This window comes from Sarcophilus harrisii, chromosome 2 (genome assembly GCF_902635505.1).
Source record: "Sarcophilus harrisii chromosome 2, mSarHar1.11, whole genome shotgun sequence".
Lineage (NCBI taxonomy): Eukaryota > Metazoa > Chordata > Mammalia > Dasyuromorphia > Dasyuridae > Sarcophilus > Sarcophilus harrisii.
The window spans coordinates 621,991,437-622,127,192 of record NC_045427.1 but is presented as its reverse complement, the minus strand read 5'-3'; the positions used below and the strand labels follow the sequence as shown (position 1 = coordinate 622,127,192).

Genomic DNA, 135,756 nt, shown 5'->3' with positions numbered 1-135,756 from the left:
ATTTCCTTTTCCTGACTCCTTGTGAACATTGTATCTTTAGGTGGGCCTTGAAGAAAACAACTCATTAATCCCCTTACAATTGATCTACATACTAAAAAAGTTACAATAGTTGTAAAGGTTTCCAAAATTCTTGGGAAAGGAGACCATTTTTTAAGTGTGGAAATGAATATGATAGGAAGTAGTTAGGAAATAGAGATGCTATAAAATGGAATTACCTTTTATTGATGAGTGAGTAACATAATAGAACATATGGGTCATATAATATCACATTTGCTTGTTGGTTACCTATAGTAAGGTACTGATTGGTGTAAATAATGAATATCATGAAGTAGTCACATATAATTGGATTCATACTAGTTGAGTTTGTAATTATATAAAATAATGGTCATTGGTTCCATCCCAAAGAAAATAAGAATTTGAATTTGTAGTGTGGATAAACTTGAGGGAGGGTCATAGATTAAAACCTAAAAAAGAAAATCAAGAACATCTAGACCAGTTAATCAAAGAATTAATTGTTTAGTCCTAATTAGAGGATTTATTATTAGATACTAATTAGAATCTAATCTTATAACTATATAATATAATCACAAAAAAAGATTCTCTGTTGACCCCTTACTTCTAGAATAATGATAAAAAGGCTGATTTTTTTTAAATGAAGGATTTTTATTATGTATCTTTGAGATTAAATGTGTACCACATAGAGGTAGAAAACTATAAAGAGAGTGTTTGGGCAGCATTTTATAGAAGTAGCAGTATATAGTAAATATGTAGACTTTGGAGCAAGGAACTCCTTTGAGTTCTTGTTTTGACACAAACTACCTGAGTGACACTAGACAACTGGGATAACTCTAGAAGCACCCTGCTTCCCAGGTTTATTGTATGGGTCAAATGAGAAAACATTTGTAAAGCATTTGGAACAGTTTCCAGAACATAGGTGCTTAATAAATCCCTTCCTTCATTCCTTGCTTCCTTCCTTCCTTCCTTCCTTCCTCAATTCCTTACTCTCTAAAACTAAGTTACAGAGAAGGGTTGATCTTCACTGATAAAAGAATATTTCTTTACAAGGAATTCTTTGCACCAATGAGATCCTGGATCTGTTCCCTGTTCCCATTATATACATTAAAAATAGTATTATTTTATTGTCATTTCTAAAAAAAGTTTTAGACTAAAGCGCTTAAAAGACAGAATTAGGTCATTTCTATAGTGATATATCCAGAGTCGAGTAAAGTGCCTGGTAAATAGTAAGAGGTCTTAAGAAAAAAAAAAAATTCTGAATAATTGTTTTATTTTCTTTTAAGTTTGTTTACTTGCCAATAGCTGTCAATAGGTACTTTTGTCAATGCCTTCAAAAATTATATTAAGAACTAATATTTATATGTATGAGTACATTTGGAGGCTTTCAACAACCTGTGAAATAGGTTTCATGGATATTATTCCCATTTTACAGGCAAAGAAATTGAAATTTAGGATAAAATGAGTTGCCCTTGGCCACATTGTTGCTTACATAGTTTACATAATTTTTAGTACACTAAAAACAAATAATTATCCCTGGGATACTTTAATTTGGGAAATAGATTTGGGTTATTCATCAAGAAAAACAATTTTTAAGAAAATGACTTTAATTGGAGATTGTTGACTCCATTTAGACACTTTGCTTTAGCAAGATTTCTGGCTAATTCAAAGAACTTCATTGTATGCCTCAATAAACTTTTAGAGGAATGGTATCTTTGTGTCCTCTTAAAATACAAAAGTTGTTCATATGATTTAATAATAAGATTTTAGGTTAGTTATCAAAAATTCTAATGTAGCCTGCTTTCTTATATGGAAAGTTTTCCATCTGGTTTGCATATTAATGGCCTTTGGGTGGATATGCATAGTTCCCAAACCTGTTCCAGAGATATATCATGTTATCATTTTTCCCCATATGCACATCAGTTTCAATGATCTATAGCAGGTAAGAACCTTCACTTTTCAATGTACTTTTTCTCCTCTAGGTTCATGCTTGGGAAGAGAACGATTTTTTTGTTATCCATCCAGAGGAAGAGGAATTTCCCTTGACTGTGGGGTTTCCTCGGAGGAAGGCAGCTGGGTTTGCAAAAGGATGTAGCCATGATGTAATGAAGCTGAAAATAATCACAGAAGCTACTCTTTGTGGGAAAACTGCTCAGTGGAAACATCTCTGCCCAGGCTGGGGAAGCTCCAGGCTCTTACACCTGAGGCATGAGTGTCAAAGTCAGAACATCTATTTGGGAGAGAAAATCCAAAGACTTATTTTTATAATTGATTGTCCTAAAATTGATATCTTGTAATCAAGTAAATCTCTCTCTCTCTCAAACATTCATAAACATAAAGACAAATGCATATTCCAATTCAGTTGAAAAATACTGAAGGGCTTTAAGCAGAGGTATCACATAGTTAGGTAGTCTGCCACAGTAGATAAAGTGCTAGATTTGGAATCTCAAATTTGCTATTTTAAGTCCAGTTCTATTTCATACATCTATAACTGTGTGTACTTGGGCATTGATATTAACCTTTTTAGGTCTCAGTTTTTTTTGCTGTAACATTATGGCACTGAGCTAGGTGATCCCTGAATTCTTTTCAGGCCTAAAGTATTATAGTAGTAGATTTGTATACTGAGCATAGATTAATAAAAGATAGAATATTAGAGTAGCATACTACTCTAATTTCTATTTGTATATTGAGCATAGATGAATAAAAGATAGAATGTAAGATAGATGAAGGTTAAGAAAAACTAAAAACAATGCCAAATTATCCCATTCTAAATGGCTGCTTGGATGAACTTTAGAGCCATTAACAGAAATGGTAAAGCTAGAAGAAGGAATAGACTTAAGGAGGAAAAAAGTAATATTCCTTCTCTTAGGCTATACATTCCTCTTGAAAATTATCTTTTTTCAATTATCAAACATTTATTTTTTTCTTCTGTTACCTTCTGGTACACTGTTTTGTTTTGTTTTATTTTGTTTTTTTTTTAAAGAGAAAAAAAGCACCCTTTTCAAAAAAATATACAAAGTCAAATAAAATAAATCCTCATACTGGTAGTGACCAAAGAGGTGTGTCATTCTTTATTTTAACCTTCTATGCCTTTATCCAGAGGTGGGCAGAATTCTTCTGGAATCATGTGTGATCATTGGATTGATCAGTGTTCTTAAATCTTTTAAAGTTGTTTGTTTTATAGTGTTAGTGTTATTGCATAATTGTTCTTCTAATTCTGCTTATTCCCCTCTGTGTCAATCCATACAAGTTTTCTTAAGTTTCTCTGAACCTGTCCCTGTTATCATTTCTTATAGCACATTAGTATTTCATTATATTCATATGCCATAATTTGTTCAGCCATTTACCAATTGAAGGGTATACTTTAGTTTTGAATTTTTGCCACCAATAAATATTTATGCATAAATATTTTGCTGCCTGTAAATATGAGACCATTTGCTCTTTCTTTGGTTTTCTGGGTTATATAGACTATAATTATTAAAAGCAGGACCATCTATGCAGGTCTTAAAACAGGGCAGGCATTTAGCATGTAAAATCCATTTTAGATTCAGCTGATATCTCAGATCATTTTCAAAGCCTGATGAAGTGATAATTCTCTTCATAGTGAGATGGATGGTAGCAAGATATTATCATGCCCCATTTTGTATCTGGAAAAAAATGAAACTGTTTAAAGTCAAAAGGAAGTAGCTATATCACCGCAAGCTGGATATACAATCAGAATTGATAACAGCATTTAGATATCGCTTGGAGGTTTGTAAACGGCTTTATAGGCATGATTTCAGTGGCTCCTCACAACAATCCTATGGGGTAGTTATTATTATTATTATTCCATTTTTTATAGATAATAAAACTGAGGCAAATTTAGGTTAAATGAATTGCCCAGAGTTATACAAGTGGCATGTAAGGCAGGGTCTGAACTTAATTCTTCCTTACTCCAGGTCCAGGTCTCTGAACCACCTAGATACCTATTATAATAATAGTAACTAATATTTATATAGTACATTATGGTTTGCAGAGAACTCTGATGTGTTATTTCATCAATCTTCCCAATCTTATGAGGTAAGAGCTATTATTATTCCCATTTTTTTAGATGAGGAAACTGAGATAGGTAAAAATTAAGTGACTTGCCCAAGGCCACATAATTATTTGGATTTAGAATCAGGTCTTCTTGACCCTAAATTCAGTGCTTTATCAACTGGACTATCTAGCTAATTAAGTAATTAATTAATTAACTTATATTAGGTTAAATCCTGAGTTCTTTTGATCATTAATTCTCTGGTTTAACTGCTCAAATGCATTTGATCTGTTTATGTATTTAAAAAGCCTTCTTGACCAAGTGAAGATAGCATGATAGTCCTACTAAGTCCAGTTAGTTCAAGAGATTTCAAAAGTCAAAGAAGAGATGGTCGAATCAAATGTAGTCAGATTCTGGAATTATCTTTTGAATGACAATAAAGTGTTAGGGAATGTTTCATAATAACCGTTAGACTCAACAGGGCTCATAGGCTAAGCAAAAGGATCAGAACTAGTTTCTGTTAATGTAGTATTTTCCATTCTAGGAAACTTGAAGAAAATTGAAAAGATGAAAATCCTGGATGCTTACACAGCTTGAAAACTACAATATCACTTATAGGAGTAGCAAAGTATAGAAAAACAGAAGTCTTGAATTCATATCCTCCTCAAATAATTCTCATGTTGACGAGGGGGAAATGACGAGGGGGGGGATCCCCCCAAAAAAAAACTCTCTGAAAACTCCTTCAAGGAGAAAGTTTCCTTTAATCCTGGCCTCTGTAAAAGACCCCACCCCAGGGAAACAGGATAAACAGCTTCATTCTGTTATCCTCAGAGATGGACACCACGCCCATTGATAACACTCACTACTGATTAAGCTTCCCATTGAGGGGAAGATCAGCCCAGAGACACTCATTTAATTTCAGGATTTTCTCTTCTGATTCCAGCCCAGAGTGCACCCAGCCCCCATCAAGAATTGTCTCCAGCTTCTACCATAAAATGAGTCATTGGGGCTCAGTCCTTGCAGAGGACCTTTTTCATGCCATGTATAGCAGCAACCCTCTGCCTGCTGAAATGATATTCTCTTTCAGTGTTACTCTCTCTTTATTTTTCTCACTTATTTCCCTAACAAGACTTTACACCTCTCTGTCTGGATTTCTCTGCTAAAAACTTTACTTCTCTGCCAAGACCTTGCCACCAAGGAATTCAGTTTTTCTGTTCATGCATAGCAAAGGCTGCCTTCCCAATGCCAATAATAAACTTCTTTTACCAGTCTAGCTTTTTGGGTTTGTAAATTCCTTTATGAAGGACCTCTTCACCACCAGAAAGGGTTCCCACAAATCCCTACCCTGCAATCTTAGGGCAATCTAGGGGGAGGGGGAAACTTCTTCATTTGGTTCCCCAAACCCTAAACCTGCTATTAACCTCATTATTTAACTTCCTGATCACCAGGAACTTTGATCTCATCACTGTGATCCTGGAGAAGACTTTTAAACTCTGCCTGCTTTAGTTTTCTCATCTATTATTGAGCACTTACCTACCTCACAGGGTTGCTGAGAGGATCACCAGAGTAAATATTTGTGAAGTGTTTTGAAAATTTTAAAGCATTATGTCAGCATTATCATATTATGATTAACTTGCACTTTAGGCCATTGAGATTGTATTTATACTAACAAAATTTAGAAAAACTGAAACAAATAAAGGTCTGTGAAAGATCAAGAAGAACTAGGGGCCTATTTTATCCAAAACTGCATGTCTATACCAAACAGTCAGTCAATTAGCATCTATTTTAAGTGCCTACTGTGTGTTAGGTATTGTGCTAAAAAGGTGGACGTTCAAAGAAAATGACAAAACTTGCTTTCAAGGAAACTACTGGATTCTATGAATCCCCTCAGAAGCATGTTTCAAGGAAGTAGATTAAGTCTTTCAGGAGATCACTTTCAGAAGCCTGGGGCAGGAGAGAGAAAGCTTAGGTAAAGGAAAGGTGTAGATTAGTCCAACACCCAGCTTTAATTTAGATTTATTCATTTATTGAGAGATGGGATAGTTAGCTGCCGCCTTAGGAAGTGGTCTAAGGAATGCTGGGACAGTTGAGTGGAGAATAGGATGGACCTGGAGCCAGGAACACCTGAGTTCAAACTAGGCCTCTGATACTAGCTGTGTGATCCCTGGGTAAGTCACTTAACCCTCTTTGCCTCCAGTTCCTCATCTGTAAAATGAACTAGAGAAGAAAATGTTAAACCCCTCCAGTATCTTTGCTAAGAAAACCCCAAATGGGGTCATGAAGAAGTGTACAAATCTGAAAAGTATCTGAACAATAAGAACTAAATAAAGAACGCTGAAGTAGAAGACAAAAAAGGTTTGGTTTGAATCTCACCTTGGGCCGCTGACTATAGCAGCTGTGACTGTGGGCAAATGACTTAAATCTCAGAGCCCCACCACTCTTCCTTAGCTGTAAAGTGCAGATACTAACAACAGTGGCACTTATTTCATAGTGTGTTAGAGAGACTCAAATGAAATAGTATTCACTGAAGCTGGAGAAGAAAATGACAAACTGATGTAATAAAGCTATTCTAGGGGAAACAGCAATAATTTTAAGGTCTCCTTACTTTAGGGGGCTTCTGTCCTAACAATTTGTCAGTGATTCTAAATTTTCTAGCTTTGGGATCTGTGATCCTGAGACCTTCTCATCTAAGAATGCTATTGTTCTGTCAATGATTATAAAAGTCCTCTAGCTTAAATCCTATAACTGAGACACCCAAAGCTACTAGGAGAAAGCTTGTCTGGGTTGTCATGAGCATTATGCACAGCAAATTTTCCTTAACTGGGGATGCCCAGACTTGGAAATTCTTACAGTTTTTGGCAATGTTCCTAGGGAACCTTTGTCACCTTTTCATTTTTGGAATGTCAGAAGAGATGAAGTACTGTAGGTACCTTCTGCTCCTTTGGGAAAGCCCTCCACTCCACTCCCCTGAGTCCTGAGTGCTTTTCAGTTGTAGGGATTGCTAACAAGATCAATATAGCCCAAGTCTCTCTGTTTGTAAACTCTTCTCATCTCAGAACAGATTAAGAAAAGAGAATGCTAAGAAACTGTAGGGAAACTCAGATTCTGCCTCACCTGTAGAAAGAGGAGAAGCAGCGCTGGAGACCCCACACAACCTTGACCAAATACCTCCCCAATACAGTTCTGGAGGAGTTGGGTTAGGACCAATGGTCAGCATTCCCTGAGCCCTGGCACCTGAAACTACCATCAAAGGGAGATCCTGGCACATCACCCCAACCTTCAGCAGGTTCTGTCCAGCAACTGCCTGGGAAGAATCTGGACACCCCTAGCACACCCAGCATGGCAGTGTGAGGTGAGAAAGCCAGTCAGTCTCTGCATTTGGTAAGACAACTATTCTCTGTTTCAACTGTGGATATGTATTAGCTATGTAATCTATGACAAATTATTTTATCTCTGCCCAGTTTTCTGATTTGTAAAGAGAAATAATAATCGTTGTGAAGATCACATGATTGCAAAAGTGCTTAGCATAAAATATGCTATATGCATATTAACTGCTTTATTGGATATAATTGCTTCATATTTGATAACTTTATGGGTATTTTTAAAAAGTGATCAACAAATAAATAGTTTCTATGTGTGTGTAAAGTAATTTGGAAATTTGTTTGAGATTTGACAGTAAAATCAATTTTAAAGGAACTCTCATTAGAGCCCTAAAGAGATATGTAAACTGTAATCTATTTGCACTGATAGCTTTAACAGAAGAGTTTGGGAACTTTGGGAAAACAGAAACGCAATTTGCTACTACTTTGAAAACTTTGGCTTCAAACAGCCTGCTTTTGAGTTATCTAGAGTCAGACTTTTGAGGACTCTGTCAGTGAGAACTGGCACCTTAACTCTTTTCCTGGTTCACAAAAGAAAAATGATTCTCTGGGCATGTCAAACAAAACTAAGGATGTGCTTTCCTGTCATGTATGTGCTCTTAGGCTAAAACTTAAAGGACCTGTTCTGATAGTATTATAAATATGACCCTGAAAGCTAAACTAATCTCTTGCCCGGCCTTAGCCCTATCTAAAGCCTTTTACTCTGTACACTGATGGAAGGCAGGGCCAGGTCCTAGAGGTCTCGCCTTGACTAGGGTCACTGGAACCCTATCCCAGACCCCTTGCTTACTTCTCAAAGAAACTTGGTGTTTTAGGGGTGACCCTCCTGCCTTACAGCTAGCTACCACAGCCTTTCTCATAATTGAGGAAGCCTCTAAGCTCATCCTAGGCCAACCATTGGAGTTCTAACTCCCCATCGGGTTCAGAGCATTTTGGAAATCAAAGGTCATCAGTGGCTTGCTAGTGGGAGGCTCTCCTGATAGAGGCTCTCTGATAATACTCAGGTAATTTTATTCACAATTGTGAGGAACCTTTAGATTCTGTCTACTCTAGTCGACCCAACTTGAGGGACATTTCTTTTGAGAACCCAGATGATGATGGTTTATAGATGGATTGAGTTTTCTTGAAAATGGGTAAAGAAAAGCAGGTTATTCTGTGGTGACCCTCAATAGCACCTTGAAGGATAAGCCACCATCTCCTGGGACTTCTGCCCTGAAAGCTGAACTCATTGCCCTTACTAGGGCTTTGGAACTGGGGAAAGCAATGAGAATGAACATCTATACAGACTCCAAATTATGCTTTTCATATTTTGCCTGCTCATGGGGCTATAAGAAAATAAAGGGAATTTTTGACAGCAAAGAATTCTCCTATTGAATATGCAAGGGAAATTCTACAACTATTGCAAGCTGTCTACGAACCTAGAGAGGTTTCTGTTATGTTTTATAAAGAACACCAGAAGGGGATTTACTTCAAGTCAAGGAGAACAAACTTGCAGATTCAGCAGTCCATGCTGCTGCCCATTTGACCCTGGCCAAAGAGCCTTTAATTGCTCAGATCCCTGACTCTTACACCCCCTCATGAAGCTCTCAGGAACAGGTCCTTTGCTAAAGAAAGGAGATATAACCTTTTCCCCTCTGGGTGGTTTCAAGCACCCTCAGACCAACTTCTAATCCCAGAGATAAATCAGTGGGGAACTTCTTTTTGGCCTATACCAAGCTACCCACTTGGGAAAAATGCTCTCCAATCCCTTGTGAAATCTATCTTCAGTGATCACAAGCTAGGAGAAACAATTAAAAAGATCTGTCAGTTTTCTGCCCAGTTTGTGCCCAAGTAAATTCTGAAAGGGCTGTTAACCCCACCTCCCTATCCTGAAGCCCATCTGGAGGAAGGATACATATTTGGGGAGAACTAACAGATAGATTTTACACATATACCCCCTCGCAGGGGGCTTCAAACTGCTTTTGCTTTTTGTTGCATCTTTATTAATTGGGTAAAAGCCTTCCCTTGTAAGACTGAAAAGACTAAGAGGTTACTTATCATCTCCACTCTGCTTGGTGGTCTCAGTCTTCTAGAAATGTGGAGAAAATGGATTACACCCTCAAGCTAGATCTTTTTAAACTGTGCCAGGAGACTTGAGAGAATTGGGTGAAAAATCTCCCATTAGGGAGGACCATAAAAGGTCATTCTGACTACTCCAACTTCAGTTAAACTTGAAGGTTTCCCCTAGCTGGACTCATGTTTCTGGAATTAAAAGTGTTCCTCCTATTACGTCTTCTCCTTCAAACGTTCCTGAATATTTCTGTGAACCCATAAAGGACTTGGAACTACTCTTCCACAGGTCCCCTGGAAATACTGGAAACATACTGGACAGAGAAGGGTGAAATTGCCTGTGCCCTTTTCCCCCCCTCATTCTAGCTTGCTTTCTTTCTTTCTTTTTTTTTTTTTTTTTCCCCATGTGTACTTTTAACAACACTCAAAGGATGAGAGCTTTGCTCCTAGTATTTTCTCTCCAGCTCTCCTGGTGTTACTCTGTGGGTTCCCATAGTTAGTTTTTAGTTAGGCTAGGGAACCCTGTGGGCAGTGGGGGCATTTAGGATGTTGGGTGGCCATCGGTCTCCTCAAGGCAGACATCATGTGCAACCTGATGCATTATTTGCAAAAGTCCCATTCCCAAATGTCACCATCTCCACCCTGGAGCCATCCCATTTATACTAGCTACCTCCCCCTAGGGGAATCACTTTAACCTGACTACTTCCTGTTTTCTTGCTGGAAAGGATCTCTTACCTACTTAGTAATTGTAGGATATCCATTCCAAAATTATTCTGGCAAATTCACTCATAATGCTTCTCTACCACCTTCCTTGAAGCTTCTTCATAACCTCCTGAGAATTAACATTCTTATTGGTAGATTTGTTTCCTCCAGACTCCACTCTATGAACTTCCAGCTATTTGCTCACCCTCAATACCACTGGCTAACTGATTCTGACACTCAGCACCCCTCTGAATACTACTGCTGCCATCTCCAAGTCAGGTGCCACCCCCTCAGTCTGGACCCAATTAGGCAGGGATAGTTCTATACCCCTTAAAGGTATACCCAGCATGAAGCAGCTCCAGAAAATGAGATCTCCATTTTTTTGTCCCAAATGAATTTGGGGTACCAATTGCTTGAGAGGGGAAATGATGTAATATAGCTTCTAGGGGAGATAGCAATAATGTTAGGTCCCTGATCTTAAGGGGCTTCTGTTCTAACAATCTGTCAGTGATTTTAAATCATCTGGCTTTGGAATCTGTGATCCTGAGGACTTCTAATCTAAGAATGTTATTGTTCCCATCAATGAACAATTGTTCCGTCAAAAGTCCTCTGGCCAGGAATATAATAATATTTCTTCCCTTAGACTTTAGGGAAGATATATTAGTGATTCTGAGACTATTGTTCTAACAATCTGCCAGTGATTGCAAGTCTTCTGCCCTTAGAAAAGTCCTACAAACATTACTGTCTGTTGGTTAGTGGTAAGCAAATTCTTGCTGCCAAATACTTGGTTCCCCCTCTAGGCCATAAAATTTGCATATCAATGACATGAAGTGGATAAATGTTTCTCCTTGCTTCTATTTCTTTGCTAAAATCTGTGGACTCTAGACTGCTTCAATTGGCATTACAGTTACAATAAACTTTGCCTCTTGACTTGGATATGGGTTCAAATTTACAAATTCTTTTGAGACACTGGTCTGAGACCCCCAAGCTTTTGGGATCCCTTCCCTACCTCAGCAAAACCATTCCAGTGTCTTTGTCAAGAAAACTCCAAATGGGGTCAGGCAGAGTTGGACACAATTAAAAAATGATTCAATAATAAAATAAAGTTGAAGTGGTTTGCTGACCTTAAAATATAACATAAATAGTAATTAGTGAACAGGAAACAGGAATCATCAAAGGGGTTCTTGGTTTATGAGACTGGAGAAACTCCCATGGAATTGACCTTGCTCTCTGACTTCCTTGGGAAATATTTCAATCCAGCAAATTAAGAGTTATATTTTATATTTTATGTTTATTTGTCTATTTGTTGTTGTTTTTTTTAAAGTTCTGAGTCCCTACATTTCCTGAAGTGGGAGAAGTCTATTGGTTGTGACCTGCTACTTTGCACTAGGTACAGAACTTGGGAAAGCAATCATCCTAGGACCTAATACATGGCTAATTAGAAATATCCTTAACCCCATGAGTTTGATTTGCATGTAATCAGTGGGAATTAAAGACAATATAAAGAATTGGAGAGAAAAAAATTCTTAACCGGTGTGGATGGATTAGTGTGCTTACAGTGGATCTTAAGCAATGCTTTCTAGCTACTGGTGCTCTGGAATTCAAAAGCCAGTGCCTCTGGATCTCTTCCAGTGGAATATGAATGCAAGCACTGTTTCTGCTGACCTACTCTGGGAAGGATGTCAATTATGAGTTGGTTTTGATGAGATTGGATTCAGGGAACCAAAATGATGAGATTAGGGTTACTGATGGTCAGGGAGTTAAATGATGAGGTTAGTGGCAGGTTTGGGGTTCAGGGAACCAAATGAAAAAGTTTGGCTCCCCTAAATCCTTTGGGATTTGGCTCAAGGTAGGGAGTTGTGGGAACCTGTGAAGTCTGGGTTAGCTCTCTGGAGGCCTCAAAATCAGCCGGAGTCAGGATAAGCAAAAGTCCTTGGTCTTTAGGGGGAGAAGTGAAGGGGATGGACAAAACTGCCACAAACTCTTCACCAACCTCCCTTCTCATCGACCTCTGCCAAAGTGATGCTGACTGGTTTTACTTCACCCCCAATACCTCCTAAGATTATATGTATACACCAACAGAACGAGCCAGCACAGAATAGTCAGAAGGGCCATTTCCCAAGCATATGCTAGAGTATTGTCCAATAGATAATTAGCCTTAAGTGCTCAGTTATTTGATTCCAGTGTACCCAATCAGAGTTTCAGCCCTTTACATCTCCTGCTTTCTTTTGTTTTAGAACACAGGTGGTCACACCATCCCTGACTTCTCAGGGAGGTGAGAACCTTAAAAGGGAGGTGATCACACCCTCTCTGACTTCTCAGGAAAGGAGGTGAAAACACCAAAAAGGAGGTGATCATGACCCCCCGACTTCTCAGGAAGGGAGGTCACAAACACCAAAGGGAAGTGGGGAGTTAAGCCAGATATTGTTAGCCTGTTTCTGGGCTGAAAGGTCTTACTAGAAACAAGTATCCACAAACCCATCAGCATGGGAGATATTACACAAGCACATAGCAATAATGCACAGGCTTTTAGTGATGACTCTCCCCACAGCCAGTGCAGGCTCGATGTGGCGTAACAAACATGAATTGTACATGCAAGTAGTGATATAACAAACAATATAAATCAACATGGTATTATAAAAGATTTCCAGAAGTCTAGAAGGAGGGTATGTAAATAACAGTCACACATATTCCTCCTTCAGCAGCCAAGAGATAGTCCAAAACCATCTATTGTCCATTGCTTCACATGTCAGGGAATCCAATGATCCCTACAAGTTTTTGAAGTCCTGCAACAGTCTTTTTATGTGTTAGGGAATCCAATGATTCCTGCAGATTTTGAAATCCTGCAACAGTCTTATCATTTCTCAGAAAATTCAATGATTCCTGAGGATTTTCAAATCCTACAACAGTCTTATCATATCTCAGAGAATCCAATGATTCTTGAGGGTTTTGAAGTCCAACATTTTTGATGTCCATGATTCAAATGCCATAACTGCCATGCTCTCTCAGTGGTGTACACAATCAGCATTGGAACCATCCAATGTTTCTTGGGTCTTCTCCTTCATTTCAAGGGTCTGCTCCATCTCTCTTAGATGGACAAGGCAAAAATGGCCCATTGGCACCCATCTGATTCCTTTTCCATCTGTAGAGTTACAAGCAAACCTTCTCCCTCAAGCAGTTAACCAATCTGGTCCCTTCCATTTACCACTTTCTGGTGAATCACCTGGCGATTATTTCAAAATAGTGGAGCTGCTCGCACTGGACACCTTTTGGTGGGTTATAAAACCTGTCTGCCAGTGCCAGTACATCTTTGTCAAAAATCAAGAAATTAATAGTATAAAGAGCTAAATTTAGAAGTTCTCTAGAATTACCTGTGGCTCCCCCTTTCTTTTGTTTTTGGAGGAGCATCTTAATGTCTCTGTTCCTCCTCTCTACTATTGCCTGACCTTGAGGATTAAAAGGTATGTCAGTGATGCGTAAAATCTTAAACTGTGCACAAAAGTGTGCTAAATGTTTAGAAGTATATGCAGGACCATTGTCTGTTTTTATTGCTTGTGGCACACCATAATTGCAAATGCTTGGATAAGAAATTCAGTGACCACTTGGGCTGTTTCTTTTGCTGCTTGGCATTACAAAAGTGAATCCTGAAAAGGTCTCTACCACAATGTGGATAAAAGACAGATGACCAAAAGATTTATAATGGGTCACATCCATTTGCCAGATTTCATTGGGTCTCAAACCATGAGGGTTCTTCCCTAGAGGCAGTGTAGGAACGTGGAAAGGAAGGCAAGCTGTACAGGCTTTTACTATGCTCCTTGCTTCCTCTCTTGTTATTCCAAATTGTAAAAGTAAAGCTCAAGCAGTCTGATGATATTTAGAATGAGATTCTTGGGTTTCCTCAAATAAAGGAGTATTGGCCAACGTGATTGGAAGGCCTTTGAATTACCATCAAAAATAGGACCTGGAAGGCTATTATGACAGTGGACATGCAAGATATAAATCTTACCTGGATGCTTTCTCATTTGCTCTTGAAATTCCTTAAAGAACTGATATAAATATATATATTGGAAGCTACAAATTTTATTTGGGTTGTGGCAATTCTTTGTACCACACCTACTGAATAGGCTGAATCAGATAATATATTTATATCTCCTGGATAATACGTAAGAGCTAGAATGATTGCATACAATTCATTCTGCTGAGTGGACTGAAAAGGAGTTCTGACTCACTTTATAGTTAAGTCATGAGAGTATACAGTACAAATATTATGTTTGGATGCATTTGTAAAGATAGTTGTTCCTTTAAGAGGAACTTTAGAAACCTTTTCTTCAAGAATCCATAGCCAACTATGTCATAGTTATCTTTATGGTTATCTTTAATGGAGACCCGTGTGCAAAATTGGCCAATTGTATTATGTTGTATATATAGAATGTTTCTTTGGAAATTGAATCAGGGCCATTATTATTATTATATTCACATAATTGATCACCTACTAGTTTCCAATTATCTGCTTCTATTTCTTCTTCCTTGAAGAACCAAGGGGAAGTATATTCTAATGTATCCACTACTCCATCAATCTGCTCCTAAGCCACAATTAAACCCTGTCTCTTTATCAGTCTGAGTATGCTTCCTGAAGATTTCCTTTGGGGTGGGGTTAGGGATTGGGGGAGAACTTTTCCTAATATCTGCCTCATTCCAGCTAGAAAATGAGAGTTACTAGTTTAGCTCTTAACAAAGTAAGTTTCTTTGTATTAAAATACCCTATTTCCTGGTCACTGGGGACTTCTTCAGTGAAATTAGGGTCCTTGGTTCACATGTTGGGCATCAAAATGTAAAGTCCAGGTTAGCTTTCTAGAGGCCTCAGAATCAGCCGGAGTCAGGATAGCAAAAGTCCTTGATCTTTAGGGAGAGAAATGAAGGGGATGGATAAAACTGCAACAAGCTCTCCACCAACCTCCTTTCTTGTTGTCCTTCTACAAAGTGACTCTGGCTTGTCTTACTCCACCCCCTAATCCCTCCTATGATTATGTGTATACACCAAAAGATCGAGCCAGCACAGAATAGTGAGAAGGGCCATTTTTCCAAGCATATGCTAATAGAGTATTGTCCAATAGATAATTAGCCTTAAGTGCTTGGTTGTCTGATTCCAGTGTACCTATTCAGAGTTTCAGCCCTTTACAGGAACCCCCTTCTGGTAGTGCAGAGGTCCTTCATAAAGGAATTTATGAACCTGAAAAGCTAGACTGATAAAAGTAAGTTTATTATTGGCATTGAGAAGTCAGCCTTTGCTATGCATGAATAAAAAGGCTGAATTCCTTAGTGGCAAGATGCTGACAGGGTGGTAAAGTAGTGGAAGAGTCCTGGCAGGAAAGTAAAGTTTCTAGTAAAGAAATTCTGACAGAGAGGTATAAAGTCTCATTAGGGAAATAGGTGAGGATAAAGAGAGGGTAACACTGAAAGAGAATACTATTCCAGCAGGCAGAGATTTCCTTACCCTGGCATTTTCTTGGCATGTCAGTTCCTCTTTGAGGAGTGAGTTTAAAATTGGCTCTTTTTATAATAGAAACCTTGGCTATAAGTCAAGGCCTGCTCGTGGGGTTAGTGTGTGGAGTTTTGAGCTGGAATTGAATAGAATTGAATGAGTCTCTTTAATTCAATGGGAATCAGTCGTGAGTGTTGAGGGTGGTTCCTGTCTCTCAGGATCTTTTACAGAGACTAGGATTCAAGGAGAACCTGTCCTTCAAGGAGTTTTACAATTTCAGGGCTCCCCTAGTCAGTTTCTCAGCTGTGATGAGGAACTGGCTGTGTTGAGTTATCCATAGATAACTTCACTGCCTGGTGATCAAGCTTATCTCATAACTGGGCAGAATCTAAGACTTGATCTTTAAATATGGAATAGTTTTGATTTGTTGGAAATTAACAGGTATCGTCAGGGATTCTACAGCTGCTGCTGCTGTTGTTGATGATGATGATAGTTTTGTGCTATTGTGGAAAACATACACTAGAATATAGGACAGTGTCTGGCACATAATAATTGCTTAGAAAGGATTATTGACTCATTGACTGGACTGGGTTCAAATCACAAACCTGCCACTTAAATTAAGAGTTCATTATTACTGACTTATATTCTTTTGTTTCTGGCTTAGATTTCTGTGATTAAAATATAAACCTGGATTCCACCAAACAATGAAAGAAAAGGCCAGCCTGGGTTAGTGGGATTATGGGGGGTGGGAGAGGCCGTCTGTCTTTAGGCTATTTAATTTGGTGTTTTAATACTTTATGCTTTGCACTTCCTTCATTGACAAACACCTTGTCAGATGGGACATACCCTTTCTTGGAGATGCCTTTTTGCTTTTCCTTACTAATTGTTTTCTGATTGTTTTCATGCATTATACTGTCCCACAGAATTTGGGGGCTCATTCTGGGATATTTCCTGTTCATGAGGGGTGTCTACTGTACGGAATCCTTGGCCAGGTGCCCTCCAGAGTTTTCTGATAGTCCTTGGACTTGACTCAGTAATTCCTGCTCCAATAAAGTAAACCCCAGAAAAGAAACACTTGGAAAAAGTAGAAACAGAAGTGAGCTAGCAAAGGTAGAGGATTAATTTATCCCACATAAACCAGCTGAGAAAAGTTTGAAATCAGTCATATAACCCAGATAAAGTCAAAAACTGGTGAGGGGAGGAGAGACTCTGCCAAAAATTGGTAAGGTATCTGGGTGACTGCGATTGAGGTTGGGGTAATTTAGGCAGTTGAGGCTCCCATTTCTCTTTGATATAGGAGAAAATCCTAGGTGGTTTGAGCCCATAAGGATTCTCTTATTTCCCTTAGGTAAGATCAGGGGAGTCCTCCATTATAGAGGACAAGATACTGTGAATCATGGGAAAGGAACAATCTAAAGTAGCTGGCTCTAAGAAGCTGTATAGCATACCTGAAGATAGCTCTGTGGATAATAGACTTGAGAACTGGGAGAAAGTTTCAAACGGGGAATAACAAAAAGAAAATGATGAAATACTGTAGTTTGGTTTGGGCAGACACCCCACTCAGAAGAGATGTTTCTGGCCAAAGTACAGATCTTCCAAGGTCTGGGTGTGCCAAAATTTGACTAGGTCTGTAAATTCAAAGGAATCTATTAATTCTGAGGAGAGTGAATATGCAGCCTTGTGGGGGAACCTGTTTTGAAGGTGAAGAGGGAGGGGAATTGTTCCCTTTAATATTATCACTCTGAGATTGTGTATCCTTTGATCAGGATCTCCCAGGCTCCAAGGTGGTCAGACAGAGCCCAAACCTTTCAGGATAAAATAATCAACTCCCCTAGAAATTCTTAATTCTCATTCAACTGAGGAATCCTGATCTGAGCTGTCCCAACCCTCCATCTGGTCTGATCTGCTTGAGCTATCCCTGCCCCACTAAAGATACCCAATGTAACAGTTTCTCTCCACCAAGGTCTTTGCAGATGGACCTAGGTAGCTCACTCAGCTACCAGGGCCTTCCATCCACTGAGAAAGCATTCTCCGTGCAAAACTCCATTTTCCAATAGATCTGCCATGATAGAAATTAGTCTCTTGGTAAACTGATTTCTATCCAACAATAAACTTTCATTTTGCAACTAATAATTTGGTAATGAGTGAATTTTTTCACTCTAAAGCTGCAGCCTAATTAAAGGATATTCTTAACAACTCTTATTGCCACTAACCTCTAGATCACCAGGAATTGAGACCACTCAAATAACATCAAAGGAAGAGGGAGAGGAGCCAGAGAAATTCTATCCTTGGAACCCCTCTCAGTACTACCTCCTTCCCTATGCCCTCCAGCCAGCCACCAACAGGAGTTGGTAAGATCAGGTGAGCTTCAGATCTCTTCTCTTTGATTCCACCCCAGGGAGGAGCTGAAGAAGGGGAGCTCAATTGATTTAAAACCATTAACTATTTCCTCTCCTCCTGGCCCCTCTTCAGAGGAAACTTAAGCAAATATTAAAGGATCAACAAAACTTTCCATTCTCCACATAAATTAGCTTCTTAACTTTTTTTCAATTGTGGATTAGAAGGGCATAAGAAGAAGGTCTGCCCACGGGGGAAGAGGGAACAGAAGATCTGCCCCCTCATGTAAAAGAAGTGTTGTCAGGGGCTTATTGAAAGAACCCATTCAGAGCCTTTGATAAATTAAAGGGTGGGATGAAAGAGGAATTGATTTTCTGGATAGATACCAGGGCTAGCTACTAGATTCTCTGTAACTCAATTGCCCTGGGGATCCAGATTGCCCAAAGAAACTCTGCTCATTTCAGGTGTAAAAGGAGAGAATTGTATTGTACCTCTTACTGAGGTTAATCTGTTTAGGAAGAGATTTAATTACCAAATTGTCAATCTAATTGATATCATAGGGGACTCAGATTATACCAATTAGAAGAATGTAGTTATTGAGAAAGGAGGAAGAAAATAAGTTTGGGCTCTGTTCCATAATAGAGACCAAGTAAATATAATCCCCACAAAAATTGGATTGAAGGACCCAAATATGTGGTTAAGGTCAGATAATACCCCATTTCTTTGGAGGGAAAAAGAGGACTATAATCAATAATTCAAGGATTAGTAAAGATGTATTACTAGAACTCTGCATATCTCCCTTTAACACCCTACTCCTACCAGTTAAGAAGGGAGACATCTTATAGGTTAGTGCAGGATTTGAGGGAAATTGATAAAATAGTCCTCTTTTCTCATCTAGTTGTACTATATCCATATAAAATAACAAGAAATATTTTAGAAATCAATAAGTAGTTTAGTGTTGCAGACTTAAAAGAAGTCCTCTGGACTTGTCCACTGGATCCTGAATACAGTGATATCTTTGCCTTTTAATGGGAAGGCCCCAATACTGGAAGAAAAGAATAGTATAAGTTATGTCTTCTACCACAGGGATATACTGAATCCCCTAATATTTGGGTAAGTACTAAAAACTGTTTTTGGAAAATTTAGAGCTTCCCCAGGTACCCAGATTTTGCTATATGTTGCAAAAAAGGAGATCCCTGAAGCCTCCATTGATTTGCTAAATTACCTAGGGAGGAAAGGGCTCAGAGTCTCAAAAAGATACTTGGAGCACCTAATTAATGAGGGAAGTAAACATTATGCTTTCAATCAAGGCCTAAAATTTTTGGAAAAGAAGAAAGGGAATATTGATACTGATTCTGACTATACCTAGGGATTGTTGCATGTGTTTGGAAAATTTGGGAAGAAAGGTGTATGGTTAATAATAAGGGTAAGGAATTAGCCCACACTGGTCTTGAAAAATCTCACTGCCTGAGACCATTGCCATTGTGCATGTGAATGGATATCAGCCTGGTCAGTCCTCTGAGGCTAGAGGCAACAGTCTGGTAGATGAGGAGGCAAGGCGGCAAGGAATGAGGAACCTGAATGGACTGACTCCCTGCTGGTCTTGATTTCCAGCCCCACCCCCTCACCCCCAATTTCCCTCAAATCTAGCCATTACACCTTTGTAAGAAGAAGAGAGTTGGCACCTTCCTGATGATGGGGAAGTGCTGAATAAGGCAATTATGAGACAGATTTTACTATAAGGCAGTCATTGGGATGTCCAAAACCTGTATGATCCAGTTTTAACCCAGTATCTCCTGGCCTGTATACTCTTAGATGCCACCTACTGGATGGTTACCTTATTTCTTGAAGAAGAAATAAGTCTGCCCTGTTCCAGAAACCAGCAGGAGAATTTCTCTGCTGCTTTCCAGTCCTTTTCCTCTGTCTAGGGCTCTCTCTCTCTCTCTCTCTGAAGATAGACTAAAAGTGAATGTGTCCTTTCTCAAAGCTACAAGAATATCTCTCCCCTAAGCTCCTGTCAACTCTGCCCTTACCAAGCAAAGCTGCTTCAAGTTATTACTCTTTCTATTAATGAGAAGAATCCTTTATAAATATACAATAGTTGAACTCTGCATTACATTATAAAAATCCAAAGCTATTATAAATGTTGGCTTGTCTTTGTCAAAAAGTAAAGTAACCCACCAAGGAAGCATATAATGAAACCTTAATGTGCCAAATCAGAACGTTCTCTCTAGAGAACCATTCATCTCTCCTATGTGGGACAGTATCATCTATAGAAACAGAGACTAAGAGTGTAAAAAAAAAAAAAAAAAAAAAGGAAAAAGGGATTTATTATGATCTCGGGATAAAGGGCATATTCCATCTAACAAGGTGTTGTCAGTGAAGGAAGTACAAAGTATAGACTACTAAAAAAAATCAGATTAAATAGCTTAAACACAGAAGGCCCCACCCCTCCAGGGGGAGTCCAAGTTTACATTCTAATTGCAGGAATCTAACCCAGAAACAAAAGAATATAAGTCAATAATAATAAGCTCTTAATTTAAGTTTCCTTAGAGAACTGATATACAAGCAGATATAGAATTTAAAGCCACCATTTCTTTTAAAAGAATACTTAAATACTAATTTAGAAGTGGTGGAAAACAGGAGGGGACAACACCTGCAACTTCTAGCTATAGCTCTATTATTATTATAAAGTCTCAAATTACAATTATACTTTAAGGTTATAGTCCCATGTGGGTGTCTTCACTCAGTTAATTCCACATAGTCCTGTTGCTTTTATTTTTTGAAGAGTCTTGATATATTTCCTCAACCAGCTTGTTCTCAGTCTCCAATCCCTTTAGACATGGCTTGTTCCTTTTCTCACTGGGGTCCATCCTTGTCTAACTGGACCTCCTCTATCCCTAACTACTATCTGGGGCCACCTATCACCCCAATGACTTGTATTCCCAGTAATTAGAGTAAAAATGTCTATCACTAAAGTCAGCAAGAACAGAAATGCTAAAAGAAAAAGACTGATCATGTATCCATCAAGTGGAAAGTTATTGGGATGATTTGAATTCACAGTCTACTCTGCGGGAATGGTAATTGATTCCTTAGACGGAATATGGCAAGTCCAGCCCTTCTCTTTGTTCTTCACAAACTGTGTCTGACATCAGCAAGACTTGGAAAGATTCATTTCAGGAGGGAGGGAATTTTTCCTCTTTCCCATCCATGCCACAGACTGAAATTTGTGAACAGGAAATCCTAGTGGTAGACTCTGAGTAATAAGCCTTTTATTCTGCAACACAGTCAAATGTTTTACCAGAGAACACACATAATTACTGAGAAATTTGTCTCTACTGTCAAACATGGGGTCCCAGTGTCCTTCTCCTCTTCCCAGATAAGGATGTCCAAAGAGGAGTTCATAAATGGATAATCTAATATCCCTCCAGGATTTGATTCTAATTCTGAGAAAGGTCAGAGGAAGCATTCTAAGGCTAATTTAGTGAGTTTCTTGATCTCCTGGCTCATTCTGTTTTATCTGAGAAAGGAGAGTGCCAAGGAGTATGAAATTCCCAGGTAATACCCAGGGTCTTTGCCAGGAACTAAGAAATCTTAAAGGTAAAATGAGTCTCCTGGTCCAAGTTTATCCTCTCTGCTATCTTATATATAGGAATAATTTGTTTCAATAAGATCTAAAAGTCTGAGCAGTAGTTTTGTTGAAGTTGGAAAGGAACCCCAAAAGGTTGGGGGTTGCAGAATGGTCTTTCGAGGTGTCTCAAATGAATTTGCACACTTGAACCCATATCCAAGTCAAGGGGCAAAGTTTATTGTAATTGTAACAGCAGTTGAAGCAGGCTAAAGTTCACAGATTTTGGCAAGGAACCAGAAGCAAGGAGACACATTTATGCAGTTCATGTTATTGATATGCTAATTTTATGGTCTAGAGGTGGAACCAAGGAGTGGTCTTAAGAATTTGGTTATCATTGACCTCCACACAATAATGTCTCTAGTACTATACTAAGGCCAGAAGACTTGAAATCACTAACAGACAGATTGTTAGAACAATAGTCTCAGAATCACTAATTATATCTTCCCTAAAGTCTAAGGGAAGAAATATTATTATATTCCTGGCCAGAGGACTTTTATAATCATCGATGGAACAATAACATTCTTAGATTAGAAGTCCTCAGGATCACAGATTCCAAAGCCAGATGATTTAGAATCACTGACAGATTGTTAGAACAGAAGCCTCTTAAGATCAGGGATCTAACATTGCTATCTCTTCTGGAAGCTATATTACATCATTTCCCCTCTCAAGCAGTTTGCTGCCCAAATTCATTTGGGACTAAGGGACAGACATCTTATCTTCTGGAGCTGCTTCATGCTGATAAGGGATATAGAACTGTCCCTGCCTCATTGGGTCCAGACTGAGGGGGAGGCACCTGACTTGGAGATGGCAGCAGCAGTATTCAGAGGGGTGTTGAGTGTCAGAATCAGTTAGCCAATGTTCAGGGTGAACAAATAGTTGGAAGTTCATAGAGTCTGGAGGAACCAGATCTACCAACAGAAATGTTAGTTCTCAGGAGGTTATGAAGAAGCTTCAAGGAAGGTGGTGGAGAAGCATTATGAGTGAATTTGCCAGAATAATTTTGGAATGGATATCCTGCAATTATTAAGTGGGTAAGAGATCCCTTCCAGCAAGAAAACAGGAGGTAGTCAGGTTAAAGTGATTCCCCTAGGGGGAGGTAGGTAGTACAAATAGGATGGCTCCAGGTGGAGATGGTGACATTTGGAAATGGGGCCTTTGCAAATAATGCATCAGGTTGCATATGTTGGCTACTTTGAGGAGGCTGATGGCCACCCAACAATCCTGAATGCCCCCACTGCCCACAGGTTCCCTAGCCTAACTAAAGACTAAATGTGGGGACCCACAGAGTGACACCAGGAGAGCTGGAGAGAAAATATTAGGAGCAAAGCTCTCATCCTCAGAGTGTTATTAAAGGTACTCCTGGAAAAAGGGGGAAATAACAAGAAAGAAAGAAAGCCAGAGTGACGGAGAAAAGGACACAGGTAATCTCATCCTTCTCTGTCTAGTATGTTTCCAGTGTTTCCAGGAAGAGTCGTTTCTTGCAATCTTAAAATGACTAATTGTCAAGTTTCTTAATCATTGCTCTCGAAATTTTGAGAATCTGTTGAGATATTATTTTAATTTTAATTAGCTACCTTTTCTGTGTAGACCTCAGCTAGGCCAGAGCTGAAGTCCCGAGGAAAAAGCTAGAGTTTTAAGAAATTTTCCCAGCATTCTAACTATAGCATAAAGGTTTTTTTTTTTTCCCTTGCTAGTTGCATTTTAAATCTTTCCAGGTAACAAAATCTAGCTCACAGAACAAATATGACACAGATGTTCTGCAGAGATTCAGACACAGACAAAAATGACATGAAAGAAAACTGTCTCATCTTTGCCAAAAGCCGTAAAATTTTGCCCAAAGTCATCCTATGGCTCTTCATCTCCTTTGGCATCCCAGAGAAGTAAAAAGATGACAAAAGTTTCCTAGGAACTTTGCTGAAAGTTACAAGAATTTCCAAGCCTGGGTCCCCAGTCAAGGAAAACTTGCTGATCATAGAGCTCATGATGACCCAGACAAGCTTTCTTCCGGTGGCTATAGTATTAAGGGAGTAAAAAAATTGGGGGGCTTATTGTGACAAGGAGGGAATCAAGCCAGGGGTGGCCAGACACTCCCCGTATAGGCCATCAAATGTTGAGGTTGGGAAGGAACCCCAAAAGGTTGGGGGTCACAGATCACAGTTTCTCAAAAGAATTTGCAGGCTTGAATCCATATCCTACATGGATACTCTAAGAGATTCTTTCCAGCAAGAAAATGGGAGGTAGCCAAGAGGTGAAGTTTATTGTAATTGTAATGCCAATTGAAATAGGCTTTAAAGTCCACAGATTTTTAGCCAGGAACCTGAAGCAAGGAGACACATTTATGCAGTTCATGCTATTGATATGCTAATTTTATGGCCTAGAGGCAGAACCAAGAAGTGTTCTCAAGAATTTGGTTATCACTGACCAACAGACAGTAATGTTTGTAGGACTATTTTAAGACCAGAATTCTTGAAATATTGACAATCAGATTGTTAGAACAATAGTCTTAGGATCACTATTATATCTTCCCTAAAGCCTAAGGGAAGAAATATATTATATTGCTGGCCAGAGGATTTTTATAATCATTGACAGAACTATTGTTCTGACAGAACATTTTTAGATCAGAGAGCTCAGGATCACAGATTCCAAAGCCAGCAAATTTAGAATCACTGAGATTGTTAGAACAGAAGTCCCCTCAGGTCAGGGGATCTTAAAATTATTGCTGTTTCCCCTAGAAGCTATATTACACTGTTTGGGTCACTGAGAAGGTCTCTACCCATGAGGTCAAGATGTTTATTATGACAAGTAGGTATGTGAGGTGATCCACCAAAGGCAGCTCAGTAAAGTCCACCTGAAAAGGTCTGATTCCTGGGGGTCTTCCTCCTATTGGTACCTGGAATAGGGCAGACTTATTTGTCCTTCAATAAATAAGGCAACCATCCAGTAGGGAATATGCAACAATCTACAAGGCCAGGAGATACAAACCCCCAGCTAAGACTGCATTATATAGGTTTAGAATATCCCAATGACTGCCTTATAGTAAAATCTGCCTCATACTTGCCTTATTCAGCACTTGGCAGCCATCAGGAAGGTACCATTTACTATTACAGTTCTCCTGGGCTTCCAACTCTTGGGCTTGTCAATTCTCTTCTGACAACAGTAGAGTGGCTAGACTTGGGGGAAAGGATAGTGTTGAAGAATAAGACACCCTAACAGCATTTGGGGATCCCCAGGTCGGTGTCACAAATTTTGCAAAAGAATTTGCAGTCCCAGTTTTGAAGTTGAGGTTTGGCAAAAAGAGTTTATTGACACTGAGCAGTTCTCAGTGGGCTAGGATCCTGATTAGGAAGATAGGTTGCATTAAGAGGCAAAGTTCAATTTTATTTAGTTTTCTCTGGCCCTGGGAATAAAGAGCCATCTGTAGATGAATTAAGGATGGAGGGAGGTAACTTGAAGAGTAATCTCCAGGTGAATTAGAAGTGGGGGTTATCTTTGTGATGAGGGAACCCCGAGGCTGTTCTGACTTTGGGGGGAACTCTTGAGAAATTCTCCTTGCCTCTGTGAAAGACCCACCCCAGGGAATCAAAATAAAGTGGTTTCATTCTGTTATCTTGGTGGGACTAGTTGAACCTCATCATTTGGATACTGACTGGGAATGGAGGGAATCCAAACCTCATCATTAGGAGTTTCCCAAGGCCAGGTGAATTAAATATGGGTGGTACTCCAAAGCCAGAAGATTCAGGGTTTTCTGAGTCAGGTCCCCCACAAAGATCAGGGGACCAAAGAGTCTTATTAGACGAAGGGGATCAAGACCAATAGAGAGTCAGTCCATTCAGGTTCCTCATTCCCTGCTCTCCATGCTTCCTCATCTACCAGACTGTTTCCTCTAGCCTCAAAGGACTGACCAGGCTGATGTCTAGTCACATGCACAATGGCAATGGTCTCAGGCAGTGAGGTTTTTCAAGATTTCTAGTAACAATATAGTGCGGGCTAATTCCTTACCCTTATAGTTGACCATAGCCCTTTCTTCTCAAATTTTTCCAAACATTTGCACCATCCCCAAAGAGTGCTTAGAATCAATATCAATATTCCCTTCTTTTTTTCCCAATAACTTCAGGGCTTGATTGAAGGCATCAAGTTTACTTCCCTTACTAATTAGATACCTCAAGTATCTTTTGAGACTGAGTCCTTCCCTCTCTAGGTAATTTAACAATTCAGTGGAGACTTCAGGCACCTCCTCTTTTGCAACATTTAGCAAGATCTACATACTTGAGGAAGCTCTAAATTTCCTCAAAATAAGTTCTAGTACTTGCCCAAACAGCTTAGGGGTTTCTGTATATACATCCCTGTGGTAGAAGGTACAACTTAATACTGTTTCCCCTCTCCTCTCCCCTTCCTCCCCAGTATCCAGGTTATCCCATTCAAAGGCAAAGATATCCAGGCTTTCAGAATCTAGGGGACAAGTCCAGAGAGCATCTTTTAAGTCTACAACACTAAACTACTTATTGGTTTCTAAAATCTTTCTTATTATTTTATATGGATATGGCACTACTGGATGAGAAAGGAGGACTATTTTATCAATTTCCCTCAAATCCTGCACCAACCTATATGATTTGTTTCCCTTCTTAACTGGTAGTATTGGGGTGTTAAAGGGAGATATGCAGAGTTGTAACAATCCATCTTTACTAATTCTTGGATTATTGGTTGTAGTTCTCTTTTTCCCGCCAATGGAATGGGGTATTTTCTGACTCTAATCACCATATTTGGGTCCTTCAATCTAATTCTTATGGGGATTATATTTGCTTGGTCTTTATTATGGGGCCAAACCCAAACCTCAGGACTGATTCTATTTTTTTCCTCCTTTCTCAATAACAACATTCTTCTAATTGGTATAATCTGATTTCCTTATGATATCAAGTGGATTGACAATTTGGTAATTAAATCTCTTCCTAACAGATTAGCTTTAGTAAAACCAATTCTCTCTTTACACCTGAAATGGAGAGTTTGGACAATGTGGATCCCCAGGGCAATTGAGTTACAGAGGATCTAGTAGCTAACCCTGGTATCTATCCAGAAAACCAATGCCTCTTTTATCCCACCCTTTAATTTATCAAAGACTCTGGGTGGGTTCTTTCAATGAGCCCCTGACAACACTTCTCCTTTTCTATGGGGGAGTAGACCTTTTGTTCCCTCTTACCCCGTGGGCAGTCCTTCTTCATATGCCCTTCTAATTCACAATTGAAACAAGTAAACAAGCTAATCTATGTGGAGAGTGGAAAGTTTTGTTGATCTTCTAATATTTGTTTGAGTTCCCTCTGAAGAAGGCCAGGAGGAGAGGAAATAGTTAATGATTTTAAATCAATTGAGCTCCCCTTCTTCAGCTCCTCCCTGGGGTGGAATCAAAAAGGGGAGTTCTGAAGCTCACCTGATCTTACCAACGCCTGTTGGTGGCTGGCTGGGGGGCATAGGGAGGAGGCAGTACTGAGAGGGGAGTCCCAAGGATAGAATTTATCTGGCTCCTCTCCCTCCTCCTTCAAAACAGATTGCTCCACAAGGCATATTTACTCTCCTCAGAATTAATAGGCTCCTTTGAATTTATATACTGATTCAATTTTTGACACTCCCAAACCTTGGAAGATCTGTACTTTGGCCAGAAGACATCTCCTCTGAGTGGAGTGCCTGCCCAAATCAAACAACAGTATTTCATCATTTTCTTTTTGTCATTCCCTGTTTGATATTTACTCCCAGTTCTCAAGTCTATTATCCACAGGGCTATCTTCAGGTATACTATACAGCTTCTTAGAGTCAGCTACTTTAGATTGCTCCTTTCCCATGATTCACAGTATGTTATCCTCTCTAATGGAGGACTCACCTGACCTTACCAAAGGGAAATAGGAGACTCCTTATGGGCTCGAACCACCTAGGATTTTCTCCAATATCAAAAGGAAATGGGAGATTCAGCTGCCTAAATTCTCCCAATCTTAATCCCAGTCATTCAGATACTTTGCCAGTTCTTGGCAGAGACTCTGCCAATTTTAGATTTTACTTGGGTCACAGGATTGATTTCAAATTTTTCTCAGCTGGCTTATCTCTTTGGGTGAATTAATCCTCTACTTTGCTAGCCCACTTCTCTTTTTGTTTTCTTTAAGAGTCTCTCTTCTGGGGTTTATCTGATTGGAGCAGGAGTTCTTGAGCCAAGTCCAAGGACCTCTAGAGAATTCACTGGATGGCATCTTCCCAAGAATTCTGTATAGGAGATACCCCTCAAGGACAGGAAATATCCCATAACGAATCCCCAAACTATGTGGGACAATCCACAAAAAAAATCAGACTCTCAGAATAAGAAAAAGCAAAAAGAAATTTATTATGTTCTACCAAGAAAGGGCAACTCCCATTTGACAAAATGTTTGTCAGTAAAGGAAGCTCAAAGCATAAACGATAAAACACCAAATTAAATGGCCAAAATGCAGAAGCCCCTGAACCAATCCCTCCTCCCACTCCCACTGGCCTTTTCTCCCATTGCAGGAGGATTTAGAATGAGGATTAGACTCTTGGTCTTCACTCAGTTAATTCCTCACAATATTTTGATACATGAGAAAGTCACTGGCATTGTGTTCATGATTTGAAATTGCCTGTTGCTGTGCTATGGTGCTATTTAAGCACAGCATTTTAATCCAATGTAGCAGTGTGGCTATAATGCTGTACGTTTATTATTTGCATTAATATTTACATATTAATATTGGTACACATGAATAAATCTAAAAATATGAAAAGGAATGAATGAATCATTTATTAAGTACTTACTATTGGCAAAGCACTGTTCCCTACAAATAGAAAAGCAAAACTATCTTTGCTCTTAAATAATTTAAGTCTCAAGAGGAGAAAACATATATGGAAGCCTTCAGCTGCAAGATAGACAATAAGCAGCATTTATATAGAACTTTAAGCTTTGCAAAGTGTTTTACAAATACTGAATTTTATCTTCATAACTACCCTATGAGGGACATGCTATTATATCCATTTTACAGATGAGGAAATTGAAACTGATAGAGGATAAGTGGCTTGTCTTGGGTCATACAACTAGTAAGGACCTGAGGTCAGATTTGAACACTTCTTCCTGCTTCCAGGTTCAGTGCTCTAAGTCAGATAACAAAGTTCTATCATCCTTAGAGAGCAGCTGTGAAGGAGATGGTAATGCTCTTTTAAAAAGTCATTTCCACTGATAAATCATATCAGTTCCCACTTGATGGGGCCAGAAACTTTGTTGGCAAGAATTTTCCATTCTTTGTCATTGGTAGCTGGGGTTATATCACCTTGGAAAGGCAATTGTCAGGCTCCATCTCCACAGGGTTAGATTCCTGTGATCCTAGATGAATATTGATAAGGATCTGAGGCAGCTAAATGGTCTTGTCTTGTATTAAAACATGAAAGGTTCTGTAAAGGTCTTCTAATATTGGGAGCAGAGGATATTTGAAGAATATTGGACAGAAATGAAAGAGTTGGGAGAGTGTACAATTAAAGTCACTAATATTAAGGCCAAAGAAATAATTTGACAGTATGACAGCTAATCATACCTGAGAGTTTTGACCAATGAGTTATGCCTGAGGAAATGGTGGTTGGGAATTATTTCTGGGAATTTTGTACTAGGCTAGTCTCTGAGAAAGTATTGCTTAAAGAGGTAGGAGGAATTACAAAGAAACTGAATTACAAATCCAGAAATGACACTTGGTTTATGAGTAACTGGCATTTTCTCTGGATATGACTCTAATGTCTTAAGAAAACAACACTGAAACTGAGATTGGGTAGGCAGGAGTGGAACTGAGAGCTTTGAAGGCCTCTGAATCAGACTAAGTAATGAGATTGACAGAGAGTGGAGAGTAACAACCAGAGCAGCAAGTATTCTACTCCTTTTCTCTTAATGGAGCCTAAAGTAGGATGATTTTTTTTTTTTTTTTTTTATGGCTATCAAATCACACCATTGTCTTATATGACCTTGAAACCCACCCAGACTCACAGCTCTTATTAAAGCCAAATTGCTATTTATACAGGTCTTTCCCTTTTTGTATTTGTGAAGTTTGCCTTTGGAATCCAAGTGCAAGTTGTCATTATGATAGAATGAGCCATATGTTTAGAATCAGATAATTTGAATTGACCACAATTATCCCAATATTAACTTGTTTAAGTCACTTACCCTTTCTAAACATCATTTTCCTCATCTATAAAATAAAGGAGTTGGTCTATTTGATGTCCCCAAAGGCTTAAGATCAATGACCCTCTGGACTTACATTTATCCCTATTGCTTTTGAAATGTTTAGATTTGGCCCAATGTCCTAGCCCCTAGTAGTCTTTTTGGACTCTGATTTTGTCTTCCAGAATGTTGGCTATCCCTCCTAATTTATCCAAAAGTTATATAATGAGCTGTTCTGGATGAAGCACACTGATTTTCTGATCATTGTTTCCTCTTCTAGATGTTCACATATCATCTCTTTAATAATATCATTCTTGAATATTTTCCAGGAACCAATCAAACTTGATAACCTATATAGATTATAGACTCCATTTTCTTTTTTGTTCCCATTTGAAACTTAAGAATCTGTTTTTTTTTTTTTTTTCTTTTTCTAGTCCTGTAATGCTCTTCCATTTTCCATAATCTTTTAAAGATCAGTAACAGTGGTTCATTAGTCACATCCTTCCATCCTTTCCACCAGTCTAGGGAATGGAGGGAAAATGATATAAATGCTTCTTCTTTCATACCATTTCCTTTGATGTTTAACTCATGTGGGCATGGTAATTTGAATTTATTAAATTTATTTAAGACTTTTATTTAGCTCCTTTATTATAACTTTTCTTATCTTTCATATTTTGTCTTTTCTGTAGAATGGTGGTCTAAATCCAGCTTCTTAAACTGATTTGTAACTCATACAGGGTTTCATAATTGAATGTGGGGGGTTATGAAATTATGATTTATTAGTAGTAAATGTTTTGATTTGTATATCAATGTCTTGGGTGAAGAGGGGTCGTGAGTAGAAAAAAATTAGAAAAAATCTAGAGGACCTTCCAGATCTAAATCTAAGATTCTATGAAATTATATATTCTGTTCTATTCTGATTGATGATTCAAATCCTACCCTGTGTCCTTAAACTTAATTAGGTGACAGCTCCTACTGAAAATGTGACTATCCAGTTTGAGAATTGCTGAGGAGACAGTTCTTGAATGTTTTCTTATTCTTGGTAATGATAGGAAATGACATTTTCTATAAGTAAAGTAACGTGGAAAAAATAGGAGATCTTACCAACCCTGAACCAGTAGGGAGCAAATCCTTAGGGGACTGCTGGTTAGCATTGGGGAGGAGTATAGGTTTCAGATTAAGTTTTCAATCCCCCTTGTCTGTAAATGGAATCTCTGCTACAAGATCTGTGAGATCTACATGGTCAAGTGAATTGAGATTTAAACTTTATGTCAGAAAAGACCTGAGTTCAAAATCTATCATCAGAAACCTACTAGCTATGAACAAGTCAATTAATTTTTATATACCTGTTTCTTCTACCATAAAACAAAGATAATATTAATATCTACTTCCCAGGATTGTTGGGAGAATCAGATGAGATAATATTTACAAAGTGGTTGGCACAACGCCTGGCTCATAGCAAGCACAAACAAACATTCCTTTTCCTCTCCCTTCCTAGCTCTTCTGCCTCCCAAGGCAGGAGTTCAGTGCCAAAAGACAGATTCATCATCCTGTAAGAAAACAAAAAGATGTAGGTAAAATTTTTTTTCTCAGAGGAAGATTGGACTGTAAGCAGAATGGAGTAATCTTGAAGGACAGGATAGCATTAACTTTGTTCTTTGTCATTTTGACGATTTAACATAGAAGAACTGTGACCATTAGCTAGAGAAACTCTTATGATGACATGAACATCCATCAAAACACAGTCATAAAACAACCTTAATCTTCTTACTCTCACCATCATGGAAGGAGGACTTGGGCTGGTTATACAGATAACTACTTCTTGTATGAAATAGCAATAAACAGCTGTACAGATGGGCTCAATACCACAAGAATACTTTTTTGGAGCAATGGGAAAAATGGTCTGATGTAATTCCTAGCAACTGAAAAGCCACACCTTGAAAAATGCTGCCAAATTGAAAAGGAAGAAACTTGTTTAATCCTGAAAATATAAAAGATTAAGGAACATACGTTCCAAAATACATAAAGGACATATCCCCATGACAAAAGTTTCAAATATTTTTTTTTGCTTGACTCCCCTCATTCTTTAGGTTGCCTCTTCTGTCTGATGAAACTTTTCTCTCATATTTGATTTTCTCTTTTCTAATTCTCTTATTTTTATAGAGAGATGGAGGGAAAAAGAGAAAATGGAGAGCAAAAGAGAGAGGATTAGGAAGATTTGTAGTAGAAAAAAGACTTAGAGTGGGGGCAAATGAGCCTTCTTCCATATTGTGAAGGGTCATCAGAAGTAAGTCAATATAAACTTGTTCATTAATATTCCAGAGGACAATCTTGTGGGTAGTCCTGAAAAAAATCATTCTCATTTTTTGAATCCAGGTGCAAGTCTTCAGTGTGGAAAATGATTGGTGGATTTGGAATCAGACAATATGGATTTGAATGTAGTTTTCAAAAAAAGCATGATGTTTTTATTCCTATCTATTGATTCTAAACCTATAGTATTTATTGGAAAGGAGATATAGCTATGGCTTGGGATAGACCTTTGAGGTCATAGGATGATTGATAATAGCCTTTCACAGATGAAGAAACTGAAGCCCAGGGGGTTGTGACTTGTCCACAGTCATACAGATAATATGCTTCAGAAGCAGCATTCTTTGACTCCAAATCCAGCATACTTTGCATTATACCCTGCTATCTTCTATCTCTGAACTTAGATTTTTACATTTTTGTTGTTGTGTTATATAGTTTGCAATGGTATCATTCACATTTCCCAATATTACCCTTTCCCAATCCGAACTATATGTCCATTTTCTATCATTGTTCCTTGTGAAGATTGTGTATTTTTAAATTAGCAGGAGTCAGGAATTCAGGTTAGGGGAAAACCGTCAGTCTTTATTCTCAGTGAAGAAAGATCGGAGGTGGAAGAGAATCGGCGATAGCAATGTGTGCAGCTGAGTCAAGGCTAGCTTCGACCAGCAGCCACACAAACCAGCAGTCAGTCTTGAACCAGGCCCCATCTCTCCCAGCTTCTCTTCCTGTCTCCTCTCTGCCTCCACCCACCAAAATCGTCATTTCCTATACAACATATCAGGACTTGCCGAGTGGCAGGGATCATTCTTTATCCAATCATGTATATTAATAGGTATAGCCCAATTACTATTTAGCCTCACGTCTTGGGAGCTTAGTGCATCAACTCAAACCTCAGCCCATTACATCTCCCCTTTTTTATTTTAGAACACAGGTGGTCATGCCATCCCTGACTCCTCAGGAGGTCAGAGCCCCCAAGGGAGGTGATCACAGCCTTCCTAACTTCTAGAGAAGGAGGTGAAAGCACCGAAAGGAGGTGATCACAGCCTCCCTGACTTCTCAGAAAAAGGCGTGAAAGCACTAAAAGGAGATGATCACACCCTCCCTGACATCTCAGGAAGGGAGATAAAAGCACCAAAGGAAAATGGGGGTTGCTAGCGGGTTTCTGGGCTGAAGGGTCTTATTATGCACAAACCCATCAGCATGGGAGGTATTATACAAGCACATAGCAATAACGCAGAGGCTATTAGGCATGACCCTCCCTTCAGTCAGTGCAGGCTCACTGTGGTGTAACAAATATTAATTTTACACGCAAGTAGCGGAATAGCAAACAATATAAATCAACATGGTGTTGGAAAAGATCATCAGAAGTCCTAGAAGGAGGGTATGTAAACAACAGTCACACATATACCTTCTTCAGCAGCCAAGAGATAGTCCAAAACCAATCTATTGTCCATTGTTTCACATGCCAGGGAATCCAATGATCCCCCTGAGTTTTTGAAGTCCTGCAAAAGTCTTTTTATGTGTTAGGGAATCCAATGATTCCAGCAGATTTGAAGTGTTGTAACAGTCTTATCATTTCTCAGAGAATCTAATGATTCCTGAGAGTTTCAGAATCCCTATGGCTCAGAGAATCCAATGATTCCTGAGGGTTTTGAAGTCCTATGTCTCAGAGAATCCAATGATTCCTGAGGGTTTTCAAGTCCTATGGCTCAGAGAATCCAATGATTCCTGAGGGTTTTGAATCCAACAATCTTTGATGTCCATGAGTCAAACCCATAACTGCCACGCTCTTTCAATGGTGAGCACAATCAGCACAGCACCACCCGATATTTCTTGGATCTTCTCCTTTGTTTCAAGGGTCTGCTCTGTCTCTCTGCGATGGACAAGGCGAATACAGCTCGTTGGCACCATCTGATTCCTTCTCCACCTGTAGAGATACAAAGCAAACCCTCTCCCCAAGCAGTTAGCCTATCTGGTCCTTTCCATTCACCACTTTCTGGGTCTCTCCACATCACCTGGCGATTATCAAAGATAGTGGAGCTGCTCGCACTGGACACTGACCTTCCGGTGGGTTAAAAACCTGTCACGGCCAGTGCATCTTTGTCAAAAAATCAAGAAGTTAATAGTATAAAACTAGATTTAGAAGTTCTCTAGGGTTACCTGTGGCTCCCCCTTTCTTTTGTTTTTGGAGGAGTGTCTTAATATCTCTGTTTCTCCTCTCCACTATTGCCTGTCCTTGAGGATTAAAAGGTATGCCCGTGGTGTGTAAAATCTTATACTGTGCACAAAAGTGTGCAAAATGTTTTTAAGTATAAGCAGGACCATTGTCTGTTTTATTCCTTGTGGCACACCATAATGGCAAATGCTTGTATGAGGAATTCAGTGACCACTTGGGCTGCCTCTTTTGCTGCTGGTATTGCAAAAGTGAATCCCGAAAAGGTGTCTACCACAACATGGATGAAAGACAGACAACCAAAACATTTATAATGGGTCACATCCATTTGCCAGATTTCATTGGGTCTCAAACCACGAGGGTTCTTCCTTGGAGGCAGTGTAGGAGCGTGGAAAGGAGGCAAACCATAGGCTTTTACTATCTCTAGCTTCCTCTTGTTATTCCAAATTGTAAACGTAAAGCTCAAAGGCAGCCTGATGATATTTAGAATGAGATGCCTGAAGCTTCTTGGAAAAAAGGGGTATTGACCAACATAGTTAGAAGGCTATCTGTCTTTGGTTGCCATCAAATATAGGACCTGGAAGTCCACTATGAGAATGGACATTAATATATAGATCTTACCTGGATGTTTCTCACTTGCTCTTGAAGTTTCTTAAAGAGCTGATATATAATAGAGCTAAAATTTTATTTGGGCTGTGCAATTCTTTGTACCACACCTACTGAATAGGCCAAATCAGATATTATATTTATGTCTCCTGGATAATAAGTAAGGGCTAGAATGATCACGTACAATTCATTCTGCTGAGTGGACTGAAAAGGAGTTCTGACTACTCTCTTTATAGTTAGATCATGAGAGTACACAGCACAAATATTATGTTTGGATGCATCTGTGAAGATAGTTGGTCCTTGAAGAGGAACTTTAGAAACTTTTCTTCAAGAGTCCATTGCCAATTATGTAATAGTCTAGTTATCTTTAATGGAGACCCATGTGTAAAATTTGGAGCCATGGCTAATAAAATTTGCCACTCTGGGATGGTCTCACAACACACATTAATTTGTGTATTGGTATAAAGGTGTATATCTTGTCAGGTCTTATCCCAGATAATTGTACTGCTCGCTTAGTGGCTTTTAATAAAATTCTAGCCACAAGTACTGGGTAGGGAGTAAGGCTTTGTTCTGGTTGTGCCGGGAGGTTCACCCATTCTATCACACTGTGTCCTTGATGAAGGACTGCTGTGGGTGCCTCATGTGTGCAAAACTGATATCTCAAGGGTTTTTGGTGACTCTTTCAACCATTGGATAAAAGCCAGTTCAACTTTCTCAAAGTCTCTTGAGCTTCTTTGTAAGCTGGCATGGTGAATTTAAAGCACTGTCTCCCCTTAAAATGTCATATAACAGTTGTAACTGATAGGTAGTTAAACCTAACACTGGTCGCATCCATTGGATATCTCCTATCAATTTCTGAAAATCATTCAATGTGTTTAGCTTTTCTGTTCTTAAGGAGAGTTTTGAATTGAAGCACCTTAGGGTATACTTCATATCCTAAATATTGAAAAGGAGAATGTCTTTGAATTTTTCTGGTGCTATGTATAATTTGTAATTCCTTAGTGTTTCTATGGTCTTTGTAGACATGCCTCTAACATTTGTTCCTCAGGTGCAATCCCAAAATGTCATCCATGTAATGTAATAGCATAACTTTTGGGAATGTTTTTCTTACTAGACAAGAGCAGCAGCAACATACATTTGACACATAGTAAAGGGCTGTTTTCATTCCCTGTGGCAAAACTGTCCATTCATATCTTTATAAGGCTCAGCTAAGTTAACACTGGCACTGAAAAGGCAAATCTTTCATATCCTCCTTATCCAGAGGCATAGAATAGAAACAATCCTTAATATCTATGACCCAAAGAGGCCATTCTCTAGGCAACTGAGTAGGAGATGGAAGTCCAGGCTGAAGAGTTCCCATAGTTTCCATCTGTTCATTCACTTTTCTTAAATCCGTTAACATCCTCCATTTTCAGATTTCTTTTTCACAACAAACACTGGGAATTCCAAGGACTTAGAGAAGGTTTTAAGTGTCCTTGGTCAAGCTGTTCCTGTACTATATCTAATAAGGCCTGAATTTTATCTTTACTTAAGGGCCACTGCTCTATCCACACTGGTGTATCAGTTTTCCATTGGATAGGAACAGGTGAAAGTGTTGGCAGGCCTTCAACAGCAGCCCTGATTAAAAAACTGAAGTACTCATTTTTAACCCTAATTGCTGTAAACCCTTCCCCACAGATTGTGGGGGATTTTTTCAACTATAAAAGGAGTAAAAAACCCTGTTTTGCCTTCAAAAGTCCATCTCATAGGGCAGCATAACTTGATGCTATTGATCCTCCACAAGACATTAGGTGTCGCTTTAATCTTTTGGCCAGTGATGGGCAGTTGGATTTAATGACCGCTCTGCACCAGTGTTCATCAACCTTCCAATGGAAGGCCATTTATATAGATTTGGAGTATAGGTTATTGTTACAGCTGCTGTCCAGTAAATTGGGATTTGTGATCTGAATCAAATCTGGGTGACTATCACCAGGTTGCTTTTAGTTCTGTATGAGTAAGCCGATGTTACTTTTCTCCTGGGGATAAGTCAAATTGTCTGCCTGCATTGGTGACTGATATTATCTACAATTCCCCAGTTTCCACATCAGTATGGGGATGGACACTTTTTTAAATATTCTCAGGAGGAAAATGGTCAAGCCTACTGTGCCTGGAGGCAAGGATCCAAGGATGGAAGGAACAGATTTCACCTCCAGGGGTATCTCAGTTGTCTCAGCTGCATCAACCTTTTCCCTAATTTAATCCTTTCTTCCATCAGGTTGCTTCCTGGCTGATTGATTGTGTAACCCTTTCGTCATATTTGGCTTCCTGGTGATTGATCATATTGGGTTGGAATCAGGCACTCTTGGGTGCACCATTCGCCATCATCCCCGTGTTTTTCTGGGGCCCTGGGGCTGGGCCCTCCTCCCAGTTTCCCCTGAACCTGTCACCCTTCTGAGGCCCAATGGAAGCCTCTGTTGCATTTTTGGACATGGGGTACTGGGCTTGCTCCCACCCTGTTTTCTCACCTGACTCTAAAAATTGAGCTTGATGCCTTACTTTTACCACACGAAAGCATTGACGTTTCCCAGAAGTCCCTTGCCGGAAGGGACCCGTTACCCATGTTGGGATCTTGGGAAGTTCACATAGTTCTATAAAAGGCTTTTGGCCCCTGGGCACAGCGCTTATGAACTCCTCTAAAGGAGCATCCTTACCAGTCCTAGAATAATCCTTCTGCACACCTCATTAGCATTTTCCTTACAAGTTGCCTTATTAAAACATCTGTTGATGGATTTTCCCCATTAGTTCTTGTGATAGCAGTCTGCAAATGTCCCAAAAGTCAGCAAAGGGCTCATCTGGCCTTGCATTATTTTTTTGAAGGCCCCCTTTGTCATTTTTATTGTAAATTAAGACGTTTGATAGCTTACAGCAATTTGCTATTGCTCTACTGAATAATTAACCTGTGCTGACGTTGCATATGGACCCATACCTTGTATAGGTCATAGGTGATCCGCATGAACATTTTGACTATTTTGTTGGGCTTGTATCCACAGAACTCCTATATTCAAAAGCCAATGTAATTTTGTCCAGGTTCTGGAACCCTTGTATAGATTTCCAGTAATCAAAGTCAAGTTTCAAAAGCCAAATTCTGTAATAGCATCTTAACATAAGCTGATGAGCCCCTAAAATTTGACCTTTTAAGATCTTTTTGATTTTAGAAAAGGGGTTTTCGACGTTGACCGGAGGATTAGACTGGGAAATTAAGGAAATGTGGCAAGCTCCGGATGTCTACACCCTTTTCTTTGGGCCTTCATTAAGCCCCCTTGCAGTCTACTCATAATTGGTCCTGTCACTGCCCCCCCACTGCCCCTCCTCCCTCCATCCCGGAGGGTGGAGTTGGTGGAGGAGAGTCAATCACTTGCTCCTGGGGTGGGACTGAAGCTGCCTCCTGAGGGAAGGTCACTACACCCTTGCTCACTTAAGTGTAATGGGCTGAGGTTTGAGCTGATGCACTGAGGTCCCAAGTATATGAGGCTAGATAATAATTGGGCTATACTCTATTAATATACATGATTGGATAAAGAATGGTCCCTCCCCTCTCCATGAAGTCCTGATGTGTTGTTAGGAAAAAGGATTTTGGTGGGTGGAGGCAGAGAGAGAGGGAGGAAGACAAGCTGGGAAGATTGGGCTGGGTTCCAGACTCGCTGGTTGTGTGGCTGCTGGTGAGCTAGCTTCTTGACCAGTGCACACATTGATCCTGATTATCTTCCACCCGATCCCTTCACTGGAAAAAGACTGATGATTTTCCCAACCTGAATTCCTGACTTGTTGATTTAAAATCACGATTTTCACTTAAGTCTCCATGCCCTGTGGGGATATGGTCATTAATCCTTCATTGTCTTCCTCCCAATATCATGGCCCTTTGGAAGGGTTTTTCTTTCTTCTAGGGATAGGGTTTTTTAGTGCTAAATGAATTATATTGAAAATAAAATGCCTCATGGAAAATTGGTGAGGACCACACTCTGAAAATGCATGGAATCTTTGTCCAACCCGGGACCAGTTATCTCGGAGATCTACCCTCCTCTAGAACCAAGGGGAGATGCAGTTTAATATACCCACAAATCTCCATCTGTTCCCAAGTTATAATAACCCATGTATTTCATCATTAATCAGTTTTCCCACTCTTGGGTGGGGTTGGGGGTGGGGATGGAGAGTCTTTAGCTAGCATTTGTCCCATTTTAGCCAAAAAAAGATTACTGGTTTAGTTTTTAAGAGAGGTGGCTTGATATAGTAGAGTGATGGCCTCAAAGACTAGAAGACCTGGCTTCTGATATAGATTCTGGGCAAATCACTGGATCACTTGGTGTCCCAGGCAGATCACTATAATTTAGAGAGGAAATGGGAAGGAAGGGGAGAAAAGAGAGAGAGAGAGAGAGAGAGAGAGTCCCTCCCTTCCCTTCTCTCTCTCTCTCTCTCTCTCTCTCTCCCTTTCACACACACACACACACACACACACACACACACACACATACACACACAGAGAGAAAGAAGATAGAGACAAAGAGACAGAAAGAGAGAGACAATGATACATACACAGAGACAGACAGAGATAAAGACAGACAGAGGGACAAAGACAGATGGACACACATACACACAAATACATACCCAGAATCTTGCAACAAAAATTCCCCAAATATCTCATTGAAAAATTAAAAAAAAAACCAGAAAAGAAAGAATATGTTTTTCTTTAAATTCATTATCTGATATTCAATGAGCCAACTCTGACAGCTCAGAGGTTGACACTGGGGGAAAGCATTGGGTTTTGAGTCAGAAGTCCCATTTGTATTCTTGGTCTGAGCTTCCTAGCTGGATAAGCCACAGAGGGCGGGCATTTATTATGGTGTTTAATAAATCCTTACTATGTTCTAGGCATCATGCTAAGCACAAAGAATACAAATATATTCCTGAAGGAGATTACATACCTATTCAGTGAGGTGATGCCGTATAAAGAGTATTGGATTTAGAGTTAGGAAGATCTCAGTGGCTTACTGGCTGTATGACTCTGAATGAGTCACTTTACTATTGCCTACCTCAGTTTCCTCATCTGTAAAATGGGGATAATCATAGCATCCACCCCCCAGGTTTGTTTTGAGGATCCAATGACATAATCTTTATAGTGACTTGAGTCCATCTCCCAAATGGACCTTACTTTCAGAAAATAAGATGGTTGGAATAAGTAATATTTCCAAGGTCCCTTTTCCTATCAAATCCTATGATTGTTATTATTATTTTTGGACAGGATATATAATTTCATCAGTTTAATAAATTCTTGATGAGAAAATGGGTGCTAGATTACTACCACTGAAAGGCTGAAGGAGGTGCCTAGGTCCTTGAGAAGAGAGCTGGGTTTCCCAGGGTCACAGAACTGGTATGCACCTCATCTGAACCTAGATGACCCTGACTCTGAGACCGTTTTTCTACGGACCATGCAGCCTCTCAGAACTGGGTCCTTTAATTCACTCACAGAATGCTAAAAATGCAACTTAGTTAAAGGTGTGTAGTTAGTTACATGTTTTAACAAGCAGATCTGGAAAAAAAAATGTGTATACACACACACTTTTAAGTTTAATGAGAAAAATTAACATTTTCTTCATCATTTTCTTAAGGCTAGAGACAATCAACAAGATTTGTGGCATTTGTTGCATCAAGTCCAGATCTGTTGCTTTCATTGATTTCCAAGATGTAAATGTTTCTACTAAACATTTAACAATTGGCTCCCAAATAGCTTCAGAACACTCCCAGCTCAGGATTCATGCCCTCCAATCTTCCCTTCTGACAAATGATGAAAATGTGACCTCTAGAGGTAAAATGATTTGCTGAAGGCAATAGAGTTGGGATTTGGTAGACTTAGATTAAAGCTTCCATCTCTTTGTTCTCAATATGCTGGGATTTCTACCACAAAACAGTTTTAACCCTTCTCATTTTGAAAAGCCTTGGCATAAAGATCAGTCTAACAAAACAATTAATTTAAACAGTGCTTTTATTATTTGATTTTTAAAAATTCTTTAAATTTATGTTTCCCATCCTTCTGAACAATCAACTGGGAACATGTCAGAGGCCAGCTGTGAGGGGTCATATGAGCCCTCTATCACTTAGGAAATTCCTGTTTACTTCTTCTGAACTGGGCCCTTCTCCCTTCAAATACCTTAGCATGAGGAAGATAATCATCCAGGCTTTCTGGTTCCCTGTTGATTTAAAGACTTTTCCAACAGCTGGAGGTTCAGGGTGAAGAGTTAATGGCCAGAGAGTTGTATTAGTTTGGAGGAAGGAAATTGCAATTAAGATTATATTCACAGAAGCTCAGAGGTCTTCATCTGGCTGGGTGTGGTTGTGTATGTGGGGGAGTGGTAAGGCCACAGATTTTCTTTTTACATTTGAATACACACAGAGAATTTATTTGAGAAATGTGAACATTGGGAAATAATGCCTGTTAAAGAATGAAATACATTATACACAGTTTAGAGGATTGTGATTTTGTGGAAAAGGTGACTTGGAATCACGAGATTTTAGTTTGAATTCCTACTTAACCTCCTTGTCTCAGTTTACTTCCCCTTAAAATGGAAGTGGTAATAATCTGTATAGTATCTTACTCTTAGAAAGTGCTTCTGATTGTCTTAATGTGGGAATTGGCTCTCAAGTGAGAGGACTTGGATTTGCATCTTGTCATTGATGTTTATTGTCTGTATTTGTTTGAGCCAGTTACTGACCTATCTTTAGGTTCTGTTAGTTTACCTGCAAAATGACCAGGTAGGACCAGAAGATCTTTGAAATTTCTCCCCATCCACGTGGTAATACTCTATTAAATAGAAAGTTAACAGGAGGGTCTGTGGTGATTGCTATACTTGAACAGAATGGACCACAGGAGAATCAGTCTTTGTAAAACCTGGTTTACAGATTGAAAGCATGAAACTGATAGCTGCCATTTATGTAGTCCTTTACATTTTATTAAGTAGGGAATCTTTCCCTAAACTCCTTGGAGAGAAAGCAATGGTCTTGGAATTCTGGAAATGTGCATTATTATTCTGGGCTAGGAAACAAGTCACAAGAATTCACTAAGTCTTGAATCTTTCAGCTAATGAGTGGGTAAAAAAAATGCCAATCTGCAGGACCATAAATTGACATTTTGTACACCCACAGCAGAATATATTAGCAAATCAACAAATGGAGGCAGGGGAAGAAGATGTAATAATAATAACCACCAGTCTTTATATAGCACTTTACGTTATTCTCACATCATATTCTTGCTACAACCTTGTAAAGTAAGTGCTGTAATTTTTCTCATTTTATAGATGAGAAAACTGAACTTGAGAGAGGTAGTGACATGCCTAGGGTCACATAACTATTAAGTCTCTTAGACTTGAGGCAGGATTATAAATTCAGGTCTTCTCTCTAAGACCCACATTTTATCTAGAAAGCCATCTAGACTAGAGCCACATGGGAAAGGAATTAGAACCAGTTTGTAGGTTCCTGTTTTAAATTTTCATCAACTAATGCAAAACTCAGCTTGTTGAAAGACCACAGATTCAGCCAGTACCCTCTCAATTCCAGCACCCCCAAATCCCCTTTGCCTCATCCTTATTACACTGTTGTCTATCTACCTTTTATGGATACCAATGAGCAATTCCACATCCACAAAGTGCCTTTGGCTTGTCAGCAAATACTTCCCTTTTCTGTGATGACTGTTCTGACCTTTTCTCTTGTGTTTCCAGGTTCGAGAAGATTCTGTCCCATGCAATTACTCATAGGCTTAAATCTGATAAACAGTCCCATTAAATCACCACTTCCCCTTTGATTTGGCAGCTAGGATCCATGTTTGGGAGTTCAGTTAAAAATGGATAAGATCACAGGTGTACAAGCAGGTGTTTTAAGGCTTTGTCTTAGTAGGTACTCAATAAATCTTGGCTATCACTTCATTGACATGGTTCAGGAAGTCAAACTATCTTGGAACTTGCCAATCTCCCATATGTTTTGTTACTGAAATTTTTTCCATTATAGATGCCAGCTCAGAGATGTACCCACAATCATTGTTTTTCAAGTGTTTATGAAAGCCTAGCAGGACAAATTGAAAATAACCTCCCTCCCCCACTGTAAGCCTTTCAAAGCCTCTGAATTCAGTTTCTCTTCAAGAAAGTCTGAACAACAACATGAGGCTAAACTAGTCCCTGGCTAAATTTAGTGGCAAAAACAAACACAGAAACACTGTTATGCAATTGGGTTCAATTGCTGGATGTCAGTAGCATCTAAATTTTGAGGGCTAGGGATAATAATCGATGTGTAGTTTCTTCAATATGAAGACCTCCTGGTTAAAGACTCTCTACTAATTCTATGCAATTTATAGCTTTCAAGAGTTGCCTAGGTTACTGAGAAATAAAATGACTTGCCCAGACTCACACAGGCAATTTACCTTTCAGAGGAATAATGAATTTGACTATTCCCAGTGGAGGTCCACCCTTCACCTACAATTCTTCTAGGCTCTTTTAAGTGCTTGAAATATGCATGCTTCTTGTGATCTATGATCACATCTCCAGAAAGACATTTTGTGATCCACTTTACTTTTGCTTTGACAGGACCTCCTTTGGAAATTTTCCCTGATAGGGACCTTCTGTGACAAGTGGCCCACTTCAAAGTTCATTCTACACACTCCTGAACTCCCATTTATGCTACCAGCAGCATTATAGTCAATTTTTTTCCTCTGTCAATATAGAACCTCATTATTAGGGAAAATGGAATTCCCACAGTCATTTGCACTATTTTCCTCTGAGATTAAACAAAGCTAGATGCATTTAGATTTGATTCCTGTGAATTTTATGAGAACTATAGAATTTAGAGCTGCAAGGGATAGTTAATCTCTGCCCTTCCTTTTAGTCGAAGAAACTGAAATTAAGAGGGGAGAGGACTTTCTTAAAATCATGAAGCTGAATAAAAACAAAGTTGCTATTAGATGTCTGGGCTTCAAACCAATGCTCTTTCCAGTTCTGAAGGATGGGAAGCTGGCCTTGGTCCAGGATACCTAAAACTAAAGAGGGCTCATGACCCTTCTGTACACCCCAAAGGAAACCTTAAGGAAAGTAGATTGGAGCAGGCAGCCTGGCAATCTCTGTCCCTCTGACACTCCTGCCCAATCTTTCTTTCCCTGAGCTCTCTCCCCAACTCCTCTGCTGTGTCTTGTCCCACGGACTTTCCATTACTCCCCTTCTCTCTTTTCACCTACTTTGCTCTTCCTCTTTCTCTTTACTTCTCCATTCTAGCTTAAAGAGACTAGGCTGGCCTGTTTTACTAAGGCTCTGTAGAAAGTGCAAATTAATAGAGCAAAAGAGAATTGTGGAAGAGTTTTTTTTGTTTCTCAAAAGCAAGTAAACTGCTTTTCACCACCTTAGATATACAATTGAAATGTTAATTACAAATTATTATTAAAGCAAAACTTCTCAGGCAATAATTTTTTATTTATGTATTTATTTTTGGAAGCAAGAGATGGATATGGGCCTGGTATCACAACTAATAGCTACCTGAGGCTATATTTGAACTCAAATGCTTCAGACTCCAGGGCCAGTGCTCTATCCTCTGGGCTACCTACCTGTAATGCATTGTTAATCAACGGGGTTAATTCTCTGGACTGATGAACTCATGAAAGACTCAATCTTTTATTTCCTTATGAATATTTATTAATGTCAGCTTTGTCCTCTAATCCAGGACTTGCTAGTAAGGCAAAGGATTCTTACAGGAGGAAGAGACTCATCACAGAATCATTGAAAGCTAGAATCAGAAATGACCTCCGAGGTGAAGCTCAATCCTTAAGCTTCCCAGAGGCCCCTCTGCAAAGAGCTTCTGTATAGTCTCTCTCTGTGTTGAACTTTGCTTGTTCAGTATGCTTAGGATTCATGTTCTGTGTCATGACATCCCAAACAATGAATTCCCAATGCTTTTTGTTCCTCTTAGATTTACTGAGTTCCCATATCTCTTTGGAAACTAGAAAAATATTCTCAGAATAACTGTGGAGGAAGTTTCCTGAGAAATGTTATGGAATTCTCATTCTCTCACTCAGACTCCCTTCCCCTACCACCCCCCCCCCCCCATTTAAAACTAATTATTGAGGTTTGTTCTTTTCTTGGGCCATCAAAGCCAATCGAATTTATCATCTGCTGGCCAACTTACAAAAGGAAATTTTTATGATATTTTCTTTATATTATCTTGTGGCATCAAAGAATACAGGAGATACCTAATAAATACTGATTCTAAATTCAACAAGATCATATGTCTTCTGTGCTGTTTTAAAGGCACATAGACTCCCTGATTTTATGAGATTTTATGAATCTCATATTTCTATGAATGAGAATTTTATGAAATTTTACTCTGACAGCTGAGACAAATGATCTTAGATGACCAATACGGGGGCTTCCCTTGACAGAGGGATTGAATATCATCTTGATCAGTGACACAAGGTAACAGACAGGGCTGTGTACAGTGCACAGGTTAAAAAAAGGTGGCATACAGCAAGGTAGTTCATTGTCAAATCAGTCTCTGGGCCCCATCCAGCAGTCCCTCTGTAGAGACAATGTCATTCTGTGCAATCCCCTTTTTTTGTGACATAGGTATAAAGGGCTTCTCTTGAAAAAATAAAAGCAAAACCAAAAACCTAGAATATAAAATTCTTGGAGACAGAAGAAATATTGTTCTACACATCAAGCGTTACTATGTCATTTTGTAGCATCTTCACTGAAGATTCTATGAGTTCCTGGGGGACTCTCGAAACTCAAATCCATGTTAGGTTTCATGAATTCCTTGGAGAGTCTTTGAAACTCAAAGGCTCTTAAAGGGGTGACAGCTTGAGGCTAGAAAGATTCTTTGGGAACCCCTAAGGGGTGGGTCCCCTTTCAGGCCCTTTGTGATGATTACTAGAAGATCTTTCAATGCTTTTCAAAACAAGCCTGTGGATACAAGGGAAGACATAAGGAGAGGAGCCTCTGGAGGGGGAATGATGGGTACAGTGTCAGAAGTGGTTTCCTCCGGGTCACTGTCCCTGTCATCCAGGTTCTCCGTGATAGAGGGGATGATTTTGACCACTTTCTCTTCGAAATGCACCTGCTTCTTTCCAGGCAACAAATCAGATGGCTCCAGAACCAGCTCCATCAATGTGTCTGGGGGCCTGGCAGGAGGAGACTTCTTGTTCCCCTTCAAAATACTTTTCATGTGACCAAAGAGGGAGGTTGGCCCTTCCCTGAAGGAGGTGTGAAAGGTATAAGTCTGCTCAGTATTCCCATAGCCTGTAGTGTTCACAGCACTAGCAGAGGGATCTGTATAGCTCTCTGGGGTGCAGCTAGTTTTGTTTTTCTTACGTTTACTCAGGAGAAAATATGCCAGGCCAGTGATGATTAGCATAGACCCTGAAAAAAGACAGTGAGTTTCAGCCACTCTGGAAATGGCACAGGGGAAAACCAAAACCCTTCTAAGAACAAACCCTCTAGTTCCCACCCCCACTTAGTGGCCATCCCCAAGGGCCCTCATTTGAAACTATTTCCCCTTAGAATGGGTACCTAGTAGTTTGGATTTCATCAAAAGAGAAACTTACCTGTCTTCATGCTGAGTTGAAAATAATACCCAGTGTGTATAAGGGATTTAATAGCTCACAATAGAGAGCATTGTCCCATTATCATCATCATTGATCATAGAAACTCACAATATAGACGAGAGCTCTTAACTTGGGATCCATGAACTTCAAAACAAATATTCTGTATTTGTAATACAGTAAATTCAATACAGTACATTCAATACAGTAAAAAATAACTGTATTGAATATAATTGGTTTCCTTTGTAATCCCATGTATTTTATTTGATGAACATAATTACATTATTCTAAGAAGGAGACCCATAAACTTCAACTGAATTGAAAGGGTTCCATGATACAAAAACAGGTTAAAAACTCTTAGTTTATTAAATGATTCCTCACTATAGAAGGATGGTGAGCTCTGGGGTGCAGCTAGCTTTGTTTTTCTTATGTTTATTCTTATTGGATAGAGAATTGACTTCCACTTGAGCTAAATCCTATTTCTAACAATATCCATATGACTTCAGGGAAATAATAATAATATGGAATAGTAATTCCATAGTAATAATAACATCCATTTCTAGAGAACTTTAAGGTTTATGAAATGATTTCCTCAACATCCTTTGGAGGTACTAATATCCCTTCAGGTATTAACTTTCTTTTTTTTTATTATAGCTTTTTATTTATAAGTTATATGCATGGGTAATTTTACAGCATTGACAAATGCCAAACCTTTTGTTCCAATTTTTCCTCTCCCTCCCCCATCCCCTCCTCCCATGGCAGGTTGACCTACACATGTTAAATATGTTAAAGTATAAATTAAATCAGGTATTAATTTTCAAAACCCCAAAGATCTAAGTTTAAATGCCATCTCTGACACATGCTAGTTGTGTGATCCTGGGAAAAGCACTGGACCTCTCATTATTTTAGGCTAATATTAATGACTATAAATTGCTGGAAAGGTGCTGACCTGTATCAGTCTAGCACGAGGTTTATTCACTAGAACTCTAGGCCCACAGAATAGTGTAAGAGATCATAGAGACTGTCTGTCTATTCCAGCTTTCTCATTCTGCTGCAGAGAAAATTGAGCTCTGGAGAGGTAAAATGGTTTCCTGAATGTTGCAGAATTGGTAAGCAACAGAACTGGGATTCAAATTCATTCACTAATTCAGTTATACCCAAACAGTTAGTAATGACAGAACTATAACTAGGGTCTAGCAGTTGGGGTTTGATCTCAGTGTGTTGACTTTTATAGGGAGTTGACACCATTCATATGTTAACAGGTAGAAGCAAAAAGTTTAGCACCTGGTCAATGTGAATAATTAGTAAAATAGGAAACTATGACTATGACCTTTTTCATTCAGTGGATACATTCTAGTTCAGCCCTCCCAACTCCTACTTAAACTCTTTCCAACAGAAACTTTCCAGTGTCCTGAAGTCTGATGGTCTCTATATGGTTTTGTGTTCTTGAGACTCTTTCTCTCAGACCCCCAACTGAATTTATATTAACAAGCTAATTTTACTGCTTCTTTGCATGTTAGAATTATGTCTCTGAGTAGTTACACATTAGATTGTTCCCCTCCTGGCTTAGAAGTAAAAGGATAAGTAAAAAGGGCCACTTATGTTTGGGATCATCCTGCTGCAAGGATTAGCCTTGTGTACTAGCTGACTTTCATACTCAGATGTGATAAAGGAAGAACTTGGTAATTAGTTTGTAAGCTCGTTAAGGGTAGAGACTGTCTTTTGTCTCTTTTTTGTAATCCCAGAGTTTATCATAGTGCCTGATACATAGTGGGTGCTTAATAAATGTTTATTGATTGATTGAAAAGATCACTGTATTTAGAACATGGCACTTGGATTAAATCTCATTTCTAACACTTAATATCCATATGACCTCAGGGAAATAATTTAACCTCCCTGGGACTCCCTTTCTTCATCTATAAATCTAAATTATTCCAGTTCTAAATCTACACACTATTGTTTTAAGAAACCTCTGTCTACATTTTAAATCAAACTGAAGGTCCTGACATAAGAGAACTTTCTGAGTTGACTACATGAAGACAAATCTCAAGGGTTATTAGTATCTAAAAGAATTGTTGACTAAAGTACTTTATAAGCTTCAAAGGGCTCTGGAAATAGAAATTTTTATTATTGTGGTGGTAGTGGTTGTTATGACTTTTTCAAACTTAATTTTTTTCCTGACTTCCTAAAAACATATATTCTAATGATTAACTTAATTTTGATAATTACCAAAACAGTTAAACCCTTTGAAAGATTAGGATCAATATTGAGTTAAAACTTCTACCCATCAAGATATTATTTTTATTTTTAAGCTCCCAGAGGACTCTGGGCTTCTTCATTAAGGAAGATGAGTCATTGCTAGGAATCCTCCATTTAGTTGGGATGATCCATACTGGCTCTCTCTATCCCCAGGGACCTCAGCCAATTAATCATGTAAAGACCCTGAACTGGAGAGCCCATGATGTTCAGGCCTTTGTCTTTTGAGAGCACTTTATTTGGTACTGTGTGTGTGATATCCCCATTGATCCCTGCCAATGGTCATACCTGGGATGGTCACATGCCAGACCAGCACTGGGTGCAGAAAACAGGCGACAGAAAGCAACACGTAGCCTAGGAATTTCTGGAAGCAGCCCAGTTTACAGGCCTTTTCCCACAAGACATAGGCCAAAGATTCTGGTTGACACCTGAGAAAAGACAAGTAGAAATAGGAGTGGTCAGGAAATGATGAAGCAAATAGCAAATGTGGAAGGAGAAGACAAAATATTGAGGGAAGAGAGTGGAGAAAGGGATAGGGGAGGTTAAAAAATAACCGAAAGTGGAAGAAACAGAAGTGAGGAAAATAGAAGAACAGAGAGACAGAAAAGAGAAGAGGGAAGAGGGGAAGGGAGGAAGGAAGAGGAGAGAGAAAAGAAGACAGAGGAAGGAAGGAGAAGAGGGGAGAGGAGAGGAGGAATGGAAAGAGAGAAGGGAAGGAGAGAGGAAGAGGAGAAGGGAAATAGAGAGATTAATCTGAGGTAGAGAGGTAGACACCACAATGGTGCCTTTAGGGGGAAAAAAAAATTTTTCTCTTTGCTGACACCTGGTGTTTGTGTGATTACTTAAACCATTCGATTGAATATTGCCCTCTGAATCAAATAATTTGCATCTTATTTAAGACCAGGGTTGGGTGACCTCTAGTGGCTAGGGAAAAAAAATAGACTACAATGTGAGGATCCAGGGAAACTGGAAATATCTACATTTCTGGCTGGCTAACCCTTTTCCCTTGTCCCTTTTCCCCTTGCACATATATCTGGAGACCCAAGAAACCATCATTATTATTGATATTATTGATCAATAATAATGTTTATCCCTCTAGGGAAGATGGTTGAAGCTGTCCCAGATATTGATCAATATTGAGAGAAGCACTGTGATTTAATTACTCCATAAACGAAACTCAGATTAATTTTCCTGATGGATTCTGGTTCTTTCTCTGTGACTCAATTTCCTATCTGTCAAATGATGCATTATAGTCCTAGACCTAACTGTTGCACAAATAAATGTGGTGAACAAAGGCTTATGGGAGTTGAAGCCTATGAAGAGAAATGAGGCATATAAAAAAAAAAACTCATAGTTTTTTGATACTATGAGATCTTTGGTTTATTTCCTTTCCTCCCCTTCCTTCTTATTTCACTACTTAGATGAACCTTATCACTCAGAGCATGGCAGCACGGAGTTGGGAAGGACCTTGAAAGTCATCTATTTGAAGTCAGTGTCAGAAGCAGTATTAAATCCAGGTCCTCTGACCATTTACACTTTTACACTGCATCCTACTTATCTGTAGCCATTCCAAAGTGCCTTATAATTAAGTCCCTATCTTGGGAGGCTTCTTTGCAATGAACAAAATACAATATTCACCAAAGAAACCACTAATCTTGGGCCTCTCAAAGTCCTTAGAGGTCATTTGTCCAACCTAATTTCCCATGCAGGAATCCCTCTAAGTAGCCCTGACAAGCATTCAAATAAGATCTAGGGCTGGAAAGGGATCTTAGAGGTCTTATTGTCCAGTATTCATTTTATAGATGTGAAAACTGGGGCATACGGAGGCTGAGGAATCTGTGTGCACTCCCACTGGTGGTAAATATCAGAGGCTAGATGCGACCCATTCCTCTTACTCCAACTGGAATACTTTCTAAACTCCCCTTCTGCATCCTCTGATCTTTGATATCTATCCAGTGAGTGAATTTATGCAGAGGTCTCCAAGATTTTTTAAAATTTGAATAGTCTATGATTGTAAATCACTTAATAGTGTACAACCTTTAAAATAATTTAGAATCACAGACTTGGCCAATCCCTTAACCGCTCTCTGCCTCAGTTTCCTTAGCTATAAAAACAGGATAATATATCATCTACCTCCCAGGGTCACTGTGAGGATCAAATTAAAAAATATTTGTAAAGCACAGAGTAGAGACCTAATAAATGCTTGTTCCCATCCCTTCCTTACTAACATTCCCTGAGCCTCTCTGGGTTCGTTTGTAAGATGAGGAGAGTTATATGTCTAAAAACAACTTCTGAAGAAGATTTGTGAGGAAAATGCTTTGTAAATAATAACACACTATAAAAAGTGAGATCTGTTATCATTTTGAAAACTCTTAGAGAGATATAACTCACTATGTCTCTCACTAGGTCCAGATGAGACCTGCTGTGGTCTAATATAATTTTTGGTCTAACATGAGTTTTGGTCCTTTGCTGGTATGATCCCTCTTGACCAGCCACTCTGGGCATCATTGTCTGTATGGATTGTGGGAGTTAATAGGGCGAAGACTCATAAGTGGGTTAACATCAGTAATTCCCCATTCATTAATTGAGAAGAAGCTATTTTTTTTTCCCTCCTAAAGGATTCAAAGAAAGCAGACAAAGGGAGGCCAGGAACTGATATACTCAATCAGAAAAGCTAAAGGATAAAGGGGCTAGGCTCTCAAACACACAGACTGCCTGACAAGAATACATCTGGGGACACTTAGGTAATACAGTGGATAGAGCACCAGCGCTGAAGTCAGGAGGACCTGAGTTCAAATATGGCCTCAGACACTTAACACTTCCTGGCTGTGTGACCCTGGGCAAGTCACAACCCCAATTGCCTCAGTAAGAAAATAAAATTAAATAAATTACACATTGAAAAAGAATGCCTCTGGAGACTTAGGCCACAATTCCAACTCTATCATTTAATACCATTTAATTTTGGACAACCCAGTATAATCCAACAAGCATTTATTAAGTACCTGCTTCACATTCAATGTATGATGCTAAAACTTCTGAAGGTAACTTAAACCTTTCCAGGTACTGCATACTTGGTTACCAACAGAAAGTTATAACTTAAACTAAGGCAACATCTGAGTTGGTAACTCAGCAGGAAGTAGTATGGAATAATGGAGTAAACTCTGGACAGTGCAGTCATAAGACTTAGACTGCCATTCCAGTTTTCTTTCTGCATGTCCTTAAATAAACTACTTTACATCTCTGGACCTCTGCTCCTTCATTTTTAAATTTTAATTTATCGTTATTTTTTCAATGAGCAAAACTTTTTCTATTTTGTCTCTTCTCATTGAGAGAAAGAGTAAAAAGAAAGAAAAAAAAATTGCCCAGTTTAAAAAAAATCAAATTTCCATATTGCAGTTTACTTAATAGCAATCATGGTCTTCCCAGAAGAGTCTCATATTTCTCAGTTTGCACCCTGTGACTATCACTTTTCTGTCAAAAGATAGGTAGCATGTTTTATGTGCCTTCATTTCTTAAATAAAGGGATTGGATTAGGTATCCTCATATATCCCTCTCAGCTAGCTATCACTGACCTTAAATCTAGGACCCTAAAAATCTCAGGCACTCTATCCAAATTTTCCCAAGCTATCGATGTCTCTGACTTGCCAGATGTACTTCTTTCAGTCTACTATTCTCTAGAGAAAACAGAGTAATCAGTGTCTCTAGCAAAGCCCAGCCTGATGGCTCTGATTCCTTTGGGGAAAAGAAATATGGGGAAGCATGATTGCTATTAAGTAAACCGCAATTTATCCATTTCAGTGGCCTGTTTGACTGTATAACTGTCTAAATGGTTGAAGGGGTCATTGGGCCCTGAGATGGGGGGCAAAATCTGTGGCCTGTTTTCCTCCATTGTTTTCAGGACTGAAATATTTTTCAACCTTAGATGAGATATCTTGGTAAAGAGTCGAGTAGCTGGTACCTTCAACATCTGTGAAGAAGGAAGAATTTGGGGTTTAAGTACCTGTAATATTACCTCCTCCTCCATGGGCCTCAGTTTTCTTATCTGTAAAATAGGTCTAACGTTGATTTATGAACTATAATCTATGATAACCTCATAGGGGAAAGCACTGAGCAGAGGCTTTCTGCCTCCTTCTCTCTCCCCTCTACTTTATTGAATTCCCCAGTGTCCTTTAGGGCTCATCCCAAAGGTCACTTTCTACATGAGCTTTGAGCTCCCAATTACTAGGGCCAATACTTTCCAGAAGTTATTTTGTATTTATTCTATATATATTTATATGATTATATGATTTTCCCATAATAGAATATAAGCTTCTCGAGGTCAGGGCCAAAATAGCTAGCACAAAACCTGGCCTAGAATGGATGGTTAACAAATGTTTGCTGATTGATAATAATATTAGTCATCAACTTGCTTATCAAATTACAATAGACTTTCATATGTATGATGTCATCGAATCTTCCCAATAACCTGTGAAGTAGGTTGTACAAGCATCATTAGCTACAATTTACAAAAGAGGAAACTCAGGTTCAAAGATATTTAAATGACTTGAATAGTAGCTTGTGATACTGTGTGTCTAAGATGAGACTGAAAACCAGATCTTCTGATCCTAGGGGCTAATATTCTTTTAAAAAAGAAAAAGGCCTTAAATTTTTTAAATGGGGAGCTTATTTATTGTAGCACCTTAATTTCCAAATCTCTCTTTTCCCCCTCTTCTATCCAATGTGAAATGTCTTGTAACAGTAAAAAGAAAAAAAAAAGCAGATCAGTCAAACTGAAGCAAATTTCTGATTCTAATAGTAGATGCATGAATGTGAAACCATGGGTCACATGCAAAAGGAGAGACATTTATCTTCTCATATCTGTTGCAGGGTCATTTTAACCTCCAGGATTGGCCCCTCTGCACCATATTGCGCCTCCAGGAGTGGGAGACTTTCTAGGTTCACTTAGTACCAGAAATGTATCTGAGATGGTTTTGCTTTGCTCTTCCCCTTTGTCACTTCCTTTATACCCAGCCCTCAGCCTCTGGGAAAGCATGGAAAGTACTCACCTGAAGCAGAGTGAAAGCAGCTTAGCTACAAAGTAGGACCCTTCACATATGGAGACTGCAGTCCCGGAAAACCTAAAGAATGGACACTGGTTAGAGGCAGCATACCCAATGGTCCTCCCTTTCCCCCTCCCTGACTTTTACAGGTTGTTCTTTTAATCATTGATTTCTGATGTCCCAATAAATCAATTGTCTATACATATTTCAGGCACTCCTCTGGGCGTGGGTTTTTATTCCTTCAATTTTTCAACAGGAGCTTGTTGAGCAGCCTTTGAGTAAGCTCTGTAGGTAATGTGGAGATAAATTAGACATGGCCCTTACTCTTGCTTATCTAATTTAACACAATGTATTATTAGCCAGGAGACAGCTAATGGCTCAGTGGATTGGCACCAGGCCTGAAGTTAGGAAGATCTGAATTCAAATCCAACCTCAGATACTTACTAGCTATATGACTCTGGACAAGTCACTTAGCCTATGTTTGCCTTAATCCACTGGAAAAGGAAATGGCAAACCACTCCAGTATCTTTGTCAGGAAAACTCAGTGGATAGAGCGGCATACTATGGTCCATAAGGTCATGAAGAATGGGCACTGAACAACAAATTATTAGTAAATGTAGACTGCCCTTTCTCCCCAAATCTGGCTAGTAAAAACCTGGATTCTACCTACAGTAACTATGAATGTGTGTGTGTATGTGTGTGTGTGTGTGTGTGTGTGTGTGTATAATATCTACACACATGAATATTTATACATAAAAAAGTTTTCTATCTCTTTTTTTTTTGGTCTTTTTTCCCCTGGTTTTATGGGTGTCCAATGAATTCATCACTCAGTGTCAAGCTTACTGGTGACAAATCTCTCTTTTTCAGGCAGCGAGGTAGTTCAATGGAAAGAGTACTGCACTTAAAGGCAGGAAAACTATAGGCCTGGAGTTGGACAGGTCTGAGATCAAATTTGACCCCACCTATATTAGTTTTATGATTCCTGGGCAAGTTTTATGAACCCTGGGACCTCAGTCTCCATTTCTTCAACTGCTAAATGGGGATCGCAATAGCACTTTCTTCCCAAAGTTGTTTTGACACTATTTTTAAAGGGCTTAACATGGTACCTGGCATGTAGGAGGTAGTTAATAAATACTTGCTCCCTTCCCTACCCTCACTTTGATTGAAAGCAGATAGTTTGTTCACAGAATGATATAGTTAGAACTGAAAAGGATTTTCAAAGTCTAATCCTCTTTTTTTTTTAAAAAGTTTTATAATGAATAATTTTATAATTTATAATTGAAGAATTTGAGGTCATACAGGAGGTAAAGAACAGGTACAGGAAGCCTCTGAATCTAAAAGCATCACTGTCGCCAGTGTAGTAACTGACACTTCTGATAGCCTTTCAATCCTGGTAGAAGCTTATGGTCCTTTAGCACAATATTCAAGAATTTTCATCACACCATAATGAAGCATCCTAGAAGGACCTAGTATCCTGGTAGGTAAGAGAACAACTCTGGATGTCTTTGGGAAAAACAAACAAAAACTAAATTATAATCATCACTATCCATAGCAATAATAGCAACAGCAACTCGTATTTCTGGAGGACTTTTCCATTTACAAAGTGCTTTCTCTAACCTTGTGAGCTGGTTGGTGCAATAATTGGTATTTTATTTTTGCAGATGAGGATACTGAGACTCATAATGGAAGAATCAGTAACCCAAGACCACTGGGTTCCTGGGATAATTTGACAGTTTGATATTAGATAGTAAATAGTTGTTCAGAAGAGTTGGTTAAAGTAGAACTAACTATAAAGTACCCTATTGAAGTCCTTTATAAGGTTATAATCCTTTGAAAAGGTTATAATCCTTTATAAGGTGACTTGGGACTTGACTGGGGTGGGAGAGAGGATACATAAATTAAAAAAAAAATAAGTGCCCACTGTGTGCCAAGCACAATGCTCAATTTTACAGCTATTTGACTTTCTGGGTCTCCTTCATTGGTCTCCTCCACATAAAGTTAAATACAAAGAATAATGATTTATTATTGTTTAAAATAGAGATAGACAGAGATTGATATCTTATTAGTGTACTTACAGAAGATAGAAAGCCAGGCTTTTGAATTGTCCTCGGAGTAAAGTTTCAACGCCCACACCGATTAGCACTGGAAACAGAAGAAGCATGGTGGGGAAGAGGCAGGAGAATGGCTTCATGCTTAATATAGACTTAAATACAATATCTCATTGATCTCAGGAGAAGACCTGAATGTTTATTTATTATGAATAATTCTAGATGTTTATCCATATGCATCAAAACTCTATAGCTGAATCTATCTTTTTTTTTTTTTTTGCTGAGGCAATTGGGGTTAAGTGAATTGCCCAGGGTCACATAGCTAGGAAGTATTAAGTATCTGAGGTTAGATTTGAACTCAGGTCCTTCTGACTTCAGGGCCAACACTGAATCTATTTTAAAGCCCTTGTTGCTGGTGCTCTTCTCCTGCCATCTTTACTCTGATAGCATTGCTTCATCCATATGGAAACTAGGCCGTCCCTCCATTTCTTTCTCACTCCTTTCTATGGTCTCAATGGAGAGTCTTCCTCCTATAGAGCACTGCTTGGCTCAGAGTGAATGTAAATAGCAATTTTCTGTGTTGGCCAGAAACTAGAGCATCTTCCCTTCCAGATTGATTCTGGTCATTGTCTGCCTCTTTTCTTACCTAGCTTAATCATTGCCTCAGTCAAAATGAGACCTGTTGAAGATCTTAGCTTAAAAAGGTCAAGGTCTTTCATTGCCTCCAGAGCCATCTCCAGTCATCCTGATCTATGTCTTACCACTGAACCAGATGGCTCTGGAGGAGAAAGTGAGGCAGGTGACCTTGCACCCCTCCCCTCAAGTCAATCCAATTCACTTGCATGTCATGGCATCCCCTTCCTGAAGTCAAGTTCTTCTTCAAGAACCAAGGACAAACTAGGAGTCTAGTCTTCTTCCATTAGAATGTAATCTCCTTGAGACTTACACAAACTGATGATGAGTGAAACGAGCAGGGCCAGGAGACTATTATATACTTCAACAACAATACTATATGATGACCAATTCTGATGGACCTGGCCATCTTCAGCAATGAGATGAACCAAATCAGTTCCAATAGACCAGTAATGAATTGAACCAGCTACACCCAGCGAAAGAACTCTGGGAGATGACTATGAACCACTACATTGAATTTCCAATCCCTCTATTTTTGCCCACCTGCATTTTTGATTTCCTTCACAGGCTAATTATACAATATTTCAGAGTCCGATTCTTTTTGTACAGCAAAATAACAGTTTGGTCATGTATACTTATTGTGTATCTAATTTATATTTTAATATATTTAATATCTTCTGATCATCCTGCCATCTGGGGGAGGGGATGGGGGGGAAGGAGGGGGAAAATTAAAACAAGAGGTTTGGCAATTGTCAATGCTGTAAAGTTACCCATACATATAACCTGTAAATAAAAGTTTATTTTAAAAAAATTCTTGTATTTTAAGAATATAATCTCCTTGTGGGTAGGGATTGTACACATCCCTAGTCTTAGCACAGTGTTCCACTCAAGTAAGTGCTTTGTAAATGCTCCTCCTACCCCATTTCCTGGGTTGAATTTTTTCAAAGGAAAATCAAGGATTCAAATGACTTGCTTAGAGACTGACAAAAGCCCTTTGGAAGAGGGCCCATTCTCAAGGCAAAATAAAGGCAAGTTTGGTAAGAGTAGTGTGTCCTAGACTCCTCTGCTGAGAATATAAAAACTGAGAGTACTCTAATGCAACCCTCCATGGCTAACTTAGGCTATAAACACGGTTACATGTTGAACTCACAGATACTCTTTTTATTTCATTTCATTTTTTGAGATCAGACTATATAATAACATGTTCTCACCTACTAACAGTTTCCTGATATAAATGCCTGGGATTATATTAATTTTCAAGTAAAGGTTCAAAGTGAATTGAGTGTGTGTGTGTGTGTGTGTGTGTGTGTGTGTAGGTGAGAAATTCATGGGATGCAAATCTCTGGAAGTTCCCTCTAGTTCCCTGTGGTCTCCAGATGTGCTTAATTGTTCTCAGCAAGATGATGGCTTTTTTCTATCGTCCCTACTATGTAGACAATATAATCCTCCTTCTCAGTGGATTTCTTATGGAGAGTTTCAGGTATTTGGAAATAAACTCATTCCTTTCAAAACACAAAGGAAGAAGGTAATTTTCTTCCTCAATAATGATGCTTGCAAAGGCACAGTTTGAAAATTTTTGATGAGAATGTTCCAATTTTATACTGATGTGACATAGATGTGAGTCTAGTTAATACAGGATATGAAAGACAAGCCAAGATACTGGATAGAATTAAGCTAGAATTAATGAAATTAATTAATTAGAATTCACGAATTTATTGAATTAATGAAATTAGGATTCATTAGAATTCTATGAAATTCTAGAATTTCATAGAATTAAGGAAAAACTTTTAAAAAGTTAAAGCATATTTAATGGAATCTATTTCTGTAGATTTGCAAAAGCTACACCTGCAGAAACTTGGCAACTCATCCTGCCGGTTGTTTTCTCTGCCACAGCCCCACCCTGGGTCCCTTGGGCATGGCTACCTGAAAGCAAGCTCCCTGGTCCTCTCCTCCCCCCACCAGGCCTCTGTGCTTCAGAGCCCCAATCTGTGGGTTTGTATTTAGTCCCTTCTCACTTTCCCTTTCACTTTTCCTGTTGGGAATCTTGAAGCTTCTCCAAGGTTCCCATTCCCTGCCCTACTCCTTCAAGACTTTGCCCTTGGCCCAGGAATATAACTTGGAAAGGATGTGGTTGTAGTCTTTTTGAACAGGGATCCTGATTCAGTCAGAGGACCTTGTTTTAAATCTTCATCCTGCTACTTATTTACTGTGTCACCTTGTCTCTGAGCTTCCATTTCCAATTTATAAAATGACAGTCGGGCTCAGTTGTTTCTAAGGTCTTTTGCAACTTGAAATCACAGATCTTAGAGCACTTTCTCTCTAACCTCTTAGTGGATCAGGTGTCTGAACTTGCTGGGGAGCGAATTTCTCCTCACGTGACACCTGCTTTTAGCCTTAAGGTCCAAAGAGGCAGGCAATTCCCTGGCAGATGTGGGACTTTGAACAAAATGGCTGGTCTGAATCATTTGTCTGCCAGGTTATGAGGGCCGGCTGGGGAGATCTGCAGGCTCTGTGAGTCCCTTTTCTCTGTAGGAAGCTGGTTGTCAGTCAGCGAACATTCATTAAGCCATTATTGTGTGCCAGAAAAGTAGGGGGGAGGGTAAAAAGAAAGAGGAAAACATGGCTCTTGTCCTCTGGGAATTCACAGTCTACTTACTGGGAGAGACAACACTATTCAGGATGTATACAGAGGAAATGGAAGGCAATCTCAGAGGAAGTAAGGGAGGGAGGAGGAAGAAGCCTCTGTGGGGAAGATAGAATTTGAACAGTCTTGAAAGAAGCCAGGAAATAGAGGTGAGGAGGGAAGGACATTCCAAGCATCACTAAAAAGGCACAAAGTTAAGAGATGGAGTGTTACATGCAAGAGACATCCAGAAAGTCAGTGTGGCTGGATGGCAGAGAGTATAGAAGAAACGAAAATGTAAGAAGACTGGAAAGATAGGGAGGGCCCAGGTTGTGATGACTGCATATTTTAAAATCAGCCAGAGTCAGGAATTCAGGTTAAGGGAAAATCTTCAATCTTTATTCTCAGTAGAGGTGAAGAAGGATCTTAGGTGAAGGGGGATCGGAGGTGAAGGGGCGATCACGATTGCAATGTTTGCAGCTGCAACAGGAACCTAGCCAGCAGTCTCTCCCCACCTCTCTTTCTGCCCTCTGCCTCCACCCACCAAAATTGTCATTTCCTATACAACACATCAGGACTTGCACAAAGAGTGGGTGGGGGCCATCTTTCTCCAAGCATATATATCAATAGAGTATGGTCCAATTACTATTTAGCCTCACATGCTTGGGATCTCAGTGCATCAACTCGAGCTTCAGCCCCATTACACAGGTTGTGAAAGACATTAAACAGATCAAAGAGAGACATCATTTTATATTTGATTTTGGAAGTAATAGGGAGCCACTGCAGTATACTGAGTGAGGAAGGAGGGTGTTGGCAGTGACATGACAACATTGTATTTTAGGAAAATCACTTTGGTTGTAAGATAAGAGAGCAAATACTGGCATTATGCATCCTATAACCCATTTAATTAATAGTTGGTTTTGTAGTTTTGCCTTGGTGATTATAGAATATGACATTAAGAATGGAGTGCATGCAAGACTGGTTGACATAATGGGCAGAATTCTAGAATTGGGCTGTTGGATCATTGACCCTCAAACAGGGAACTTGGCAGATTGATGGCAGAGGATTCGGTATGGCAATGTAGAAGCTATTATCTTAGTGCATTGTAGCTACCTACTGGGGGCACCCATGGAGAACAACTTGAAAGAGTAGAGGAGATAGTTATTTAGAAGCAGTGTTATTAAATTAGGGAAGAAATTACTTCCCGGAGCTTTAGTTTCTTTACTGTAAAATGAAGGGCTTTTTCAAATTCTGGATGTTTTTCTTGAAAGCACTTTTTGCAGACCCTCTGTAAAAGTCATTGTGTCCTGACAGCTGAAAGAGATCTTTGGGATTAAGATTTCAAGACTAAACATCCAATTGGAATCTAAAAAAGCATGTTTTCTTTTGATAAGCAATTTTCCCCCTTGGTATAGGTTTGAAGTAAGAAGTGAACCCAAAAGGGAAGACATAGTACTTCCTTCCTTTTCTGGCCCCATCTTTAGAAGGTGGAATACATGTCTAACATCAGCCACAACTTTTCTTTCTTTCTTTTTTTTTTGTTGGACACTTTCTTTTCAATAATCACTCTCCTACAGAGAGCTTGCCCTGCACATGGAAAGGGATGAGTAAGGTCACATGTCCTAATAGCCCAACTTTGTCCCAGAAAGCAAAATAATCCTTTGACTTTTTTTTTAGCCTGAAGAAAAACCCAGATTCAAAATAGTTGTATCTTTTGGGAAGTTTATATGAAATCTATAAATCAAAATCCTAAGATTCTTTCTCTTTTTTCCCAGCCTCCAGCATGGCATTCTGTGGGATCAGGACTTTCCTAGACCTGACCTGTTTGATTCCCAATATTCAAACCTCCTTACTCCACTTCCCTACCCCGACACCTCCCAGACCCATTCACAAAAAAGATAGAGCACACATTGTTGTGCCACAGTTCTCTTTTATTATTTTGACTCAGTTTCCCTAAATTGACCTGCCTTGGTTTCCCTAATTGTTCTGCCTCAGTTTATAATTGTTCTGCTCAATCCTACAAAACTACCTCTCCCTCTTACTCATCAGAATATTTGATAAGGATAAAATATCTTATATTTTAGAACATTAGAATGCTTCTCCCCATCCCAAGCTATCAGAATATCATATACCCTCTTACCAAGATGCCTCTCCCCATCTCCAGGGTGCCTCCCCCCATTATATCATCCCCATCTCTGGTGGCTCACCTCACCCTGTCAGAGTCCCGTTCCTGCTCTCAGCACCTGACTCCGCCCGTACCTTGGTCTACTCCCTGTGTCTGAGCCACTTGTATATATGTCATTGAGAACTCAGATTGTTTGCTGCATTCTTGGAGACGAGAGTCTCATTCAACCCTGGGACCAAACCATGGATCCATTTGGTCCCAGTAAATCTCTCCCTTTCAAATAAAATATTAAATACTCTCTGATCTCTATCTTGTCTTAGTTTCAGCATTACAAAATCAACAGCAATTAGATAAATCAATTTATCTAGCCAAGTTAATGTCAACCCATCCTTCAAATCCTTTGCTCTTTCAAACTCTTTGTTTTTTCCACTCCATCATTCCAATTCTTGTGTTACCTTCAAAAGTCATTTTTCTTTTATGGATCTAAATAATCTCATCTATTAAATGAGGGGAATACCATTTGTTTTCAAGGAGAAATATCTATGATACGTTGGGCTCACTTTGCCAATACACATTATTAGCAAAGTTGAAAAAAAAATCTCAAAATCATAGTAGTCTCCTGTTTGAGAATTCTAGGGTGGAGTATCCTTAATGAAGGGGAGTAGGATGTTTGGAATAGCTATTGTGAGACATATTAGGAAACCAAGAAAATCTCAAGTAGCTGGGGGCCCGGTTATTGGGCAGCATGAATTTGGAATTGGTTTGGGTCTTTTTTTTTTTTTTATCGGCAATGTACTTACTGTGATTTCAATAGTGCCCAAAGTCTAGACAGTGGGGGTGACTTTGATAAAGACATAAGGGAGTTTAAGATGAGGGTGAGAGTGAGAGAATCATCAAAATAGCTATCCATGGAGTCTCAGCTGGACAGGGAATCAAGTGGCATTATTTTTTGTTGGCATTTGTTTTCAGTGTCTCTATGTCTGGTTTTCCTCCAAAGGTCAAGGTGATCCCTTGCTCCAAAGAATACTACCTACCCTCCCCTACCTCACTGTCTTTTTTTCCATCCTCTGTCCAGGATAGGATCATTGTGTACTATTATGCTACTTTTTTGTAAGGATCTAAAGATCTTTTATGTAGTTGGTAAACAGAATCACCAGGAAGACAAAGGACTGCCTTTTTCTATTGCTGAAATCCAGCCTTTTGAATGGTAGTTCACTGCTTCTTAGATAGAACTTTAGGAACACTACACCTTAGTTTTCAGGGCAAATGATTGGAGAATTTCCATATTTCTGAGAAAGGTGAATAGGAGCTGAGATTCACTGATGGAGGGATATAGATTTCCCTTTTTTGTTTATTAATGAATGGATTCAATTCCTTCCTTGTTCTCCAGGCAAAGAAGAGCTTCCTTTATCCCCTTCTGACTTTTTCCTTCTAAGCACAGATGAAAAGAAAAAAATGGACCAGTGCCCCTCAAGGGTCATACTGCCTTTGGAAATCTTCTATTCATTCTTTTAAGTGGAATTCAGGGAGTAGACTAGAAAAAGGGACTACTGAAAATATGAGGAATACTTTATCGCTGGCCATCTCAGGCCAGTGTCCTCAGGGTCATGCTAATCAAGGTTTCTATAGTCAGGGGAGCTACCAAATGTAAGTGATGTCAGAGTTTTATCTGGAATAGTCCCTGTAAATCTGAATAAACCGAGAACATAAAAGGTAGGAGCAAACCATTTGGAACCCATAACACAGATTAATTTGAAAACTATTTCCCTACAGCCTTTGCCTTAAAGAATGCATATCTGGTCTATTCTCTGTTACTCAATTAATTAATCAATGAATCAACAAACATTTATTAGGTGTGTACTATTGTGCATTGAGGATACAAGGCAGAAGTGAAACAATCCTTGTCTTCAATAAATTTATATTCTATAGGAAGAGATGCTACACATATATTTACATACATGCATGTGTGTTATGTCCTGAATTCTAGAGCCCTCAAGTTGGGATGACAAAACATATCATCGCTTTCTAGAGCCTCCATGCTGGATGATTAAAATATACCGTTTTAGTGGAGAAGTGATGAGGCAGGACTCCTGAGGATGGTGGAAAAATGGAGTCCATTTATTCTAAGGACTTTCCTCTTTTAATACCCTCATACCCTTATGTAACCAAAAACAACGCTGGGCATGTGCTAAGTATATGTTGCATATGTGGGACCACATAAAAAACTTGCTATTATATATAGTTTGCCACCTGGTATCACTCTTCCACTTGCTATCCCTCTGCTTCAATCACAACCCAGGTAGTCACTGCCCCTGACTTCTCAGGAAGGCCAAAAACCCTTAGGAGAGGTGGAGAGCTGAACCAGACATTGTCAGCAGATTCCCTCTGGGCTGAAGGGTCTTATACCTTACCCAGAGTTCTGTGATCCTCTGCCCACATACATGGAGAATTAGGAGAGCCTTTATGTCAAATTTGCCATTTGAACTGAATCTTGAAGGTAACTTGGTATTCTGAAAGACTGAAGTGAGAATAAAAGTACATTCCAAGCATGTGGAAAAACTCAATGGGAAATGCAATGTCATATATAAAGAAAATTAAGTAACCTTGATAAGAACATAGAGTCTGTTTAGGGAAATTATGTCCAATAAGGCAGAAAAATAGGTTGGAGACAAAGTGGGAAGAACTTTAACTGCCAAAAAGAGAAATTAGTACTTCTCAGAGTAGTAGAGAACCACTGGAGTTAGCTTCTAGCTGTTTCAGAGTTGAGAACTTGGCAAAATGTGGCTAATAGAGCACGTAAAAATACAGATAGATAGAAGTCCACATACTCTGGAAAATTTGGGAATTGCAAATACAAATACCTTTCTAGTGGTATTCTATGATTACACGTCATGGAAAACCACAGCCACTGAAGAATTAAAATTGAAGGTCTCCCGAGGATCAATGAAATGGTGTATGATTGGTATATCAGTAAATGCTACAATATGTCATCAAAAATGGATTTTAGAGGAAGAATGCTTAAAGTATGTCATCAGAGAGATGTGAGTTTTGAAAAAAGGAATATTTTTCTCCTTGTTTGTTTAATTTGTTTAGGCCATGTACATATTTAGAGTTTATCTTTGAATAAAGTATGAGGTATGATTCTAAATCTATTTTCTTGAGTATTGCCATCCCATCTTCTTATAAGTTTTTGTCAAATAGTGAGTCCCTTATTCTAGTAACTAGAGTTGTTAGTTATTAGATATTAGATAATTTGCTTCTGTATATTCTATACCTAACCTATTCCACTCATCAATTTCCTAATCAATACATTTTTTGTTATAATTACTGCTTAGCAGTATAGTTTTATTTACACATATATACATAGTACATATGTGTATATATACATGTATGTGTATGTGTGTATGTATGAATGTATCTGTCTTGGTTAGGTTTCCTTTATTGCCATTTCTTTTCATGATTTCTCTTGAGATTTCAACCTTTTTATCTTTCATATGAATTTTGCTAATTTTTTCTAGTTTTGTTGAGCAATCTTTTGGCAATTTGATTAGTATAACTTTTTTGGGGGTGGGGTATGAGGCAATTGGAGTTAAGTGACCTACACAAGGGTCACACAGCTAGGAACTGTTAAGTGTCTGAGACCAGATTTGAACTCAGGTTCTCCTGACTTCAGGCCTGATAGTCTAACCATTACACAACTTAGTTGCCCCTAGTATAACACTGAATAAGTAAATTAATTCAGATGGTATTGTTACTTATATTAAATTGGCCTATGCTACCCACGAGCAATTAATATTTCTTTTTTTAGGTCTGCTTTTATTTTTGTAAATAGTTGTTTATAGTGGTGTTTCTATGTTATTGTCTGTGTCTTGGAAAATAGATTCTCAAAGGGATATGTGTGTGTGTGTGTGTGTGTACAGACACACACATTCTATAATTAAATATAATTTATTTCTCTTTTTTATCGCTTCTTGCTGGATTTTATTAGTATTAGGTTAAGATGCTGCTGCCTTGTTTGGAGATTTATTTTATATCCTCCAAGTTGACTAAGGTTATTAATTATTTTATTTATTTAGTTAACTCTAGTATTTTTAAGTACATCATCATATCATCCAAAAATTAATAATTTTGTTTCTTCCCTATATATGTTTACTTCCTCAATGTCTTTTTCTTGTCTAATTACTATAAGCAACATTTCAAGTACTATGTCAAGGTAATAGAAATAGAAAATTATAAATGTAACATGGGCTGTGGAAATGGACACAAAGTATTTGGAAGGATAGGGATTGGATAACTGATTTCACTAGCATGGAGAACTGTCAGCTATTTACATTTCTTCTTCCAATGGGCACTCTCTCACAATTTTTAGTCATAGAGAGTTTTCTGAAGCACTAAGAAGGTAAGAAACTTGGCTAACCACACATTCATAAGGTGACAAAGGCAGGAGTTGATCTTGGCAAGGTCTTCCTGGCTTCAAGGTCAGCTCTCTACCCAATGATACCATGTCACTCTATATTGGAAGATAGAGAAAAGAGCCTCATCACGTGATGAGAAAAGCTGGTGACTAAGTTTGATCTTTATATATTGATGGTTGGAGGGAATACTCACATGATTTTTACATGCAAAGAGGCATATCTCACTGGCCCTGAGTGTACTGAAAGGGAGCCCATTTTTACTAAGTATTATTAACTGGGGGAAAAAAAAACAAACAACAATTCCAAGTAGTTCCATTGTTCTCATGTTACAAATGAAAATATGTAAGCAAACAAGACCAAACCACCACAATTTGACTCTTAAATATGTAAGTACCTTTCACTGGAAAAAACAAAATTATGTTGGGTGACATACAGATTACACAAATCAGTAGAAAGTGAAGGGATCTTAGGACATTTCTAGTAATGAAATTGTAAAAACTCAAGAGACCTCAGGGGCCATCTAGTACAATTTTATTATTTTACAAATGGGAAAAACTGAGTCACAGAGAAGTGTTTTCACACAACACAAATACAATAAATATATATGAGGTCTATATGTAAACTAGATATAGAAGTTATATACTATACTATAAGTATATACACACACACACATATATAAGTATATCTTTGTATGTGTGTACATGTGTGCTGCTCAAAGTCACAAATTCCATAAGTTAGAGAGCTGAGATTTGAATCCAGGTTTTTTGATTTCAGCTCTGCTGCTGCCACAATCATAGTTTAATCGGTCAATCAAACAGCAAGCATTTATTAAATATTAATTTTGTGTCATGTATCATACTAGGCAGTGGGAATACAAGTAAAAGAGTGAGATGATCCCTGCTCTCAAGGAGCTTACACTCTACTAGTGTGGTGTATTTTTATAGATAAGTAATTGCAGGATAGGATAGAGATAAGAATTGATTTATAGTTTCATTAGTCTCTCTGTGTCTCATCTGTCTGTCTGTCTTTCTGTCTCTTTCTCTCCCCTATCTATTTCTACATACATCTATACCCATTTCTTGTTCCTACTGATAATTCCAGGAAATTTAGGATGTTACTGACTCTTCCACAATTACACTACATTTAGAAAATGGCCTGAGAAATATACTCTTTGGGGAATCCATAGATCATTTGGATATAAAAGTTATATCTCCATTGTCCCTGTAATTTCAAGGGCTGGTTCTACTTAGTTGTTTTGAGGATGTACTTCCTAAATCTGACCACAAGGTGGCAATGGGTACTCAGTTAATACAACCACTCTCAAACAGCTTTCAGGACCCTTTTACATTTAAACTTGAGAAGGGATCCTAAACAAGTTTTTCTATATGAGTTGAATCTATAAATAGTTACCATATTCGGAATTAAAACTGATAGAATTTTAGAAACAATAATTTTAAAATATCAACGATAAAGCTAAACAAGCTAAATGAAATAACAAAATTAATAATAATAAAATATCATTTTTCAAACAAACAACAAAAAATGAGCAGTGACTTTGTTTTACATATTTTTGCAAATCTCTTTAATGTCTGGATTAACAGAACACAATTGAATTCGTATGCCGACTTCTGCATTTGAGCTGTTGCAGAATGTTATTTTGGTTGAAGGATATAAAGAAAATGAAAACTTATATTGATACAGATTTGAAAAATAGAGGAGTATTTTAATAGACAAATAACATCTTTAAGTTATTATGAAAAAAATTTTGGTCACACACATTACCTGAAAGGGTTTCAAAGAACCTTTTGGATCCTTGGACCCTGCTTTGACAACGGCTGTTCTCAAAAGTGATATATTTGTAAAACATTTAACACAGTGCTTGATTTTTAATAGTTGCTAAATAGATTCTAACTTTCCTTCCTTCCTTCCTTCCTTCCTTCCTTCCTTCCTTCCTTCCTTCCTTCCTTCCTTCCTTCCTTCCTTCCTTCCTTCCTTCCTTCCTTCCTTCCTTCGTGCTTCTGCTTCTTCTTCTTGTTCTTGTTATTTTCCTCCTCTTCCTCTTCCTCCCCCTCCTCCTCCTCCTTTTCTTCTCCTCCTCCTCTTTCTACATCTCTATGCCAATAAATAATGTTTCTCTGGGAACGGATTTGTAAACTGAAGTTTATAGTACCATAGGTTTTAGGACTGGGAAGGACCTTGTTTTACAAAGGAGGGACTGATGAGCAGAGAAATGATGTAGGTCTTTTAAAATTTCACAGGTAACAAGAAGGAGACCTGGATTTAAACTCAGGCCAGTTTATTAATTCAACAAGCATTTATTAATTGCTTATGGAAAGTGCTGATAGTACAAGAAAAAAGAAACATATTTTATACCAATTCTAGTGTTTTGTCCAGTTATTGTCCATTTGTATCAAACTCTTTATGACCCTATTTGAGGTTTTATTGACTACTGGAGTGCCTTGCCATTTCTTTCTTCAGCTCATTTTACAGAGGAGGAAATTGAAATAAACAGGAGTAAGTGATTTGCTTAAGGTCACACAACTAGTAAGTGTCTGAGGCCACATTTGAACTCAGAAGAGTCCTCCTGACTTTAAGAACCTGGTACTCTACATACATTTTAATTTCTTAATCTCTAACATAATCTGTAAAATGGGAATAATCACAGCTCCTGCCTCACAAGGGGATTTAATGAGAAAATATGCAGAATGTACTTTGCAAACATTAACACCCTACCTACTATTCTTAATTTAAAAGTATTATTCTGGGTGATTTCAAAAGATATTTTTTCATATTTAAATCCCTTGAATCTAGAATCAATTTTATTTACTTACTCCTGGAAAAAAGGCCCAACTGGGCCTCTACCATAAACCAATTGTTTATGGTAGAAGATGGACATGTTTGTAAATCAAAGTCCTAATCTGTTTTTGTTTTTTTTGCAAGGCATTTGGGATTAAGTGACTTTTCCAGGGTCACACAGTTAGGAAATATGAAGTGTCGAGGCCAGACTTGAAGTCAGATCCTCATAGTCAGTGCTCTATCCACTGTGCTACCTAGCTGCCCCTTCTTGGATGAATTTTAGTGACCATATAGAATTTTTTCCAAAAAGGATTTAAAAATAAAGAGATCAAAATGGGAATTCTTTCTAGGTTCTAAGACTAACTGACATGTTGTAAGTACTTACAGCATCAAGCTGCTTTTCATGTTTTGTCCATAATCCAAGGGGTCTAATTCTATGCTGCTTCTATTAAGTAAGAGGGGTCTGGTTTATCTGTGTGTTTTGAGAAAGTCTGGAAGTATTTGACTAAGATGGTAACAGGAAGAAAGGACATATGCTATAAAGCAGAAAAAATACAGGACTAGAACCACGGAATCCTGGATTCTAACCCTGGTTTTTCTACGAATGATATGTTTGACATCTATCAAATCCCTTCATTTTTCTGAACTTAGTTTCTGCCTTTATAAAATGGGAGGTGAAAGGATTGACCATAGCGCTCTTTGAGGCCCTTTCTAGATCTGATCTTCCATAATTTTCTGGACCTCATTCTCTGTCCTTTTCTTCTCACTCACTAGTAATCTCCTGATCCTGCAGATGCCCCTTCCCTTAGGCTGATGGTTACGGGACCACCATTTCATGAGGTGTCCAAGCAAAGGAGTGCTGGTACATGTTTAACAACTGGGTATCCAGAGAAAGAAACAACACCAACAGCAACAAACAGCACTACCACACATGTATGCGCAAAACACTTTTAAGTTTAATTTGAATGATTAATATTTCTCTATCACTTTCTTAAATCTATACAATCAACAAAACAGTTAATCAGGTGCTAATTTGTAGCATTTATATATTTCCAAATTGTTAATATGCAGTACACTTTTTTTTTTTTTTGTTGGTGTGGCAATTGGGGTTAAGTGACTTGCCCAGGTTCACACAGCTAGGAAGTGTTAAGTGTCTGAAACCAGATTTGAATTCATGTCCTCCTGACTTCAGGGCTGGTGCTCTATCTACTGTACCACCTATCTGTCCCCGCAGTACACTTTTAATTTTAATTTTAATTATTAATATTTTCTCTATCACTTTCTTAAATCTAGACAATCAACAAAACAGTTAATCAGGTGCTAATTTGTAGCATTTATATATTTCCAAATTGTTAATATGCAGTACACTTTTTTTTTTTTTTTTGTTGGTGTGGCAATTGGGGTTAAGTGACTTGCCCAGGTTCACACAGCTAGGAAGTGTTAAGTGTCTGAAACCAGATTTGAATTCATGTCCTCCTGACTTCAGGGCTGGTGCTCTATCTACTGTACCACCTAGCTGTCCCCGCAGTACACTTTTAATTTTAATTTTAATTATTAATATTTTCTCTATCACTTTCTTAAATCTAGACAATCAACAAAACAGTTAATCAAATTTTAATTGGTAGCATTTACTTATTTTAGAGTTGTTAATATTCACACTGAAAGTTTAACCATCAGTTCTTTTGAGACAGTTTGAGTTGATTCCAGCATAACCTGGTGCTCAGGCCATCTTCATCTATCTCCCAAATCTGCTCCTCATTCTCTGGACTTTTCCATCTGTAGCCTTCTTTCTCGTTCCCAAAATCTCCACTCCTTCTAACTCTCTTTCTTATGAATTCTTTCCCTATTAGAATATAAGCTCCTTGAAGGCAGGGGAATATGTTTCTTTCTTGTACGTGTATCCCCAACACCTATTCAGGGACACATTCTCTGTCTCCATCTCTGCCTCTGTTTCTCTGTCTCTGTTTCTGCCTTTGTGTATGTGTGTGTTTCTGTTTCTGTTTCTCTCTGTCTCTTTGTCTCTATCTCTCTGTTTTTCTCTCTTTGTCTCTCTCCCTCCATCTGTCTTAGAGCTGGGATTTAAAGCTGGTTCTATAAAAATAGTCAAACACAATACACACATATACATATACAAACAAATATACATACACATTTATAAATATATAAACATACACCCGTATATGTATATACATACATTTCTAATCATATAAATATGGACCTAAATATAGCACACTTCCCATTACTTCTTTTTGCTCCAGAAATCAACAGGAGTCCAAAGTTTAGACAGATTCAATGTTGTTGTGCTCCAATAGTACTGGAGGCTCAAGTGTCACATTATATCATGTTGCTAATGGGTTATGAAACCAAATGTAATTCCTCTAAATGATCTCCATTTCTGGGCATGGCCTTCTCAGTTCTTATTTCAAGCAAAGAGGGAAAATTTCCATTGGGAGAAAATAAATGTAAATATATTACATAACAAACATGTTTGCTTGAGTTTTTTAAGTGACACTGCAGAAATAAATGACCCCAGGCTCTGGTAGGGATTTCCCCAAAGAAGTAAATCCAGACAACTCTCCCACATGGCCTAACAAAATCCCATTCCTCCCATGAGATTATGAACCAAAGGGTTGTTTCCAAGTCTTATGATTCTCATCATGTACTATGGGAGGGAGGGAAGTCAGATTCATACAAGTTGAAGCTAATTCACACCAGAACTCTACTCTGTTCTTTCCAGCTGTGGGGTAGTAGGCTTGGGTTTCCAACACTAAGTAAACAACATCTGGAGAGAAATGTAAATTCTATTTTATGCATGAGAGGCAATATGGTACAGTTGATGAAGAGCTTATGTGTCAGGTAGACCTCGGTGCAAGTTCCACCTCTGATACATACTGGATGTGTGACGCTGGATAAGTCACCTACTTTCTTAGTGTTCAGGGAACTCCATAAGAGTAAAATTTAGAACAAGTTTGGAAGAGGAAATTTCTCATCAAGGGTTTCTCCCAATAAAATCAAAGGTCTAATAAAAAAATAAATAAAATTAAATACATGTATATCATTAGCAAATCAATAGGTAATTGTTCAGTTGCAATACTAAGTATTGGGTATTGGTGGAGTAGGGATAGAGAAGGAAACACTCAATTCTGAGACACAAACTCTTTAAGAAGCTACAAGGAGCTTGGTTCAAATATAACAATCTTTGAATTTGTCTCCCATCTCTCTTCACTTTCCATGTTGTATGAAATCTCTTTGAAAAGGAAAAAAAATGCATAGATATGAGTGGAAGGGTACTTTTTTTTAGACAATCAGCGTTAAGTGTATTGCTCAGGGTCACACAGTAAGTGTCTGCATTGAATTTGGACCTGAGTTGCAAAGCTCTATCCACTGTCAATATAGCCATGGGATTTCTCCCTGTGTGTATAACATGTGCACTATAGCTTTGTGAGGGATGGCCTCAGTGAATGTGGGACCCAGGAAATCTCAATGTCTTAAATTTCCTATAAAGTGGAAACTTAGTGACCAACTAGAGTAAGCCTTATTCAAATTAGGAATTACCTTTTCAACTTCTCCAGCAAATGGTCACCTGGAGTCTTCCTGAAGACCTTCTCTTCCTGAAGACCTTCAAGGTGGTCTCTAATTATTTGAATGAAGGATAATTCATAACCTTATGAGGAAACTCATTGTACATTTTGGATTACAGTTAGAACTTCTGCCCTCTTGGGTCAACTGGCACAAATAAAATCCCTCTTTCACATGATGGCTCTCTTACCCTTCTTGAAAGTTACCAGCCTCATCCTCCCCAAACCCAAGACTTTTCTCTATAGGTGAAACATTCCTATTTCCATCCATGTATCATCTTACAGAACAGTTACTCATCCTTCCCATTTTCAGTTGCCCTTCTCTGGAGGTGCTCCAATTTGTCAGTAACCCATAGGGCCGCTTCACTATACCTTGAGGACAGTGACCAGGAGGAAAGGTTCCCTTCTACTCAACAATGTCTGAATGGGGAACTTCAGTCAGGATTAGGGCTGGAAGCAGGCTAAAGCATTTAAGGCAGGCTGTCTGCCATAGAAGAAGGAAGACAGCAATGATAATAAAAACAATTGACTTTTAGGTTTGTAAAACACTTCACACATATAGTTTGACTCTCACAACAATCTAGTGGGTTTTCATAGATATTGTTATCTCTTTTTTCAGAAGAGAACCTGGATTATGTGACTTATCCATGACTACATAACTAGGATATTTAATTAGAATTTGACTTCAAGTCTTCCCTAACTACAAATTTAGGACTCTTTCCACATTACGCCACATTGTTCAAAATACAGAACAAGATTCTTGCTGTTCACTAACTCTTAGGTTAAGTGCTCACCAAGGTCGCCATGGTTAAAACCTGAATTTCCTATAACTGCTGATCAGTAAATATTTAATGAATGAATGCGGTGAACTAAGAATCAGCTGATTAGGATTATGTGGGTCACTTCATTTCAGCTACCCTTCCATTCACTGAAAAGAGGCCCATTAAAACTATAACTCTCTGAGTTTCTCACCTTCTCATCTACCCCATGCTGAACATACTCAAAGTTGATAAAGTCTGTCTGAGAAACTGACTACATTTCAGAATTAAAACTGTCCACAAGTAGTCAAAAGGGGCTTTTTACAGAATAGGTCTTATATTCTTTGTGCTGCAGAGACTGGAGGAAGCCAAGTTCCTCAAGAAGAGAGGGCCCCACTAAATGGGCAAACAGTTTGGAAAGTATTGAAGTCAGGCCCAACTGCCCCTTTGTTAAGGGAAAACTGTAACCAGAGCAATAATGCCATTGTAATTAGAAGGCAAAAGTGCAGGGGAGAGGGGATTAGGAAGGGAGAATGGGGCTCTTGTGTCAGTGAGGGACAATATCACCATGGGACCAAGACTGCATACTCTGGCATCAGGGGAGTTGGTGGATTAGGGGTGTTAGTGTGTTCCTTCAGACTCTCTGGGGAGGCTTAGCTTTACTTCTGGAGTTTTGTCACCTCCAGCACGGGACGCCTGGGCTTTAGTTAGGGGAAACAACAGAAGCCATAGTCAACCTGATGCCTTTGTGCTGAGCTGTATCAGAATCACCATTTCTGTTGGAAAGAACTTCAGAACTCATCCAAGCCAACCTCTCTAACTTACAAATGAGCAAACTAAGGCCCTTTGAAGTGAAGTCATTTATCTAAGGTCATAAAAGTAGCAAAGGGACAAAATCAGGATTTTACCCAGCTCGTAATCTTGATCACTGTGCACCCTATAGACGTGCCATGTTTTCCCATAGGACTCAATCATTTAGTTTGGTCAAGTCAATTCAATTCAACAAATGTTTAGTAATGCCTCTATGTGCCAATCAGTGTGCTAAGTGGTGGGGATAAAAAAAGTCAAAAACACAGTCTCTACTTTCTAGGAGCTCACCTCGAAGTACATATTTAGAATATATAGTTAAAATAATAGGCTATCAAGTTCCTTGGATCCTATAGTTAAACAGTCAGAAAGTTTCACTTTCCAAAAACATATATATATATAACGAAGAGCATTCATTCCATGACTAAAAGAAGTAGAATTCCCAGTGCACTTTACTTCTGGAGTTTTGTCACCTCCAGCATGGGAAATCTGGGTTTCATTCAGGGGAAGCAACAAAAACCATAATCAACCTGATGCCTTAGCAGAATCACCAGTTCAGTTAGAAAGGATTTCAAAGCTCATCCAACCAATCTTTTCATCTTACAAAGGAGTAAACTGAAGCTTATTGAGGTGAATAGTAGGTTCTTAATAAATGTTTGTTGATTGATGACTTATAGACATTATTGGTGAGATTTTCTTCTAGTAGAATTCCCAATACTGCTAAAATCACAGCCCTAGACCAAAAATAAAATAAAATAAAACCAAAACAGCAATATTTCTCTATCTCCACAAAAATAACAAAATAAACTCAGGTAGCATTATCTTTTTCCAGTTTTTCTTCACAGTATTATATAGCAAATTTATGAAAAATGAAATTTACATTGTAATTTTGTTATATATTTAAAAGGGATAGAAAGTTGTATATAACAGATTTGCAGTTTTATGTGCAATCATCTTTTAAAAATTATACTATGCTATGGAAATACTTGTGCTATTTATTAAATTAAAAACAAAATAAAATTTAAAAAAGTAAATAATTTACAAGGATAAGTCATGCACTCAACAGCACAATGTTGTTTGCCCCCAGTGTAATCTCAGAGCCTTGAGGAGCTTACTTATTTTTTTTGTCTTTGTATTCTTAGAATCTAGACACCTTTTTTTCTTTATAATTACCTTCTGAAGGATCTGTTTCTCTCATCTGACCTATCATTCCATTTTCTCATCAGTTTTTCCTTATATTTTTTTTTGTTTGTTTGTTTGCTGAGGCAATTAGGGTTAAGTGACATGCTCAGGGTCACATAGTCAGGAAGTGTTAAGTGTCTGAGGCCAGATTTGAACTCAGGTCCTCCTGACTTTGGGGCTAGTGCTCTATCCACTATACCAACTAGCTGCCCTCTTTCATATATTCTTTATTTTTATTTTAATGAATTACTTGTTTTCTGGTAAAAGGCCAAAGCCTAGTAGACCTACAACTTTGGCCTTGGTAAATCATCCTCTGGCCCTTCTTGGTCTATACCCACTTGTGACATCTCTGATATTGCCTAGTTAACATGAATCCAAGAGGCCATTCACGTAGGCACCTTTGATATCACTTCTGAGTCATAGGCAGGCAAGCAAGGCACAAGGATAGGCTAAGATGTCATGACCCAATGAGTTTGATACTTGCCAAGGTCCAGAGGTAGATGGAGCAGATAGGATAAGAACCACCCCAAACACTGGAAGTCAACAGAGATCATCAGTCATCAACAGAGTCTATACACAGGCAGTAATCATCAAGAACTTTCACAAGAGCCTATGCAATAGGAGTCAGAATCTTGGTAAAAGAATCAAGTAACAGGGATTGGGTGTCTTTTGCAAGAATGGTATTTGATACTCATAGAGTCAATTAAGAAACATTTATTAAGTGAACATTCTCCTTTGGACTATGTTGAGTGCTAAAGATGCAAAAAAAGGAAAAAGCAAAACAAAACAAAACACCATCTCTTGCCTCAAAGAGCTTATATGTAATAGAAAAGCAGAGATTCCTTATATACCTGCTATCCAGGATAAGACTTTGTCTGAAAGTATGGGACTTAATCATAGAATCACAACATTGTAGAGATAGAGGGGTTCTCAGCTGCCTTCTAGTTCAAACCATACCTGAAAAGTAATACCCACCATGCATCTCATGGTTGTCCAGTGTCTTCTCCCAGACCTCCAGTAAGAGTACCCAGTTGGCTTTTAAATGATAAGAGGATCTTAGGTGAGTGAAGAGAGAGGTAGGGCTGGGATGATTATATTTACCACTAATCATTGGATTTTGGGGCTTGGTTTATTGATAATTTTATTACCTTTCAAAGTAATTTATAATATCCTCACAGTATCACCTTCTTACCTGGAGTGGTAGTAGGATGAACTCTCTCCCTTTCCTTCTACTAATCTTCATCGGTATCATAACTGAAGTTTTGCTTTATGTAAAGACACAGATTATTCAGTTTCCTTCCTGAGATTCCTTTGTCATTTCTGATGGAAGTTCAAGAGGTCCCAATAACTTTTCAAATGTTATTTCTTTTTGTATATTGTTATACTCTTCATTAAAGTTTAGAGATTCCTCATTCTAATTCAACTTGCAAGAGACTTCAAGGAGTTTATGAAGGTTTTGACTCAAAATTTAATCTGGCTTTTGACTCTAAACTGCCAAGGAGGGATCTTTTCTCAAAGGAACATTTATCTATGGTCAGGATCCATGTCCTGAAATCCTATCTATATTGTTCTCTCTTACATCTTACTTGCCTCATGACAATGTAAGCTGAATCATTGTTATTTTCTTCTTGTTAGACTGTGTATATCTTTTTCAGCTAAGTTTGTCAACAACAAGGCTTGAGACATCCCATCTCTCAGGATGAGACTCACTAGATCTTCTTCATCAAGACCAATAATGCAAAATGTATGCTATAGTGTGATGTAGTGCAAATAGCATGAAGCTTACTCATAGTATTACTTGGGTTCAAATTCTGCTTCAGATACTGTCTATATGATCCTGGACAAGTCAATTAATTTCTCAGTTACCTTATATAAAATGCTTTGCAAATTTTAAAGTTATTTAAATGGGAATATGATTATTATCATCCATTAAGTGGTTAATTAATATCTCAGAAATCCATTGACTTTTGATAGATATATAAATAAAGAAGAATAAAAACAAACAAGCAACTGGAGCAAAAGTAAGAAAATAGTAAGTATAAAAGGCTAAATGTCTGGGAAGAAATGTACTAAGACTAAAGCTAATAAAAACCTTGAGGATAGCAGATCAGCTGTTATGGAATTTTATGCATTGAAATTCATTTACCAGAATATATATAGTTGCAAAGAAAGTTTAATTAATTTTATTAATGTTTAAAATCAATTTGAAGTAAATCATCAAAGGGAAAATATTTTTCCATTGTACCCCTAGTCTGATGGGGAGATGCATCAAATGGTGAAGCAGCACTTCTAGTCCTTACACCATGAGGAGAGCTATGCAAAAGTACTGCTCATTATAAACTTTTGCTATTCAAAATTCAGTCTAGCTTCTCTCTTCTATGTAAATGACCATTTACACTTATATTTTCTCCCTGTTTTTGTTGCACATACAGCAATTTCTTGTCAATAATAGGAGGGGTTGGAGGCTGTCCAGGCTAGCTTACAGCACACCATGCAAACATTTGCAACAACATATAAACAAGAGACAGAGCAGGGCAAGCAGTCTAGCTGAGCAAAAAACAGGAAGATGAAATTGAGACAATATTTTTCTCACAAATAATTCTGTGTGGGAGATAACATAATTATCTTAAGCCAGAATCACAGAGCAGACTCGACCTCACAGACCATAGAGTTCAACCTATACCAGGACTCCCTTAAATCAACACAGAGAAGAAGAGAAGACAACAAAGATTCATAAAACTCCTACTCTGTGCTAGGCCCTGTGCTAAGTGCTTGTTTATAAATATTGGTTCATTTGATTCTCACAACAATTCTATAAGGTAGGTGATATTACCTTCATTTTACAATTCTGGAAACTGAGGCAAAAGGGTTATTTGACTTGCCTAAGGTCATAGTGTTAATAATTGTCCAAGACAATTTCTGATACCAGAAATGCTCTAATAGCTGTACAGACAGCTGTTCACAGACAAGTGTTCATCCAACTCCCTCTTAAGGGGAATGCATGGGACACTACTACCACAGGCAGTCCTTTGAATTTTTTGTTAACTATTATTGTTAAGAACCTCCTCCATATGAAGCCTAAATCTTTCTAAATCTTTAATTCTCTTAGAAGATGATGATACATTGAGATTGCAATTGGAATAATGGCATGGAAATTCTATTTCACAGATGTGGAAGTTGAAGGTCAAAAAAGGTAAGTGACTTTTTCAAGATTACATATCTAATCAGGTTCAAAACTAGGACAAATCATATAGTAATAGTTCTTTCAGAGGAGGGAAGCTGTATTCTTGGAGCCTGCAATGCTTTCCATCTCTCTTCCATAGATTTCCCAAGTTTACTGATTCACTCCCTTTAGAAAGAGGAAGTAAAACCCAAATATGCTCAGGAAGAGGAGCTTCTTACGATTAGGGCGGGTGATTCATGCTAGGAATGATCAAAGCAAGCTGTACCATGCTGTCATGTAAAATAGTTGTATTTCACAAGGACAATGACAGGACAATTTGTCCTACTGGAACATCTGGCTGTTGCTATGATTCTCCTAAGGAAGCTATCACTACCTGTTTATCTGACTAGGACTTACACTAGTAAGTTCACACCTGTGAATGTTCATTGCCAGCTCCTTTGGCCCATCTGCTCTGTTAAGAAACTCAGTTTCACTTCCTCTTGACTCAGAATTGCTCTGTTGCCTTCCCTTCTGGCTCATACTAAGATGTCACTCTAATCCACTGGAAAAAAATCATAAAATAATGTGAAGTGAAATACGAATAGGGGATTTGTTTAGCTCATATCTGCCACTATAAAAGCAGAAGTTCAGGGATTTTTCACCCTCTTTTGTGTTGTGGATTCCTTTGGCTGACTGGTAAAGTCAATGGTCCCCTTCTCAGAATAATATTTTTAAATTCATAAAATTAATAAGGTTACACAAGAAACCAAATGTTAATGAAAATAAAGATGCAATCTGTCCTTTCTTTTCTCTTCCATGGATTCTTTATTTAAGACCTTCTGTGTTAGAGTTTAGTTTGGTAACTGTCCACATAACTTCTTCACCAGCGGAGTTCAGAGCAGTCATGAGGTACTAGAGGGGTTGCTAGATGTTCCACTTGTGGATTGCAATGGGCGTTTTGTTCAACTGATTTAGTTAAAGGGGCTCTCCTTGTATATCCTTTTAAAATATCTGCCTTCTTATATGGCTAAACAAATCTTTTGTTAACTATTGAATAACTTATGAGTGTCTCATTTTGTTCTAATATCTTTCCATTGTACCACAAGACAAATGGTGACCGACATTTATTATATGTAGGGCATTATGGTTCACAAGACATGTTTAAAATACATAACTGTTATAATAACAGTTGACATTTCTATAATGCCTTAATGTTTTGAAAGCATTTTATAAGCATCATCTCATTTAACCCTTACAACAATTTAGATGTTATTACAGGCATAGTCATCCCTATTTTATATTTGAGGAAACTGAGGCTCAGAGGGATTGAGAGGTTTGCTAATTGTCACCCACCTACTAAATGTCAGAGGTAGAATTTGTTTTTTCAAACTATCTGGGCATGATTTTATTTTTTACATTACATATTTCCATTTATCAAAGGTACAATTTATATCTCACTGTCATCCTCTGTTTCTTTTTTTTATTTAATAGCCTTTTATTTACAGGTTATATGTATGGGTAACTTTACATCATTAACAATTGCCAAACCTCTTGTTCCAATTTTTCACCTCTTACCCTCCACCCCCTCCCCCAGATGGCAGGATGACCAGTAGATGTTAAATACATGAAAATATAAATTAGATACACAATAAGTATACATGACCAAACTGTTATTTTTCTGTACAAAAAGAATCAGACTCTGAAATATTGTACAATGAGCTTGTGAAGGAAATCAAAAATGCAGGTGGGCATAAATATAGGGATTGGGAATTCAATGTAATGGTTTTTAGTCATCTCCCAGAGTTCTTTCTCTGGGCATAGCTGGTTCAGTTCATTACTGCTCCATTGGAAATGATTTGGTTGATCTCATTGATGAGGATGGCCAGGTCCATCAGAACTGGTCATCATATAGTATTGTTATTGAAATATATAATGATCCAGAGGTAGAATTTGAATGTAAGTTTTCTTTTCATTCCAAGTTCAATACATTTTCTAGTAAAACATGTTGCTGTGAATTATGAGATTCTCATAATCTGACTTGAGTCACAGAGAGATTATTTTCTCTGTGAGTTTAAGTTTGTGTAGGAATTTGTTACATTTTAAGGCTAATTAGTACTCTTGACTAGAGTGCAATCATAATATATCCACGGTTATAAGGTCCATTCCCCCAAATAAAGTCTGAATCCAGCTGATCTCCAAAGACATAGTCCATCTTCCTTGTAGAAGATGAGTTCTTTGAAAAGCTTTTTGATAAATATTTTTCTTTTCATTTTCCCCACCCCATCTTTGCATGTAGTGGGTTATTGTCTTTTGAAATCAAAGAACACCAAAATGATATCAATATGTTGGGGTGAATGTGCAGTATATCCGATTGTTGCTGATCAGACCAGTATGAGCTTGGAAGGCTCTTCCATAGGTTGGCCACAAATAGTCTATATGAACATTTGGAATGAAAATTTCCCCAAATTTGCACACCTCACATTTCTTTTGAGCTGCTATAATTCTGCTTTGTTCATAGAGCACAACTCCTTCTTTCATGTGGGTACATCATGGTGAGCAGTCCTGTGTCGATGTCTCCTGTGTCTCACAAAGTTCTTCACAGAGACCTTTTAAGTGCCCTTGTATTGCTTCTTCTGATTTCCCTGAAACCTAGACAGTATATCAGTGCCATGCCAGTAAGTAAGTAAATTAAATCTTTTCCATTTGAATTGTCTTAGGAAGATTCTGAAGATCACCTGGCAAGATAAGGTACCAACTACTGAGGCCCATTCTCAAGCTGAACTATCTACTACAGAGAACACAGCTCTGAAGGACTGGCCACATTGTTCAACTGTCAAATGTATGTTTGCTTAAAAACTATTTTACAGAGAACTCACTCAATGTAAGTTCTCACCCAGATTGCATGTGAACTTAATAAATGCGTGTCAGATTGGACTGTTTGCACTAGGTTGGTCACAGGAAGCACACGATGAGCAGATGGTTGCTTCAGTGAAAACTCATTCACATTACTGAGAAAAGGACCTCATCATAGATCAGTGATATCAGCTTTGTATGTATTGGGACAGTATATTATTATATATTTTTTTGGTAACTTTATCAGTGACGGGCCTGTGATAATGATATGAAGTAATTTAAAGAAGAAGTTTTCTCATAGACTCTGTCTGGGAAATAATTGTACTCAGTACCTTGAGAACACCTCAGAATAGTATTTTTAGGAGAAAAAGACCATTTAAGTGAAACTCTGTGGAGAAACCACTTCATAAATGTAAAAAAAAGTACTAAATTATTTTTAAAAAGTATTTTTGGTTACCTATGATTTCATGAAATTTCAATAGTTTAAAACAAAAATCATTTTCTAGTTACTCTTGTGACTTGAAAGAGGCAGATATTACTGTGAGTTAAAATAAATAAAATATGTACCAATTCACTTGTATGTGAAATCTCCCCAGAAGATTTGTATGCTACAAATACAATACAGTTTTCCTGAAAGTGGGGATTTACATAATGAGAGACAATCACTGCTCATGGCTTTGTTGTAGCAGGTATAAGCCGAATCCAGCTCTAACCTGCATGCAAGAATCTTAAATTTTTAGGGTGAAAATTTACACCACAAATCTGGGCTTCATTTATTGTTTTGTTGATTGTCTAAACTTAAGAAAGTATTAGTAATGTAGATTAAACTTAAAAGTATATTATTGGGGCAGCTATGTGGTACAGTGAATAGAGCTCCAGCCCTGAAGTCAGTAGGACCTGAGTTCAAATCTGATCTCGGATACTTAACACTTCCTAGCTGTGTGATCCTGAGCAAGTCACTTAACCCCAAATACCTCAGCAAAAAATAAAAGTATATATTATTTTTTCCCAGTTAAATACATATTATATATGTTTTATATATATATATATAAAATATATAATATATAAATATACTCTTGTATCGTTCAATAAACATTGCTTGAATTCAGCAGGGGTGCAGAAGAAGGTTCTGGGAATGGAGTCACTACCAAAGTGGAAGTTTGGTTACTGTAGGCTAATAATAACAATAACAACAATAATAATTGTACTTAGCATTTGTATAGAATATTAAGGTTTGGAAAGTCCTTTTTTACATTCTCTCATTTGAACCTTACAACATTCCTGGCTGTGTCAACAAAATAAAAATGACAGAGCAAAAGTGATTCAGAATTTTAATGTCATACAAAAGATGCAAAACAATAAAAATATTCATTTTGAAGAACAAAAGCTTTAAAATTTCAAGGAAAAAAAGAAATGGGAGAGCAAAAGAGTGAAGCATCAAAAAGAGAAGAAAAATTTCAAAGGTAATTAAGGGATAGACACTTTCAGGCTGGAAAAGAGTGATCATGAGGTTTAATACTGAATTTCCCCCCTCATTTACATCATGTTTTTTTGATCTGTTTTATAGGGTACTTTCATCTCTGGCAATGAAAGAGAGGATTCAGGTAAAGTTGAGGATATTGTGGTCCCTGTTGCTGTATATATCCATCACTCTCCTGAAGGATTAGGACAGATTGGGAACATGAATCAGCACCCAAGATTTCCCAGACCAGAAATGTAGAACACAGAAAAACAGGAGACCCATATAGAGTAAGGCACCAAAAAACATCAGATCCCATTATGTTATCCTGAACTGTCTTGATGAATTTCCAGTTGGTACAAAGTCTCTGCCTCCCTCCCCCATCAAGCAATATCTTTCATCTACCTCATTCTCACAGTATTTGTCTTTTCCTTTTCTCTCTTTTTTTTTCTTCTCCAAGAACAAATTTTTGACTAGCAGTATGGTTGGCCAAACTTCAAAAACTAGCAGGAGAGAGAGCCTTGCTTTTTGCTAACTTTTATGTGTTTGCTGACAGCACCTACAGAATGGCAGAGGGGTGGGCACCTTGTTCAATGTTATAGGCATCAGCTGTTGCTTTCCTATTCCAATTAGCTCAGCTTCTGTGACTTTCACACTGTGGTATCAATTTCTGGTAAGTAGGCATTGAGACCAGGGAATTTGGCAAGAAAACTGTGATTTTTTCCATCATCACCTCATGTTTCAGTGACCACAAGAGGCTCCTAAATCATCCCCTTGCCTCCTCTCCAACCTCTCTAATCCATCTTGGAAAACATTGTTGTCACTTTAATCTTCATAAAATGCGAGTGCATCATAATGCCCCTTCTCAAGACCTTGAAATGTTTCCCAATTGTCTCCAGAATCAAGTCTAAATATCTCTCATCTATCAATCAACACCCTCAGTAATTTAGTTTACCCTTTGCTTATATTCACAGAATGTTATTTATGATGTGTAATTTAGTATTTATGATTACTTATTTATGATTTATTGCTCATTTTTGGTTACTCTCTAATATGGTCTTTCTTTTCTAGTTAGGCATTTCTTATTATCCTTGTATATAACAGGCTTTCTCATATCTGTATCTTTATGGATGTCAGTTATAAGTTCTTCAATCAGAACTTTTTAAGCTTTTTTATCTCACAGATCACCTCGACGGTCTGGGAAAACCTGTGTTTCTCTTCACAGAAAGATATTTTAAAACATTTTATGAAATTTTGTAATTTTGTAGAATTTTATAATTTAATAATATTTACTGTTTGAGCTGAATTTCTGGAAGATCTTGGGAATAGCCTTGAACTTAGTGGAGGAGTGCAGGAGGCAGAAGAGCCACCATGGAGATGGTCAAAAATAGAATGTCTCATTTCCAGTCCTTCTCAGCCCTTAAATACCTTGGCATGATTATATCATTATAGCACACTATGTATGTGTGAAATAGAGTACCATTACATCCCCATGCTAAGTACTAAGTATATGGATACTGAAGAACCATCATCTCATCAATTCTACTGAGTTAATACCTTGTTGTAAGTATCCTTGTTTCAAGTATACTTCTCCAAAGTTCCGGCCCTCTATAATTTACAAAATAAAATATAATAATTTAATGGAATTTCTAAAAATTTAAAAGAAAATATAAAATGAAGATTTTAGAGTATAAAGGAGATATATCTATATCTAAATCTATCTATTATTCATCCATCCATCTATATCTATTTCTTTGTCTCTTTGTCTCGTCTCTCTCCTAAATAAAATAAAATTAATGAAGAATTCCTGCCTTAAATGGATTCTAAGTTACTTAATAATATTATCTGCCCCCAAAATTCTTCTGCTTAGTGTCTAGTATGGGACTGGGCACACATTTTTTGCTTAAACATACTTGTTAGTTGGTTGATTAATTGTAGGCAGGAAGCTAGCTGCCTCTAAATAGATATAAGATAAAAGGTTGCAGGAAAGCTGGCTGAAAGGACTTTTGGCAATTGGCCTAAATATATCTTGACTTGATTTGTTCATCCCCACTAGCTATCATCCTAGCTTTCTCTTCCTGACTTCAGCTAAACTCCTTGGGAACATTGTTTGTAATGGGTGCCTCCACTTTTCCTCTCACTCTCTTCTTAACTCTTTGCATTCAAGTGAAATTAAAGAAAATTCAAAATTACCGATGATTTTTCACTTGCAAATCTGATGGTCTTTTCTCAATCCTCATTTTAAAACATCTGTCTGCAGCCTTTCACACTGTCAGTCATTCACATTCACTTCTTGTTATTTTCTTCTTTCCAGATTTCTTGTGCTGCTTCTTTCTCCTAATCTGTCCACTCCTTGGTTTGTTATATTTTTATCGAAATCATTCATGCCCATTAATCATGGGAAATCTCTAAGGTTTGATCCTAGTCTTTCTTTTTTCTATTCTATTTTGCTTGGTGATCTCATCAGCTCCTGTGATTTCAATTATTACCTTTATAAATAACTCTCAGATCTACTTGTCCTGTCCTAATTTTTCTCATGACCTTTGGTTTATCATCTCCAATGATCCATTAGGTATAGCAAATTGGCTGATCTGTGGAGATTTTAAGCTTAGCATAGCCAAAATGGAAACCATTAACTGGTCCTGAAATCACCCCCTCTTCATAATTTCTGTCTTATTGTGGAGGGTACCCTCAACTCCTGTCACTAAGACTGGCAAGATAGGTACAGATTTTAAACTTTAACAATTGCTTTCCCTTCTTTTCTAATACTATTGTGTCCACCTTTGTGACATCTCTCCTTTATTCCCCCTTCTCTCCTTGAACACTGTCACCACGCTGGTACAGGTCCTAATCATTTCTTGCCTGGATTATTAAAATATTTTGCTGGAAAGTCTGCCTGCCTCAAGCCTCTCCCCTCTCCAATATATCCTACTCTTAGCTTTCAAGGTGATCTTCCTAAAACATACACACATATGTATAACTGACTATACAACCCATCTCCAGCTCCATTCAAAGACCATCATAACTTGTCTCTTCACCCTCCTTTCCAGTCTTTGAAACCTTTCTTCCCTCTATGTTGTCTGTGATCCAATGATACTGATCTCCTCGCCGTTCTTTGTACATGGGACTCCAAAAATATTTTCCGTTGCTGTGCCCCACTCCTGGAATGCCCTCCTTCAGCATAATGGCCTCCTGGCTTCCCTGGCCTTCCTTCAAGTTTCAGCTAAAGGCTCACCTTCTGCAAGAAGACTTTCCAGTCCTCTTTGATATGAATGCCTTCCTTCTGAGACCATTCCCAATTTATTGGATTTATAGCTTGTTTGCACACAGTTGTTTGTATGTTGTCTCCCACATTAGATTGTGAGCTTCTTGAATGCAAGGACTAATTTGTTTTTATGTTTGTTTTGTTCTTATCTTTCTTTGTATCCCTATCATTTAGCACCTTGCCAGGTATAGAATAGACAAATGCTTTTTGATTCATTAACTGAGGAAGCTTGTCAGGGATATTGAAATCCTGGACAAATCTTAGAAAGGCTCCCTATAAATGATTGCATATTATATAAGGATCAGTTTATGGAATTGGAAATAGTGAGGTATTGAGGGGTGGGTTGAAAGGGAGATACATATATTTATATATTTAATGAGGATGAGGAATTAGGGTTATTTTGCTTGCCTCTAGAGAGCAATCGGGAGAAATGGATGGAAATAGCAAATTTGGACTTGATGTTAAGATTAAATTTGTACAAAAGCACAGTGGGCAGCTTCAAGTGGATGTGATTTTTGCCTCATTGGAGATCTTAAATCAAAGACTGGGAGGATTTTGATAGTTGTTATGGTTTGTAAAGGCATTCCCTTTCAAGAGTATGTTAGACCAGATGGCCACCGAGGACCCAGCTAATTCAGAACTCTTGTGATTTGGAAATATTTGTTGAATATTTAATGTTGAACTCTAAGAAAGAAAGGTTCAGTGTGAATTACAAATATGTGCCAACTTGATCCTGAGGAAAATACAACAACAGATCAAGAAACAGCTGAAAGCAGAATGATAATGAGAAAGTTGCTAGACAGTGCCTATATGTCTATATTTCTTCACATATAGAATTAGCAATGCAAGTTGATAATTAGCATTATTACTCATATGAGTGAGGTGGTTCAGTGGGTAAAGGGCTTGATATAGAGTCAGGAAGAGCTTGAGTTGAGTTCAAATCTAGTCTCAGATATTTACTAGTTGTGTGACCTTCTGTAAATCACTTAATCCTGTTTGCCTCAGTTTCCTTATCTGTAAAATGCTTGGGAGAAGGGAATGACAAATCACTCCATATTTGCCAAAAAAAAAATCCCAAAACAAAACTCAAATAGAATCACCAAGAGCTAGAAATAATTGAAATGATTGAACAACCCATTATAATAAAAAAGTTCTATTTTTATGAGTCAAAACATGGGGAAGTATAAATTTGCCAATGGTACTCATCATTGTAATGGAGGAAATTAAATGCAGAATCCAAAGAGATTCCATATGGATGCTGAGGTCCTCCAAATGAGACCATTTCTAGATTATATTCTGCTGGTTGCACTAAACTTGGATACCATTTTAGAACATCCAAATGAGATATATAGTCTTTCAAAAGAGATAAATTTATTTAGTGGAAGGGAAAGTGGCAAGTATAATGGGGGGTGGATAACTGGTGAGGGCTCAGACACTATAGCTTGTTTAAATTGGCTTTTCCTGGGTGCGGGGGAGAAAGGTAATGCAAAGCATGGACAAATAATCCCTTGCCTGTTTCAATCCAAAATGTGAAACTTTGAAGCCTGTATCTAGTCATGTGCAACTGAGGTGATGGTACTGAATGATTATGAGGAGTCTATTTATTAAGTATCTACTAAATGCCAGAAACTGGGCTAAGCACTTTATATATATTATCTCATTTGATTTTTAAAATTACCTAGTGAGATAGGTGCTGTTATTACTATTTTATAGTTTAAGAGACTGAAATAAATAGAGGTCAAGTAATTTATTTAGAGTCACATAGTATATGTCTGAAGCTGGATTTGAATTTAGATCTTGTAACTCTAGGCTCAGTACCCTATTATTTACTTTTCTTTTTATTTATTTATTTATTTTTTGCCAAGGCAATTGGGATTAAGTGACTTGCCCAGGATCACACAACTAGGAAGTGTTAAGTGACTGAGGCTAGTTTTGATCTCAGGTCCTCCTGACTTCAGGGCTGGTGCTCTATCCACTGCACCACCTAGCTGCCCCAATTATTTACTTGTTAAAGCTTGACTTTGAATCCCAAGATAGAAAATATATCACATTTGGAAATACAATCCTAGATTTCATTTTCCTAATTAAAATAGGCCATAGAGATATCACATAAGAAAGAGATAAAAGCCAAATAATTTTTAGATTAAGGCCTAAATATGCACTATACATAGATGTGTGTGTTTGTGTGTGTGTAATGTATATTTAATTTATACTTGGAATGGTCAGACAAGTTGAGAAAGTTGAGAAAGCAAAATGCCATTAATGATATGACTTACAGATCTAAAGATATAATTTGCTAACATTTATAAACAGTAGCATTTGAAGGTCCATGGGGCACTTTTTTTGGATGAGGGTCAGAAAGGTTAAATAATTTTCCCATTGTCATACAATTAGTCAACCTTAGAAGCAAAATGGAAATGTGGATCTGCTAAGGACCATATTGTTTACTTTCCTCTACAATCTTTCAGTTTTGCCTCGGAAGGGTAATAAATCCACCTCCACTTGTATCAGTGTGTTTAATGATCTTTTTATTGGAAAGAGGTGGTTGGGGGGATAAAATTTAAGAGGAAAGGATATTACTGTGGCGTCTCAAAATGGATGCTTCAAAAACATTAGGGTCTCTTGGACTTTGAAGTGGGGTAGAGCCACATACCCTATTAGCTGTACTTTTTAAAATATAATGAGAACATCTGGGTTTAAAATGCTCCTTGGGCCATTTTACATATTAATAAACAATGTCCCCATTTTCAATTCTTGTAAAAACCACGTGATATAGGAAAGTCCTGGTTATGGGAAGTAACTTGGCCAATTTTTTCTCAAAACATATGAGCAGGCCTGTGTCCCAAAGAGATATGCACTGAGCTTCCAACTGGATCCAAAATATTTGCTATGTGAGAATAAGTGACTTAGTGGAAGAAACAGTGTTTACACAAAATCACTGTTTCAAAATCTGTACCTTATTTGTTTGTTGGCAAAAGCACAGGAAAACAGAGCCTCTTTGAATCAGCTGTTTCAATATAAACTTCATTAATTTTTTGGTTCCTTATCAATGAATGTGTGCATAAACAACCATGAGCATGTTGTTACTCCAAACACTGTATGTATTTTGAGTGATTTTCAAGTGAGATGGAGGAAGAATGAAAAGCAGATAAACTGGGCCAGTGAAAGAATTGCCCCTTCTTTTACAATGGGATACAAACAGTGGGTACTCAATATATACTTAGGAAGATGAGTGCAAATTTGGTTCCACACACTATCTAGTAAAAAATAAAGACTTCATAAGAGCACAACCTAAGTTTGTTGGGAAGATTAGATAAGCGATTTGTAAAGCAATTTGCATATTTTCTAGCAAGTTGTAGGTGCTTAATAAAAGCCTTTTTCTCCCTTTCCTCCCATTGACCTCAGTCCCTTGATCTATAAAATGGTGATAATAATATCATTTACCTCCCAGGGTTGTTGTAAGGATAAAATGAGATATATTTATATATCATATATTGTAATATATATATATATATATGATATTTATAAAGTGCTCTATAAAACTTTAAAACTTTTATTGTTGTTATTATCAACTACTATTCAGAAGGTACCCTGATTCAATTGAAATAGGGTTGCATCCCCAAGTTAGGGCAGATGTAGAACTGCATTCTGCCTCTGAGACTTTGGTTGTTATGCCATCAGCAAATTATTTGACTTCTTTACCTTAGCTTCCTGTTCTGCAAAATGAAAAAATTATTATTATTATTATTATTATTGTTATTTGGAGGCAAGGAGGATTAAGTGAATTGCCAGGGTCACATAGCCCTGACTCCAGGCTAGTGCACTACTTAGTTGCCTCAAAATGAAAATACCAATAGGATCATAAGTTCAGAGATTTCAAGATAGAAGGGACTTTAGAGTCATTTTACAAGTGAGAAATCTGAAATTGAGAAGGGCAAAGTGACTTGCCTAGGTTTGCATGGATAGTAAGGGGCAGAGCTGGGGATTTCTTTCCAAATCTGGTGAGCTTGAAAGTCTCTTCTGGCTATAAATCCTATAATTGTGTGACCTCTGACTATCAAAGTTTGAATAATTGAAAACACACAGAGATGGTAAACCTAATTTCTAGTTCATATTAGTCGGGGTGGCTCTAGAAACAATTGTGAAGAAGATCAAATTGATCTCAGTTACTATTCTATAGAGGAGATCTGTGACCCGTGCTCTTTCCATTTGCCACCTATAATGATGGGCTTTATCCATTTTGTTCACAGCAAGGTAAAAATGACTAAAATGCCTCTTCTATCTTATTTTATTAATGTGATTTAATTCAATAGAGGTAAAGATAGATCCATAAAGATTCAGAATTGGGAAGAATATTAGAAGTCATCTAAATTCAACCCAATCATTGAGTAAGTGATGAAACAAATTTAGAAACGGACCTCACTGATGACTGAGAGAATTTGAACTAATATCTGCCTCCAAATCCATTAGTAACTGAATTAATTTAACATAAAACAATACTGATTGGTTATTTACTGTTTATAGAGCTCTGAACTAAACTAGAGAATATAAATATTCTATAAGATGTAGTCTCTGTCATCATGGAACTGACAGTTCAGTAAACTGATTTTAAGAGGTGTAGGAGATTTCAGATAAAAGGATGAAGCTTTGGCATACAGGATGAGGATTTCTCTGGACAATAGAGACCTTCCTCAACTCTGAACCCATACTGGGAGGTAGTTTTCTATTGTTTCTATGTATAAATTAAGCTGAGTCATAGCATTGTTTCTTCAGCTAAAATAAAAGCCAGGCCACTGTTTAGGAGTCATAATCCCTCTCCATTTGTGCCATGGTTACACACCCTTGCAAAGCTACATAATCCAGGGTTTACAACACAACTGGGAAATAAAAAAAATGCAGTTGTAATCACTCTTTGAATAATATAATAGCTAGTATTTACAAAGCATTTTAAGGTTAGCAAAGGTTGGCATTTCATTTGATCCTCACTACAGCCCTGAGAGGCAGGTATTATTATTTTCCTCATTTTTAGAGATGGGGAAATGAATTGGACAGGGATTATCCTTGCCTTGGGTCACACATTAAGTGTCTGAGGCAGGATTTGAATTCATGTTTTAATGTCTCTAAATTCAGTATTCTACCCACTCCTGCCCTTAGCTACCTGAACAGTCAATATTCTTAGGATCATACATGTTTGGAGTTAGAAAAGGCCTTTAAGATCATCTAAACCAACCTGGATGGGTTCTACAATATCCCTGAGAAATGCCCATCCAGGTATTCCTTGAAGATGTTAAAGAATTCTGGTGACAGTAGATGTATTCTGCCATGAAGTCATTCATTGTAGCTCTGGGTAATTCTAATTCTTAGGAAAGCTTTTATCAAATGAGAAAAAATTTATCTCGCATATTTCTACCTATTGAGCCTAGTCCTGCAAATCAAATCTCATCCCTCTTCCTTTCTTTTTTTTTTATTTTCCCTTCTCTTTTCTTCCTTTTTCCCATTCCCCTTCCCTTTCCCCTCCCACTTCCTTTCCCTTTCCCTTTCTCTTCCTTTTCCCTTTCCTTTTATTTTCCCTTTCCCTTTCTTTTCTTTTTTCCATTCCCTCTCCTTTGATGACTTTCCCAATTTTTCCCAGGATAGAAATACAATGATAATTTACAGATCTCATCCCACTAGTTCTTGGCTTTAATCTTCTTAGTTTCCAGCTTGAGCCAGTTTACTCTTAGCCTGTTGGCCCTGTGTTCTTGGGGGCTCACCAATCTAATGTTAATTTTTTTTTCACTTATTATTTATGTGAAGATAGTTTCAACATTCATTTTTGTGAGATTTTAACTTCCAATTTTTTTTTTTTGCCCTGCTTCCCTTACCTTCATTTCCCCAAGACAGTGAACAATTTGATATAGACTAAATATGTATAATAATTTTAAAATATATATATATATACATATATATCCATATTAGTCATATTGTGAAAGAAAAATAAGAACAAAAAATTACCAGTAAGAAAAAACTAAAATAACAAACAAAGTGAAAATAGTATGTTTTGACCCACTTTCAGTCTCCATTGATCTCTCTCTGGATGAGGATGGCATTTTCCATCCCAAGTCTATTGGAATTATCTGGTTCACTGCATTTCTGAGAAGAACTAAGTCTATCATAGTTGACCATTAACACAATCTTGCTGTTGCTCTGTGCAGTGTTCTCTTGGTTCTGCTAATTTCACTTAGCATTTTTGCAGGTGTTTCTGAAATCATCCTGCTCATCATTTCTTACAGAACAATAATATTCCATTACATTCATCTACTATTACTTTTTCAGCCATTCCCCAATTGATGGGAATCCACTCAATTTTCAATTCTTTCTCACTACAAAATGGGCTGCTGCAAACATTTTTGCACATGCGGGTCCTTTTGTTTCTTTTATGATCTTTTTGGGGTACAGGCCCAGTAGAAATGCACCTGCATCAAAGATTATGCACAGTTTTATATCCTTTTGATATAGTTTCAAATTGCTCTCCACAATGTCTAGATCAATTCATAATAATGTCCATTATTATCAGCAATAAAATAATTAGGGTACTTTTTTCTATCTGTTGAGTCAAAATCCTCCTTCTCCTTGTAGGTCCCACTGACTTCTTTGGTTCTATCTTTTGGGGCCAAGTCTAAACTATCTTTCATATACCAGCCATTTAAATACTTAGAGAGAGCCATATTTATTCTTCTATAACTTACACAACCTCAATTCCTTCAGTTTAATTTCCTATGAAATGGTTTTGAGTCACTTTGCCATATTGTTTGTGTTACTCTGGATTTATTCTAGCTTGCTAAACTTCCTTCTAAAATGTGGCATCATGTTTAAAATATTAATTGCTGTTTAGCAATGTTTCTGGGAAGCTAAGTGGAAAAATAGAGAGAGGGCACTGGGCTTAGAGTTAAAAGAACCAGAGGTCAAATCTGACTTCAGACATTTACTAGCTGTGAGACTGGACAAATCACTTAATGTCTTCCTGCATAAAACTGGAGAAAAAATGGCAAACCACTTTGGTATTTTTACCAAGAAAGCCCCAAAGTTAGTATGGTTGATGGGGCCACAAAGAGTCAGATATAACAGAACAACAATTCAACTCTTAAGGAACAAGTTAAGGTGGCACAGTAATGTTGGCTCTGGAGTCAGGACACTTAATAGCTGTGTGACCCCGGGTAAATTACTTAATTCTATTTACCTCAGTTTCCTCATCTGTAAAATGAGCTGAAGAAGAAAATGGCCAATCACTCCAGCATCTTTACCAAGAAAATGAATAATTAGACTAAACAACAGTCATGTTTCTCCATTTTATCTATTATGACATTGAAGAGTAGCATGACATCAGGGATACTTGGACCTTTTAGAAAGAAAGATTCTAAAGGCACTGGGGAAAAAGGTTAAAAAAAAGAACATGGTATTTGTCTTTGAGGCACTTATAATCTAGAAGGTAATAGGGATTAAGACTGGACCTTTGAAGTCACTGCTACAGAGAACTCCTGAGCGAAGAAACTCTCTCCAGGGTTGGAGTTAGGGTTAGGTCAGCACCTTTTCTACAATTTATATTCTTGAGTAGGGTTGTGTTTAACTTTTTTTTTTTTTTTTTGATGTTTCACGGACCACTCTCTGATTCCAAATCATTTTAATAAAAAAGTTAGTTAAAAAAGGGGAGACAGCTAAGTGGTATAGTAGAGCTCTGGTGCTAAAGTTGGGAGAATCTGAGTTCAAATCCAGACCCAGATACTTACTAGCTGTGTGACCGTGAGCAAGTCATTTACTTCTGAATACCTTAAAAACAAAATCTATGACCTTTTCTGAGAATCCTGTTTTTGCTTTTAAAGCAGGAGAGATGGTGGGATCTGAGCGGGGCCTTTAATTTGACACTGAATTTTGGTAGTTGAAGTCACGAGGGAGCATTATTTCTGAGCATAAAGGGTGACATATGCAAATGTAAATGGGAATAAGAAGAGTATGTGAAGAGTAGTAATGGAAAATCTGATTTGACATGTAGGTTGGAGACAGGCTGAGGAGGATTCATTATTGACATCAGTGTTAATGGCTGGACTTTGAACAGGAAGAAAGAGTTGTGGATAAGAGAAGTAATATACAGACAGAATGGACTTCAGTCCCTGGTCTGCGTATAGACACATTAGACTTTTTAACTGCCTTTGGTTAATCCATTAGGAGGAAAGATCTATAATTTTTTAATGACTTCCAGACAAAAGCCATGTCTCTATTCCATTTACCATATTATAATCAACTCTCATTTATTTTTGCTAATGGAAAGGCACAATGGCATGAATAATCTATGACATTGGACAATACAAATATAGCTTTAGCTTTGAAATATCTCTTATAGATTCTTCACCCAGCAGGTTTACCCTTTTATGCTTTGTTCCTCATTTTCTTCCAATATAGTGCTCTTTTTATGTAGATGAGGACATTGCTGTTCCAATTCTAGCAAAGGACTTTTCTTGGAATGGAGATGGGGTTGCATTTATGCTGAGTCCTTGGGGACCATGGGCAAATATCTGATGAAGTTGGGGATAAAGATGGAGGAGCCTATATATCAGTCAACTGAATTAATAGATGAACTTGCAAATGAGTTGACATTTCCTATCATCCCCAAAGAGTCTTTAATGGAAAGAAGGATCAGAGAATCTGCTATTTGGTGGAGAGACTAGAATGAAATTAAAAAAAATCCCAACATGATCGACATAAGCCATAAATAATGACCCTGGCAATGACTACATTGTAATGGATTTAAAGCTAAATGGGACATTAAAGGCCATCTAACCAAAGCTCCTTCATGAAACTGAAGGTCAGAGAGGTTAATTTCCCGAAGTCAAACAGAACGTGATTGGCAGTATTTGAATTTAAGCCTTTTGACTCTAAATCATCCACTCTTGCTTGATATACTGTGATTGACATACTATATATATATATATATATATATATATATATATATATATATATATAATAAGGTAGTATCTTTTCCCAGAACTACGTCTATAGAAACTCTACTTTAAAAAACTGAGGAAAGGATAACAATAGTAATAATAATAAGTAATAATATATAAGCATTTGTGGGTCTATTGAAGAAATTAATGACAATATGATTTATAATTCAATAATTAGAGGCTTAGAAAGCATTTTCATCACAACAACCCTATGAGATAGGTACTCTTGTCATCTTCATTTTCCAGATGAGGAAACTAAGGCTCATTTTGGTCACCCAAGTTCATACAGATAGCAAACACTGGGGTTGGGCTATGAATCCAAGTTTTTCAACCCTAAAGTCTGCACAACAAATCCTTTTTGAAAAATGTCTATTTTCCTACAATTTTTCACTTTCTGATTTTGTTAAGGTGATAGACTGGGTTGCCTTTTGGAGATCTTGCTTTATCCCCAGAAAAAAATATATCATAGAGTGAGAACTAGGAAGGAACTTAGAGACCATTAAGACCCATCCCTTCATGTTGTATAGATGAGCAAAATGAAACCTCAAGAAGTACAGCTTGTATAATGCAAGCACACCTTTGCATTTCCTTTATCAATCAATTTATTTATTTGCTTATTAAACAGACTGATAAGGCAGTTTGCACTCTATCTCAATATCAGGGTTTCTCCTAAACTGGGAACTTTCTCTGGGAGAAAATTTTAATATTTCTATAAGCATATGCAAGGCTTCACTTGATTAGAATGGGTACAGCTTGGCAAGTTTTGAGCTGGTGCTCAATTCCATATACCATCATCCCTAGAAATAACCTATCTGGATCTTGGGAAAGAACCCTTTGGGTCATGGAGCATAGTGACAGGACAGGTGTATATCTTTCTTCTTGTCTGTTTCGTTTCTATCCCCATGGTTCCCAATTCCTCTGCTATGAACACACCTGAGGCAGCCAAGAGACAAGAAGAGTTGGTCTTACCTGCTGCCGTGGAGATGCCCAAGAACCGACAGAAATACTCCAACCCTGTCCAAAATGCTTGTCGCTTCATCCTTCTCCTCGAGGTGGGGGCAGCCAGCCTGGAGAGGCAGCCCAAACTGCACTTGCTAGCTAGCCCTGGCTCTTGTCTGCATGTCTCCCTAGAAAAACGAGAGGACCTGCAGGAGCTCCCAGAGTCCCAATGACCTTTCTGAAAGAGGTGTCCCCTCCCATTTCGTTTCCTAGAGTACCGTGCCTGTTGAGGCCCTGGAGGGGAGAATGGAAGCAAAACAGGTTGTGGCTACATCCAGCCAGCTAATGCCACTTGGGTTACCTCCCAGAAGTGTGAATAAAAATCACCTTCTCTGCTCTCAGCCTTGCTCCCCCTTTCTATACTGTCTCAATGATTGTGCTTAATAATTACCTCATCAGAATTCCTTTCAGAGGCTGGAGTTATGTGCTGCTGGATGCACTGTGGCTTCAACCCCCCTCCTCCCAAAAGCTTCACTTTGGAGTTGCTGTTTGTTGGATTGGAGATCAATCTGATTAAAGGCACATAAACTCCTTAGTGCTGAAGGGCAGCTCACAACAGCATGAATTAACCATTTGTGGCTGGGGAACAGATTGGGGTTCCTTTTTAGAATCTGTTCATTTAAAAAGCTATAAATTGCACCTGACCTGTGAACAGGGTTGGAGCCTGACTGGAGATGATGTCATACATCAGGGTGTGTGTGTGTGTGTGTGTGTGTGTGTGTGTGTAGGCAAGTTTATGTCAAGGTCACTATGCCCTTTTACACCTAACTGATAAGAGATAGGATTTTGGGGGAGCTCCATGACTTTAGATTTACCCTCTCTGAATCTCAATTTCCCCATCTGTTAAAAAAGGAGGAGTTGACCTAAACAGTCTTTGAGGTACTTTATAGCTGTAGATCTGTGATCCAGGGATCTTTTGTCTTTCTTGAGAATTTGCACATCTATGGTTAAAAAGGATGCTCTTCTCCATGCTTCCCAGGCTCTGCAGTGGCTATAAATTGAACCATGAGCTGGGCAAGCATAGAGAAATTCCAGATGCTAGTGATGGTTCCTGAGAGTGTAAAAAAGCCAGGCTAATATGAAATGTTGGTGTGTGCTAATGGCCGCCTTTGTAAAAATGGGGCATCAAAGGGAAAAAAAACAAAGAGATATTCATAACTTGTAGCAATCACTTGGCTTTGAAAGGGGTGTCTTGTAGCTGATTTTAGGACTTTGGGAAAACTGTTAAGTATCATCCACAGAATGCAGAATCATCAACACCATAATGAGACCAACAAGATATTAAGGAACAGATAATACATATTTAATGCAAAAATCACTTTTGTCTTGAGCTTGTCTCTCTGATGGGATTGGCAAGGCACCATACTGCCCCAGATGTGATCAGTTTTCCCTTCTCACTAAGTGCAACCATATCCCATTAGTTGCCAGTCCAGTGAGGGGGAAGAAACAATTTGAAAAATGCATGGTGGAAGCATCAGAAGTATAAGCAAATGAACATGTCCCTTAATCTATTTCATCCCAGGGTGAGCAAATGTAGGGATAATGGGAGACTGGGAGAGGGGACCTGAACTTTCTATTGGTGTTGAGAATAGAAAAAGAATTAGAGGATTTGTGTTCATTATCTTCAAGTTTTTACAAAGTTGTCCTGTGGAAGAGGGATTGAATTGTTCCTGGGTGACCTTATGGATAATTTGTAGCAATGGAGAGAAGAAATAAATTTTGACTTGATGAAAGGAAAAATTCCCCAAATCAAAGAGTTATCCAAAAGGGGATTGTGCTGTTTTAAGAATTAGTCCGTCTCATTCCATTCCATACCCCTTTGCACAATGAAAGTCTTAAAATAAAGGCTGAAAATTCTCTTTAAAAAATACATTGTAGAATCCAGTATGGTGGAAAAAACATTGGGTTTGGATCCAAATCTCAAATAGGTAATTTTTCTGGGAAAACTGAAACAAGTCTTTTTGCCTCTGGACCTCATTTTCCTCATCTGAACAATGAAGTGATTGGACTAGATGATTTCTAAGATCCCTGTAGCTCTATCTAAATCAATGATCCCTGATGGAATTCTTTATCTGGTATGGGGTAGGCTACATGACTGACTGAGGTTCCTTTCAGTTATGAAATTTTGTAATTTTATAATCTCATTCTACTACCTAGGAATTTTGGCATTCTATCACAGCTGCTTTGTGGAAATCATCCAACTCTCTTTCACAGACTAAGAGGCCTTTCCCTATCTCAATAAGCTAAGTATTAAAAGTGGTAGCTTGGTGCAGTGGGATGAAGATTGGCTCCAGAATCAGGAGAGACTTCAGTTTCAGTTCTAACTCTGATACTTGTTAGCTGGGTGAGTTTGAGCAAAACTACCCAATCTTTAACTTTGGTTTTCTCATCTATAAAACAGAGGAAATCATACTTATTACTCCTACTTGACAAATGTTTAGCGATTATATGAGAGTTTCAATGGAAAGTACTCTGTGAACTCCAGTGTACCATGTAAATGTGGGTTGTTATTAATAAAAGGGTAAAAGTGGCTGCTAAGAATATTGGAGCTAATTCTCATTAGTTTGTCAGCCAGACAGCTTTTCCCTCATTCATGTCTCATGGGACCAATATTTTGAAGGGGCTGGTCTGGGGGCAGATTTAAAATTTTGCATCCAACGTGATTTTTAAACTATTCCCTGGGCCCTGCCATCTTCTTTATTTATCCCTTTTTGCATGACTGCAAATTTCTGGGAATTGCTTTTCCACATCCATCTTCTTGAGAGTGACCTTGCAACTATGGACACTCACCAAAATCACTTTTTTTTTCTTGGGGATAGGGATATTCAGGAATGTAAAATCATTATCTCCAGAGAATGAGCTTCTTTCTTTAAAAGAATCCAAAGTGTGGGTGGGATGTACCATATTTTGTCTAGAGTCTCAGTCACAGGGCGAAAATCCTCCCTTATGAGCCATTGAGAATAAAGAGATTTATAATTAATTGGAACTTTTAAAATGAGCAAGGGTCAGAAAGGACAAGAATAAGTATAAAAGATAATCCATTTCTGAAGAGTCACTTGTCCTCTCCCGGATGTCATTCTTGTATAAATGACTCTTCATGTTAATGTGAAGTTGTCATATCTCATAGGACTTTGAAAATTTTAGGAATCCTTTTTTTTCAGGATTTATATATATATATATATATATATATATATATATATATATATATATATATATATAATAGCCTTTTATTTACAGGTTATATGTATGGGTAACTTTACAGCATTAACAATTGCCAAACCTCTTGTTCCAATTTTTCACCTCTTACCCCCACCCCTCCCCAGATGGCAGGATGACCAGTAGATGTTAAATATATTTAAATATAAATTAGATACACAATAAGTATACATGACCAAACCGTTATTTTGCTGTACAAAAAGAATCAGACTGAAATATTGTACAATTAGCTTGTGAAGGAAATCAAAAATGCAGGTGGGCATAAATATAGGGATTGGGAATTCAATGTAATGGTTTTTAGTTATCTCCCAGAGTTCTTTCTCTGGGCATAGCTGGTTCAGTTCATTACTGCTCCATTGGAAATGATTTGGTTGATTTCATTGCTGAGGATGGCCAGGTCCATCAGAACTGGTCATCATATAGTATTGTTGTTGAAGTATATAATGATCTCCTGGTCCTGCTCGTTTCACTCAGCATCAGTTTGTGTAAGTCTCTCCAGGCCTTTCTGAAATCATCCTGTTGGTCATTTCTTACAGAACAATAATATTCCATAATATTCATATACCTCAATTTATTCAGCCATTCTCCAACTGATGGACATCCATTCAGTTTCCAGTTTCTAGCCACTACAAAAAGGGCTGCCACAAACATTTGTGCACATACAGGTCCCTTCCCTTCTTTATGATCTCTTTGGGATATAAGCCCAGGAGTAACACTGCTAGATCAAATTTTAGGAATCCTATACATCATGTTAACTGGGACAACGGAATTCATTACCCTTCTAAAGGAAGGAGAGAGAGGGAAGAAGAGAGACAGAGATAGAGAGAAAGAAAGACAGACACAGAGACAGAGACAGCGAAAAAGACACACACACACACAGAGAAAGAGAGAAAGAAAAAAGAGAGACACAGAGAGAAAGAGACAGGTGAGAGTGGAGGAGATAGACAGAGAAAGACACAGACAGAGACAGAGAATACCTTTTTCTGTTATTGATATCATATATGATATATAGGAAGGTAGAATGTCATAGACAGAAGTTTAGAGGTCTAATCCAAACACCTCATTTTTTAGATGAGGAAACTGAGATCAACCAGTAGAGAGGGGAAGCACCTGTTACATAGAAGGTGCTTAATAAATTCTTCTTGGATTGGATCGGTTTTTAGTGATTTGCCTAAATTCCCGTGGCTAATTGGTTTCAGGGCCAGGACTAAAACTCAATTCCAGATGACTAGCCCAATACTTTTTCCAATATGACATAGAGGTCAAATGTTATTTTTACTTACAATCTTTTAATAGTAGTTGTTCATGAATTTATTCAACAAACACTTTATCACTTTTGTGAATAATCTATGCTCCAGAACATCAGATCTGGGGTCATATGAGTTGGATTTAATCTTGAAAGTTTATCAATACTCTATGATTTGTGTCTCCTCTCAGGTTTTGCCCAAAGGATATCATACTTTGGCATCAAGCCCAGGTACTAGGATAGGGAAAAAGATGATTAAGACAAAGTCTCTGCCCTCAAAAAGATTAGAATCTAAAAATTATTATGCTTGGATTTGAATTATTCCATACTACAAGTCTAAGGTTGTGTCAACAAGATAGGGAAACAGCCCTAATTCCTTCAGTCAAATGACTCAAGAAATTAAACTAGTTTGTAAGGTTTCCAAAGGGTTGGGTCCATGTTTCATTCATTCATTCATTTTAAAATTATTGATGGGCTACTGTATGAAAATCATTGGTCCTGGTGGGGTTTTCACAAACAAACAAGAAATAATTCTTATCCTCGTGGAACTTAAAGTCTAATGGGGAAATAAGATATGCTTATGGATTTTTACAATAAGACATTGTTTAAGTTGCAACATACATGTGACATAGTAGAGTAGAATTAGGTTGAAATTAGAAGATATAGATTCAGCTTCAAGTTTTACTTATTAGGATTGGCTCTGTGGCTTTGGACAAATACAAATATTTAACAGACCTAGATTTGAATCCCAGTTCTTCACTATCTATATGCCCTCTCTGGACCCCAATTTCTTCACCTGTAAATAATCACTACTATTTATATAGTGCTTTTAAATTTGTAGCATTCTAAAAAAAATAGCCTTTTCTTTTCAAAATATATACAAAGATAGTTTTGCAAAACTTTGTGTTTCAAATTTTTTCTCTCTTCTTTTCCCTACCCCTTCCCCTAGATAGCAACTCATCCAATATATGTTAAACATGTACATTTCTTCTATATATTTTTCTACAATTATCATGTTGCACAAGAAAAATCAGATAAAAAAGGAAAAAGAAGAGAAAGAAAACAATAAGCAATCAAGCAACAACAAAAAAGGTGAACATATTATGTTGTGATCCATATTCAGTCCCTGCAGTCCTTTCTCTGTATGCAGATGATTCTCTCCATCATAAATTTATTGAATTTGTAGCATTTTTAAAATCCTAATTAGAACCCTAGGAGATGGGTGCTATTACTATTTTCATTTTGCAGCTGAGGAAACTGAGGCACAGAAGGCTTATGGAAATTGCTCAGTTTCCCAGCTAGTAAGTGCTTGATATAAGATTCAAACTCATGTTTTTCTGACTCCAAATCCTGAGCTTAGTCGACTGAGCCATTAGTGATTTTAATAAAATGAAGGAGTTGACTTTGTTATTTTATAAATCACTTATTCATTCTGAACTTCAGTTTCCTGATTTATAAAACCTAGATAATACATATAGAACCTATCTCATAGGATGACATGAGGATCAAATGAGAGATGATTTTAACCTTTATAACATTTATAATTCTATATATAGTTATCCCCTCCGTGTTACAACTTTCTCTATTATGGTTTTGATATATCACAGATCAGCATAAGAAATTAAAGGAGAAATTTTGGGGAGTTCTGCAAAAGCTACAGAGGAAACATAAAGACAAGCAGATAGAACAGAAAAAGTTTAGAAACTCAGACATGCATAAAATATATATTATTATTACACAACATTTTATCTCACCCAAGTTTTATAATAAGGTAAACGCCCATAGAAAGGGCCAAAACATTTTATGTTTTTTTCAAATTTTCCAAATTGTGGGGCCACCCCACCTCAAGTTCCCATCATGTGGAAAAAGATAACTCTGTAGTTTAGAAGTTCTTATTTCTTTCTTGATCCCCTTCGATTAATGTGGTAAAACCTAAATGACTTTTGAAGAATTGTGTTTTTAAATTAATAGAATAAAGTACAGTGAATTACAAAGGAATACAAACATTAGTGAAAATAAAGATGGTTATCCATTAAATACAAGCTTATTTGATCCCATTAAATCTATCCATGAACCCATTATGGGAAGCCACTATGGCTTTCAAGTTAAGAATTCCTCATATAGATAAAAATGATGATGATGATGATGATGGCAATAAAGCTTCAGTATTTTTATGTGGAAACTTCCCAGTACAGATCATAATTTCTTCTTTTATTTCTGCCTAGTTGAAGTGAAACTAAAATACAAAATGCTCTGGTGGCCAAAACTTCTACTGATGAGAATGTCCACATCTAACTAGGTCAGTCCTTGGTTGACAAAAATGTATAGTCCATTTTTGTGCATATACATGAAGCTATTTTGGTGGAACTTGTCAGATCTGGTACTCTCCTTGCAGGTTGAGAGGCCAGTGCCACTTCTTCAGTGAATAGTGCTGGGCTTGGAATCAGGAAAACTGAACTCTAATGCTTCACTTTTTTTTAGTTACTCACTAAATGGGTAGCCCTGGACAAATGCCTATTTCCTTGTCTATAAAATGGGGAAAATAATTTTATTTTATTGGGTTATTATAAGGATCAAATGTGACAAATGTATGTAAAGTGCTTTGTATATCTTATGCTGGATGAGGCCAGGTGACTTGGTCTCTTTAAACAAAAATAAAACCACAGTAGAATAATTGATATGAGAAAAGTCACTGTTTTACTTTATTTCAAGTTCTTCTCTTAAACTTAGAAAACAACAACAAACTTGTAACCAAAAAACTCCCAATTCTTAGTTCCTAGAAATGTTATCTCTTAAAAGAAGTTTTTTTTTTTTTTTAATGAATTCCTCAAGTTATTAGCACTCTGCCTCCAGCCTTCTGCCTCCCTCCCCCAGTTAATTTTATATGTATTTCATTTTTGCTTTTTTGTATAAATCCTTCTGCTTCCCAAGTAGGAAGTAAAAATATAGGCAGTGTTTTAATTTTATCTTCATTTTCATAGTGGCCAGTACCTAGTAACTGTTAAGTATTGTTGTTGTTTGTCCTTCAATCACCAAGAGAATCATGACATCAAGGAGATGATGTTATAACATGTAAGTGAGTAGGATTTAAATGAGGATAGCCTAAATAAATAAAAAAATAGAATGGCAACTGAAGACTCTATTTTTGGCACATCACTTTCTTTATCACATACAACTCTTTCCTACTTCTGGGCTCCTCAACTGCTAATAACAAATGTTTGGGAACACTATGGAATAATCAGTTTTAATCTGTTTGCAAAAGACAGTCCTGTGAGAGATGACATAAAAAGGGCCAAACATAAGATCACACCATAGGTGGAAGTTTTCTCTGCTCTCATTTACACTTTTCAATCCACCAACATAAATGATTATTCCACTAGTGATTCATATTCCCTAAACACACCTTCAATTCTTACCTGGAACAGAAAACAATTTCAATTTGCAGCCACTCTAGGATTTCTTCATTTTTACAAAACCACCAGTTTTTGAATAGGTCAGGTTCATTAGAGATAGTGAAGTGGAGGGGGATAAGGAGGGTATCCCTTTTTGACCAAGGAGAGAGTAGAGCCAGGAACCTTGAGTAGTTCCTCTTTTTTCTCCAGGTAAGTCACAACTCTTAAATCCTATATTGGTGCAAACCAAACTCTCATGTCTATACTTCAGGCAGAAGGACTCACTGTGACTGCCATTCAGAAGTTTTATAGATTTAAGTCAACTGAGGGATGGGTTGAACCAGCCCAGCCCAGACTTATACAGCTCACCTCACCTGCGCCCTGGCCCCGAGGAAGCAGTGATGGGAGGGAAATGAGTGGAGAAAGAAGAGTGCTGAGTAAGCAGCCCAAGGGAAGGGCTGGATGGAGGTGAGTAGGAACAGTCTCTTTACTTGCTTATTTAAGGCTGGTATAACAGGGTTAACAAACCAACACTACGCCGGCATCTGATTATCTAGGAAAGTAGGGTGTTGGAGGAGCACAAAGGTCTTCCTAATAATAGCCTAAATATGCCCTGACTTCCGAGCATACTTAATTCCACTGAGAATTAGTGAAGACATATTACCTTTCTCTTCATTTCTGTAGGTAGGCATAGGACTATGTGTGATATTGTAATCATCTTAACACACAGGCTAAGTGAAGGAGCCAGTGAAAAGGGTTCTTTATCTTCTTTAAATTACTTTCTTTAAATATTTAAAGAAGATGCAATATATGGAAAAAATCTAATTTTTTTCTGAAAAATTTTAGTTTTTTTGGGGTGGAGCCTAGATGTCATAATGGAGAAGCACTCAGCTGTGTTTGTCTAACATTCCCCTCTACACAACTTTAAAATAAAACCTTAAGTCTAATTCTGGAGTGACAGAATGAACAAAAGATCAGATTGAGATATTGATTCAGCCAAAGACAAGTTTAGAAGTCAGAAAGTGAGATCTGTGACATGGAAGAAGACTGTCCTGGAGCCCATGTGGATGAAACACCAGTGGTGGGATTAAGTGGTGGTGACAGAAGTAGCAGCAGCTTCAGGAGCTCAGTCTGAAATGGAAAAGAAAATGTAAAACATTTCATTGGAAAAATAACTGACCTGGAAAACAGATCAACGATAGGTAATGTAGGAATTATTGTGCTACCTGAAAACCATGATCAAAGAATGTGAATGGGATGAACATACCCATAAAATAGGAGCTGATAACAAGTGAATTAAAAATCAGACTCCAATAATGTTATTTACAGAGAAATACACTTGAAATGGAGTGAGATGTACAGGATTAAAATAAGGGTCTTGAGTAAAATCTATTTTGCTTCAGGTGAAGTAAAAAAGACAGTTATAGCAATCATAATCTTATAAAAAGCAAAAACAAAAATAGATCTAATGAAAATGGATAAGCAGGGAAAGTAATACCAATATAAACATATATTCACTGAATGGCATCCATACAAATTCTTAAAGGAAAAGTTAAGTGAAATACAGGAGGAAATATACATTAAAAACTATACTAATAGGTAACTCAACTTTCCCTTCTCAGAGTTAGATAAATCTAACTATAAAACAAATAAAAAACAAGTCAAAGAAAAGTTAGATATGATAGATGTTTTGGAAAACTGAATGGGAATAGAAAAGAATATATTTTTTTCTAAGGTATACATGACATAGAAATTGAGTATGTATAAAGGCATAAAAATTTCACAAATGCAAAAAGAAGAAATATTAAATGAATCATCAGACCATAATAAAATAAATTACATTTTAAAAAAGGATGGTAGAAACATAAATTAAAAGGTAATTGGAAACTAAATAATCTAATTTTAAAGAATGAATCCAAGAACAAATAATAGAAACAATAATTTCACTAAAGAGAATAATAACAAAGAAACAACATTCCAGATTTGTGGAGTGCAGCCAAAGTAGTACTTAGTGGAAAATGTATACCTTTAAATGTGTATATTAATAAAAGAGAGAAAGCAGAGCAATGAACTGGGCATGCAACTCTCCAAAAGACAAAGTGGAAAAAAGAACAAATTAAAAATCCTTAATTAAACATCAAAATGGAAATCCAAAAAGTCAAAGGATAGATTAATAAACTTGAAAGTAAAAGTACCATTGAATTAATAAATAAAACTAGAAGCTGTTTTTACATAAAAATAGACAAACCATTAAATAATTTGATCAAACTAAAGAATAAAATTGCTAGTATCAAAAATGAAAAGTAATGGATTCACCATTAATAAAGAGGAGATTAAAACAATTATTAGGAACTATTTTGCCTAATTACATACCAATAAACTGATCATCTAAATAAAACAGATAATTATTTACAAAAATATTAACTACCCAAATTAGCATAAGAAATACAATACTTAAATAATCTTATGCTTAAAAAAAACAACTGGGTCTTCAATAAACTCTCTAAGGAAAAAAATCCTCAGGACTAGATGGATTCACAAGCAAAATCTTGTTATTATAAAAAATATTATTATATCAATAGATACAGAAAAGGCCTTTGACAATACAACCACCATTCCTATTAAAATCACTAGAAACCAATGGAATCAATGGAGTCTTTCTTAAAACAATAAATAGTATCTAATTAAAAACAAGACCAAGCATTATCTAAACAGATAAACTTAAAAAACTTACCAATAAGATCAAGAGAGAAGCAAGGAAATTCATCATTACCACTATTATTCAATATTGTATTACAAATGCTAATTATAGATAAGAAAAAGAAATAACAATAGAAAATGAGACCAATCTGTACTTTAAAAATATTCCCCTTTGCAACATTCTCAACAAGTAGTCATTCAATCTTTGCTTATATTGATTCAAAAGTGTAAACTTAATACCTTCTTGGGTAGTTCATTCCACTTTTTTGCAACTAATAACTAAGAAGTTTTTTTTTCCTTTACATTAAACATCAAAATGAAAATTCAAAAAGTTAAAGGATAGATTTTTTTTTTCTTTACATTAAGCCCAAATTTCCCTTTGTAACAATTAGACCTGTCTCAAATAGGTTATGCTGCTTGGGGAATGGGCTGCTTGGAGAGTTATTGGGTCCCCCTCAGCATAGTTTTATAAATGAAGACTGAGTGATCCCTTGTCATAGATCTTGCAGAGAAGACGCCTGCTTCGGTATCAGTTAGATTCTGAGGTCCCTTACTTTCTGTGACTTGTGAATCCAGGGCAGGGGTTCCATATCCAAATTCATATGGTGCTAAGGGCATTTTGGCTATGAAAGAAATATGAAGTACTGGTCATACCCTACATTGATATTCAGGCTGGGGTGAAGTTACATTTGATAAGAAGAGTTAATTTATAGTGTGTTGAGTTTTATTAATCAAGGCACCTGGTATATAGAACTTTGAATTCCCAGGGTACTGCCTGGTTTTTTTAGTGATCCCTCCAAGCCCCTCAGTCATGTTCACCAGAATCATTGAAAGATGAAAGAGTCAGAAGTATAAAGACGCAATTGACCTAGGCAATACTTGAGTATAAAGAAAGTCAGAGGAAGCACTTGTAACTCCTTTGTCCCCAACAGTATGTAAGTATAAGCCTGTCAGAGGGTTGATCATAAATGTCAAAGGACAAATGGCTTAGGTCATCTCTTCACTTTCTCTGGTGATAAGAAAAAATTCCTTCAAAGACACCCCCTCCCCTTTTAACACTGGAAATGGTAAAAGTATTAGGAACTTTTACCAATCCAATCAAAACCAACACACATTTATGAAACATTTACTATATGCAAGATTCCCTAAAAGGTGCTGGAAGAAAGGTGAATCTAATGCAAAAAATAATCCCTGTCCCAAAGGGGATTTCCTTCTATTGAGCATATATAAGATATAAATAGATAAGTATATACACTATAATTTGAAAGGTAACAGAGCTATAAAACTTTTTTTGGGGGGGAGATGGACATGGTATGATGGATAGGGTCTTGGTTTTGAATTCATAAAGATTTGGAAATAATCAACAGAGAAAACACATTATGAATAAGGAGACCTGAGAAAGGCTTCTTGAAGAAAATAGGATTTCAGATGAAAACTGAAGGAAGGTAGAAAACTAGGAGACATATATGGGAAGGGACAGTGTTCAAGGCAAGGGGGCCGCCAGTGAGTATACTCAGTGGGAAGATGGAATGTAATGAGTGAGATACAGTGAGGAGGCACTGGCCTTGGATGACAGAGTAAATGAGGATAAAGGTGTAAGAAGACTGGAGGTGGTGGGAAGGAGAGCAGATTATAAAATACTAAATTCCAAAGAGAGGATTTTATCTTTGATCCTGGCGTTAATAAGGAGATACTGAACTTTATTAAAATATATAAGAGTGTGTGTGTGTGTGTGTGTGTGTGTGTGTGTGTGTGTTGTAGATAAATCAACACTTTAGCAAAATCAGTTTGACAATTCAGCAATTGTAGAGAAATTAATCAGAAATTTCAGTAATAGTCAAAGATGAAGATAATTAAATTCTCCTTATTCCTGGATGATGGTGACATAAGAGAAGAGAAGGGAACATATATGAAAGAAGTGTCAATGGTAGAAATGACAGAATTGGGAACAGATTGGATAAAAGAGGAGTGGAGGAATTGAGTTTATTGCCTATCTCTCAGGACTAACATCCACTGATACTGTTTTTGTATTATTCTTGTCTTACAAGATGTCCAGGAGGGATATATGGCTATACTTTGCAGTTTTGCCAGCCTGCTAAGTAAAATTCATCAATAAATCCTTCCCATTCCATCATAGTTCACCTGGATAGATACAACTTTAATATATTTGTCTGTAAAGTGGGTCTATCATTTTGATATTTTTTAAAGATAAAAATCACCAGTGGGCTTATTAGCTGACAAATTTAATTTTTAGCTTCTCTACTAATAGGAGATTTATATTTGTAAGGGAATTTAGAGATGTTTTCATCCAATTTTAAATTTAATGATTATCATCAATATAATCATTATCACCAATATAATCATCATTATCACCATCACTATCATCATTATCATCATCATCATCTTGCTCATCATCATGGTTATCATTGTTAGCATCACAACCATCATCATCACCAGCAGCATCATCATCATTACTATCATCATAAACACTATCATTATCCTTCTCTTCTTCCTCCTCCTCCTCATTGATAGAATTACTTCATAAAATTGTGGGAAGGACCAAAGGAGATAATGTAGTCACATTGTCTTGCTACCTTATTACTAATATTTTGTGTCTGCAGAAAAGGGGTAAGCCAATTTAATTTTATCCAACTACAAAAAAGAAGTTATATCATTCATTTATACAAAATTCTACAGAGCATTAAATCCAAAAGAATAAGAAAAACTTTTTTAAAAAAAGAAATAATTATTAAATAATATATCTTTTTTGGTCATTTTTGCATAAAAATTACATTCTATTACAAAATAAATGTCATCTAATAAATATTTATATAACAATTTAATATTTCAAATGATTTATATTTATTGTCTTATTTGACATGCACAACAACCCTGAGAAATAGTTCTACAGATATGATTATTTGCATTTTACTAAAGGAAACTAAAGTTTAAAACTTAAGTATAACCTTTCTAAGGTTATACTGCTATTAAATATTTTGTGTGAAATGCTAGAGATGCTGCTCTATCCTTTCCTCCCAGTAATGACAGATGCTACCCAAGATAATGATTTTACTTTCTTGGCTTGTTTAGTCATGTAAAATGGAGTGGAACAAGTCATTAGACAAGTAATCCCGTTAAGATGTCCAAGGGAATGAAAAATGAGAAAATTCATTTCTCTAGTGTCTCATGAAAAATAAGTCTTGCATTAAGTGTGTAAATAGGCTATAGAGAGCTGCTGGTTATATGACTAGTTAAGTGTATGACACATTCAAAGGTTGTGTGTTTATGGGACTCTTTATTTAAATTGCATGTTAGTGCAAAAATATAGAAATATAATCGCTCTCTTCTTCTTCTTGTTCTTCTTGTTCTTGTTCTTCTTCTTGTTCTTCTTGTTCTTCTTCTTGTTCTTCTTGTTCTTCTTCTTGTTCTTGTTCTTCCTCTTCTTGTTCTTCTTGTTCTTCTTCTTCTTCTTCTTCTTCTTCTTCTTCTTGTTCTTGTTCTTGTTCTTGTTCTTCTTCTTCTTCTTCTTCTTCTTCTTCTTCTTCTTCTTCTTCTTCTTCTTCTTCTTCTTCTTCTTCTCTCTCTCTCTCTCTCTCTCTCTCTCTCTCTCTCTCTTTCTCTCCTATTTCTCACTAAAGTCAGGTTTTGATGCTTCAGAGCTTCATGATTCTGCTATAGATATTATCTGTACAGCCCCTCTGCTATTGGTCAGTGGTCTGGGACAGTTGCTGAAGTCAAAGAATTCATCACCTTTCATACAAGCAGAGGTCATGTGCCTCTCTTAATCGAGGGAAGTTGCTTCTCATTAGAGAGCCTTACCATCTTCAGTGTGGTCATAGGCACTTTTCAAGCTGGACCTGCCCAAGCTTGCAACTAGTTTATATAGCTTTGACCACCTCCAAGTCACAATCAACAGTCAGAGGAGAAATTTGGAAGTGGTAAATAGTATAAGAGAAAAAGGAAAACCAGCAGGTAATTGATTTCTGCTATGATTTCAGTTTCACATGTCTCTTTCCACCTAGGGGAAAGTATAAAGCAGCCTTTCCAAGCCAATGAAGTGAGAGAGTTCCATTCTAGCAAGCTGTGCAAGGGAAACATCTGAGCATCACGGTATAAAGGATTTTGAAAAGAGCTAATAGATTCACATCTACTTTTGGTTGATCCCAAGGGAACTATAAACTCAATTTCCTCAAAGTCCAAGCAGCTAAGAGCTCTCTAAAGGTAACATGACATAAAAATCTATTAAGAGAGAATAGAAAATCCTCTCCTGGGTTTCCAGAGAAATTCTCTGAGGGCTTGCCTTAGACAGTAAGACGGGGAGGTTAGCTCTTGGGATGTGCAAAGGCCATGGAGGTCAGCTGCAAAGATATTTGCATGAATATAAAGAACAGACATGATTATAATATCATCAATATTAGTCCACCAGTCCTACATCCAAGGACCCAAAATGATTTAGTATGAGTATAATTAGATAAAGCACCTCAGATACAGAGATTTCAAATAAGGTTAGAAAAAGCAGCCAAGTATATGGCAGGATACCTCATCCAGACTCAAATATAACCAGGTGAAAAAATTCTTGTGGAGAAAACTAAGTCAGGAGATATTAATTTGGCCTTCTCCAGTTCTCCCTTTCAACCTTTTTCATGAGAACTGAGATCCACTGGCCTCATTCCCATTAAACTGGACATTTTTCTTGAACTCATGAAGCATTAGTTGAAGGACACACACAAAAAAATCTGAAAGCAAAACTCAGACAAGTTGATTATATTCCCCTGAGTTTATTTTCTCCCATAGCAAGTCTCACTCTTCATGCGTAGACTTGGATATAGTTATTATCAATTCTCTCGTATCATTGCTACAAATCAGGTAGCAAGTAAAAGTCATCATACCTTCAAAAATTGCACAAAAACCTTAACATACTTTTCTTCCTGTTTTGCCATTCTCACATTTCTGAAATCTCTTTGATTACAATTAAAAGCAACATTGACAAAATGTGTGTGAAGCCATTTTTACTCTTCTTACCATTGCAACAACAGTTGAATGTATGTGCTTTTCTCTGCTTTTATTATATTCTGGTCCTTTAGCTCATACTCCCAAGAAATCCAGAACTATAGCCTAGGTTGTATCAAGTTTGAAGTAAGCTAATCTTTGAGCAAAGATTCTTGAAATTGGAAGCACTATGTACTAATTCCAACTCTGAAACTTAGTAGTTTCATGATCCTTTCTGAGGCAACAAATATGAATATCATTTTTCTTCTTTTACAAAATTATTAAAAGAGGGCAATATAAAAGCACTATGAGAAGGTATAGTGTTGTTTATAATGAGAATACTTAGGTTCAAATCCTTCTTCTGTTATTTGTGACCTGTGTGACCATTTCTATAGAACTCAAGTTTCTTCATCAACAAATCTAACTCTCTAGACTTTTTCACCTTCTCCATAACTGTTTGGTTCAGATTGGTCATCCTCTGTACTCCCTCTTCCAGGGACCTTTTTTATGTTTTAAATTCTTTTTAGAAGGTAAGTTATCCGAAGCTAGAAATTGCCTCGATGAGGTTTTATATAAAAACTTCAGCAAGGGCTTTGGTCATATAATCTTTGGAAGTTACAAACATCTTCCCAATTTGGAAATAAAAGACACTAACACTAAATCAAATGAGTAAATATTTGCCAAGTACTTAGAATAGTGCTTGCCGTAGGCTTGATGCTACATAAAATCCAATTATTACTGTTCTTATTCTTTTGTTGTTGTTAGATAAGTACTTAGATGGGGAAACTGAAGTCTCGCCTGTATTTTATAACAGTTGATTTTTTTTTGTTGATTTTTGTTGATTTTGTTGATTTTGATTTTTGAGAAACTCTCCAGAGAAAATAAAGAAAAAAAGGGGACAGGTGGCAACAGTTTAACTATCAGGCAGTGTCTGAAATATCTCCAGTTTCTGACTTCAAGACAATGAGTTTTGACTCCTAAATGATGAATTCTAGATGTATATGCTTGTAGCAGAAACAGGAAAGAAAAAAGACAAGAAGAATGGGCAGCCTTTGTTCTGGCCCTGACTCATGTCTTTTTAATTATGGATATTTAATCCTATTAAAATGTTTGTAAATTTCTTCACAAATATCCATGGATCATCATAACCTTAAGAAGACTAGATTAAGGAAATTGTAAATAATGTACTGAAAAGGAAAACAAGCCTTCAGTAAATTACAAGTCAAGGCAATTTATTACTTATAGATTCTTAAGTGTGAGTCCCAGTAGTCTTTCAGTGAACAAGCACACATAGTGGGGTGGACTTCTGCAGGAATGTAAACCCAGATTGAGAACCCAAAGCTCAGTTTCTGTCCTTATATCTGATGTAAGAGGCTGGTGGTTTCACAGGCACTATGAATCAGGGGGATCTTTAAAAGAGTGGATGAATCAGGTGAAAGTTCAACATGATGATTTTGGATCAGGAAGTTTTGGAAGTCACAAAAAGCTGGTTGAATCTTCAATGAGGAATAATATACAAGTCTGAAGATGCAATTTTCCTTCTTCAACTATTTTAACACTTTTAAGCATGCTTTTCTCCATAAAACATTCTGTTGTAAATCTCTACAGAAAAGTAGTATTATCAGCTAACAATAAATAAAAGAAGACTAAAAGTATTTTGTTTTGCTTTCTTTGCTTGAATTCTTTTCTCATTAAAAAAAAATTGTTACTATTGGATTGGATCTATTATTTCCTTCTGCAACTACACTCCATCCCCTTAATTTGCTGTAGGTATTCAATAGTTTTGTGTGAGTGTGTGTGTGTGTGTGTGTGTGTGTGAAAGAGAGAGCGAGAGAGACAGAGAGAGAAGAGAAACAGATTGGAAGAGGAAGCTTTGAAAACTTATAAATTTGATAATTTGTATGGACAGAAGAGAATATAAAATATTTTAACAATGTTGTCTTTATGCAGGAAGTCATAATCAGTGACTAAACTAAAGAAATGGATAAGAGAAAACATTCTTTTTAATTAAAATCCAGAACAAAGCTTGAAAATCCAGGCCAGATTTAAAAAAAAAAAAAAACCTCAGCTGTTCTTCTTTATTTCCATTCTCCAAGGATATTGTTTAAATTTCACATTCCTCTATTCTTGGTAACCTGCAAAAAATTTTCAAGTAGCTCCCAACTATATTTAAAAAATTATTTTAATTCATAATCATTATTAATTAGTAATTTTTGATAGATGTATCATCACCAATCAATAAAAATAGTGGCTGACATTTTCTATGTGGAACAAATTTCAAGCCTTTGATGACACTCTTGAGATTCCATGAAGTCAACACTACTTGTCTTATTACTGAAATGATAATCACATCTCTAAGGGAAGAAAACATCTTGAATCTATAACTAACATGTCTTCCTCTTCTCATATCCATTCTCTGAGTGGCAGATCCCAGCTTTACAACACAGCAGCAGAGTCCAGACTGGTGAGGGTCTTCCTCCTTGTGATTCTTAATCAGGTCCTTAGAGGTACAGCTTCATCTCACTTCTTGGAGGCAAAAAAGGAAGCACAGAGAGATCAAAATCCTCATTTTTGCTGCAAATGAGGAAGGCAGGCTGGTAGTTTCCATCAGAATCCTGGCTAGGTAATGTCTTTTTGATTTGCTACTAGGTCAAGTCCCCTTTGCTGCACATATGGGCTAGTGCAGTGTCCCCAGATTTAGTCTTTTTGATTTAAGTGATCCTTGTAACCTTTGTATGCATTTTTGTCAGACATCTTTCAAATCCCAATCACCATTTTCATCATAAACTTTTTGTTTTATAAATTCATAGACCACAGGGTCAGGGGGGAATGTTTCTTGTATTCTATTTGTAATTCTTGTTGATTGATAGATAAGAGAGTTGTAAGTAACCCAAGAAGTCATCTAACTGAATGCTCAGAAGGAGGAAAGAAAAATAATACAAGGTGGTCTCCATCACTTCAGCAAAATGAGATGTAAAATCCTTTCTACTTTGCAGTTCTTGAATAGGTAGCATCTGCAACAAATATAAAACTCTCTAAATGTTCACTTTCCCTTTTCTTTCTTTAAACAAAGATTATTGAATTTCCTAGAAGCATTATTTTGCTTTCTGAACACCAAATGGCTGGCTAAAATGGCTGTGGGTTTTCCCTACTCTGAAAGATATTAGTATTGGAATAGAATCTTTACATAATACTGCTCATTGGCTATGTATCCTTCTCTGAAAGGGCTGATTGTTGGGGCCCAATTTCTACTTAAAGAAAGACATATTCTTGGATTTTTGGAAGAAAGTTGTTAAGGGACAAGTCAATTCTCCGAGAGCCTCCACAGCTGTGGATCATAGCATCTGAAGGAGTGGCAGGACAGCCTTTGCTGACACAGGTGTTGCAGACTGAAAATGAGATAAATTGGAGGCAGAGGGAAAAGAGAGGTCAGATGAGGCAACGGTCTCTCAGGAGAGAGGTCAGAGAACAGCAACTGCCTGTCAGTCTCCTTGTATCATCCTCTCATAAGAGGAGATCCATTCTGGGTTGGACCTCCAGCTGGCTCCTGCGTATTGCAGCAGCTCTCCTATGTAGTCCAACATATGGCATCTGAACATGGGGCAAGAATTACAAGAAGAACCGGAGGTGTTCCTGAGAAGGATCCTTCCAGAATTAAGGAAGAAGAGTCCCGGTAAGAATTTTTTTTTTTCTGGGGTAATTAAATGGGCCAACACATCAAGGGGCTGAGGCAGGAGACTGATGAGAGACTTAAATGCTCGTTCTGACCACAGTCCTCTTCTCCATTTGAAAGTTTGTCTCCATGATATTTCACGAGATCACCACATGCTACAACCATCCAGTGATAGTGCCACTTGCATTCTTTAGTGTGCGGACCATGCTGTGGGGGTATGGGGGGTGAATAACAGCAAAAAAACAAAAACAAAAAAAAAAACAAACAAAAAAAACAAAAAACAAAAACAAAAACAAAAAAAAAAAACAGGAAATTGTTAAGGGACAGGTCAATTCCCTGAAAGCCTCCACAGTTGTGCATCATAGCATCTGAAGGAGTTGCAGGGCAGCCTTTGCTGACACAGGTGTTGGGGACTTGGAATGAAATAAGTTGGAGGCAGAGGGAAGAGGAGGGAGGTGAGACAACGTAACGGTCTCTCAGTCAGAGAGGTCAGAGAACAGCAATTGTCTCGGTCTCATCCTTGTTTCATCCCCTCACGAGAGGAGATCCATTCTGGGTTGGATCTCTAGTAGCCACTGTCAGGTGACTCTCGTGTATTCCAACAGAAAGTCCCTTCCTAGTGAGGGACACCCTAAGTAGTTTCAAATAAATGTGTGGTTTTCTTTTCATTTAATCTCTGAAATTATTCACTTCCAGTTAGGAGACTGAATTAATGGATGAGATTCTACCTTGGGGACTGTGAACTGGCCCCCTGTTTAAAAAGTTTGAGGACCCCTGTCTTAGACTCTTACAAATATACACTCAGGTTTTCTTCCTGTTATTCCCTCATTCTCTTCCTTTTTTCTTTTTTCTAATAATATTTCACCTATATAAGTATTTACAAGAGTATAGTTATATTTATACACATATTAGTATGAAATTAAATATGTTACTATTTCCAAATTTGTGATACTTTATACATAAATATTTCCTGTCCTAAAATACTGCAGCATCAGCAACCCTTACCAAGAGGAGGAATCAGCCCACCTGCCACTCCAGCGGCCTCCTATGAGGGAGGCAGTGCAAAGCCCATGAGAGAGAGTGAAAACTACAGGGTTTTTCCTATTTACTCAGATCAAGAACTCTAAGTAATATCTCTAGGTAACACATGGGGTTATGAATAGCAGATTAGGCCTGTTGGTAGCAGTAGAAGCCATTAAGGCTTCATTAATAGGGCCTTTATTATTAGGTGGTCATGTTGTTGACTAATTCTGGGGAGCTGGTGCCTGTAAGTGATGCTTAAAGGGTAACAAAATATATACGACTAATGTTTACGTAGAGAATGTTAATTTTTAATAGCCCGACTATTGAAAGATCATCTATTTTTTTTTTCCTTTTACTAGTTAGCTGAAGAGCAGACGTGGTGTAGTGTACAGAAAACATATGGCATTATATGTTTGAAATATCTACTTTTTTTTTTTAATTCCTTCCTGAATCAGATACACTTTCTATGACTCAAAGGCAACCTCTTTGTTAATTCTGCTGAGATGAGTGACTTCTATCTTTATGATCTAACAGGTCAACTTACTCAATATCTAACAATAAGTGATCTTAATGAATTTTCTTCTTGAGTATTCAAAAGTCCAAGGAACTGCTTTGTAAACAAAGGTGCCTAGCTATTCTCCACTTGGATATCCAGTAGCTTTTATTTAATCTTCTAATTTCTGTATTCCATAACTACTAGCATTTCTTAATCGAATTTCATCTCCTGATCAAGTCCTGACAATGAACATGAATTTCGTGTCTCCATTTTTTTCCATCATTCTTCCTGATTGATGCTATATCTAGATAGTAAGCTTCTTTCAATACTCTCTCAAAGTTTTCATATGAGATATGAATTATGAGGAATATTTTTCTGTTTCTTTTCAAAGATGCCAAACCATAGATTTGGGGGTGATAGTTTTTTCAGATGCAAACAGCAGATGAGTGAAATCATTAAGATAATGCTGATGGAGTTGTACAACTATATCATTAGAAAAGTCACATGCTAATTCTATTCAAAGGTTTGCTCTGTTCTCAGAGTTTCCAACATGTCAGAATGCAGTTGAAATATTCAGATTATGGCTCCCTGTGAGAATGGAAAAACTGTTAATATAGAATTCTTCAAGACAACTAGCACCCAAATGTCTTTGGTCTTCATCCCTACCTTGCTTTCAAGGGATCTAGCAGGAAGTAGGTATGATTAAAAGATTTCTTTCAAAATTCTTTTGCCACAAAGCAGAATTTTCAGGGGTTTTTTGTGAGGCAATTGGGGTTAAGTGAATTGCCCACAGTCACACAGTTAAGTATCTGAGGTCAGATTTGAACTCTGGTCCTTTTGACTTCAGGGCTGGTACTCTATCTACTATACCAACTAGCTGCCTGTAGTTTTTTTTTTTTTTTTTTTATTATTATTATTAAGGTATGACTGACCATACTTACTCAAGTGGTCTGTCAATACCAATATATAGTTATATTTTTTTCTGTCTTATCTGAGATAGGATTTCACTGAAGGTAGGTTACAAAGTTTATATCTACATTCTCCAAGTACGTAACATGACTTCTTGGTACTTGGCAGTTGGTAGTTAATATTCTTAGGATAAGTTAAGTTAATTTAATATGCCTTCTTTTAAGCTTTACATGTGTAATTGATGTTTTTTCATACATGGGCACATTTCTCATTCCTTTGTACTAATGTGAGGATACATTTAGCAGTAGAATATGTTCCTTATGAATATTAGAATCCTTTCTTCACTCATGGATCCAAAAATCAATTTATAGATTTTTCAGAACAAGAGAAATTTCCAAATTTTTTTCCCTTCCTCCTTTATCTGCCCCTTCTCTGAAACAGTAAAAAAAAATTATTTAGGTTAAATATGTTCATTTATATAAAACTACCATAGTAATCATATTGTAAAAGAAGACTGTATATTTTTATATTTTTCCCCTTTGGTTCTCAAAGTGAAAAATACTATGATTTGATATACATTGATACTTATTAAGATCTGTTATTTCTGGAGATAGGTAGCATTTTTCATCAAGTCATTTGAAATGGTTTTGTTCATAATAACTAAGTAATTCACAGTTGATCATTGTCCAAGATTACTCTTACTGTGTATGGCGTTCTCCTGGTTTTGCTCATTTCATTTCGCATAAGTTCATATAAAGTTTTTTTTTTTTTGAGATCAGCTTATTCACTTCATAAAGCACAATAGAATTTCATTATAATCATATACCACAGTCATTCAGCCATTCTCAAAATGATAGGGTCATCTATTTCTTTGCCATTACCAAAAAAAAGTGCAATAATTATTTTTGTGCTAACTCATTTTCCACTTTCTGATCTTTTGGGGGATATAGATCTAGTAGTGGAATTGTGGATCAATGAGCAGTTTCATAGAATTTCTTACCCGAAATTTTGCTTATTGACTTGCTCATGTACATGCCCCAAGCTTAAAAATGGATGTAAAGCTCTTCAATAGTTGACTTGGTGAATGAACATCTTGTCCTGAATTTTAAAAGGTTGTTTTCCATTGTCTTTTTCCAAAACTTTTTCACTTTCATGCTACAAACACATGGATATCAAATATGAGGACTGGCCTATTCCTAAGCTCTGACAAAGAAGTCACTCCAGTCTGACCACTGGTTCACCCTTCTTTTCCTGGAAAGTCAACTTAGGCAAGTAACAAAATTCCCTTCTAATAGTGAATAATTTAACATGCTTTCTTATCCAGATATGCAAGATGGGCAACACTTTTCACCACAAATTCCTTACCATATAATAATGGTGAATTGCAGACCAAGTAATACACTCATTGTCTCTTCCTAAAGTCCTCCTGTTCCTAGTAATCTGCCCAAGAACTATTTAGGAGATATAAAGGAAAAGACTGAAGTCTGAATTACCAATGTGAATATGCAGCCTCCATAAATTCTTACCACCATTTAGGAGGTGTACTCCATCTCTGTTCCTAATAAACTTTCTAACTCATGACCCTTTGAATAATTGTGTTTCTTTCCACTATTTAATATACCATGTTCTTATTCCAGTCTACTTAAGGCAGTGGTTTTCAAAGTCTGGTCCAGAGCATCCTGGGAATCTCTGAAATCCTTTGAATCTACAAATTCATAATTAGTTTTTATTTTTAATGTGATCAATATCTATAACTATAAACCACATAAGCAAAAACTCTTTGGACAGATCCTCAATCATTTTTAATAGGAAAGATATTGAGAACAAAAGTTTGCAGACCACCTGACTTAAGCTCATGTTCAGCAATAGCTGTATACATAATTGTTTAAATCTGATAAACATTTTTATTATAGCTTTTTATTTACAAGATATATGCATGGGTAATTTTTCAGCATTGATCCTTGCAAAACCTTCTTTTCCAACTTGTCGCATCCTTCCCTTGATGCCTTGCCTTAGATGGCAGGTAGTCCCATACATGTTAAATATGTTCAAGTATATGTTAAATACAATATATGTATAACTTTCAAAGTATTTCAGTTTTTAAATACCCTTGCTTTTTTCAAACTCTGTAATTGATATAAATGCGCTAAATAAATTCATGCTAAAATATGAATTTTTTTTTTAAATGATTTTTTTTTTTCTTCAGGGCAGCTAGGTGGAACAGAGAATAGAGCACCAGCCCTGAAGTCAGGAGGATTTGAGTTCAAATCTGGTCTCAGACACTTAACACTTCCTAGATGTGTAATCCTGGGTATATCACTTAACCCCAATTGCCTCATGGAAAAATTTTTTTTCAATTCAATGTTTTCCCTTTTAGAATTACAATGTATTCTGATATAATTTTTTTTCCTTAGGAAGAATAGAGGCTTTAAGGATCTTAGCCTTATATTAAATAGCAAACTTTTCTTGCGATGACACCTAATATACATTGCATTTACTTATATGTATAAATGTAACTCGTATAGAATTAAAAAAACATACTAGTATGGGATGAGCAAGCAAACTAAGTATTTCCAAATTTTATACAATGTTTTGAGTATATATCAAATGAGTTGCCTTTTAGTAAGAGACATGTTTATATTTCAGGACATTATCTACAAAAAAGATATTAATTCACATTATGTAACAGACCTAAGTAAAACTGACTTTTCTTTTAAATAACAAGGTATTCCATAAGTTACTCCTCTAAGAAAACTGATTTCCCTCAAATTATTTTCTTTATGAGAACTGGAAGAGTTCTCTTTTCAACTTAAACTAATTGATTAATACTTTGGTTGGACTAACTTTATATTTTTAGAAATTTCAAATGTTTTATGCAGGACTCCATGATTATGAATAGGGAATTTTAAAGTTAGCATTAGCTCTATAAATACCTAGTCATTTAAAATACCATCTCCATCATTATCAGTTAAGAGAACAAGAGGAGAGATTTGGGATAATTCCACATTTGGGGAACGTGGAAGATTAATAAGACCTCAGCACCTCAGTTGTATTTCAGAGGAAAAAAAACAACCCTGTAATATCCAGGGTAAAATGAAGATTGACAAAGTCTATTTGTTTGACTAAGGTCAACAACAAAATCAGATAATATAGGCTAAACAGAACATTTGCTAATTCTTAATTTCAGGATTCTCAATCTTAGACTCAGTATTTCTGTAGGCTGGGACATCTTGAGTCCTGGTGCTGCTGCTAAGAGGTTGGAGAAAACTATGCAAAATACCTAATACAAGGAGAAACAGGGTGTTATCAGTTTTAAGGTAGAGGCAATTGTCAGGATCTAATCCACAGCAGGAGATCAGGGTATCATGTGATAAGAGCAGAAGTGCTGAAATATGAACTGATGTGCTAGGTCAAGATTAAGGGATCATTGGAATCCAAAAGGGACTACGGAGAAGTTCCTCTAATGGCAGTTGTTTAGCTATTTTTCAGTCATGTCTAACTCTTCATGACCCCATTTGGGGCTTTCTTGGCAGAAAGTGGCTTGCCATTTCATTCTTCAGCTCATTTTGCAGATGAAGAAACTGAGGCAAACAAGATAAAGTAATTTTTCTAAAGTCATATACCTAGTAAGTATCTGAGGCTGAATTTGAACTCATTTTCTTGAGTCCAGGCCCAGTGCTCTGACACTGTGCCACCTTAACTGCCCCCTGCAACATGGCCAATATTCCTTTCCCTAAGTATTGCTGTTTACTCTCTGCTTCTAAAGTAGTTCTCATCCTTGAAGCACTCATGGGCCTCAGCTGGCATTGGCACATATGAATAGTGTACTTAAAGCTTGCCTTTGCCACGTATTACAAATATCATTGTAGGTATTAAAAGTATGATTATTCCCACTTCCTAGATCCATAAATATATGGATCGACATTAGTTGACATTACCCAGGACAAAATAGTATCAGAGAAATGGCAAGTCTTCCCTACACAAAGTCCAGCATTAAACAACTATTCCCTGTCTTCCATTGGCTGGGTGATTATGAAACAACTGGATTGTTTTCTGGAAGCCCTCTGAAACCCTCTCTTCTACTCATGTCTCCCATCCCAGCTGGTGACCAGCTGGGAGGCTTGGAGCCCTTCTGTGTTCTCATATCTATTCCTTTCCTCTAGCCTGGTTTTCACTGGGGAATAGTCAGTTTGCTAGAAACCAAAATTAAGATGTTCAGTGTTCTGGGTGGGTCAATTTGATTATCTCTAAATTCAGCTTTACCTTACAGACTTCATGTCATTATCTCCGAGTTCAACCTTCTTATTTTAGGTTTAAAAACAGAAACCAGATTAAAATTGCAAAAATGAAGCCCAGAATTGGACTTTCATTATACACACACAAATGATAGTGTGTAAGGTATGTGTGTATATAATATAATACAATATAGATAATGTTAATTTGTGGTTTTCTAAGTCAAAATGAGCATGCTGAGATTAGTTAGTATTTGATTTTGATGCCACTGATCTGGTTGATTCCCCAGGATAAATTTTATAAACCAATGGCACATAAATGAGAATGAAATTCATTTATAAAGATTGAATTGAGCTCCAAGACCCACCACGTAGAGGAGAGATAATTTGCTTCATGAGCCAAATAGAATAATTACAACTCTTATTACTGTACAACTTGGAACTTTACAAAGGATCTATGTATTTTGTGAGGGAGGAAATATAAGTATTACTAGCTATCTTTTATATGAGGAAACTGAAAATTAGAAAAAGCTTCATAGCTAATAAATATCAGAGCTTGGATTCAGCTTTAGGTTTCTGTCTTCTCGTTTTCTTAATACACCAAAGAGCCCTTTTCCAGAACTGCTCATTCTATAAATCAATGTCAACCTCTTAACCTCTTAGAAATCTTGTTGGAGCTATATCAAGAATCAAACACAAACACTGCGAGCTAGTAATAAGGCTCTCTCAAAGGCAGGGCTGTCCTCAGTGTGAATCATATGGTTTTAGAGATTAGGAACTTTAAGAGATCATCCAAAGCCTCCTGCTTCCAGAAGGAAGTGAAGTTTATCTTGAAATGACACTGTTCTTTCTTCTTCCTCTCCCTGCCTCCCTCCTCAATCCTCCCTTCCTGTGTCATAGCACTTCTCCACACCCATCCCAACCCAATATAAATATTCTATTATCAAAGCCTACCCTCAAGAAACTAAATGATGTCAGAATCCAAATCTTCTTTACATAATAAGACCAACAAATGATTGTGTGGTCTTTGTGTGGAGAGTAGCTAGATGGGAAATATTTTACCTCCTGAGACAACCATTTTATTTTCAATTAGTTTTAATTATTAGAGTGTGTTCCTTATATCAAACCTAAACTGAACTTCTGTATCTTCTCTCTAGTACTCCTGGTTCTACCCTTGAGTTGAGGGGATGGGGAGGGAGAGACAAGTCTGATCTTTCTCCCATGACATTTTTACAATAAATGAAGATTGCAATCATTTCCTCTTCATTTTTTCTCCAGGCTAAACATCCTCACATCAGTCCTCACAGTGCCTGCCATATAGTAGGTGCTTAATAAAAATTAGGTTGTTTTTGGCTGCCAGAGATTGAAATTCATTAAAATCTCCCCATCTTTTCCCATGAATTTCTGTTCAACTAGCCCTGATTTATACATAAAACTGATTGTTTTGACACAATATTTGTTACATAATTTTAGGGATAGAGAGGGTCTAAGAAATTCAGATCACTTCAATTTGATTTAATTTGGATCAACTTGACAATTTATTACAAAGCAAATTGAGATGAAAATGTTTGAATTTGGGAACTTTTAGAGAGAAGACAAGTTGAGAAATTCTTGAACTCTGAGCCATGAAATCACACAATTTAGATAAGGAAGGAACCATATGCTGAAAATTCCTATTTTTCATATGAGGAAATTAAGGAACAGAAGTATTAAATGACCCATACTGGGCCATAGGGGCTTGCAAATATTAAAGTCAGAATTCAGTTTCAGATCAGTATTCTTTTCATCATATAGCACTGTTTCTAAGGACCTAACCTGGAGTCTCAGTTCTGCTATTTATCCAAAGATGTATATAGAAAGTAGTCTTCTGGGTTTACAATTTTAGAACCAGGCGGGATATAGCTTATCCATCAAGGTTGTAGAAGGGAAGTCTAAGGATTTGGGGTATTTTTCTCTAAAGACATCAATTCAGAGCTTCTTATGGGTATGTTCTTTCCATAGCTCCACTGATTAGCACCTCATGTCTCATTGACTAATTAACTTCATTAAGTTTTATAAAAGGGTATGTACTTCAATGACATAGCAAGTACTAAAGTACAGGCATCTACTCCCAGCTCTCCCCCAAATACCTTTAGATCACACACTTTTCCCTACAAGACCATAATCTCTGGGGAGATTGGACTGGGGCTTAATGATGTTTCTTAGAGCATTAGCTCATACCCAAACATAGCATGCTATTGGATCAGGTCTTATCTCAGTTACTGCTAGGTGAAATCCTGAAGTCCAGTTCTCACTCCCTAGGGCATCAATGAAGATGTGCTAAAAAAAAGAATCAGGTTGAATTCTACTCCTTTATCAGGGGTGGTTTGTTTTAATGGCTTTCTTTTCTTTCATTTCCTTTCCTTTTCTTTGTTCCTTCTCCCTTCCTTCCCTCTCTTCTTTTTTTTTTTTCTTCTTCCCTCCCTCCCTTCCTTTCTTCCTTCCTTTCTTCCTTCCTTCCTAATATTTTCCAATTTCCTTTGCATAAAGTAGAAGACTTGCTAAGGCACAGATTTGTACCAGATGGGGAGAGTCTCCCCTTATAGTATTTCTCTCTGTTGTCATTATAGTGCTATTAGAAAAGAAGAAAGGGTTGAGGCTAATGGCTGCTTCTTAAATATGCCCATTTAGCCAAACAAAGAGGCTCCCTAATCGCTGTGTAATTAATATAATAGAAAGTTACAGAATGTACGTGACTGCTTCAAATTTTCTCTTATTACTTGTAGTCATCACTTACCAGAAGTAAGCCTCCTATCCTCTTTTCCATAAAGAATTGTACCAACTTTACACACTAATTAAAAAAAAAAAAAATCAACTTCGGGGCCAGTCACTGTTACATGTGACTTCTTCAAAGTCTTATGTAAAGTTTCCCTGCTAAATGTTTAACCAACAGCTCTTTATTTTTTTTTTTTCTAATGCGTGGCATATTTTAAAGTTTTAATCTTCATTAACATTTTCTTCATTATTTTCTTAAGTCAAAACAATCAACAAAATAAAAGTGAAATCCTGATTTATATGGCTTGCTGATTTCTAAAGAAATTTTAACTTTGGCTCTTGACATCTGGTTCAAGCTGACTTCAGTATACCTATGGAACATTACAAATGACTTAATACTTTAAACAAAGTATCAAGAAAAATCTGAACAGAGAAAAGAGCAGTTTGGGGAAAGGAAGAACAAGTCATTCCCTGAAATCTGTATTCAGAGCTTAGCCAGGGTCCTTACAAAAGTGCTCAATAAGCAAATACTGGTTGACTGGATAAATGAGAGAAATCTCACCACTAAGTAGCTTCCTACTTATGCCTTCTCTCCATGTCAGGATTGGCTATGGGTTGGTTTCTTCTTTGTTGATGTCATGATGTTAACATACCTTAACCTTGTTTTTCTCATTTGGCAAATAGGCGTGTGGGTTTTTATTATCATGAACCACAAGAGTGAGAAGAGGAGGCAAAGAAAATCTGATCTATCCCATTTCCCCCAAAGAGTCTTCCTGACCAAGAGATCCAGCCTTTGCTTGAAGACTTTCAATGAGGATTTATGTTATTCCCAGAGGCACTCTGTTCTATATGAGGATAGATCTGATGGTTCAGAAGGTTTTTTTTTTTTTTTTTTTTTTTTTTTTTTTTTTTTTTGTTGTTGTTGTTGTATCCCCATTACTCAGCTGAAATGTTTCACTTTTCTGCTTCCATCCAATGTTTCTTCTTATTCCACTTTGGGATAATCCATTTTTCACCTGACAATCTTTAAAATACATGAAGATAAGTACCATTTCTCTTTGGAGACTTCTCTAGGTCAAAAATATTCAGTTTTTTTTTTTTTTTTTTTGGTCCCAGATAGCTCTAAAAAATCATGAAATTATCTGGTATGAACAAATTTGGTGTGAATTATTATAGTTATCAAAGGAGATTTGAAAAAGATGATATATTTTTTTTTTCATTCACAAAGTATACTGAGGCTTTTTTTTTTTTTTTTTTTTTTTTTTTTTTTTTTTTTTTTTTTTTTTTTTTTTTTTTTTTTTTTTTTTTTTTTGTCACTGGCATAGCAGCCTTACTTACCACAGTCTTTCAACCTCTTGTATCAGAAGAGTGAATGATCTTCCATTCTTTGATTGCAGAGATTTATTTGCTTGGCATCTTGATGGCTAACTGTTAAGATATGGCTCTTGCCAAAAGACATTCTTTTTTCTTTTCCCTGTAGTACCCAGCAGGCTAACTTGCCCATTGTAGCTGTTCAGTAAATGTTCATTAAATGAGTGAATAAATGAATGATACATTTAAAGAACATTCAACAATTATTTCAAACCAACACACCTTTATTGAGTATGGACTATGAATAAGGTACTGTGTTTGGTGTTGAAGTTGCAAAGATCAATTCATTCCTGTTCTCAAGGTTCTGATGTTATAATAAGGGAGAAATTAGGTTGGTCATTAGGAGCAAAGGATTATAGGTAGAGTACTTCACTGGTATCCTTGTTATATTAATAAAAACTAGGTATAACCATCCTAGATAAAGAAATTATGGGATAATACAGGAAAGAGACTGACAGGATGGGAAGTCATGGATGGTTCACAATGTGCATTGTTGAAAGGAATGCCCCAAGAAAGGAGATCACAGATCTATTGGAGTTTTTAAGAGAATTCTCATAAAATTATTGTTACTTATAAATCAATACATGAATGCCAGTTATTATTTTTGTTTTAATTTTCTCCTCCAATCCAACCTTCAGGCCATTGCTAAAAGAATTTATCCATTTCCCTCTTAATCTCAAAGTACTTCCTTAGCTCCCACCAAGCAAGGTTCAAACTTCTATGTGAGGGATCCTAGATTCTCCAAAATATGACACTTTTCTTATTGTATGTCATATACCACTCAAACTGAATTATTGTCTCCCCCATTAATGTCTCATGTTTTCCTGCCTTTGTGTTTTTGATCATATTATTTGCTACGCCTGTGACATCCTCCCTCCCTTCCTTTTCCTTTTGAATTCCTACACATTCCTTAAAGCTTAACTCATGTGCCATCCCCTCCAGAAAAAATGCTATCAGCTTACTTATCAGCAACAAACTCCCTATTCAGATTCAGACCTCACTAAGCTCTTTATTCTTCACCCAGTTCATATGTTTATATCCTAGTCATTTATAATTGTATCTTTATCTCCCATTATACTATAAGTCCCATGTGGTCAAAGATTGTGGCTTATTAAAACTTCAGTCTGCCCCAATTCCCCAAGCACTGTGCATGTAATAGTTGTTTATAGGACTTGCTATATGAATGAACATCAATTATATATTTAATATCATACAATTAATTATTACTATTTGGCCAGGAAGCTTGAAATAAAAATGAGAGTGAAACTAATTAAAGCGAGTTCCTTCTGTATTATTCATTATGACATAGTCAACGTGTCTATGACATATAACTGATATTTAAAACAGAAATACTAATAGACAATATCTTCTATTTTTGTTCCCATATTTGCTTATGATATTCTTATAGGTTGGCATTGAGTCACAATAGTTTTGCAGAAATAAAACACTATTATATTGAAATCCTACAATACTTTACTTGCGTGTTTTTTTTTTTTTTTTTTTTTTTTTTTTTTAAATACCCACAGTCCCAGAGGTGGCTTCTTGTCAAAGGGAGGCACTTGGTCTACGATGAACCCTGACTGTGAATATTCCATCATTATGGATTCAATAACATTTTATAGGCAGCTCAGAGACTCTGGTTTTCCTGGAAACAGTTTGCCTGCTCTAATGGCCCTTCAGAGCCTGGTTAATTTCCCCAAAATGCAGATAGCATGCTGACTCAAAACCCTTACTCTCTAACCTACTGCACCAGGCAAATAACTTATTATGGCTATGCTGGACTCTTTCAGCCTACTGTGATTTGTAAACAGAAGAAAAACCCAGAGCAGGTGAAATGATTTTACAAGTGACATAAGGTATAGTGGAAGAAGGGACAAATTTGGAGACAAGAGAACAGAGTCAAGAGAATTCAAGTCAGAGTTCTGTCAGTGTTGCAAAACATTGTATTTGAAGAAAGAAGGCTTGAATTTTGACTTCTGTATGACTTTGGACAACTGACTTAATTTCTTTAGAGTTCAGTCTCATCTGTAGAATGAATCAATTAGATTACATGACCCCTGAGTTCCTTCCTATTGTTCAATTTATGATCCTTCTTCCTATCTGTATGACATGTGAGGCGTATCATTACTTTGGCCCTCAGTTTCCCCTTCTGTAACATGCAGACATTTGACTTGATTTCTCAGATCTATTCTAGCACTAACATCTTATGGCCTTATGTAAGACCACATGGCTTCAAGTCTAATATTTTCTGGCTATAAAGAAATGGCTCTTCACTTTCCTTTTTTTCTCACTTATCTTCAGTGGGAAGGATATGAGGTAGAGCTTAAAGATTGTTTTAATTTAGACCAAAGATGAACTAGAAACCATTATTGATCACAAAATAGAAAATTTTGATTACATCAAATTAAAAAGCTTTTGTACAAACAAAACTAATGCACACAAGATTAGAAGGGAAGCAACAAACTGGGAAAACATCTTCACAGTTAAAGGTTCTGATAAAGGCCTCATTTCCAAAATATATAGAGAATTGACTCTAATTTATAAGAAACCCAGCCATTCTCCAATTGATAAATGGTCAAAGGATATGAACAGACAATTTTCAGATGATGAAATTGAAACTATTACCACTCACATGAAAGAATGTTCCAAATCACTATTAATCAGAGAAATGTAAAATAAGACAACTCTGAAATACCACTACACACCTGTCAGATTGGCTAAGAAGACAGGAAAAAAATAACGACAAATGTTGGAGGGGATGCGGGAAAACTGGGACACTGATGCATTGTTGGTGGAGTTGTGAACGAATCCAACCATTCTGGAGAGCAATCTGGAATTATGCCCCAAAAGTTATCAAACTGTGCATACCCTTTGACCCAGCAGTGCTACTACTGGGCTTATACCCCAAGGAGATACTAAAGAAGGGAAAGGGACCTGTATGTGCCAAAATGTTTGTGGCAGCCCTGTTTGTAGTGGCTAGAAACTGGAAAATGAATGGATGCCCATCAATTGGAGAATGGTTGGGTAAATTGTGGTATATGAATGTCATGGAATATTATTGTTCTGTAAGAAACGACCAGCAGGATGACTACAGAGAGGCTTGGAGAGACTTACATGAACTGATGCTAAGTGAAATGAGCAGGGCCAGGAGATCATTATATACTTCAGCAACGATACTGTATGAAGATGTATTCTGATGGAAGTGGGTTTCTTTGACAAAGAGACCTAATTCAGTTTCAATTGATCAATGATGGACAGAAGCAGCTACACCCAAAGAAAGAACACTGGGAAATGAATGTAAACTGTTTGCATTTTTGTTTTTCTTCCCGGGTTATTTTTACCTTCTGAATCCAATTCTTCCTGTGCAACAAGAGAACTGTTTGGTTCTGCACACACATATTGTATCTAGGATATACTGCGATATATTCAACATATATAGGACTGCTTGCCATCTAGGGGAGGGGGTGAAGAGAGGGGAAAAATCAGAACAGAAGTGGGTGCAAGGGCTAATGTTCTAAAAAAATTATCCTGGCAGGGGTTCTGTCAATAAAAAGTTATTATAAAAAAAAAGATTGTTTTAATTTATAATTCTTGTATTATTAGGAATTTGAGTCATTTTAAATATGTCTATTGATTCCTTGGATTTCATCCTTTGAGAACCAGCTATTTCCATTCTTTTACCATTTGTCAGTTAGGGAATGGCTTTTATCCTCATATATTTAAATCAATTTCTTAGCTATCTGACAAAAAGCTGATGGACTGAATATGCAGAATAAATCATACATTTTAAGATGTGACCAATATGGAAATTTGTTTGACTATTCATATAAGTTATTTTTTAAGTTTTTTTTTTATGGGAGAGAGAAAATTAATGATTGTTATTAAAAACAAATATTTCTTTGCTTACTGTTGGTAGGAATTGTGGATATAACTGAATATTATTGTATGTAGGCGTACTGTAAACTAGAAAAGCATTTGATCAACATTTCTTGAGTGGGTGACATAAGACAGTTAGTCAAAGTCTGAGGAAATGGGTAGAGCTTCACTGATGAGGAGAACTCACTCCCTTGCAAGGCTGGCCATGGAATTTAAAGGGGGTGGCCAGACATGTCAGCTTCTTTGACCTGAAAAAGAAATATGGAGAGTAGCAGACTGAGAAGAGTTGGAAAGGACATTATGAATCAAATTCCTTATTTTAGAGAAAAGGAAATTAAGTCAAAGAAACATTACTATTATTGTCATTTGTTCTTTGTTCTTGACTTGTAGGTGAATTGAATTTAAGTGAGACAGAGTTTTATAAAGTTGTCAACCTCATTCTCAGAGTCATCAAAGTCCACTGTCAAGAGAAATAAAACAACTGGTGATGGCCCAGGAGCTGGTGGATGACCTTGGCATTCTTCTATTATTATTATTAGAGTTTATTTTTTATTTTAATGGTATTTTTTTCAAATATATGCATAGTTTTTAATATTCAATTTTGCAAGACTGTGTGCTTCAAATTTTTCTTCCTTCCTCTTTCCTCCTCCCCTCCCCAAGATAGCAAGGAAACTGATATAGGTTAAATATGTACAATTCTTCTAAGCATATTTCCATGTTCATCATGTTGCACAAGAAAAATCAGATCAAAAGGGAAAAAAAAAACATACAAGAAAGGAAAAGAAGCAAACAACCAATAACAGCAAAATGTTAAAATACTATGCCTTGATTCACATTCAGTCTCCATAGTTCTCTCTCTCCATATGGATGGCACTTTCCATCACAAATCTATTGGAATTGCCTTGAATCACCTCATTGTTGAAAAGTGTCAGGCCTATCACAGGTGATCATCGCATAATCATGCTACTGTGTACAATGTCCTCTTGGTTTTGTGCACTTCATTCAGCATCATTCATGCAAGTTTTTCTGAGCTTTTCTGAAATCAGCCTGCTCATCATTTCTTATAAAACAATGATATTCCATCACATTCATGTACCATAACTTATTCAGCCATTCCCTGATTGAGCACCCATTCAATTTTCAGTTTCTTGCCATTACAAAAAAGTCTGCTACAAACATTTTTGCACATGTGTGACCTTGGCATTCTTGATGTCTGACCAAGCTGGAAGTGCTCCACAGCACCTGCTTCAGATGCTTTCATGGCCATTGAAACACATTGTTCTTATCTGTCCACTCCTCTAGGAAGAGTCTTCATATGCTTGAGGTAGACACCCCCCTAACTCATCCTGTCAGTTACCCTCAACCTGGTTTAGTCCATTTGTTGTGATGGTTTTACCAGGATGTGATAGCTGGACATACTACACCTTTTTGGAGCTGTGTAACGGGTGGACACCAAAGGTGGATGACCAGTCCCAAAAAAGGCTCAACTACTTTCACACCAGAGGTGTTCAGGGAGAACACTCACACATCCCATAGAAACATTTGGTGACTTGCCAAACCACTCACATGGAAAATAGCACAGCCTGGATTCATGTTCAGGTGATCTGGCTCCCAATCTATTATTCTTTCATTTATATTCCTTTATAGGAGGGCATGATTTGTAGATTTGGGGAAAATATTCTATGTCCCATTACTGGAATCGGGGGGGAAAAAGACAAGAGATTCCTAGTGTCAGGGGAGGAGAATATGGGATTATAGGAAGTAGTTGGAGTAAACTAGAGGCTTCATTATAGGTTATGAGAGTAACAGAATTAGGGAAGGAACTCTTATACCAAGAGATTTGAAGAATCAGGCCAGTAAAAGTTAAGTATGGAGAAGAAAGCAAGGCAGATAGAATTAGATACATGGTCCCCTTCTAGCCAGTGGTCCATAGATTTGGAGGATATGCTAACAAAACAAACAAACAAACAAACAAACAAAAAACACTGGGTTGGGGATAATGGGTATGGAAGTTTGTGTATTTAATTCAAGCCTCAGTTTTCCCATCTGTAAAAACAGAAGATTTGATTAGATGTTATCAAAAGTCTTCTTGAGCTTCAAAGATTCAAAGATAGCATATCATAGTAGATAAGGAAATGGACTTAAAGTGGAGAAGCCCAGGCTTGAAAATACTGCCTCAAGCACTGATTTTGTGACCCTGGGCAGGTCACCTACTTTTTTGCATTTTTGTGTCATCATCCATAAAATAAGGGGATTAGATCTGATAGCCTCTAAGATCCTTCCTTACTCTAAAAACCTGAAAATTTGCTGAGATGATTGAAAAAAACTGTTTAGCTAAAAATATCATTGCTTCTCCTCAACCCCTTTCTGGCCCTCATGATATAAACTGTAGTTCATTAAACCTTCATTTCTCCTCAGAAAGAGGTCAAAATCTGACCCCATATAACCCATCAGCCAGGAAAAACACCTTCTCTCTTCTCCCTATTTTTTTTTTTTCCCTTTGGGGCATTCGATGACAGCATATGAGATGACCGGGATTTATATCCACAAATTTGGCAGCTGTTGTTGAATCTGCTTGGAGGCTGAGAGATATAAATCTCATTTGTGTGTCTTTTTCTCTAAGACTAAAAGTTATTTGTTATTTGAATCCAAGTGCTTCAGAGGGTCAGGCAGGGAAGAAGACTTGGCCAGGAAGGTTTGGTTAGGTACATTTTTTTTATCTTACAGAGTCCTGTATTAGTTTATCTTTTACTCTGTCTCTTCAAACTGCCTGTAATCATTTTGAAAACTAACAATCACTTATAAATACAAAAGTCAAGCACTAGATAAATTGTTCTTGCCCTCAGCAGGCTCCTATTAGCACTAGGCTAAGAGCTCATCTGTTTTTTATTCCCATTTCTGCACTTTGTTCTTTCCTTAAGTTGCTGCTTGAGGGAGGCAGAGATTGGGGTTGGGGGAATAGAGGATTGGGGCTGTCTTCTTAACTGGATGGTCTGAAAGCTAAAAAAAGGAACATGCAATAAAAATGCTTTCTGAGGGTCCCAGCAAGCCCCTTTACCTCTCAAAACATAGGACTTGGGGATTGAGGGAACTGTATCCCAGAGCAGTGTTCTTTGAACCTCAATTCCATATAAATGGAGACTCATTATCCACTTAGCATGGTAAAGAACACTAACCTGGACTCTAGTCCTGATTCAGCCACTATCTGAGTAACTGTAGGTTATTGTTTTCTCTTCTTGCCGCAGTTCCCTTCTAGCTCAAAGAAATTCTAGTTTCTATAGTCTCCAAATATTTTTAACTCAAGTAACTCAGGAAATGAACTCTCACAATAAAGTCAATCTCCATAGGGAGAAGGGGAGCTCATCCGAAATGAAAAGGAATATTTTGGTTTATCTTGAGTTTCTCCTTTTGTGTTTGGAAATGTGTATTGTACAGCTTCCCTTTGGATAGTTATTGCATTGTATATTTCTTGAAGTTTGGGGATCAATCCCCTACCATCATCTCTAGTTAACACTTAAGAGTGAGTCCTGGCAAAATTATAATGAAGATGAGATTTAATGTCAAACTTCACTCTTATTTTTGTTTTCAATTATTCCTTTCTCTTTTTTTTTTGCTACCTTTCCCCCCCAAGATGTCTTCATGTTCCCATGGTTCTTAGGATCTCTAATTTATACCAGATTATCCATATGCCCTGCTTCTTTATTATCGTTCTCCTTCAGTCTTGAATAACTTCAAAACCTTGCCCTCTTTTTCCTAACTTTCATGAGTCATGAGTTCCACTGGCAGTCTGATGGAGTCCTTAAAATTCTTCTTAGAACAATGTTTTTAAAAGCACAAAATGAAATACATAGGATTACCAAGGAAATCTATTATACTAAAATACAGTTAACAGCATATTTTTTTAAAAAGATCATAGACCTGAAAGATCCTATGTCTGTCCCATAAGATCATGGATATGCTGCTAGATGTATAACAACTAAATCTCTGGTGTGTGGTGGGGGTGAAAAATAAAGCTATGATACTTAGGAGTTTACTTCTTACAGATAACATGTGATTTTTTTTAATGGCTACTTTAAAAGGCTTACTCCAAAGTGAGACTTGTAAAACTTTTAAGTAGAAGGAGCAAGAGGCATGCTTTTTTGGGTGGTTGCCCTTTCTCATAAGCATCCCTTAGTTATACCATAAAGGTATCTATCAACCGGGACTATGACCGAGGTCATTTTGACATATAACATTCAGCACGCTCCACTTATGGAACCAAAATTGCTACATTGGTTTTCTAATACCTGAACCTTTCTGTGCTGATTACAGGGCACCAATGTGCGAGTTTAGACTTTATTTGCCATAGATATGTAGGTAAGAGAGTCTAGATTAATACTTTTGCTAGCCTTGAACTTGGGTGACAAATCTAAAGTACATACTTGTGTTGAGTATAAGGAGAATGGGATGTCTTCAGACTTACAGAGGAATATACAAGTGGAAAATATTGCCAGGCTGAGCCACAAGTATACTTTCAATGTAATACTGTCAGCTATTGAATCTTTGATATAGGAATGCACTAAGAGAAAATGACTCAAAAAGATCATTAGAAAATGAATGAATGAAAAATAACATTTATTAAGCACTTACTATGTGCCAGGTAAGGAGATACACATAAGTGGTACACTGGATAGAATATCAGGCCTGGAGTCAGGAAGACTAATCTTTCTAAGTTTAATTTTGACCTCAGACACTTATTACTGTGTGATCCTGCACAAGTCACTTGACCCTGTTTGACTCAGTTTCCTCATGTGTAAAATGAGCTAGAGAAGTCTCTTTAAGTGTCTTTGTGAAGAAAATTCCAAATGGGGTCATGAAGAGTTATGAAGAATCACTTGACTGAAAAATGATTGAAGCTAGAGGCAAATGAATCTCACAAGGGCCTCAGTAGATGGAGTTGATGGCTTTTAGTTCACCTCTTTGTTCACTTCCTCATTGATTGTTTATTCAGAGTTTATTCCCACCCTTAGGCACTCACCCTTTTCCAAAAAAATTTTTTAAGTATTCACTCCTATTCAAGAGAGTATCTTTGACTTCCAGGAGGACCACGGACAGCAGTGTTATTTGTTAATTATCATTAATATAGTGATTACTAATTACACAGAAATCATGTCTCTTGGACTTTTCGTTAGTCACTTTGGCTGTGTCACAAGCTCAAGTGTCTTGGTGTCTTCCAGCAGCAACCATGAGAGATCCAACAGCCTCTCCTTTGGTTTACATGGGACAGACAAAATAGAATATAGTGTACAATACAACAACCTCACACCATCACTTTTAAATGTGAAATTTAGTTTTAAGAATGTTATTTGTTGTATACTTTTGTGATACTGTAGATCTGTGTTATGAAAAGTGAATATTTTCTTTTTTTTACATGTAAATGTTTTTATTTATTATATTTGATCTTTTTATTTTTTTAATTAAAGCTTTTTAATTTTCAAACATATTCATGGATATTTTTGCAACATTAACCCTTGAAAAACTTTGTGTTCCAATCCCTTGATAGCTATATGTATATGTATATATCTGTCTTTATGTATGCATGTATCTATATATTTATCTATCTTTCTTTCTCTCTGTCAGTCTATCCTAACCAGACAGGAGTGCTTTGGATAGAGAAATGCAAAGCATAGTGAGTGAAGCTATAAATAAATTGACTGACTTGTCATTTCCAGAAATAATTATGTTGCCTAAATACCATCCCCAGAATTAGAGTTAGAAAGTATTGATAGTGTGCAGCAAAGGGATAGAGTGGTGGAAGAAAGGACCTAGATCACGTTAAATGTGGTAAGTTTTCACCGATCAGAAGCTTAGGATAACATTTCCCATCTACCTCTATTCCTGATTCATACTGTTTTATCTTGGAACCTCCCTCTATTCTTAGGGTGTTCTACCTATGCACATGAAAATACTCCTAAAATTTTTGCAACATGGAATATTACTCTGGAAGGCCTGTCCCCTCATTTCATTGGTGCATTCCTCCTGGACTCTCCCTTTTTCTGAGAGGCTCAAAATAGCCTTCATTACCTTCATAGACCAGTTCCTGGTTTCAGGACTTTAAAACAATGATTCTTTATCAGGTACCTTTATTGCCCTATCTAATTCTTTTCAATTCTCTTTTAGGTGATGGTGTTTCCCCGTTGAAATGTAAGCTTCTTGAAGACAAGAGATTATCTTTTTTTCATTCATCTATCTATCTATCTACCTACTTACTTATTCATTCATTTATTCATTTACTTATTTATTTGTTCATTCATCCACTCATCCATTTATTTATCTATTCATCTATTTATTTGTTTATTCATTTATTTTCTTATTTGTTTATATTTGTATCCCCAGTGCTTAGCATAGTGTCTGGCCCATAATAGGTGCTTAATACATGCTTGCT

At 37.3% G+C, this 135,756-nt stretch overlaps 1 protein-coding gene across 2 annotated transcripts; it reads right to left on the bottom strand.

Moving 5' to 3' along the window:
* Positions 1 to 40,893: 40,893 nt before the first annotated feature.
* TMEM72 (transmembrane protein 72) lies at positions 40,894 to 95,983 on the bottom strand. 2 transcript variants are annotated; one of them, XM_023499898.2, is made up of 6 exons: positions 95,847 to 95,983; positions 95,426 to 95,583; positions 55,849 to 55,915; positions 53,780 to 53,851; positions 49,023 to 49,162; positions 40,894 to 46,296 (listed from the first exon to the last, which is right to left on the bottom strand). In XM_023499898.2, exons 1-6 carry the CDS (start codon positions 95,849 to 95,851, stop codon positions 45,830 to 45,832), a joined length of 909 nt encoding a protein of 302 aa, XP_023355666.2. In that variant the 5' UTR covers positions 95,852 to 95,983; the 3' UTR covers positions 40,894 to 45,829. The 2 variants fall into 2 exon arrangements, with proteins under 2 accessions (XP_023355666.2, XP_031812530.1); XM_031956670.1 differs by lacking the exons at positions 55,849 to 55,915; positions 95,847 to 95,983 and having other exon boundaries at positions 95,426 to 95,495.
* Positions 95,984 to 135,756: the final 39,773 nt, after the last annotated feature.

What these genes read in the sequence shown, in the direction of transcription:
- TMEM72 (XM_023499898.2), bottom strand. An exon ending in AGCCTGGCTTTCTATCTTCT is followed by an intron (nt 53,852 to 55,848) that starts GTAAGTACACTA and finishes TCCATTCTTTAG; the next exon opens with GTTTTCCGGGACTGCAGTCT. An exon ending in CTGCTTTCACTCTGCTTCAG is followed by an intron (nt 49,163 to 53,779) that starts GTGAGTACTTTC and finishes GTCTTTTCTCAG; the next exon opens with GTGTCAACCAGAATCTTTGG.